The sequence below is a fragment of the Mesoplodon bidens genome, assembly GCF_964165515.1.
Source record: "Mesoplodon bidens genome assembly, chromosome: X".
Taxonomy (NCBI): Eukaryota; Metazoa; Chordata; class Mammalia; order Artiodactyla; family Ziphiidae; genus Mesoplodon; species Mesoplodon bidens.
This window is the reverse complement of record NC_138163.1, coordinates 51837810-51981988: the sequence shown is the minus strand read 5'-3', so window position 1 is coordinate 51981988 and position 144179 is coordinate 51837810. Positions and strand designations below refer to the sequence as shown.

Genomic DNA, 144179 nt, shown 5'->3' with positions numbered 1-144179 from the left:
TCTTGTAAATGGAATCATACATGCTGCACACTTTTGTGTGTGACTTCTTAAAGTCAGCATCATGTTTTTGAAATCCTTTTATGTTCCTGCCTTTTTTATTTCTGAGTAATATCCCACAGTGCGGGTTGTAGTTCTCCACCTTGCTTACACAGTAGAGCCACTTGGGGAGTTTGAGAATATCTCCGGCTCCAAGCTATATCGACAATAATTAAAGTAGAATTGGGTTGAGACCCAGACACCCACATTTTCTAAATTCTCCACGTGACTGCAGTGTGCAACCACTGTTGAAAGCTACTGTATTAAAGTATCAGCTTTTGGTTTATGCTTGCCAGAGACCGTAGCAATGGATGCCACCTCATTTTGCTGGCTTTCCACTCTGTTGTTTTAGGGACCTAGTGATTCCATTAGCTTAAATTAGAGACTGGCAGACTACAGCCCATGGGCCAAACCTGGCCTGGGGCCTGTTTCTCTAGGGCCTGCAAGGTAAGAATGGTTTTTACATATTTCAATGGTTAAAACAATAATATTTCTTGACATGTGAAAATTATTTGAAATCCACACACCAATGTCCATACGCAGAGTTTTAGTGGAACACAGCCATACTTGTCTGTGGAGGCTTCTGCTCTACAACAGCAGAGCTGAGTAGTTACGAAAGAGACAAAATGGCCCACAAAGCTTCAAATATTTGTCACCTGGCCCTTTCCATGGAGTCTGTTGAGCTCTGGCTTAGAGCAAGGGTCCGTAGAGCAAATGCACAGTAACTGTGGTAAATGGCTGATGGTCCCTTTGGCTAAGCCTGGGAAGAAGATTTACTGCAGTAACTTGCGACTCCACCGTAGGGTCCTTCCTCAGTAGTCCACTCATTCATGGTGTTCTGGGTCAAGTGTGGGAATTGAGTACGGGACTACCATTTGCCATCAAGAGAGGTCAAGTCACCAGATCTAGAGCTTGATTTATTTATTTTTATGTTCTTATATTTTATTACAAATATTTGTTTATATTTTATTTATTTTTACACTGATCAAATGCAACTTTGGAGTATGTTCAGATATTTCAGATCCAAGGGATCTGTTGATCAATTAGCCACCTTCAGAGGTTGCTACAGGTCAAACCAGTGTGACTATCCTTCCATCCTTGCTGTTTATTAGGTAAACAGCACTCACCTTGAGGCAGGAGATTAAGTGCTCCTACTGGGCCTGCAACTCCAGAACCCCAACATCCCCACTCAAATGAGGGTGACCATGTCAGTGGCAGAATCTCCCATCTCATCTGTGGCCTACACAAGTCAGCCACTTCAGAACACTTCAAAGATGAAGATGCCCTCCGCACTAATGTGTTTCTCAGTGCTGTGGGGGAAAGGAGTGTCCTCTGGGTTCCAAACAGCAGCTGCCTGTCCCACCAACACATTGACTTCAAAGGCATTTCAATTCAAGTGACCAGGGGTACAGCTGGTAACGCTTGAAACTGAGTCCCCCTAAAACCGAGTTCCCTTGCCAAGTTTCTGATTAACTTCTCTATCCCAAACTTGATTCCCTCTCTTGTCCCCCTCGTGATCCCCTCAGGATTGAGGAGTATCAAAGAAAATGGGGAACTGACACTGAACAGAACCCTTCAGGGCCCTCCTGGGTACAAAAGCCCCACTGTGTTCCTTGTTTCTTGTCTGTAGAAAAAGGCTTTGGCCCCCTAGGCCTTCCCTGAGTTCCAAAGAACAGACTCAAGCACTTACTAGTTAGGGAAGTGAGGAAATGCAGAAACAAAGGAAAAGCAGTCAAAGAAACAAAACTGAGCTATTTGTAGAGAGGTGGATGGACCTAGAGTCTGTCATACAGCATGAAGTAAGTCAGAAAGAGAAAAAGAAATACTGTATGCTAACACATATATAGGGAATCTAAAAAAAATTGGTCATGAAGGACCGAGGGGCAAGACGGGAATAAAGACACCGACCTACTAGAGAATGGACTTGAGGATACGGGGACGGGGAAGGGTAAGCTGGGATGAAGTGAGAGAGTGGCATGGACATATATACACTACCAAACATAAAATAGATAGCTAGTGGGAAGCATCTGCATACCACAGGGAGATCAGCTCGGTTCCTGGTGACCACCTAGAGGGGTGGGATAGGGAGGGTGGGAGGGAGTAAGATGCAAGAGGGAAGAGATATGGGGACATATGTGTATGTATAACTGATTCACTTTGTTAGAAAGCAGAAACTAACACACCATTGTAAAGCAATTATACTCCAATAATGATGTTAAAATAAAAAGAAAGAAAGAAAAGTAGTCAAGAAACAATAGTGCAGTGATAAAGCAGAGTCCTAGTTTCTCTGCAAGGGATAACAACTTCATACATATCTTTGAGCTGTTACGCAGAAACTAAGATCCCCTTCCCAGGTGGAGAATGGTGACTGCATGCTGACCACAGCACACTGAACCCAGACAGGTTAGAACCAGAATGCTGATGATTAAGATCCCTGAAACAGCACCCTGTTTCCTCACCAACAAACAATCAGAGGAAAGTCATGCACTTCCCTGAAAGTCAGCAGGGGGTTAGAGTCTTCTGAACACAAGCAGCCAGTTCTCCTTGCTTGGCACCCAGAAAACAAACACTGTACTTTCCTTCACCGACAACCCAGCGTCAGTAGATTGGCTTTGCTGTGCAGCAGGCGAGTGGACCCAACTTCTGTCCAGTCTCGCAACTGCAACTCTTTCACCATTGTGTGCCATGGAACACTATGATTCATCCTCTATTACCAACTGGGTCCTTACTATCTTCAGATCCACCTAGACCGGATAACCTATCCCCGATCCCCACTGCCTTCAGGGCCCTTTGCTTGCAAACAATTTTGGTGTCAAGTACTCTATTAATCAAAGTCCCCACTTCCTTATGCCAGATATTCATTCTGGTTATTTTATAAAAATAAGACATCTTTAATAAAACATATCACACAGCTTACAAAAATTCTGTGAGGGCCAGAAAAGTGGGCTTGGATGCCGCACAGCCAGGGGAAGCCCCCTCACGCCGTGGGACTGGTATAGCTGAAACACCCCTGCTGCCTATGAGCTAACCAACATGTATGACAGAGACTGAATTCCAGGCACTCTGCTGTGGCTGCCCATAAAAATCAGAGATCTCTCCCATCATATGTAGCTGATCCTGCTTGTGGCTCCCACATTACTCAGTTCTACCTCCAAGATTCACTATGGTGCATAGGCTTGATACACAGAGGTCTTCTTTGGGACCCCAGACAAAAGGGGGTCTAGGAAACACACACACACACACACACAAACACACACATACTAATGTAGGGCTCCATTCTTGTTTTTAGCTTTCCAGTTCTCTACAGTACAAGAAAACATGTAAGAGTGTTTATGAGTGTTGGAATACTTGCCAGCTGAGCCAACTTGAGGTATATTCCACAGGACTGATTTTTTTGCTATCGTAAATGGTATATTCACTTTGAAAATATTATTTTCTATTTTGTGCAATTATTTTGTGTATATTAGTCTTTCATCCAGTAAACTGGTTAATCACTATTATTATAATTTTCCATAGATCCTCTTGAGTTTTATATGAAGACAATTATACTCACAGTTTTGTTCCTTTTCACTTTTGCACATGTATTAATTAATGTATGTATGTAATTTGGCTTACTGCAATGCCTAGGAGACTCAGTAAGATGTTGAACAGAAGTGATTATATGAATCATCTTTGCCTCTTCTGATTTAGAATGGAATGATTTAATGTCTCATTATTACGTACAGTGTTTGTTATAGATTTCTTAAAGCACACATTATCATTTTCAAGAAATATCTTTCTATTCCCAATTAGCTAAGAGTTATTTTTGTTGTTGTTTAAACTTGATTGGTTGTTGAATTTTATCGCATGCATGTTTTTCTGGAATCTTTGTGACAATCATCCTTTTCTTGCTCCTGTATACTATTAATGTGTTGAACTACATTATGAATCTCCTAATGTTAAACCAACATTGCAAGTTTGGTATAAACACAACTTTGCCCTGCTGTATTATCTGTTTTAGCCATTGCTGGATTAAGTTTGCCTTTATCTTATTTGTAGTTTTTGCATTTTTATAACTAATTAAGATTGACCAGTAATTTTGCCTTCTCATGCATGCAATGTCAAGAATAAGCTGAATATTTTGTTTCCCCAATATAATGTTCTTTTTTCTAAAACTTACCCATTTAGTATTAATTTTCAAATTATCAGCATATCTTTTTCATAATATTACCTTTTAAATCTTTACCGTAAATACAAGCAAGACACCTTCTTCAAAAGTGGCTTATCTGTGCCTTCTAATTCTCTTGACCCATATTGCCAAAGGTTTCCTTATTTTTTTATATTTTCAAAGCACTAACATCTAGCATTTTTATTCAACTCTTCCATGTCTGTTATCAATTTCATTAATTTTTGCTCTTATTTTTATTATTTTTTTCTTGCCAATATGGAAATGTATGAGATGATTTTTATCAAGTATGTGACAAATCCACAGTCTTTTCATCTACCATCACGTTTTCTTTTATAATTGCTGTCCTCGAATAGCATGGATATCCAAATATCCAGTACATTTCATTACTTGGAAAAGACCTGTGGCTTACCGATGAGGGGGGCTTAACTAAATCCATTGTTGGAATATCAGATGATTAAGGGAGATGGAACTGCAGCATTGAAGCAAAGGAACTTCTATGATAAGTACATATGAACTTCACTGAAGAGGACAGCATACACTATAGAAAGGAGTAGGAACAGAAAGAACACGGACTTTGAAATCATATATCCAGAATGTGCACTGTCCCTTACTGCGTATGTGATTTTAGGCGAGTATTTTACCTCTCTGAGCCTCAGTTCCATCATGCGGTAGTGCTGTTTGCCATGTGTTTCCATTTGTCCCTGTTCCGGGGACCTGGAAGAGCTGTAGTTCTTGACCTCCTTGGTTTGGGCAGGGCTGTGTATGTGACTGGTTCTGGCTAATGCGTTGTGAGTGACATGTGCTATTTCTGGGCCAGAACACATGGTTGTTGGATTGAGACCTTGCAGGGTCCTCTTCTCCTCAGGCACAGGGACTGACAATTTCCTAGATGATGGCTGCTCTGTCAGTTTGGGTCTCCAAGTCATTCCAGTAAGAATGGCTCAGACCCCCAAAGTCCACCATCCTGTGAGGGGCATGCACCTGCCATGGACATGTAGTCAAAGTGAGGAATAAGCCCCTGAGATACGGGGACTGTCTATTACCACAGCATAATCTAGCCTATCTTGATTCTTGTATCTTATCTGTAAATTAAAATAACATCCTCTCAGGATTTTTCTGAGGATTAAATGAGAAAACTGGTATGACAAGGTTTCCACAGTCCTTGATGTATAACAGGAAGTCAAAAAATGGCAGCTATAATGATTAAATAATAATAACAAACTAGTTTTGAAAAAGTGTGGAAAATTGGTATAAAATGAGAGCTATTTCATCCACTCATCATTACAGTAAGTTGTATCATCGTTTCAAGAGTGGGGCATTTTATTTGATTTTTAAGACTTCCTGATGACTAGCACTTATGCACTTATTTCTTGCCATCATGATAACAGAAACATAAATTGAGGTTATATATAAAAGAATGAAAAAGTGGAAAGATTAAGCAAAAGAGAGAATGACTAATGGCATAAGATAAAATGAGTTGGCAATAAGTAGTTTCTTAATGAGAAGAACAGATTATAATTATTAGTAAGCATACATTCTACTTAGTAAACAAAGGTACAAGGTATTAATGCGGCAGAAGAGAGTTAGTTTGAACAGGCTTTCCCAAAATGTTTTCTGAGGAACACTAGTACTTCCAGTGGACTGTGGGAAAATGTTCCATTCCCATATAGCTTGAGGAAACTACCTGCTACAGACTGAATATTTATGTACCAACCTAGGCTCCAAGGTGACAGTATTTGCAGGTCGAGTCTTTGGTAGGTGATTAGGTCATGAGGGAGGTGCTGTGATGTATGGGATTAGTGCCTTTATAAAAGAGGACCCAGAGAGCTCCCTTGCCCTTTCTGCCATGTGAGGATACAGCGTGAAGACAGGCCTTTAGGAACCAGGAAGCAGGCTCTCACCAGACACTGAAGCTGCTGGTGCCTTGATTTTGGACTTCACAGACTCCAGAACCGTGAAAAATAAATTTTTGTAATTTATAAGCCACCCGGTCCATGGTGTTCTACTACAGCAGCCTGAACAAGCTAAGACACTACCCTTCTCTTTGAGATTCAAGTGGCATATTATCTAAAAAATATGACAATACAGAAATTCTTTTTACCTTCATTTTTGTATGTCCCATATTTCTTCAATGGATAAAAACATTTTTGTTGTTGCTGTCTCTCATAGTGTCTTACAGAACAAACCAGAAAGTGCTGAAATGAGAGGAAAGAAATGGCTATTATATAATTTAATAAATATATCACCCCTTTAACCGTCTCTCAAACAATATTTAAATCCCTCACAAATGTGAACACCTTATTTTACTTGCTACATTTTACTCATTAAGTACCATCTACGTGATTTTTATGAAATGTATCATCTATAATTTTACTTAATATGGTTTTCTTAAATAAATTCACTGTTTTTTCCCACCTGAAGGAAAGGGGAGAGTTTTCAAGGAATGTAACAAGGAATGGTTAGAAAATCAGGAGGAAAATCAGAAGCCAATAGTTTCTGGCTGGACTAATTTAAGCCGTTTAGAGAGTCCAAGCAGAAAAAGATTATGGCATCCCACCGCACACACACTTTGAAAAACTACTAATCGGCAAAGCAAATACAGAAAACAAATTCTGAACCTTAACGTGCTGGCTACTTTCGCACTTTTACTGAAAAAATATCAAATTAAAAAAAGTCTCTCTCCTTGCCTCTCTCTGCAGAACAAATTAAGAGACAGAAATTCAGATCAGATTTGAAATCATCAATAGGAACTGGCATCTAGGAGTTCTCTGCTGTTCCTAATAACAAACGTGGTCAGAGGAGCGCAGAGGACGCCATCACATGGCAGGTAGTGAATACGGATACGAAACAGAGATAAGCAAGAGTAGGGCTTTAATGTGGGGGTTGGGAAGGAAGGGGGAAGGGAGGGGTCCACCCAGTTTTCCCGAGCCTAGCTGCCGAGAGCAGCCCATGAACGCCTGCCGCCCGCTGTCCCGCCAATTCTGAGTGAACCTCTAGTACCTGCGGGCGACCCTCCTACCCGACAACCGCCCACCGCCTACCGTGGCAGAATATGAAAGTCGGTGGAAAGCTTGGCATTGGAGCCAGAGCCTCATCAAAGTTCCCCCTCAGCCAGGACAAGTACCTTAATTCTAAAGGTCTTCTTCACCTCTCGGTCTGACTCCTCAGAAGGCTAAGCCGAGCTACCCACCGTTCGGCAGGCTCTCCTGCACGCTGAAAGGGCGCCCCCCGTCGATCGCGACCTTACAGCGTCACGTGACTGCGGGATCTACGTAACGTAACGCGCCACTGTGGGGCCCTACCTGACTTCCAGGGGCTTGGCTGGCGGAGGCCACAGAGTAGAAGGATGCGTGTGACATCAGGATTCAGGAGCCCTCAGTTGTGAACTGTGACCGAGAGAACTGAGCCTCAGAAGATCACAGCATGTCCCATGACCGAAGAATATGCACGAACAACAGCCGAAGGGAAGGTGCGGTGTTCACATGACGGCAGGCGCTTTGCCTGCCATGTGATGGTAGCGGCCACATCCATGTTGACTCAGGGATCTGAAGATCCTGGTAGCCAGCAATCTTCAGGAGATTAGAGATCGCTGAGCCTGATGTGTGACCAAGGGGGATATGTGATCGACCACAGCATCCATACAACTCTCAGAAGCAGGTCACCTTTGTGACTTGGAGGGCTGAGGCTTCCACATGCCACTAGCTCCTGAGGGCCACATGACAGGATGAATCCACATGATGGGCAGGGTTTAGGAGTCTGCCATGCTCTAGCGCCTTGAAAAGCTGGATCCACCACATGATCATAGTGGCAATAGGTCCAGAGAGACTACACGAGCTCAGGGTTTAAGGGCTCATGGTGCTGACATGGCCAGTAGGTCTGGGCCTGCCACATAACTGTCTGGGCCTGGCACTTGATGGCCGCATCCACGTGAACATAGCCATAGGAGCCCACGGTGCTCAAAAGCTGCGTCAGCCTCCTGAGTGTAGCATAGTGACAGTAGGGTTCTCCCGGCTGCGTGTTTCAGGAGGCTGTTCTCTTCACGAGAGCTGGAGATCTGAGATTGCCCACATTCCTGGGCTTCCCCATTGATGGTGGTGCCTCCGGATGATCTTCCTCACAACACAAGCTGGCTTCACCTGCCCCAACCCCTTTTAATGTGCTAATGTGCTTCGTTCGTGTGCTAATTTTTTTTCCTAATAACACGTGAAATTTAACACATAAATTAACACATAGCAATGGACTAGGTCCTCCCTAAATCCATAACAATTGCCATATTTTAGGGACTACTTCAAAAACCTAAGTGGTGAGTACAGGTAAGCTCTGTTGCCATAATTTCATGCAAGTCTAAGAGAAATTAAAGCAAACTCAGTAAGTGAATTTTAGCTGTTAATTTGAAAAAAATATGTATATAATGATTACTATGTGTCAGGCACTTTAAAACATCAACTCCTTTAATAGTGGCAATTCTATAAACTAGGTACTATGATTATTATTCGAGTTTTCACAGATGAGAAAGTGGAAGCACAGATGTGTTAAGTCACTTGCCTAAGAGGTAACTGAACCAATAGGTGCCAAACCAGGGTTTACTCCCAGGCACCCTGGCTCCAGACTTTGTGTTTGGATCACCCACAAGAGTCTCCAAAGAAAATTGAGAATAAATCAGTCTTCCTTATTCTGACGAACTGGAAATCCATCCGCAGTTACTGAAAAGTTGAGGTCATAGAGGACCTCTTTAAAGTGCCATTTAAATAATTTCCAGTACTACCAGTAATTAGAACTAATCAAAGCTGAAGCCAGTTAAGGCCCTTGGATTCATTTTAAGGTATAAATATAAACTTATCCTTCATAAGTGAAGTACATGTGTATATAAAAGGTGGTATAAAATGCTAGACATTAGTTGAAAACATTTCCTTCTTTTATTTTTAAACACTCTAAAGATAAATATTGCAGACTTTATGGCTCTTTTTCTCCAAAGAGAAATATTGCAGACTTTATGCCTCTTTACGGAATTCCAAAAGTTAAATGTGAGCAGAATCTGAATTAGATATCACTGCACTTATATTTTGTTTGCATCTTCCTAGAAAGGACAGAGAAAGGGAAAGGAGAATATACAATAGAGTTTTCGGGGTTTTTTTAATTGCAGTTTTACAAACACCTCTTTTGCTGATTTGTGTGGAAAACGGAAGATCTGTGTGTATAGCCAAAAGAGGTTTGATGTGATCTTTCCCGTTTGCTGGCTTAGGCAAACTTAATGCTATACAAGCAGTGGTATTATTTTGCTGGCACCCTGCAACGTGGCATGGCTACATAAATAACCTGAAGAAAATACAACAGACCAAATTTTGCACCATGGTTAAATTTGAATATACTACCAAGGATAACAGACTGTTTGTAGTTCTAAGCCTATTGAATGAAGTAGTGATTTTTGGGAGTGACTCTGTTTGGGCACATTGGTGTTACTTAGATAATTTTGGTAAATTATTTATGGGACACATGTAAATGCATGGAATGAAAATGTAGCCACGTGTTTACAATGGAGCCTGTTATGAAACCTCAAGATGGATTTAGGAAGCATCTGTATACAATCACTGGATGGAATCCGCCATCAAGACCTGATGTCTGTCCCAACTGTAGCTTCTGTGATGGACAAATCCACTAATGGTGATTGAGGTCAACTTCTTTCACCAAAAGGCAAACCCTGGAGTTCTAATTATAACTTTTCTTGGGAAGGGTCAGATATTCTCCTGTCAGAACTAATGGTCGTATCATTTATTCTTGCCCTGCGATGATTACCAGGAGCTATTTTAGGATTAAAAAATATATTTAGTTACACCAGTGGGTGCCTGTCAGATCTTCCTTACATACATTGGGGAAGGGACGCTAAGGCTATGGATAAACCCCTATATGAACACAGCTTATGTGAGCTAGGCAGCTTAGGCACTGCACGTATCAGGTGCTGTGTCTGTTTAGGTGAGGCAGGCTGATAAGCTATTCTTCTTGAATGTTGTTTGGCAAGGTTTACTGGGAACAACTTTTACTTCTTTTATATTTCTGTTTTGGGGTGGACGTTTTGGAGGTCAGTGCTAGTGGCTTTGTTTAACACAGAGAAATGGGAAAGGAGAAGAGCAGACATTTGTGATGCTGCTAAATTAAACACAAATACTCAAATGCTTTTGGTTCAAACACAAATATGTACAACTCAAGTAGAGGTCCTATGTGAATTTACTTTCAGAAAGGAAAATTGACTTAATCTGGTACCATTATCCGAGAGAACTTATCAGATATTGCTGTACATTTATAGAAATGGTAATCGAAACATGTTTTTCTTTGTTCCTTTAAGAACCTTGTTAGTTAACTAGAAGTGACTTTACTGTCCGTGTCAAGCAATGGGAAAGAAGAGAATGAATTGTAGATAATGCTCCCTGTCAGAGTACTCAGTGTGCTCCCTTCCCCCAGCACAGTGTAAATTTTCACAGCTGTAGGTGATGAGCTCATTCCTGGGGACTACCACAGGGTGGAAACAGAAAATTACAGAAAAATGAAAACTTCTTTTGAGGGCAAAGGATGGAAAGGGGCGAGAAGGCAGGGATTCCTTACATGCTTTTTGCTCATAAACTATGTCATTTGTGATGGTATGATTCTCTGGCACAGTTTGAAAATCCCTTCCGGGTGAAGACCATTTAAAAATCAAATAAGTGTGTTTCAAGGCTTTAAAAATTATTAGGGAGAATTGAAGTGGTCCTAGCGTGCCTCTGGTTATCCACTCATTGTAACTAGTTTTTTTGCCACACCCCCCAAATAATTCTAACTATAGTCTTTGAAAGTATTGTGAGATGGGTTTTTACGTAAACAGCCACATTGTTTTCTTGTTATGATATCACACTGCCATCTACTGCTGGTGGATATGTTCCCATATGATGTAAAGGAGTGACATTTGCCAGTTTTCTTTAGAATAAAAGCAGGCTTTGAAGACTAAGTTATATCAATGAACTCTGTATTTCCGTAACATCAGCAGATGATGTTTTAATTATTTACTTCATGTAGCCCATTTGGGTCCAAAGATAATCTAAAATGTACATGATGCTCTACCTTTTTTTCCCCACAAAATCTGGAAAAACCTGGCATATCCTGTGCTCTCTAAAAACTGACATGCACTAGCAACAGTTGACTATCACTGGATTCTGAAACTCTAATTTAGTCTAGTGTTTCTGTTTTTATATGGGACACGTTGATGCAATTCAAAGTTTCCCAAATAGGGAGGGGGATCAAGATGGTGGAGTAGAAGTATGTGGAGCTCACCTCTCCCCACAAACATATTAAAAATACCCCTACATGTGAGGCAGTTCTCACAGAAAATCAACTGGAAACTGGCAGAAGATCTCCTACACAACCAAAGCTGCAAGGAATATCTCTACATATCCAGGAAGGACAGAAAAAAATTTTAAAGACATGAGGACGGTCCTGGCCCCCCTGGGGGAGATCTGTAAAGGAGGAAAGGTACACATTGGCAGACCATTGCCCCAGGGAGCCCCTTTGCCTGCTGGAAAAGCCACTGGGATAGATGGAGGGGCTGGAAAAGCCTAAATTCTACTCACAAGGAATGCATGCATGCTGGCTTGCTAACAATCAGGGCAGAGAGAGACTGGCACTAGCGGCTGCTGCCTTGCTGCACTTCCCAATCCAAAGCACACACAAGGTGGTGGGGCCACAGATGTACACAGCAACTGAGCATTGAATCTTAGCTAGACAGGTCCAGGGAGAGGACTTGATCTAGATGTGTGGAGACAGCCCGGAGGACCTGGGGTATGATCTGGGCAAAACCAAGGATCCCATTGTCAGCCCGCACATAGTGGGGGCAGGTCCTGCCACAGTGCCCATTGTCAGTGTGCACACAGTGGGGTCAGGTCTGGCCATGGTGGACTTTGCCAACACGTGCGCCAGATGGCACCACGGAGGGCACAGCAGCTGGGCACTGCATCTCGGTTGGACGGGCTCTGGACAGGAGTATGGAGCCGTTCATTTCACGGTGGGAGCACACTGGCCCCGCTCACTCTACACCATAGCTTGGTGCCAGATCTGGAGCTGACAGGTCCTGGGAGAGGTCTGACACAGAGGCAGCCCAGGTTCCAGGCAGCGGCACAACCACCTCAATTCCTGTAGCCACAGGGCCACGGCCCCCAGCACCAGCCTACTCCACACCACATCCCAGCACTAGGTCTGGGGTGAACACAACAGAGAAAGGGATGCAACCTTGGGCTGCTTCTGGGCAGAACCATGGATGCCTGCACTGGAGGCACATAGGTTTGTGGTGACCACACGGGCCTCATTACCTTCAGTGATCACCTCCTTTGCATCAGGGCTTGTGCTCAGGGGCAGTGGAACGTGACTGAACCTGACCTCAGTGCTTCTACTCCAACAGCTGGGAAGCAGACCCCAGCCCCAACAGGGCTGTGACAGCCATAGAGCAAAGAGGAGGCCCGAGCCAACAAGCAATGCAGGCTCTGGTCAATACAAATTCAAACACACCCCGTATCAAGGGAACAAGGGCCAGCCCACTTTAAGGAAATACGTGGCAAGCACCACACCATAACCAGCCCTTGCACCTTAAATATTGAACTCATGCCGTCTACACCGGGATCCTCCAACCTAAAAAAACCCCCTTCAGGAACACAGTAGATTCATGCCTGTCCTAAATTCAGAAATGAAGAAAGTTAAGTAGAATGAAAAACAGAGGAACCCATCCCAATGAAAAGAACAAGAGAAGTCCCCTGAAGGGACAAATAATGAAAGAGACCTCACCAGGCTACTAGACCCCAGATTCAGAAAGGAGGTAAGAAAAAGGCTAAAGAAATTAAGGAAGATTATTGATAGAAATGCAGATCACTGCAACAAAGAAGTAGAAGCTATAAAGAGAAATCAATCAAAACTAGACAATTCAATTGCTGAGATAAAAAGCAAATTAAAAGCAATAAATAGCAGACTAACCAAAGCAGAAGAATAAATAAGTGATCTGGAAGATAGAATAATGGAAATCAGCACATCAGAACAGCAGACAGAAAGATAAATTTTAAAAATGAAGAAAACATATGACATCTATAGGATAATATACAGCATGCGTAATATAAATAATCATATGCATAATGTGCACAGTCATATTCATAATAGGGGTACCAGAAGAAGAGAAGAGAGGCAAGGGGATAGAAAATGTATTTGAAGAAATTATGGCTGAAAACTTCCCAAACCTAAAGAAGAAAACTGATATCCAGATACAGGAAGCACAGAGGGTCCCACCCAAGAAGAACCCAAATAGAGTGACAGCAAGACATAGCATAATTAAAATGGCAAAAGTGAAAGATATAGAGAACTACAAAGTCAAATGGAAAACAGGGTTTAAAATGGCAGTAAGTTCATACTTATCAATAATTACTGTAAATATCAGTGGACTAAATGGTCCCATCAAAAGACAGAGTGGCTGAATGGATTAAAAAAAAACCCCAAGAACCTACAATATGCTGCCTATAAGAGACTCACTTCAGGGCACAAGACACAGACAGATTGAAAGTGAGGAGATGGAAAGCTATTTCATGCAAATGGAAACAACAAGAAAGCGGGGTTAGCAATACACATATCAGACAAAATAGACTTAAAGTCCATAAAGACAAAGAAGGACATTATATAACGATAAAGGGATCAATAAAGAAGAGGATATTACACTTGTTAGCGTATATACACCCAATATAGGAGCACCTAAATATATAAAGAAAATAGTTACAGACATAAAGGGAGAAATTAACAGGGATACTCTAATACTAGGAGACTTTAACACCTCACTGACATCAGTGGACACATCTTCCAGACAGAAAATCAATACGGCAACAGAGGCCCTAAATGATACAATAGACCACTTGGACTTAATTTATATCTACAGGACACTACATCCCCCAAATAAACAGAATACACATTCTTTTCAAGCGTGCAAGGCACGTTCTGTAGGAGAGGCCACATACTAGGACAGAAAACAAACCTCAACACATTTAAGAGGGTAAAATGACTTCAAGCATCATTTATTCCCACAATATTATAAAACTAGAAATCAACCACAGAAAGAAACGTGGGAAAAGAACGAATACATGGAGGCTGAACAACATGCTACCAAAAAACCAGTGGGTCAATGATGAAATCAAAGAAGAAATCAGGAAATACCTCAAGACAAATGACAATGAAAACACAACCTTCCAAACTCTATGTGATGCAGCAAAAGCAGTTCTCAGAGGGAAGTACATAGTGATTCAGGCCTTCCTCAAGGAACAAGAAAAATCTCAAATAAACAAAAAGAGAAAAAGAATTCAAAGAAGAAGAACCAAAAAATTCCCAAAGTCAGTTCTTTGGGAAAGATCAGAGGGCAAGAATTAAAATAGAGATAAAAATAGAAAAGATCAATGAAACCAAGGGCTAGATTTTTGAAAAGACAAACAAAATCGACAAACTTCTAGCCAGGCTCACCAAGAAGAAAAGAGAAAGGGCCCAAATAAACAAAATAAGAAATGAAACAGAAGCAAGAACTAATACCACAAAAATACAAAAAAAATAAACTCAGAAAAACCAAAACACAGAAGAGAATATTATGAACAGTTATATGCCAGAAAATTAGACAACCAAGAAGAAATGGACAAGTTTCTAGAAATATACAGCCTGCCAAATTTGAGTCAAGAAGAAACAGATAATTTGAACAGACCAATCACTAGAAGTGAAATAGAATCTGTAATTAAAACAAAACAAAAAACCTCCCTGCAAACAAAAGTCCAGTACCAGACAGCTCTACCAGTGAATTGTACCAAACATACATAGAACTTATACCTATACTTCTCAAACTCTCCCAAAAGGTTGAAGAGGAGGGAACAGTCCCAAATTCATTCTATGAAGCCACCATCACCCTGATACCAGAAGCAGACAAAGACACTACCAAGAAAGATAATTACAGGCCAATGTCTGTGAAGAATATAGATGCAAAAATCCTCAACCACATATTAGCAAACCGAATCCAACGCTACATTAAACAGGATCATACACCGTGATCCAGCTGGATTCATTCCAGTTGCCCTGATAGCCTTATGGGAGTTCCCCTGTATGGTATTTGTTGCTTTTCCCTCGCTGCTTTTAATATTCTCTCTTTATCTTTAATTTTTGCCATTCTAACTCCAGTGTGTCTTGGTGTGGTCTCCTTTGGCTTGACCCTGTTTGGGACTCTCTGTGCTTACTAAACCTGGATATCTCTTTCCTTTCCCAGGTTAGGGATGTTTTCAGCTATCGTGTCTTCACATATGTTCTCTGCCCCATTCTCTTTCTCTTTCTCTTCTCCTTCTCAGACCCCTGTAATGCAAATGTTAGTACACTTGCTGTTGTCCCAGAGGTCTCTTAAACTGCCCTATTTCTTTTTCTCTTTTTTCTTTCTTCTATTCTGCTTCAGTTATTTCTACTACTCCATCTTCCAGCTTGCTCGTCCATTCCTCTGCATCATTTCATTTACTGTTGATTCCATGTAGTGTATTTTTCATTTCCGATAGTGTTCTTCTCTGTGTGGTTCTTCCTCATATTGTTGAAATCTTTGTTAAAAACTTCTCACTCTCTTCATCCAATCTTCTCCTGAGTTTTTTGAACATCTTTATGATCATTACGCTGAACTCTTTATTTATTTATTTATTTATTTATTTGCGTTACATGGGCCTCTCACTTTTGTGGCCTCTCCCATTGCGGAACACAGGCTCCGGATGCACGGGCTCAGTGGCCATGGCTCACGGGCCCAGCCGCTCCGCGGCATGTTGGATTTTCCTAGAAAGGGGCACAAACCTGTGTCCCCTGCATTGGCAGGCGGACACTCAACTACTGCGCCACCAAGGAAGCCCTACCCTGAACTCTTTATCAGGTAGATCGCCTATCTGCACTTCACTTTGTTCTTCTTCTGGGGTTTTATCGTGTTCCTTTGTTTGCAATAGATTCCTCTGTTGCCTCATTTTGTCCAGTTTGCTATCTTATTTCTCTGTATCTCTAGGTTGGTTCCATTTCCCCACTGTACAGAAGTGGCTTTTTGTAGGAGACGTCCTGTGTGTCCCAGCCGAGCTCTCCCCTCTGGTCAGCAGAGCTATATGCTCTAAGGGTGTCCCTGTTAGGGCTGCGTGTATCCTTCTGCTGTGACCGGCACACTACTGTGGATGGTGTGGTAGGTGTGGCTGGCCCCTGGTCCAGTGGGCTGTCAGGCCCTGCCTTGTGCAGAGGCTTGTGGCCACTGGTGAGTGAGGCTGGGTCATGAGGCTGCTGGCTGCAGTGCCCCAGGAAGTCCCGGGTTTAGCACTGGCCCACTGGTGGGTGGTGCTAGGCTCTGCAGAAGGTGGTGTTGGGGTTAGAAGTCCTGTATCTAGTGTCAGCCTGCTGGTGGGCAGGGTCAGTTCCACATGGCTGGCTGCCGGGTATGGGGGTGTCCAGAAGCTGGTGTTGGGCCACTGTTGAGTGGGGCTGGATCCTAGGGCAGCTGGCTGAGGGGTCCAAGGTGTCTTGGAACTGGTATTGGCCTGCTGGTGGGGGCGGCTGTGGCCCAGGGAGTCCTGGAGCTAGTGCTGGCTCGCTGGTGGGCAGAGCCAGGTTCCTGTGTCTCTGGCTGCAGGGCCTTGGAGTCCTGAAGCTAGTGTCGGTTTGCTGGTGTGTGGGGCCAGTTCCTGACATGGCTGAGTATGGGGTCTGGGGTGTCCCAAAGCTGGCGTCATCCCACTGGTGAGTGGGGCCAGATCCAGGAGCAGTTAGTTGAGGGGCCCAATGTGTCCCAGAGCTGGTGCCAGCCTGTTGGTATATGGGATGGGTCCTGGTATGCCAGGCGGCAGGGCTGTGGTGTTTCTTGGGCTAGTGTTCCCAGAGGAATATTCCTTTTAACATATTTACAAATATGGACATTAACAGAAGATGTTCTTTAATTTTATTACATTTGCATGAGACTGAATTTCTTCTAAAAGCTTGAAGCTTTTAAAGATATTCCATATTGAAATTTAATGGTGCTCTTTAAAGAAAATTGTTGCTGATCATAAATGTTGAAAATTTTCTTGCTTCTCATCTTTCATATCTTTATGAACTCTGTGTTGTATGTTTACAGAATGGTAATACTGATAAAATTGTAACTATGAAGAATCCTTTCCCTTGTAGTCAAACTATCCTGACACAGTAATATCAAAGTACGATAGTAAAGAAAAAGCTTTGCCAAAAATTTGAGAAAGAAAATGAGATTCAAGTACCCTACCATGGATGCCTTTGTGGTTCTTCCTAAATTTACTGCAGGGGTGAGAGCTCTAGTGCTTTGTAACTACCCATTCACTAATTCAATGTAGGTATTTCCTGAATAGAAGTATTTGTTACCTGGAAAGACATAGTAGTTGAAAACCATTTGAGTTTGAGTACTGTGGGTATTATGCTCATATTGATAATTGTGCTTTCAAATGGGGCCTGAAGGTGACATTTTTGTTTACCTACGCAATATACATTCCTCATCTTCCTAACTGGTCTCAGATTTTCATTAGTGCATTTCCTCCCTCATACAGTCACATGTTTGGGGGGAATTGGACTGCTAGTTCCAAGGGTGAGACCAGAGTTACCCTAGATCTCACGCAATAATCCTATGTCCCTAGCCAGAGTCATTGGTTCAAGATTGGGCCTGAGTCTTTATATCTTTGAGCCACTGGATCAACTAACCTAAAGTCTCCTCTACCTCTGGGCTCTCAGTTATATAAGCAAGTATATTTCCTTATGATATACACAAAAGTGGATTTTACTTTCTGTTACTTGTAACTTTGTTACTTACTGCTATATCTGTTTTTGAAGATACGTTATCAGGTGAATGTAAGTTCAGAATTTGTAATCTTCTTAATTCATTTTCTTTTATGATTTCAGAGTAGCCTTCTTTGTTGCAATTGCCTGATGTCTATTTTGCCTGATAGTAATACAAATTAACCACGTCTCTTTCAGTTTTACTGATCATTGGTATTTTTTACCATCACTTTATTTTCATCCTTTCTGACAGTCTACTCTACCTGCTGCATGACCTACTGAAACACGTTCATAATGCCTGTATTAGACTGTTCAGACTGCCACAACAAACATACCACAGACTAAGTGGCTTAACAACAGAAATTTGTTTCTCACAGTTCTGGAGGCTGGAAGTACAAGATCAAGGTGTGAGCAGGGTGATTTCTTCTAAGGCCTCTCTCCTTGGCTTGAAGATGGCCATCTTCTTGCTTCTTTTTCACGTGGTTGTCCCTCTGTGTATACACACTTCTGCTGTCTCTCTGTGTGTCCTAAACTCCTCTTCTTATAAGCACACCAGTCAGATGGGATTAAGGTATCCCCTAACAGCCTTAAATTAACTTAATCCCCTTTTAAAGGCCCTATCTCCAAATCCAGTCACGTTCTGAGGCACTGGTAATTAGGGCTTCAGGATATGAATTTTGGAAGAACACACTTCAGTCAATAACAAAACCTAATGTTAAGATGACGTTACCATAGAAAACAAGAGAGCAGAGGCAGGAGCAATGATGCGGAGCAGGCAGGAGGATGGCATGTTAGGCTTTCATTTTCCTGTAGCTTCTCCAGTTCCTACAATTCTCTAATGGCCAATGAATCCCAGGCCTTTGACTGGGAAACTTGCATTGCTACTACCTCAGCCTGGACCTAAAGGATGGGAACTAGTCATCCACACTAGTTAAGAGCTCACAGCTTAAAATCTAACACTTTCCTATTATCAGTAGATCTGCTGTTTTCCTCCAAGATACTTGACCCTTCTTAACCTCAGCTTATTAATTAGACACAGAGACAAAATAATTAGTCATACAACTCCAACTGTGAGAATTAAATGAAATTGAGATCTACTTCTGCACATCATCAGGGCTGTTTGCTGGGTGGAAGGTTTGGAAAGCTGTTTCCTCAGCCATTTATGCACAGCATGTTCAGGCTCATTCTATTCTAACAGCTCTATATTCTAGGTCATGCCACAGCATTGTCCATGAGACATGCAGAAGGGGAAGAGTTGCATCTGTACACTGGGGTTAGACCTTTTGGGGGCCCAATTATCTCACCAAATACCTCCCTTACTATTTAGCAACCAGAGCCACTTGCAGTCCTCTATTTCGACACCTAAACTTCAGGAAGACAGAGACATTGTCTGAATTTTTTCATGGTCCTATCTTCCCTTCTTAGCACAGAGCTTGACATGCGCTAGGTGCATGAATGAATGAATAGGTGGGTGAATGATAGTTATATTCCAGACATACATCTTTCTTCTCTGACACTTAGTAGCCCCTGGCAGGCCAGAGCCTTAGCCTTATAGCTAAGTCCAGTGGTTACGACTCGGCACTCTCACTGCATTGGGCCCAGGTTCAATCCCCGGTTTGGGAACTAAGATCCCTCAAGCCACGCAGCACAGAAAAAAAAAAAAAAGATGGATGCAATATGTTGAACATAAATTATAGCTCAGTGAAGTTGGTTTTTAATATGTCGTTGTATCCCTTCCAGAATCTAGACCTGCGTCATGCTCATATGTGAAATCAACCTGTATTTTCAGATTGAACTGTACAGTTGGGTTTTTCATTTGTTTGCTTGCATGCTTGTTTTTTTGTTTTGTTTTGGGTTTTTCTTTTTTTTTTGCCACAACCAAAAATATTCTCAGGATCTCCTGACTTATACATCCAACCACATGCTCCCCACCCAGATTTTTCATAGGCTCCACAAACGACATGGTCAAAACAGAACTGTCAGTTTCCTGGCATTGCACTGAAGCTGGTCCTCCGTTCATTTCCCCATCGAAGAAAACCGCCCTAACCCAGCTGCCAAAATCCACATTGCAAGAGACACACTTACTTCCTCTCTATCCCTTACCACAAACGTGGACTTCATCAACAAGTTCAGTACTTCCAAGATACATATCATTTCAAACCCCATCTCACCCCTTCCATTGCTACGACTGTGGTCTACGAGACTGTAACCTCTCACTCTCATGTGTGTCGTAGCCTCCTAATCTTGTGTCTTGATCTTACAGTTGCTCTAGTTCAGTCTGTCCTCCAAGGAACATTTAGAATGAGCTTTAATAAAGTAGATTATAAAAATAATTTCCCTTCCTTTCAGAAAGCACCCAATGGCTCCATCATAATAAGATCAAAAGCCAGAGTCCTTACCATGGCCCACAGGACCTTCTGTTATTGGGCCCCTCCTACCATTCTCACCTCATTTTCTAACGCTGTCCTCCCAATACACACTGGCATACAAGCTGTTCCCTAAAACTGCCAAGCTTGCCCATATCTTAGGGCCGTTCGTCTTGCTCTTCCCTCTGCCTCGAGGGCTCAGCTCCGAAATCTTCCCACTGCTGACTGTGTACTTCTTGTTATTTGAATATTAAATCTAAGTTACGCCTTCAGAAAATCCTTCCTTGCCTTCCCCACCCTAGTCATTCTCTGTCACATTTTCCCATATTATTTTCTTAATGGCTTTTAAATCTTGAGTGAATCAACCCCTGTAGAATGTGAGCTCCATGAGAACAATGACCCTGTCTGTCAGGTTCTCTGGTTTATCTCCAGTGCCTATCACAGTGCTTCACATATCATTGGTAACCAATAAATATTTTTTGAATGAATGAATGAGTGAGTGAATGACGTAGATTAAGCACGCTAAGTTGTGAGGACTCAGGCATGGTCTGGGACATGGGGTTTGGGGGGATGGGAGAGGGGCCTCAGGTGTCTCTGAAGCAGCAGTTTGGTTTGAACCCATGAAATCTGTGGTTGGAAAACTGGGTAGAAAGGACATGATAATTGAGGTAGTGCTTCTAGCTGCCTTGGGTATGAAAGTGTAGCATGTGTTCTATACCAATTCTCCTTCTTTCTTAATAAAAGAATCCCACATTTATTTGGTACAGTAATGTTTCCAGTAAAAGAACATATTTATAGCCTGCTTTGCAGGCAAGCATGGTCATATGACCAACTCCTACCTAATGAGGTGATGGCAGAAGTGTTGTATAGTAGTTCCAGGAAGGTAGCGAAAAGGGAGACGAATTTCTCCGACCAAGGTATTTCTCATACCATCTGTTGTGGACTGAACTGTGTCCTACTCAAATTCATATGTTGAAGCTTTAACCACCAGTACCTCAGAATGTGGCTGTGTTTGAAGATAGGGCCTTTAAAGAGGTGATTAAATTAAAATGAGCCCGTTAGGGTAGACACTAATCCAATATGATTGGTTTCCTTATAAGAGGACTTTAGGACACATATAGAGATACCAGGTTGTGTATGCACAGAGGGACAACCATGTGAAGAAGGACTAAGAAGGAGGCCATTTGCAAGCCAAGGAGAGAGTCTCAGAAGAAACCAAACCTGTGGACACCTGGATCTTGGACTTCCATCCTTTAAAATGTGAGAAATCAATTTGTGTTGTTTAAGCTACTCAGCCTGTGGTATCTTGTTATGGCAGCCATAGCAAACTAATACACCATCAGATAAGGTTTTCAATCTTGACAGCTCATTAGAATCAACTGAGGTGAACCTTGAAGATACTGATGACTGGGCTTATCCCTAGAGGCTCGGATTCAGTTGGTTGAATCTGAGCATTAGAGGGGATCCTAATGGATATCCAGAGTTGAAAACCACATGTCTAGGAGACTAGTTTTGTGCACTCCATTGAGCAGGCTGAGAGTGATGAATCCAGCATCATTTAGAAGGCATCCCCCCGTATCTCCCTCCTTCCACTGTTCTTCCTCTCCCCCATATCCCCCTTCTTTTCCCGCCCTATCCAGATCTCCACAGATGGACCCAGAGATGCCCCCACCTCTTAATCCTGTTCCATATCCAAGTTCAGTCCTAATTTGAGGAACATTTAATAGCTTCAGCCCCACTTCTGCCCTCCCTGTCAAGAAAAGTGAGTCTCGAGGGGCCTCACACTCTCTTACTCTGCCTGTTAGCCAGAGCCAGGGCAGCTCTCTAGAGGTAACTTCTTGCCTCTTAATCCAATTATAAAATTGATGAAAGACATGAACAGAGGGCAAATAGGCTTAGGAAAAGCTATTCAACATCTTTAGCCGTCATGCAAATGCAAATTAAAAGCACAATGAAATGTTAAACCCACCTATCCAAATGGCTGAAAAAAAGTGACAAAACCAAATGCAGGCGACACTGGATAAACTGAGTCACTCATACATTGCCAAAGGGAATGCAAAATGGTACAGGCCGTCTGGAAAACAATTTGGCAGGTTTTTCCAAACATGCAATTACCATACGGTACAGCAGTTGCACTCTGGGCAATTTACCCAGAGAAATGAAAATTTATGTTTACACAACAACCTTTACATGAAGTTCATCACAGTTTTACTCACAATAGTTAAAAAGGGGAAATAGCCCCGATGGCTTTCAATGGGGGAATGGCTAAACAAACTGTGGTACATTCACACCATGGAATCCTATTCAGCAATAAAAAGGAACAGACGATAGACACACCTTACAACTTGGATGGATCTCAGGAGAGTTATGCTGAGTGAAAGAAATCCATTCCTACAGGTAATGTACTATAGGATTCCATTTCTATGACATTTAGGAAATTATACTACTCTTTGACAGAGTTCAGGAATGTGGGATCAGGAAGAACGTGGGTGTGGCTATAAAGGCTAACATGAGGGAAACATGTGGTGATGAAACAGTTTTTTATCTTGTTTGTGGTGATAGTTAGAACACTTACACAGCTGGTAAAAGTGCATGGAATTATATATATAAGTATTATACACAAGTGTTCTAACACATAAATGAGTGCATGTAAAATGGCAAAATTGTGGTAAACTCAGTGGATTGTACGAATGTCCATTTCTTAGTTTCGATACTGTACTAAAGTAATACAAGGTGTTATCATTAGGAGAAGGTGAGTGATGGGTATACATGGCCTCTCTACACATTTTTTTGCAACTTTTGGTAAATCTATAATTATTTCAAATTTAAAAAGTTAAAAAAACAACACAGGATTTGTGGGGAATACAGTCTTTGGTACAGAGCCTAAGAACCTAATAAAAATGTTAACAAAGCTTTAGACCTGTTAAGTGATTAAGAAACCCATAATTATTGGAGTAAATATGGTACTTTACTTGCTAAATCCATTATATTTGTTTATAGAAGTGAACATCAGAACGGTCACAACTTGTGAGTACTGAAGTGGTGGAGAGAAGGTTATCAGGAGGCAAAGCTTGGATTTTAGGGTAGTCCAGGAATGGAGTTGTCACTGTATAATTTTCAAGCACTGTGTAGGTCAGATATAAATGCTAGAGACTGCCAGGAATGATGCGGGAGATGGGACCTTTTGGTCCTGGCCCCACTAACTCATGGTTCGGTCAGGGGAAAAGCAATCCAAGACACACAACATATAATGTGCAATGTTACTCTTTAATATAAAGATAAACAAGGATCATGCGTGGGAAAAATATAGAGCAACGGGCAGGCCTACATGGTAACCTTTGGCTTCGTGATTAGCTGGACTGCAAGCTAAGTCATGGATATGGCTTCAGTTAAGAGAAGAGAGGTAACAAATATGATGAGGATGAAAATGACATCTAAAGGCTCATTTGCAGAGTTTTGTTCTCAAGATCCCAGGTCAGTGGATGAGGGTCTCATCTGGAATTTTGCCCTTGGACTGAAGAAAGTAAAGACAAAGAATTGGGATGTCAGCAGAGCCAGCAGCCGTGAGTGTCAACCCCAGGGCACCTGACTTCTGTCCGCCTTCACCTTCCTGAAACCCTAGAGGTCTATTTCGTCTTATCTCTGAATTCTCAGAATTCACTTTTTGATGAGTAAAGAAATGTTTAGCTCTGGTATAGTCTAGTCATTGTACTGAAAGCACCTGTAGTGCGGGAGGATAGATGACCTCCCTTAGGACCAAACTGGAGACACGTGACCACACAACTTCACTGCTAAATCTATGCTACAAGAGCAAGCCTTCAAGTTTACCAACATGTATGTACCAGAATGAGCAGATGCCATTGCATGTAATGCTGAAAAAGAGTTGAAAAGGTAAATGGCTATCAATAGTAGCTTATGGCTTCCAGGAATTCAATTGTTTGATATATTGATCTTAGAAAGAGTAATGTAGCTTCACATATACTGAGAAGAAACTATGCTGGTACTAATAATAAAAGAAGTTTCAAAACAGTATATAAGATAGGAAACCTATATTTTATAGTACATGGAAATGTATTAGTGTGAAATTAGGGACTTTTTCACAAGTAAACATTTGTAAGAAAAAATAGATTTAAAATAATGACCTGAAAATTCCCATTAATCCCTCCTCTACTCCTCCCAGCTCCCTCCTATCCCCATGCAAACTCAGCACTCACTTCTGAGACCACTAGAGGTTCATCTCAGATGGGGTGGAGGATGCCTGCATGATGTCCTGCTGCAGCTGGGAGATGGTATACATGGAGCTGGAGGTGGGTGTAGGCACTGGGAGGCAGAACACCGCTGGGTCTCACTGGGGTTGGCATCCCTCACAAACAGCTCGTCATTCAGGATGCACAGACTGAAGGAAAAATGGACCCCCAGACAACTGATGGATGGACACCCTCACCCCCAATACTGACTCTGCTCCCAGTGGCACTCAGCAACCAGATTCCTTCCACGTCCCTCCTGTGTCTGTCTCCCAGGTTCCTTGACTGGTACCTCTGCCCCTCCCCACAGAGCCCACCTTTGGAGAGGCTGTCTACCACCTTCACTCGATTTATAGGTTTATCCCCAACCCACGGGCAATTTCGCATTTACCCTTTACCACAGCCCAAGGGCTGGACACTCTGATCCCCATTCTCAGAAGAAGACACTGAGCCACACAGAGGTCATATGACTTGACCAAGGACACAGCGAGTGAGTGTTGGGGAAGGAGTGAATGCATAGGCCGATTCCAGAGCCCATACTCTTCTTAACCACTAGGCTAGACTGCTCCTGGGATCTCACTGCTGGCTTTCCACAATACCGAGTAAACCTAAGGTCTGTGCCACCACATTCCCACGCCCCTGAGCCCAGGCGAGGATGGGTATTCCCACCCACGACAGGGCTCTCACCTGCAGTAGCTGGCAGGGGTAGCGATGAAGGTCCGCGTGAAGGCACGCACACAGCCCTGAGAACTTCCTTCCACTTCAACAGCAAACAAACAACAGTACCCCTGAGAGCCGCACGTGCTGTACATGCTCACACGGCGGTCCCCAGTCAGGGAGTGACTGGACACTCATGCTAAGAGGGCAGTTGTTAACGGGGGCCAGGGTGTCGCGAATGGGGAGGGCAGCTATAGGAGCAGTCTGCGCCCAGTGACATGGCCGCTGACAACCACTACACAAGTTCACGGGATGCATTCTTCACAGCCGCCCAAGAGGTGGATACTTCTACCCCATTGTGCAAATGAGGAAACTGAGAGGTTCAATAGCGGCCCAAGTTCTCACAGTAAGGATCTGGGATGAGAGGCACCAAACTCCACAGCCTATGTCCCCAACGCCCAGGGTGTGCAGGGCAGACAAACACGGACACAGCTCAGACCTGGGTTGTCTGTGGGAAGCCTGAGGGCTGGAGAACATAGTGGGGGAGGGGAGGGGAGGGGGTCAGGGAAGCTAGGTGGTTCTGGGAGTGAGCCTGGCCAGGGGGAGGCAGCAATGAGACATCAGTGGTGGGGGTCTACACACACTTACCTTCCTCGAACAACCCGCTGACGGAGAAGCAGAGCATCGTTTCCTGAAAGGGAAGAGCCCAGGCGCCCAGTCACCACCTCCACCTCCTACCCACCCATGGCTTCCTGGGACCGCCCGAGGGAGGAAGCAGGCGCTCACCATCTGGAACCAAATGTCCACCACGAAGGAGCTGAAGTCATGCTGAGTCTTGGGCAACCCACAGAGGGTGTGCACAATGACACGTTTTGTGTGCTTCAGCAGCTGAACCCGCAGGTCTGTGAGGGGAGGGCAAGCGAGCGAAGGTCAGGGGCTGCCACGCCCTGGGCCCTATGATTGACCCCTTCACCGCCCTTTCCCACCCAGTCTTCCCATCGCACACTCACGGGGGTCCTTGAGCTTCTTCATATTCCTGCTGTCCTTGAAGTACTCGCACAAGCTGCTTCTAGGAGACAAAGAGCAACAGTGGGTGGTGCGTATTTGCAGGAGCTGGCCTGTATCTGCTGGGGAGCCACACGGCCTAGGAGCAGAGCCTGTGCTGTGATACTCACGGGGCTGGGTCCTCGGGGTGGAAGGGAATGGTCAGGGAGAAGCAGGCCTCCTCGTGATAAGCCCCTGCGAGAACCTGTCGGTCTCCGTAGTCATGGATCAAGTAGTACCTAAGGGAGGGCAGTGAAGACAGTCTATCTCTGTGGTCTGGACCTCAAATGAGACTTGAAAACTCCCCTGAGCAGACCTGTGCTTAGGTGGCCTCACCTCTCATAGCCCTCCTCCCCTTGCTCAGCTTCCAAGAGGTACTTACTGCTTCAGGAATTGCAGGACTAGGCTCTTCAGCTCATCAGATCCAAAGTAGCTTCCCTGGAATCAAAACAGTCCTCAGGACCAGGGCTGACACACCCTTCTCATGCTCCACTTAAAACCCGGCTTGATCCTCCAGCCTCACCTTGCAGGTTGGTAAGCGCTTGCAGGCTTCAATACCACACTTAGCCAGTGGGGATGTCTCCTGGCCATCCTGGGGAAGAGAAGAGGATGTCAGCAGTGCAGACCAGGAGGTGGTGTTGGATGATCAGGGAAAAGGATGGGCCCAAGAGACGGTGAGGGTCAGAGGTCAGGGGTGAAAGGGCCCTGGAAATTCCATGGGCAGGACTACAGTTTGGATCATCACCGTGGGTTCCCCAAAGCCTGTGAAGAACATGGCTGAAGAAGATCCAGAGCCTCTGTCAGGTTCCCACAGGGGCTGTACCATCCCCCTCCGCCCAGGACGTTTAAGGGTCAGTTTCAAAACTGTAACTGTGGCAAGACCTAATGGGGTTCAGAGTAGTTTGTGGGTGCTGTCAGTGCCAGTTAGAGGAGTCTGTGAACAAGGAATACACTTACCAAGGTTAGTAACTTGGGGAACAATTCCAGGATGGAGCTGCCAAAATCAAGACAAAACAGAAAAGTCAGCGAAACTGTGGAGGTGACCCTCTTCCTCATGGGAGCAAGTACACCCACACCCCAGTGTCCCAGCCTTCCAGGGCCCTGAACACGTCCCCCATCGACTGACACAGAGGGAGAGCATGCCCTGCCTCCCTCCCCGCCTCCCTCCCTCCCTTCCTCTCCTTCCCCTGGGTAGCTCCCCGCAGAATGCACGGACTCCCTTCTCCAGTGTCACCATGACCAGCATTTCAAACTCATGCTGCAGGGCTTCCTTCCCCTCCCTTCCTTCCTCCAGGGCCCGGCTGAAGGCTGTGGGGAGAAGAGGGATTGGGGTGTGTGCCCGAGGCTCTGCCACCTCACTTAGGGTCCTGCACTCTGCCAAGACCTGGACCAAGACCTGGACTCCCCCCATGGGTGGCCCAGGATGCTGGGGCAGGGAGGTGAGTGAGGTGGGGCTCAGGGAGGGAGATGGAGGGGGATGAAGACAGAAAGGGAGTGAAGGTACGAGGGGTGAGATGACAGAGACATACGGGCCTAGAGACAAGGGAGAGAGAGAAAACAAAGGCAAGGGAAAGAAGCTCTCCCGTGGTGGGGGTCAGGGAAGAAGAGAGAGGAAATGTGAAATGGCACCCCTTTTGCAGCTCTTCACCTGCCCCAGAATGGCTCAGACACAGCAGGTAAGAATGTAAAATATGCACACGTTGGGCTGGGGGCCCATATGGATTGTGGTTGAAACTCTGTCCACTTTGTGATGCAGAGAGGAGAGCATAGGGTCTATAGTCCTCCCTGAGGTCCACATCAGCTGCCCCTTGCAAACGGGCACTTTCGGGAGTAGCTCAGGCTGCCAGCGGGTAACAGAGGATACATCTGACCTTATGTTGGTTGACTTATCAGGGAAGGTGGTGCACAGGGGGTTTCTCTCTGCACACATCCCTTCTGGCTCCAGCCGCTCACCCTTGTCCATCTCCCCTGCAGACTTCACCTGTGATTATGAGGAGGAACCACATGGGCCAGAGAAACTGAGCCAGGATGGCCGTGCACCCATAGTCCCTTCCTTTTCCTACAAATCCATTTCCCTTCCTCTGTCACCATCACATGAGCCTTCCCACCTTCCCTTCAAAGACGGATCTGGGTACCACACCTCACCTCAGTGTTGGACAGGTTCCAGTTCTTGGTGTTGGAAGCATTCGGCATAGTGTTGGACAGGCCGTGCAGCTGGTAGGGTTTCTTATCGCTCAGGTCCAAGGCCAAAATCTATGATGAGGAAAGAGTTAGAGTGAGGACCCCAGCAGGGGATACCTGAGACCAATCTGCCTCTTCTACCTAATCTCTCCCACCATCACCACCAGCCCCAACATTGGGTCTAAGGTCCTCATCTTGGGCATATTCCCTGGATGGATCTGCAGGGAGGCAGCCATGCCATTTCTAGGGTTTTGCGCCATTCCAGTATCACGGGTCATCAAGTCTCCAGGAAGCCAGGAGGAGGGAATCGGGGGCTGAGAGGCTCCTGGCTGGTACAGCTCCAGCACCAACCCCTCCCCGAGTTACCATTCCTGAGTATCCTTCCCAGCTAGACCGCTCTGCTCTCACCTGCTCTACAATTGCTGCTGTCGCCGTACCAGGGTCGGAGCGGACTCTCTGGATGTCACGAGATTGCTGGGAGGCATCATATCGTTCCTTCACGGGCAGCTGCTGAGTTAGGGATGGGGTTCAGGGGCTCTGAGTCTGAGGTGGTGATCGGGGGCAATAGGTGGGTCTGGCTGTGAGTGCACAGGTTGTGTTGAGTCTGCATTACCTTTATCTGCTCCACCTTTTCTGACCTCAGCTCCTTCAGCACAGAGTGGGGTGCATCACAGGGATCAACAAAGATAGATATCTGTTGAGAACACGAGAGGGGCTGGGTAAGCTCCAGGAAATCTGAGCCCTGGGATCAAGCAAGACCATGCCCCTGCCCTGCCCTCTGGCTCCCAGCTAGCCCTGCTCATGCCCTTGACACACACCCTTTCATTAGCCTCATTGTAAATCTTGCCATTGACATTCTTCAGTGCGGAGGCAATGTTGGCATTCTGAACGAAGAACTGGGCCTCCATTTTCTCATAGTGAAACTGTAGGGAGAGTGACAAGAGAAGCATAATATGAGACCAGAGCCATTTCTCATCTGGGCCTGCCATCTACCCCGTTTCCTCTCATCGGCCTCAATGTCCTCTCTTACTTCGACAGGGGTGAAGGGGACACTGCATTGCTTGTGAATCAAATTCAGCAGCCACTTCTCATCATATTTAATACCGAAGGGAACCTAGGAGGCAAAGAAATAATTGGGGAAAGAAAAGTGATACAATGGAATCCAAGGTTAAGATAAGACCCAGCTGTGTCTTGCTTTAGGACCTTTTTTCAGGCTTTAGGTAATTTCTTAAGATAGGACAATATCTGTTATCGCTAACTTTTACACCAGACACGGACTTCCTATATACCCTTTCTTTCCATTTAAATACTTTTCCTGAAATAATCGACTTCATATCTTTCACACGTACTTACTTTTATAAAGTTCTAAGAGATCCTACCTAAGGCAGACCTGGCCTGCCCCTCTGACGAGGATCCCAGAGACTCAACCTCCTCCCACACTCAGCTTGAGCCAAACTGCGTCTTCTGGTGTGGAGTTGCTCCATCTCCTTGGCAGTAGTTTCCTCCTTTGTTTTAGACAGCGTCTCCCATGCTCCCTGCAGTCAGTCTGCTCCCTTTATATTGCTTCTCTGAACCTGCCCTCACATGATCTAGGACGTTAACTCCTAGTAATAACAAGACAGATTACCAGCTCCACTGCCACGAGAGAAAAGTCCCAGCATCTCTACATGCGCCCAACATGACCCTCTCTGTCATCTTCTTCTACATGTTAGGTCCATTTAGCCAGCACACTCACTCTGATCTTGAACCAGCTCCCCAAGGTCTCATCCTGCCTGTTTCTCTCCATTCTTCTCTCTGGAGGCTTTTGCTCTGTCTCCTTGTTAACAGGGGTTTCGTCTTGTTCCTGAAAATTGCCTCTCCGATGACAGGATGGAAGGGCATAGGGAGCACTGTGGGGAAGTGGAGAGAAGAAAGTGGTCCGTATAGTCTTGGGAAGTCCTCTCTACATTTTCCCCAATGATAGCAGAGCTACAATAAAGATTGCTCAACCGTTAACCTGATCCCATCATTCCTCACTCTTCCAGGTTAGAGAGAAGAGTGACATATTTAGCTACATGATTTTGTTCCACTAGCTGGTGCACTTCAGCTATTCTGACTGGTCACTTACTATCTTACTCCATTGTCCTTGTGAACATCACTTTCTGCTTGATCTCCATCTTGTTGTTGCTGGGCTGAAGGATGAATACCAGGCCTGACTTGTTCAGACCAGCTGTTATACCTCCTTCTGTAAATACGACAGCATCTTGCTCTTCTTTGTAAGGAGTTTACTTGCTTATTGTACCCTGAAATTGAGAATATCACATCAATGGTCTCAGTACCAGAAAAATTCCTGGGTAAATATCACAGCTAATGAAGAAATACCACCAACTTTATAATCTAAATAGGAAATTATCATAGTTAGGAAGAAAAAAAAAGGCTGAGAGACTTCACTGTGGTTCCAATTCTCAGGAAATGATAGGTGGGGAGTGTTCACAGCCAAGAAGAAAGCAAGCACAGACGAAAGGGTCTGGACCCAGGGTTTAGTCTGTGATGTTAGTCCCTGCTCTGCTTGGTTCAGGTTATGTGACCTGGGACAAGTGGCTTTTCACCTCTAACTCTCTCTTCTCTGCTCGGCTCTAGGGGCACAATAAAACCTACCCTGAAATCTAGCCTGGTGTGGTGGTTCAAGGGTCAAAGGTGATCTCCCTGCCTGACGAAAGAATTAGAGATATGAAAGATAAGTCCGATGAAAAGATCCAGAATGCAGCCTGGAGAGACATAGCATGGAGAATACCAAAAGCGAGGGGGAGATAATTAAAGGTGATGCAGTGAACATAGCTAACACATGGTTAATGGGAGTCCCAGAAAGAAGGGGAGGGAACAGTGGAGAAGTGGTATTTGAAGAGATCTTTCTCGAGAAGTTTCCAAAAGTAACAAGATATCAACTCAGTGTAACAGTATTATTGTAACAGGAGAAAAAGTAAGCTTTAAAGAGAAACATTCTTTAAAAAAAGGCATTCATTTCTTCATCCTGTAACAAAAACTCGGAAAATTTGTGACCAGAAGACTCAAACTAAAAGAAATATTATAGACTCTTTCTTGGGCAGAAGAAATATCTTCCCAGGTGGAGGCACATAGATACAGGAAAGAAAGACTAATGACATTTGTGAATATGTAGGCAAATTTAAATGAGTGTTGATTATATAACACAATGATAGTAATTTCTTCTGGGGATTTAAATATATAGACAATGAAAATGCATGACAATAAATTTGGAGGGTATATGGAATCAAAGTGTCTCAAGGTCCCCTAATTGTCTGAGGAGTTTTAAAGAACTAATTAACTAACACTAGACTGAAAGGGCAAAAATGTACATTGTAATCTGAAGGGTAAACACTACAAGAATGGCAAAAGAATGTTTATCTAGCCACATGAGGTAACAATTTAATAGTTATAAAATGTTAATCATTTCAAAGGAAAGGAAAGGAAAAAGAACTTAGAAGAGACAAAAATAAATATACAGTAAGATAGTATGTATAAACCAAATTACATCTACTTTTACATTAAAAATTTCAGACTATTATTCCAAATAGAAAGACAGCTATTATCAGACTGGACAAGAAACCCTCCATCAAATGCTCCTGAAAAGAGACACATGCAAATTTTAATCATCTAGGAAATTTTAAAATAAAAAAATAATGGCAAAATGTATACCTTTTCCACAGTAACCTACAGAGAGCTGGTATAACCCTATTAGTAAAAGTAAAGGTACAGTTTAAAGAAAAAAGAATCACTAGAGAAAGAAGGAGATTTCTTTTTGATAACAGGTTCAATGCAATAAGGAGATATTAATATAAAATTCTAAATTTGTATGCATGTCCTAAAATAGAGCCAAAATATGCAAAGCAAAATCTAACAGAAATAGAGCATGGACAAATTCACAGTCACAGTGGGAAATTTTTACACAGCTCACTGAGTGATGCACAAAATGGCAGGCAAAAACTCAGCTAGAGGGAGAAGGTTTCAAAATGTTACTTAAGTTAACAAATGTATTTAATTGACATAGAACAATGCACATAAGAACTACTCATCGAACATTCCAGGATAGATCATATACTGGGCAACAAAGCAAGCCTCAGTAAGCTTCTATGGACGAATACAATTTACCCTGACTAGTTAATGTAATACTCAGTGGTAATGGTGGGTTTTCTGTCCCTCCCCCACCTCATATAAATCCAAGGAATATTAGTTTACACAATCCCACGCCCCACCTAGATGACCCTCCCTACTCTCCAAACCCTAGACCTGAGAAGATCACATGACATTTGCCTTTTCCTTAGCCAGGGGAAATAATTCACCTCAGCCATGGCCATTTCCATAAGAGGGGAGGTTTTCCACATGGAATCAGGATGGGTGTGTCAGAGCCCACTTGGCCCATTTCCTCAAGAGAGTGGGAAATAGTGAGCCTGAGCCCTCTGCCTGCCTTCTCTAAAGGGGGGTCAGCTTGCTGGGGGTCCTGTGGGTTGAGGTTAGGGAGGGAACCCGGAATCCCTCCTGCCCTGTGGGGATCTGAGGACAAGGTCTCATGCTGACCAACTCACCCATGGGGTGGCCTGAAGGCAGTGATCTGTCACCACTCTCCTCACAGGCTGCTCGTGAAGAGAATCTGTGGGTCTGGAGCTGGAGGTTTGGAGAATATCAGGAAGGGCTGCCGAAGAAGGAGAGTGCAAGCCCCAAACCACTTTGTCAGAGCCACACAAACAAGATGGAGTCCTAACAGGAAGTCCCTTCCCCAAGGGCATAGAGGAGGACAGCCCTGGGGACCAGAGGAGACTTCACTTCCTGTAATTACTGCCCCCTGAGTTTGCTACCAGCCTAACACCCAGGGAACTCTTTCCAACTGTACCACCCTTGCAGAGGAGGGCATCTGGGATCAGGAGGCTTAGGGGACCTTGGTACTTCTGGCTACAAACACAGGGAGCTCTGTATGCCAGACTCTGGTTCAGCTACACTACATTGTGTTCCTTCGTACGGCAAACCCAGAGAACTCTGTGTGCTAGCTGTACGCCAGGCTCTGTACTTGCTACATTGCCTCTATTCTTTCATGAATTCCTCACAAGGGGCTCTGATATCAGAATCACCAACTTTCCAAGGTTGCTGAGGCTTACTGAGGTGCTGGAGCTTGTCTAGGGTCATTCAGATGCTACCTGGAGAAACAGAGACTGAAATTGAGCTCCACGGAATGGAAGATGACTCCTCCAAGCATAGATTTACCAAGTTATTGCTGTAGTGTGGCAGATTGTCTTAAGTTAGTTTGTACAAAGTAACAGAATTTTCTGAAAATAGTCAAATGGCTGGAATTAACCTCAGCCCACCTCAGAGAGGTAATACCAAAAAACAAACACTTCCAAAAACCAAACAACAAAGAACAGACCTGAAAACTATAAACGAAATAGCAGTCAGAGTTTTGTGGGTCCCTGTAATGACAGTAAAAGAAAACAAATCATGTATTTTCCTTTAAAAAAAAAAAGTCCTCAATGTAGATAGATGCCCCTATGGTCAGAGCCGGAATTGTAGCTCTGAAAGTTCCAGACCAGAGAGGTTTCAAGGCAGAGGGAAGGAGAGAGGAGATTGGGCTCCAGTGCATTAGTTGGACATTTCTGGAATTTTCCACACCATGTCTACAATCCCTTCCTGGATCTCAATGCCCTGAGAAAAGTCCAGCCACTGAGAGAGGTGAAGAAAAATCTGCATATAAGTGTGTGAACATTTGGGGGTAAAAGAAGTGTAAGACAGAAATGCACACACCACACAGATAAACTGTCAAGTCTAAAATTGAAATTTTTTATTTTTTATGAAACAGTGTCATGAGAACTCTTTGATAACATGGTAAATATATGTGAACTTTTTTTGTTAGTTGCTTACTAGATATTTTCAAGTGTTCCATCTCAATAAATTAGCCTAATCACAAAATATTAAACATTAAAATCAATAAAAAACATTAAAAATGCCACCAGGGAAGCCCGCCACTCGTTTTTAAGTTCACACCCTCTGTTGTGTAGCCTATGAATTTGGATGTCGTTTCTCTAGGTCTGAGAGCCGCCTGGCAGAAACCATGGCCAGGCGGTGCCCAGGCCACAAGGATAGACACTTGGCCAAGGAGATGCAGGAGGGTGGGGCTGGCACTTGAGAAGAACCCTCTCACCCATAAGGTTCTCTCCCCTCGGTCCCTCTGGGTGGGGTCGGGAATCTGGCCCCGCCTCCCAGTACCTTATACATTGAGCTATAGGGGGTCACGTGACCTGAGCTGCACCAATCCAAGTCCTTTTCCGGTGAGCTTAATTTTGAGAGGGAGCCATTAAGACACCACGTGCCGCCAACACTGAGGCGGAGGGCAACACTGTGGCGTGTCCGCTGTGATTTCCGGAGAGGGAGGAAACTGCTCCTACTGCTGGGGTCTTGGACAGCTCAAGTTTTTTCCAACTCTTGTTCCAATCAGGTAAATTACAACAGCATTCTTTCTATAAATTACGCCTCTATTGACCTAAATTAAATTACCCAGGATCAAGGTTTGGGGGTTAATAAGAAAGGCAGTCGAACGGATTGCTGGGACCACTGTCCTGTCCACGCGCCGTGCGTTCCTCTTTCCTCAGCTGTGATTCGCTTCAGTTGTGTGGCTAATCATTTCGCACTCTCTCTTTGAAATCCCTCAATCAGCCTCCCGCTTGTTAAGAAAAAAAAATTGTGTTTCTCCTTTGCACCTCAGTTTTGTTTGCGGTTTGTTTTGATACCTCAGACTTTAAATTGTAAGTATTGAAATGTTTGTCTCTCTCTCCCCCCTCCCCCACCTCTATCTCTCTCTGGTCTCTCCTTATCTATATATATATGGTATTTCATTGCTTTTATACTTCAAATGGTTATCTTCTGAAGAGCAGATAAATACTCATCTACATCTTGGAGATGACTGCACTTTCATTTATTTTAATGGGCTCTCTAAAGCAGTTTGAAATAGTTTTGTGCTGGATGATGTGGCACGAGCATTTATCCATCCTCCCAACCGTATTTCAATAAGTTAAACTATTATTAAACAGTGTCGTTGATACCATAACCATTCCTTTAACCACTGAACTTTTTAAAAAGTTCTTTATTTTGAAATAATTTTAGGCTCACAGAAACTTTGCGAACAGTATAGAAAGCCTTCACCCAGCTTTCCCTAATGTTAACATCTTATATAGCCATAGAAAAATTATCAAAATTAGGAAATTAACATTGATGCAGTGCGATTAACTAATTTACATACTTTATTTGAATTTCACCATTTGTCCCAGTAATCTCATTTTTTATTCCAGCATCCCATTCTGGATACCACATTGCATTTGGCCATCACTTCTTAGTCTCCTCCAGGCTGACAGTTCCTTAAGCTTTCTGGGTGTTTCCCAGTCTTGACGCTTTTGAAGATACTGGTCAGGTATTTTATAGAATGTCTGTCAGCTTGGGTTTCTCTGATGTATTCTTGTGATTTGATTGAAATTACAAATTTTTGGCAACAATACCGGTTTTATTCTCCTCCCCTTCATCCCATTGATGATGGAGGAATTTCCGCCCTAGTGTTATGGGGGTGGCTGAACACACGACACCTGACACTGGACAGATACTCCCCACAGCAGCTTATTAGTAACATTTACTCACAGCCTGGGGAGGAGGACACTACTGGCCAGGTAGAGCCCCACAGGAGTCATTCTCTGGAAGAGAGTGAACAAGCAGGGGCTGTGGGGGACAGTCTGTAGTAGCAAGAGGACGAGGTGACCCTTGGTTCACATGGGAGGATGTGATTGGCTTGTTTGAATACTTCTGTGAGCTGGTAGGGAACTGAAACCTGATAGTCAGGGGCGAGCAGGCACTGTGGCTAGTTCCCCTGATAAGGCTGGTTCTTTGGCTAGGGGACCTTCTTCCTGGGAGCACAAAAGGGGAATGGGAACTTGTGGTGAGTCCATTTGAGACCCTCTGGGTTTTCCCCCAAATGTCAAGGCATACATGTCACTGTGCCTTAATTTTAGGTCTTATACCACGGCGCTGCAAAAGCGATTCTGTTCCCTTCTCCAAGCATCATGTGTGGGGGTACATGATGTCCATATGTTGTATTAATGATGCTATTCATTTGCAACACTTGATTAAGGTGGGGACAACTGTGTGCCTCCATTGTAATGGTACTGTTTTCCTATTTGTAAGTAATAAATATCGTGTAGGAAATACTTTCAGACTATGAAAATATCCTATTTCTTCTCAGACTGTTATTCACGACTTTTAAAATCCATCTGTTGATCTTGCCTACAACAATTATGACTTAATGGTGACTTTCTATTTCCTTATTCCTACTACATTGGTTCTTTGGCATTCTGAAGAGCTGTCTTTTCTCCCCCATTTATTTATTTATAAACTTTCAAGTTGTTTATAAAAATTGTTTTATTTCAAATTATTGAATCAAATAACTAATCAAATTATTTATGTCAGTATTGAATCATGAATAACTATGTTACATTGTGACTTATAATCAAATTATATCATTATTTAGTTTCTTGAATTGTTCCAGCTTTGGTGACTGCAAGCATCTTTTGGTGGGGTCTGTGTTCTTTCAGCAAGACCTGATCCTTTTTTGTGTACTTCCTTGCTGACACTGTAAGGTATTCCTGTTCATCTTGTGTTTTTGTCCCCACCACGGCCCTGAAATAAAAACAAAAAACACTTCTGCAAAGAGCCAAGCTTCCTTTCCTTGGAAAATGACATTTAGAAACCAATATCTCAGTGTGTGTTCATTGCTATTGCGGTTTCATTGCTGCTAAGTCCTCCCTCTCCATCCACAAATGAAGGAAATATACTGTATGTATATACTCATGTTTACAGATACTTCTCAGTTTCTCTACCTATATGTATAGATATTGAAAGCCAGGAGCTCATACTGATACTTCTTATGTTAATCCATTGTAGCCTTGTTTGTAACTTCTTTGTGTGACCTGGCTCTCCTTATCTTCAATATTTACTTACTTGTTCATTCCTGATATATACATGAAGTACTTGCAGAAATGCTACCCAATACACCTGTTAGAAACAGATTTGATAACTTGTGTTTGTGTACAGTTCTTTATGCCTTAGGCCTCAGAGGATGCAATCAAAGAAGTACTATTTCCCCACATTGCTTAGCTTAGCTATTTTCTTTCTCACCTCTTCAGCTGTGGTTAAGACATTCACTTGTCATATAGTTAGGTTAATTTTGTGGTGTTTGTATTTGAGCTTGCCTCCTCCCCACATCTTAGTTGATTTTGATTTTTTAATTAATTCTGGGGTATGTGAAATATTACTGTGATTCAAAGAGACAGGGCTGCACAGAAACATCTATTAGACAAGTGTCACTCTTTCGTCATGCCTTCTAACCCCTTCCCGTTCCCCACTTATTTCCCACACTCCCCCTGTAGATAACCAATCTCTTTAGTTTCTGGTTTAATCTTTCCTGTGTTTACTCTGCACAAATGAACTGATCCATATATGTTTTCTTATATTCCCTTGTTTGTTAAATGAAGGACGGCACCTTAAAATGCTCCTTTGCACTTTTCCTTTTTCAGTTAGCAGCATTCCATAAAAAAAACTCTTTATGCCATAGAGGGCTTCATTGCTTTTTTGTTTTTGTTTTTGTGTCTGTGTTTTTTACAGCTGCATTGGACTCCGCTGACATATGTAGGGGCATTTAACTTGTTTTCAACACTCTGCAACGACAAACAATGCTGCAGTGAATAACCTTAGGCATAAGTACTTTTGTGTTGGTGGAAATGGATCTTCAAGTTTTATTCCCAGCAGTAGTATTGTTGGGCCAAAAGTGAAGTGCATGTGTATTTCTGTTAGGTATTTCCAAATTTCTCTCCAGAAGGCTTGTACTGGTTTTCACTCCCACTAGCTACTGTGACTGTTTCCCCACAGACTCACTAACAGAACATGTTGCCCTACTTTTGTGACCTTTGTTGATGTGGTAGGTGAGAAATGATATCTCGGCATTGTCTTAGTATGCATTTGTCTAATTATGAGAAAGTTTGACTATATTTTGAGGACTGTTTTATATATTTTTTGTGCATTATCTGCTCATATCTTTTCCCATTTTTCTGTAGAAATATTAGCCTTTTGTCCTTCCGTACTTCAGAGTTCTGTATATACTTGGACTATTATTCATTTGTCCAGGAGGCTTGCTGCAAATACTTTATCTCAATTTGTCAATTGCCTTTTGATTTAGTTATGATGTGTTTGCTGTACATTAAAAAAAATCCTTTGTAGTCACACAGATCATTGTTTTCTTTCATTGCCTCTGGAAATTTGAGTCACAGTTAGAAAGTCTTTCCCTATGCTGAGGTTAAAGCAAGGTCCTGCCATATTTTCTGAAAGATTTTGTTATGGTTTCATTTGTTTAGATTCCTAACCCGTTTACAGTTTATTTTTGTGTATAGTGTGTGATATGGATCTACACTGATTCTTTTCCCAAATGTCTCAGTTGTTCCAGCATCATTTATTGAACGTCCATCTTTGCCTCAGTGATTTTAAATGCCCTTTCATCATATACTGAAATTTCCATATATTATGGTTGTTTTTCTGGGTTTCCTATTCTGTTTCACTGGACTATTTGTCTATTCATGTACCAGTACCACAGTGTTATAATTACCGAGGTTTTATAGCGTGCTTTAATGCCTGGTATCATTACTCCCCACTTATAGGTTTTCTTTTTCACTTATATCCTGGCTATTCTTGCATGATTTAAAAAAATATCAATTTTACTATCCATTGATCTACAACATAAAAACGTTCGCTGATATTTTTGAGATTATATTAAATTTATACATTAGTTTAGGGAGAACCGACATCTTTTTAATGTTGAGTTATTCTATCCAAGAACATTGACCAATGTCTTTGTGCTTATTTAAATTTCCTTCTATGTCGTTCAGGAGTGTCTAAAATTTTTCCTTGCATAGATGCTCTCATTAAATTTATTTCTATGCATTTAAGGTTTGTTTTTGCTATTGTATATGGAATTTTCTCTACTAAAGTGTCCTCTAGCTGTGTGTGTGTGAGTGTACACAAAGACCATTGACTTTTGTATGTAACTTTATATCCTACTACCTTGCTGATCTCTCTTATTGTTTTGCTTAATCTGTCGTTGTTTCTATAGGGCTTTTCAGGTGTACAGTAATATCATCTGCACACAGAGGTGGCTTTACTGCTTGTTATTCATTCTCATAAATCTAATTGATTTCTCTAGTCAACTGACTAATGCTTGTAGTTGAAGACTGAACAGGAATGATATAATGGGCATACTTTTCTTGTTCCTGACCTTATTGGAAAACCTCTGGTAGTCCCCCACTAAATAAAATACTTGCATGAGGAATTAATTATATATCTTTTATCATGTTAAGAATGCATCCCTCTTTCCCATTTCTTGAGGTTTTTCTTTTCTTAACACTGAATGGGTGTTGAAGTTTCCCAAAGATTTGTTTGGCATCTGTGGTTTTAATCATATGATATTTGTCCTTAATTATATTACTATGGTGAATGATATCAATGGAATTCCTAATATAGAACCAGCCCTGTATTAATGGAATAAATTGCACTTCATCACAGTATATTAGTTTCTAAATGTACTGTTGGATGTTTGCTAATATTCTATTTAGTATTTTGGTATCTACGTTTTACCTGTTAGCATCCTACTGGCTTCATAAAAGAAGTTAGGGAAGTTTCCTTCCTTTCTAATGTTCTTACATAACTCATAGAGCTTTGGTACTTTTTGATCTTTGATGGTTTACTAGAATTCACCTGTAAAACCATCTGAGCAAGGTGCTTCTTGGGGGTATTGCTGTAATAACTTTATTTCTTCTTTGAAAATTGCCTAATTTAAGCTTTCTAACACAAGAATCAGAACTTTGGTAATCTGTATTTATCTAGGAAGTTACCTATTTCATATAGATTTTCACGTTTATTTGCATAGATGTTGGCAAAGTAATCTCTTTTTTTTTGTTTCGATGATTATTTCTCCTTTGTCATTTATTATTTTGTCTATGTGTGATCTCTCCCTTTCTTCCTTCATCAAGCCAGCTAGGGGTTTGTTCATTTTGAAAAACAAGATTTCGTTTTTCTATTTTGTATCTCATTCATTTCTGCTTTTATATTTTGCTTTCTTTAGTTGTTCTTTTTTTCCTAGCTGGTTTTTTTTTCATTTTTTGAGGCCATACTTTAATTAATTTATCTTCATTCTTCCATTTTTACTCATAAAAGTGCATACTGTGTGAATTTGCCTCAGATCACCGCGCTAAATGTATCCCATAGATGCCGATATGTAGTTTTTCATAGTCATTCCTTTAAAAAATTTCTTTACAACTTCAGTTTGCATTTCCTCTTATGTTCAACAGTTTCTAAGAGAAGCCTTAAAAATTTTGTTCAGGTGGAAAGGGCTTTCTGTTTTCAATTTTCCTTTTTTTTTTTCTTTCTGTTTTCAATTTTTGTTACTAACTTTTATTGCTTTGGGTTTAGAGGATTGTTTGTACTTTTTCTACTTTATAGAAATCAATTATCTAATCTCTGTGAGATAATTATGATCCATTTTGACAAATATATATTCCCTATATAACATTATTGATTAGCTTTCTCTTTTTTTTATATGACTTGATCAGCCTTAGACTGAGTTTGGTGTATTAAATCTCCTACTGTTACTGTTTCCTGTTATTATTTTATCTACGTCTCCTTTCATTTTTGGTTTATAAAGGTGTTTGTTTGTTATTGGTGCATAAATATACCTAAGGGTTATATCTTCTTTGTGAGTTTTGGCTTTTGTCATTGAGACATGTTTTTGGTCACGTTTAATGCTTTCTTAAAATCATCCTGAACCACCTGTTTTCTTAACACTTTACTCTCTGGCCTATGCATTTTTTCCTCCCGTATCATTTAACACTCACCTACTGCATTATGATAAAATGTTTGTTCTATTTCCTTCTACTTCTCTCCCTTCTCTCATTTTTAGTTGCACAGTTTCTGTGTTCTTTTTTCACAGCATAAACCTTTTGTACATTAGTCTTCTCCTCTTTCCTCCACCTTGATTTTACTATTGTATGTAAAATACTCTCCATTAGGTATTTTGGTGAAGTTTTCCTTCTCATCGCAGTGGGACCACAATCCCAGTTCCTGTTTTAAATTACTTGACAAACATTCTGTAAAGAGAAGTATAGGAAGTATTGTAAGTTCCTGGGTCACAGTGTCACTGTCTCTCTACTCAACTTTGCTACTGTAGTGCAAAAGCATTCATAAACAATACATAAATGATTGATCATGGCTTTGTTCCAATAGAGCTTTATTTACAAAATCAAGCAGTGGGCTGGATTTGGATCATTGGGCCAGTTTGCAGACCCCTGCTCTAGTAGATTCCTTAGGAAGGGCTGAGGGGTGCAGAATTTCCTAAGTTTCTGCAAGTTGAAAAGCTTTTTCTATAGGCTGTGATATTTAAGGGACACCCCAGTTGGTTATAAAATCTTTGCTTCAGCCTTTCTTTTTAGTCAGTCACTGTCTTTTCATTTTTTAAAATATTCTGTTTAAGGTGGGTTTCCTATCCTCCAATGCTTGCTTGAGTGTAATTAATTTTGTTTGGAGTGTTGACTTCCAGTCTTTTTCTCCTTCATGGTTGTTTAATATATATGCACTTTTGTTTCCTCATCCCTCCTTTTTTTTTTTTTACAAAGTTTGATATGGAATTCCCTTCATTCTGTTCAGCTGTATGATACTGGTTTTTTTCAACAAGATTCCTAGTTTAATAATGTGATTTTTTGTTAGTATGGCAAAGTCCAGATCCTTTTTATTTTGTTTGTTTGTTTTGGTGATGAAGGGAGAAGTCCTGAGTGCTCTGATTTTGCGGTTCTCTTATGTCTTGCAAGATCCTTAATTTTCCCCTTTTGTTTCTTTTCTCCGTCATTACCCAAGTGCCGATGGGTGCTTCTCCCTAACTGTTTGCCTTTATTCTTCCCTAAGAGTTATATCTTTCAAAGACTGCACTTTAAATCATCCCTGTCCCTTCGTAAGCTCTGATTGTGGAGTACGTTCCCTGTAGTCCGGGCTTTCATATTCTAGGACACCTTTTTGGTATTTTTAGATTTATTCTGGGCTTAGGCATTCTAGATGAGCTTTCATCCCTTTTCCATCTTCTTTCCTCTCTCTTGGCAGCTTTTCTTGGTCTGTCTTTTGTTTTCCACAAAGCCTAGTAATGGGAGTGTGACAAATCTTATGCCAGGATTCAAGATTTTTCTTTTTTACTCACAATTCTTTTGAATTTTTGGCCTTTTCCATTTTCAAGTAATGATGAGGGTGTGGCTTTTGTGTAAATATAGATTTCCCTTCTTATTGGTTTGTATCCTTTGGGGAGAAAATGATTTTTTAACATCTTTATTAGAGTATAATTGCTTTACAATGGTGTGTCAGCTTCTGCCTTATAACAAAGTGAATCAGTTATACGTACACATATGTCCCCATATCTCTTCCCTCTTGCATCTCCCTCGCTCCCACCCTCCCTATCCCACCCCTCTATTTGGTCACAAAGCAACGAGCTGATCTCCCTGTGCTATGCGGCTGCTTCCCACTAGCGATCTATTTTACGTTTGGTAGTGCATATAAGTCCTTCACACTCTCTCACTTTGTCCCAGCTTACCCTTCCCCCTCCCTGTATCCTCAAGTCCAGTCTCTAGTAGGTCTGCATCTTTGTTCCCATCTTGCCCCTAGGTTCTTCTGACCATTTTCTTTTATTTATTTTTTTTAGATTCCATATATATGTGTTAGCATACGGTATTTGTTTATCTCTTTTTGACTTACTTCACTCTGTATGACAGTCTCTAGGTCCATCCACCTCACTACAGATAACTCAGTTTCATTCCTTTTATGGCTGAGTAATATTCCATTGTATATATGAGCCACATCTTCATTATCCATTCATCTGTTGATGGACACTTAGGTTGCTTCCACGTCCTGGCTATTGTAAATAGAGCTGCAATGAACACTGTGGTACATGACTCTTTTTGAATTATGGTTTTCTCAGGGTATATGCCCAGTAGTGGGATTGCTGGGTCGTATGGTATTCTATTTTTAGTTTTTTAAGGAACCTCCGTACTGTTCTCCATAGTGACTGTACCAATTCACATTCCCACCAGCAGTGCAAGAGTGTTCCCTTTGCTCCACACCCTCTCCAGCATTTATTGTTTGTAGATTTTTTGATGATGGCCATTCTGACTGGTGTGAGATGATATCTCATTGTAGTTTTCATTTGAATTTCTCTAAGGATTAATGATGTTGAGCATCCTTTCATGTGTTTGTTGGCAATTGGTATATCTTCTTTGGAAAAATGTCTATTTAGGTCTTCTGCCCATTATTGGATTGGGTTGTTTGTTTTTTTGATATTGAGCTGCGTGCGCTGCTTGTAAGCTTTGGAGATTAATCCTTTGTCAGTTGCTTCATTTGAAAATATTTTCTTGCATTCTGAGGGTTGTGTTTTCGTCTTGTTTATGGTTTCCTTTGCTGTGCAAAAGCTTTTAAGTTTCATTTGGTCCCATTTGTTTATCTTTGTTTTTATTTCCATTTCTCTAGGAGGTGGGTCAAAAAGGATCTTACTGTGATGTATGTCATAGAGTGTTCTGCCTCTGTTTTCCTCGAAGAGTTTGATGGTGTCTGGCCTTACATTTAGGTCTTTAATCCATTTTGAGTTTATTTTTGTGTATGGTGTTAGGGAGTGTTCTAATTTCATTCTCTTACATGTAGCTGTCCAGTTTTCACAGCACCACTTATTGCAGAGGCTGTCTTTCCTCCACTGTATATTCTTGCCTCCTTTATTGAAGATAAGGTGTCTGTATGTGTGTGGGTCTATCTCTGGGCTTTCTATCCTCTTCCATTGATCTATAGTTCTTTTTTTGTCCCAGTAAAATACTGTCTTGATTACTGTAGCTTTGTAGTATAGTCTGAAGTCAGGGAGCCTGATTCCTCCAGCTCTGTGTTTCTTTCTCAAGACTGCTTTGGCTATTCGGGGTCTTTTGTGTTTTGATACAAATTGTGAAATTTTTTGTTGTAGTTCTGTGAAAAATGCCAGTGGTAGTTTGATAGGGATTACATTGAATCTGTAGATTGCTTTGGGTAGTAGAGCCATTTTCACAGTGTTGATTCCTCCAATCCAAGAACATGGTATATCTCTCCATCTATTTCTATCATCTTTAATTTCTTTCATCAGTGTCTTGTAATTTTCTGCACACAGGTCTTTTGTCTCCTTAGGTAGGTTTATTCCTAGATATTTTATTCTTTTTGTGGTAATGGTAAATGGGAGTGTTTCCTTAATTTCTCTTTCAGATTTTTCATCATTAATGTATAAGAATGCAAGAGGTTTCTGTGCACTCATTTTGTATCCTGCTACTTAACCAAATTCCTTGATTAGCTCTAGTACTTTTCTGGTAGCATCTTTAGGATCCTCTATGTATAGTATCATGTCATCTGCCAACAGTGACAGATTTACTTCTTTTCCAATTTGGATTCCTATTATTTCTTTTTCTTCTCTGATTGCTGTGGCTAAAAATTCCAAAACTATGTTGAATAATAGTCGCGTGAGTGGGCAACCTTGTCAATTTGCTGATCTTAGTGGAAATGGTTTCATTTTTTCACCATTGAGGACGATGTTGGCTGTGGATTTGTCAGATATGGCCTTTATTATGTTGAGGAAGTTTCCCTATGTGCCTGCTTTCTGGAGGGTTTTTATCATAAATGGGTGTTGAATTTTGTCAAAAGCTTTCTCTGCATGTACTGAGAGGATCATATGGGTTTTCTCCTTCAGTTTTTTAATATGGTGTATCACGTTGATTGATTTGCATATATTGAAGAATCCTTGCATTCCTGGGATAAACCCCACTTGGTCATAATGTATGATCATTTTAATGTGCTGTTGGATTCTGTTTGCTAGGATTTTGTTGAGGATTTTTGCATCTATGTTCCTCAGTGATATTGGCCTGTAGTTTTCTTTCTTTGTGACATCTTAGTCTGGTTTTGGTATCAGAGTGATGGTGGCCTCGTAGAATGAGTGTGGGAGTGTTCCTCCCGCTGCTATATTTTCGCAGAGTTTGAGAAGGATAGGTGTTAGCTCTTCTCTAAATGTTTGATAGAATTCACCTGTGAAGCCATCTGGTCCTGGGTTTCTGTTTGTTGGAAGATTTTTAATCACCATTTCAATGTCAGTGCTTGTGATTGGTCTGTTCATATTTTCTATTTCTTCCTGGTTCAGTCTGGGAAGGTTGTGCATTTCTATGAATTTGTTCATTTCCTCCAGGTTGTCCATTTAATTGGCATAGAGTCGCTTGTAGTAATATCTGATGATCCTTTGTATTTCTGCAGTGTCAGTTGTTACTTCTCCTTTTTCATTTCTAATTCTATTGATTTGAGTCTTCTCCCTTTTTTTCTTGATGAGTCTGGCTAATGTTTTATCAATTTTGTTTATCTTCTCAAAGAACCAGGTTTTAGTTTTATTGATCTTTGCTATCGTTTCCTTCATTTCTTTTTCATTTATTTCTCATCTGATCTTTATGATTCATTTCCTTCTGCTAAGTGTGTGGGGTTTTTTGTTCTTCTTTCTCTAATTGCTTTATGTGTAAGATTAGGTTGTTTATTTGAGATCTTCCTTGTTTCTTGAGGTAGGATTGTATTGCTCTAAGCTTCCCTCCTAGAACTTCTTTTGCTGCATCCCATAGGTTTTTGGTCATCGTCTTTTCATTGTCATTTGTTTCTAGCTATTTTTTGATTTCCTCTTTGATTTGTTCAGTGACCTCTTGGTTATTTAGTAATGTATTGTTTAGCCTCCATGTGTTTGTATTTCGTACAGATGTTTTCCTGTAATTGATATCTAGTCTCATAGTGTTGTGTTCGGAAAAGATACTTGATACGATTTTAATTTTCTTAAATTTACCAAGGTTTGATTTGTGACCCAAGATATGATCTCTCCTGGAGAATGTTCCATGAGCACTTGAGAAGAATGTGTATTCTGTTGTTTTTGGATGGGATGTCCTGTAAATATCAATTAAGTCCATCTTGTTTAATGTATCATTTAAAGCTTGTGTTTCCTTATTTATTTTCATTTTGAGTGATCTCTCCATTGGTGAAAGTGGGGTGTTAAAGTCCTCTACTATGATTGGGTTACTGTTAATTTCCCCTTTTATGGCTGTTAGTATTTGCCTTATGTAGTGAGGTGCTCCTATGTTGGGTGCATTAATATTTACAATTGTTATATCTTCTTCTTGGATTGATCCCTTGATCATTATGTACTGTCCTTCTTTGTCTCCTGTAATAGTCTTTGTTTTAAAATCTATTTTGTCTGATATGAGAATTGCTACTCCAGTTTTCTTTTGATTTCCATTTGCATGGAATATCTTTTTCCATCCCCTCACTTTCAGTCTGTATGTGTCCCCAGGTCTGAAGTGGGTCTCTTGTAGACAGCATATATACGGGTCTTGTTTTTGTATCCATTCAGTCAACCTATGTCTTGGTTGGCACATTTAATCCATTTACATTTAAGGTAATTATCGATATGTATGTTCCTGTTACCATTTTGTTAATTGTTTTGGGTTTTTTTAAATTTTAGGTCTTTTACTTCTCTTGTGTTTCTTGCCTAGAGATCTTCCTTTAGCATTTGTTGTAAAGACGGTTTGGTGGTGCTGAATTCTCTTAGCTTTTGCTTGTCTGTAAAGCTTTTAATTTCTCCTTCAAATCTGAATGAGATCCTTGTTGGTTAGAGTAATCTTGGTTGTAGGTTTATCTCTTTCATCACTTTAAATATGTCCTGCCACTCCCTTCTGGCTTGCAGAGTTTCTGCTGGAAGATCAGCTGTTTACCTTATGGGGATTCCCTTATGTGTTACTTGTCGTTTTTCCCTTGCTGCTTTTAATATTTGTTCTTTGTATTTAATTTTTTATAGTTTGATTAATATGTGTCTTGGCATGTTTCTCCTTGGTTTTATGCTGTATGGGACTCTCTGTGCTTCCTGGACTGGATTAACTATTTCCTCGCTCCCTTCTCTGGAGCTCCTTTAAGCAGAGCTCCTAAACCCCTCTCCTTGTGCACCAGGAAACAAAGAGGCAAGGAAAAGTGTATTGTCTCTTCAGCAGCTCCAGACTTTTTCCCTGAGTCCCTCTCAGCTAGCCATGGTGCACAAGACCCCTTCAGGCTGTGTTCATGCAGCCACCCCCAGTCCTCTCCCTGGGATCTGAACTCCGAAGCCTGAGCCTCAGCTCCCAGCCCCCGCCCGCCCCGGCGGGTGAGCAGGCAAGCCTCTCAAGCTGGTGAGTGCTGGTCAGCACCAACCCCCTGAGCGGGAATCTCTCCACTTTTTCCTCTGCACCCCTGTTGCTGCGCTCTCCTCCATGGATCCGAAACTCCCACCCTCACCACCAGCAGTCTCTGCCCACGAAGGGGCTTCCTAGTGTGTGGAAACCTTTCCTCCTTCACAGCTCCCTCCCACTGGTGCAGGTTCTCTCTCTATTCTTTTGTCTCTGTTTTTTCTTTTTTTTTTACCCTACCCAGGCCCTTGGGGAGTTTCTTGCCTTTTGGGAGGTCTGAGGACTTCTGCTAGTGTTCAGTAAGTGTTCTGTAGGAGTTGTTCCACATGTACACGTATTTCTGATGTATTTGTGGGGAGGAAGGTGATCTCCATGTCTCCCTCTTCCTCCATCTTGAAGCTCCTCAAGAGGAAATAATTTGACGAAGTCAGCTAGGTGGTAAGCATTGTCTTCTGCTAACGTACCTCTGATTTCTAATGGCATTTTATCTCATGTAAATGTGTGTGTGTGTGTGGGCGTGCGTGCGTGTGTATACACATATATAATTAAATTACACACAAGTCCATTTTCATTCTATTCCTATAGTAGAGGTCACTTGAGTTGGCCCTATGATTGACCACATACTTATTCAATAAGTATTTTTTCCATAGCTAACCCTGGATGCAAACAAGTGACTATAGATATCTTCTCAGGATTTCTAAATATTCTCCACTCTGAAGCAGGTTTTTGAAGATGGACCACAAGACCACAGTCACCCTCCTTGAGCTTGCTGCAAAGAGTCTGCTGAATAATGAGCCTGCAGCTATCCATGCCCTGGACGAAATCCCAAGAGACCTCTTTGTTCCATTGTTCAACGCTGCCTTCTTGGGTGGGCATAAGACGATGCTAACGGCAATGGTGAGGGTTTGGCCTTTTCGCTGTCTCCATATTGGGTCATTGTACACACAGAAGTCATACTATGACATCTTGGAAGCCATGATTGATGGTCTGCAGATGCTCCCTGCCCAGAACTCATCCTCTCGGTAAGACTATGATGAGTGGAGACACAGGGAGTCAGCAGGAGGGTATGCTGTAGCCTGGGGCAGGGGAATACCTAACCGTCTCCCAACAGTAGCCAATGGTGAATACTGCAGTCTTTGCAGAGCTGTCGGTCAGCACTTGGGGTCACCTTCGGGACTCTATTGCCTTATAGAGTTGATTATAGAATAGAAGTGCTTTAGGATACTATGAATGGATTTGAGTGCGATTACACACAAGTGGAATATGGGCATTGAGGCAGGGAAAGCCTGGAGGTGAAGGAGGGGGTGGGGAAAGGATGAAAGATGCTGCATTTGTGTGGAAAGAACTTCTTGGTGAATGGCAGTGAAGCGCAAACCAGGGTTAAAGTGCACTGTCCCTGCTTCTCATCATTGATCTTGCTGGGTTATATTAAAATCAGCTATCTCTCATGTGTTCTGTCTCTTCCTTTCCTTACAGGGGGCCCAGACTGAGGATCCTAGATTTAAGGCATGACCCGGACTGTAAGACAATATGCTCTGAGATTCGGACCACATTCCCTTTCTGTTTTAAGTCATGCAAATACTCTCAGCGCTCTATCCTTAAGATAGAAGAAGCTCAGCATAGTGTCAGGCACCTCGGGATTGGTAATTCTGGGTCTGCGCCTCAGTCAGCTCAGGAACCCATGGAATTACTAGTGGATATTTCCTTCAATGGTACCTTGAGAACAGAGCAATTCCTCTCTTTCCTTTGTAGTAAAATTCAGCAGGACTTTGGGTCCTTGCACATCTGCTGCAGAGATTTGCAAATCGATAGAATGGCTGCCCACAAAAGTATCCTGCAGTTTCTTGATCTGGGGTGCATTGATCACCTGGAAATGGATGAGACTGATCTGAGTGAAGTCCTCACCCTTTTGGCTCGGGTGATCCACCTGAACAGCCTTACTCTGTGTAACATCCCCTTTAACTCTTATCCGAGAAGGAAGTTCATATCTTTTCTCCTCTGCCTTGGGCGGCTGGACAACCTCCAGGAGCTCAGCTTGCCTTTCGTGTGCCTCACCAATCAACTGCACAAACTGCTCAGGTGAGGGGATGGGGAGGAACCTGTGTTCCTTGAACACCTCATTGTTAAGACAGAAGAGACCATGCTTGGATCTTCCTAAGCTCCTTGTAACCCATTTCTCTTTTTACCTCAGTGTAGGCACTGCTGGGAGTTTGAACCTAGCCAGGGGAGAGAGGGGTACCTTATGGTGAGCAGCAGATGAGGTTAGAAAAGGAAGCTGTGCTCATATATTCATTCATTCATTCAGTGACCGTGGGCAGACACTATAATAAGTGTGTAAATATATTGGTGAAAAAGACTCAGTCCTTCTCTTATTGGACTTTACAGCTCTCTGGAGAGGAAGGGGAGGCATTCAGATGGAGAAACATTAAGCTATAGGACTAATGCACATGCCCATGGATGGGCCCCAATAGTTAACACTGCCAGATAATTTTGCTCCTGTATTTCCCCCAAGCCTTAGACCCTGAATGGAGAGCTTGTCATCTGGGAACTAGTCAAAGGAAACCCTCAGTTGGCTGCTTTCCCAGACCCATCCTCGCCAAATAAGTGAATCAGATGCAACACTGATTATGTCATATATACTAAGTGCATGCAATTTCTTCACTTAATCTTTCCCGCAGTTCTTTATAATAATTACTACTGTGCACGTTTTCAAGATTAAATCCCTGTACCTCAGAGTTGTAAAGTAACTTTCTCAAGGTCACAAATCTATAAAGTCTGATCCCAAAGTCCACATTGTTAACCACCTATTGCAAACCGTGAACACAGTACTTTATTCTAGAGCCTTAGGTACCTATAATTTGGGGCTCATTGCCCTCATTCTTCTGAAATAACCTTACTCTTTTCTCTCTATAGAGTTGTGCCACGTCAGTTGGATACACTGTATCTACCTTACTGTAGCCTTTCTAACAGAGACATCACTGTCCTGTCCGAGAGCTCTCAGGCCACCCACCTAAAGGAACTGAGTCTCAGTAACAACATGATCTTCTCAGAAGGATATGAGCCCTTCCAGGCTCTGCTGGAGAAGGTCTCAAGCACCCTGCAACATCTGGAGATAAACAATTGTATGATAACTGATTCTACTCTGTCTGCCGTCCTCCCAGCCCTGAGCCACTGTACCCACCTCAATTTCCTTAGCTTTGTCTTCAATCCCATTACGATGCCTGTGCTCAAGAGTCTTCTACAGCACTTGACATCCTTGATGAAGCTGAAGTATGTGATTTATCCTGTCCCTCTCCATTGCTACGAGCAAGGGAATTTTCATGACAGCTTGGACCAACAAAAACTTGCTGAAGTTCAGGCTCAGTTGCAGGCGATGCTGCACGGGGCACAGCGGAACGACATGAAATGGGTCCCTTGTTCAAAGTGATTTCCACAGTACAAGGAGGTGTTTCAACACTGATGTGTGGCCATGAAAGCGTTCAATTTTTTCTTTTTTCTTTTTTTTGCCTGAAACCCAAGTTTGTAGAGACACATATGTAAAGTTCTAATGTTCTAGGAAACTGGGGTTAGGAACAGTGGATATGTAAACTGATCTTTATAAAAGAGGAAATTTTAAAAGGAAACAGAGGAATTTGAAAGGTCCTCTGGATCTCTTGCCCACTGCCTTCTACATCTTCTGGTTACTAACCACAGTGTTGAGTATGTGACGTAAGCTGACCCAGTCATGGTATATCGTTTGCTTATCCACACTGATTGGTTCACTTATCCTTTTATGGGCACTTGACACAAGTCAGATCAATTGAAACTCTTCCTAGAGGTGGTAGTTGTTGAACAATTTTACCCTCTAGGGACCTGCAGTCTTCTTGTGTTTCTGATTACCTCAGGTGGCTTATGAGAAACTATATGCAACTAAAAGGAAACAAACAAACTATGCCCACTACCTACTGGTATCCTCATCAGCATACTGCTGCCTGATTTCCCAGGTCTCAGATCCCTGTCTCAGTTATTCCTTATTCCACACACATTCACCAAGTATCTGTTATGATTTAGGTACTTTTCCAGGTGCTAAGAAAGATAAGGTCCCTGATCTCACTCAGAGTGTAGACATTCCTATGATTTATCAGTTTCTCTACTCTTTCTTAGAGGACTTGGGAAATTATTTATTCCCCCATAACACAGTATTTTTTTCACTTTTTCCCCTTACATAGTCTGCTCAAATAACATTGGCCTTTTAATGCTCAGGCCTCAGTTCATGGCTTAAATAGTACCTCCTCAGTTAGGTTTTCTCTTACTTCCCCATTTAAGTAGATTTATTCTTCTGCCGCTTTTTCTTAAGGTACCATATGTATTTCCTTCATGGTACACATTGTTGCATATGTATTTGCTCCCTCAGCTCTTCCACTAGAGTTGCACTGCTCAGTACGGTGCACACAAACCATATGTGGCTTCTGAACTCAAGAAATCTGGCTACTCTCAAATGTGATGTACACTAGGGTTGAATGCACACTGTGTATCCACGAGTTAGCAAGAAACTAAGGATGTAGAATAACTAATTGCTAATTTACATGTATTGTTTATATGTTGAAATGATAACATACTGCATATCAAAGACAGTAAAGGTAAAAGAATGTAAATTAAATTCTTTATATCCTTATGTGTTAAAATGATAGCATTGTATTTCAAAGACTTAGTAAGAAAAATGTTATAATTACCTGTTTATATGTTTATATGTCAACGTGATAAAACATTGCATTCCAAAGACTAATTGGTAGAAAATAAAGTTAATTAATAGGTTGTTCCTACTGTTTATATGTTGAAATGGTAACATAGAAAATGTCAATGATCTGATAACAGAAAAGAATGGAAAAATTATTAGTATTTTGTGTATAGTGTTTCCTGGTTGAAATGGAAACAGATTGCAGTTTAAAGACTTAGTAAGAAACAAGAATGTAAAAGTAATGAATGATGTTTACATTGTTTCCTTGTTGAAATAATAACACACACATTTTAAAGACTCAGTAAAAATTTTTTACAATTATTTTTTCTTGTTGCTTACATGTTGAAGTGATAAACTGCATTTCAAAAACAGAAAATAATGTAAAACTTAATTAATACTTAATAAAAATAGTTAATAACTTGTTCTTACCTCCAGTTTGCTACTGCATTTCTGACTTAGAAAGACAAACATGTTAAATGAATTGCATATGTTGTTGCTTTGTTGAAATGATAACACATGGCATTTCAAAGACATGATAAAATAAGAATGCAACAAGGCCACCAATACCCTGACACCAAAGCCAGAAAAAGACACTACAGAAAAAGGAAATGAGAGGGCAATATCTTTGATGAATACAAATGAAGAGGTCCTGGACAAAATATTAGCAAAACAAATCTAACAATACATCAAAAGGACCATACACCATAAATCACTTAGGATTTATTCCAGGGTCACAAGGATGATTCAACATTTGCAAATCAATCAGTGTGAGACACCACAGCAACAAATTGAAAGATAAAAATCACATGATTATCTCAATAGATGCAGGAAAACTTTTGACACAATTGAACATCCATTCATGACAACAATCTCAACAAAGTCTGTATAGAGGGAACATGTTGCAACATGATAAGGGCTTTTAAGACAAACCCACAGCGAACATCATAGTGAATGGTGAAAAGCTGAAGGACTTTCCACTAAATTCAGGAGCAAGGCAAGGATGCCTACTCTCACCAGTTATATTTAACATAGTATTGGAAGTCCTAACCACAGCAATCAGACGAAAAAAGAGATAAAAGTTACCCACACTGGAAGGGAAAATGTAAAACCGTTACCCTATGCAGATGACATATTTGTATAGAAATTTCTAAAGCCTCCAGCCCAAAACTATTAGAACTAATGAATGAATTCAGCAAACTTTCAGGATCCAAGATTAACATACAGGAATTTGTTGCATTTCTATACACTAATAATGAAATATCACAAACAAAGTTTTTTTTTTTAAACTCCTGCACCACTCAGCCAAGCTAGCGATACTGGGGGGTCTCTGAGGACTGTTCTGTGGATTCACCTACTCTGCCCCTCTTGTTCCATCTTGGGAAGGAAGTGTTTGGATGATACACGCCTTTTCTCAATTGCACAAAGCCAGGACACATGCTGACAGACAGCCTCCTGTTTATTTTCCCCATTTCAGTACCCTGAAGTGTTTAAGGTATGTCTCTTCTCACCATCCAGCAGAGTGGTGCCAGTTCTCTTTATGCACATGTGCATGATCTGTTGAGGCATGAGTGCACCTTCTGCAGGGGTGTCCATGAAATGCCGGTTCTCAGGGGGACAGGAACATGGAGTGCTGGATGTGCTCATGGGCAAATTGAGGCTTCTGTAGGTGATGGGTCCTATGGGGTTTGTAGGGTACAGTCTGTGAGGCAGTTAGAAGAACTGCAGCCCTTTGTTGAGCTTGGTGCCCTGTTTGCTGTGAGCCCTTGCTCTTTCCCCTTCTCCTTGCTATCCCAAGACTATTCAGCCATGCTCCTCGCCTCTGGGTTCTGGGTTTGGGCAAGACAGCAGTGAGATTCCTGGGCAGCGGCTAGCACCACTGGGTATTCAGGTGCTCACCACACTCTCACTAACCCCCATGGGAGGAATTGCAGGCCTAGTGCATCTATCTAGGCATTGATATGTGTAGCCTTGGGGGAAGTTTGATATTGGTAGGGTGAAGCTGTTCTTCCTACTCTCTTCAACGTGTCTGTCCTTGGATTTCTTTTTAATGGATCAGGGTGTTGGGGTTTCATCACTGGATACTGAGGCTCCCACAAAAACACACTGGCCCATGGCTGATTACGCAAAATGTTTATTTGGAGGCTCCTATTCTGCCAATTCCCTGACATCACACTCTAGAATTATGTTTTGAATGGGAAAATGTTTGACTGGATAAAAAGAAGCAGCCCAGGAAAACGTTCATTCTCGACTAGTACTATGAAAATCTATGAACCACAATTTTATTTTCAATGGTTTTTATGTGGAAGCGGTTTCCAAATTGTACTGGAGAGTCATATCATGAGAAACAACACAGCTCATGATTAAACACCCTGTACACAATCCCTGTCTTCTCACTTCTCTCCATCCTTTGCCCGGAAGAAATGTTAATTGTGGATATAATTTCCTATTTCCATGACATGCTAATCCTCACAGGATGAGCCTCCTTTCGACCTATTGTATTCAACCTAGGGCTGTTGAATTTTCCATCGTGATGGTTGGTGGGTAGGGATATTCAACTCTATCCACAGGACAGTAACTGCAACCGTTTCTCTTCTTTCGAGGTGGATGGACCTAGAGTCTGTCATACAGAGTGAAGTAAGTCAGAAAGAGTAAAACAAATACCGTATGCTAACACATATATATGGAATCTAAGTAAAAAAAAAAAAAGGTCACGATGGATCTAGGGGTAAGATGGGAATAAAGACACAGACCTACTAGAGAATGGACTTGAAGATACAGGGAGGGGGAAGGGTAAGCTGTGACAAAGTGAGAGAGTGGCATGGACATATATACACTACCAAACGTAAAAGAGATAGAAAGTGGGAAGCAGCTGCATAGCACAGGGAGATCAGCTCCGTGCTTTGTGACCGCCTGGAGGTGTGGGATAGGGAGGGTGGGAGGGAGGGAAACGCAAGAGAATGGAGATATGGGAACGTGTGTATATGTGGCTGGTTCACTTTCTTGTAGGGTGGAGGCTGGCACACCATTGTAAAACAATTGTGCTCCAATAAAGATGTTAAAAAAAAAAACACTGACAATAAAATTACTTCCATATATCTTAACGAATATCCCAAAGGAACAAAGAAAAACAGGTTCTGAATGCAACTTGCATAATGATACAGCCCCATCTGACGCTATCTCCTGTGTACTGTTGCTAGGTAAGTCAACTTTGCTTTCTGAAAATAAAGTCACATAGGACATCTAGTTCAGTTGTACATAAGTGTGTTAGAACCAGAAGAATTTGAGTATTTACCTTTAGGGAAACAGCATCACAACTGTTCTCTTGCTCCCCTTTCCCACTTCTCTGTGTTACAGAAAGCCACTCCTCCTTCTTAAACCACTGGCACCAACTTCCAAAGTGGCCACCTCAAAACAAAAATGTAAAAGAAGGAAATTTTGTTCCCATGAAATCCTGCCAAATCACATTCAAGAGAAATCGTTATCATGCTGCCTAAACACAGTGCCTGATAAATGTAATGCCTAAACTGGACCCCAGATACACAGATCTTTAATCATAGAGTTTCTTCCCCGCCCCCGCGATATATAGTAGAGGGTGGAGACAGGGCCCCAATGATGCAACTAAATGTTTTTAAAAGGTCCTGAGGAACTCCTGATTGTCATCTCAGAGAAAGAATGATTTATTTGAGTTATCAGGTCTGACAGGAGCAAAATCTGACGTAAGAGGGATAATGAGGAGGCCAGAATTGGTCTATTGGTGAAAAAAGTTGTCCCCAATCAGCATCAGGTGACCATAGTTAGGCTCGATAAAATTGTTCTGCATCTTGCACTGTTGATCTGCTCATCTGTATCTAATTATAACAACTATATCAGGTCTTGGTGTCAGATTCCACCCTATGACTACCTGGAGATGTTCCCTAAATCCAGCCTAAGGTTTCATAATAGGCTCTATTTGAAATAAAGATATGCCTCCTTTTTTGTCTCCTGAATTTATGTGTCCCACAAATAATTCTCCACAGTTACATGAGACACAGTGACCTGCACAAATAACTGTTTTCTCTTACTATTCGATACCCCAAACTAGGACATTTCTCAGTAGGCCTAGAACCACAGAGTCTCTTGTCTTTTCTAAATACCTCAACTTTAACCACAGTGGGAAATTTGATCTGTTGCATTTTTTTCAGCTCATTTATGCAGCCATGCCACATTGCAGGAACCTAGAAAAATAATCCGAACAATGTATAACATTGTTTACCAAAGCCAACAAACTAGAAAGATCAGATCACACTTAGTTTGGACATACTGATGATCCTGCAGTTTCCCACACAAGTCAGCAAAATAGGTGTTTCTGGATTTGCAATACAAAACCCCCTACAATATATATTCTCCTACTCCTTTCTCTGTTCTTTCTGGGGAGACACAGACAGAACATACACTGTAAAATCTAATGAATTCAGATTCCACTCATTTGTAATTTTTGTAAATCAGGCACAGGGTGTATGGTGACTAATCTGTATGATATCTACTTTTCAGTGTTTATTTAAAAGAAGGAAATGTTTTCAGCTATCATCAAGCAATTCATAAACCACTCATATACACTTTTCACATATTAGATATACGTTTATATCTATACACAAGCCTTAAATAGAGGCCATGAAATTTACTCAAATTTGACTGGGTCTAATTAGCGTGGCATCCCAAAGAGATCTCTCATGATCTCAACTTTTCAGTAATTTGGGCTGATTTCCCAGATTTTGTGAATTAGTAAGGTTGAACCCAATGTTACCTTCCGGTGAGGAACCTGGTGGGTGAGCAGAAATCAGAGTCTGGAGCCAGACGGCGTGTGGGCCACTCTTGGTGTGCCAACTGCAATATCCGTGACCTCTTAGTCAAGTGAGTGATTTAATACCTCTGGACTTCAGTGTTCGCATCTGTAAAGTTCCATAACAGTACGTAATCTATAGAGTTACCTCTCTTAAATGAGTTATCCTTCTTGAGTGCATGGCCCGAAGTCATCACTATACACTTTTCCTCCGAAATTAAAAACTACAACTCATTAGATTTGCTTTAATTTCCTTTAGACCTGCATGAAACTGAAGTCAACAGCACTTACCTGTACCCACTGCTTAGGCTCTTAACAGTAGTTTCTACAGCATACCGAGAACTGTGGTTTTGGGGAGGACTTATTTCATCCTTATGTGTTAATTTGTTATGTGTTAAATTTCATGTGCTATCGGGGGGAAAAAAGCACATAAAATGAACACATTAGAGAGGGGTGGGTGTAGGTAAAGCCCAAGCTTGTGTGCTTAGAATGTCACTCGAGGCACCAACATCACGGAGGAGATAAGGAATGTGGGTAATCTCAGATCTCCTGTTCTCCCAAAGGTAATGTTCCCCTCAAACTTGCAGATCAAGTAGAAACCTACTGTCATTGGACCCTTCTGTCAGAAAGCTGACTCAGCCCTCCCAGGCACATGAGCTCTGTGTGTTGCTAAGGGTGCGGGTCATGTAGATGCTGCCATCCTGTGGACAATAGTTACCTGACAGGCCAAGCCCTTCTTGTCCGGTCAGAACCCTGGGCTCTTAAACCCAAAGGGCATGTGGTCCCTTTGGCCCTGTTGCCGCCATGGCCCTGTGGTAGATCCAGCCCTTCAAGTCACTAGAGCGTGGTGGACTCCTAAACCCTGCGTGTCACGTGGCTCCTTCTCTCATGTGATCCTGACTAGCTACAGCATGTGGTAGCCTCACCCCTTGATGTGATCTACTGCTTAGGGTTATGTGGATGCTATGGCCTGGTACCCTTCCCAGCATGGTACATGTCACGCTCAGCAATCTCTATCACGTGAAGGTTGTGGGCTACTAAACACTGTAGATCCATGTATGGGCAACAGTGTGGCTCCTAACACACGTGGCACCCAAGGTTCTTCCACTCTTGTGAACTCTGCAGCTTCTGGACCGCTGTTGGTCAAGTGGACCTTATGGTCATGTGCCAGCATGTGGTCACGTGAGACTCAGGCCGTTCAGTCATGTGAAGATTGAGGGCTCCTCAGTTCGGTGGTTCAGGTGGTCTCCGACGAGATGTGATCACCTATGGTCATGCAGGTTGGGCTGCCCTTTAAGAGTGGGGTGGGTCTATTGAACTGCAGCTCGGCTTAACCTCCAGAAGAGTCAGACCCATAGGTGCAGAAGACCTTTAGACCTGTGGTGGTCACTCTGGCTGAGGGGGGACATTGAGGAGACTCTGGCTCAGATCCCAACCTTTCCACCAACTTTAATATCCTGCCGTGGTGGGTGGTACTCGGGTAGGAGGTGTCCCCGCCGGTACTAGAAGTTTACTCAGGGAACTGGGCTTTTAGAGGCGCCCAAGCAACTTCAGACCGAGGTCCGGCAAAGAGCTGAGGGCCCGAGAGAGAGTGTTGGATGCAGGTGGGGGGCAGGAGGGGGCTTCTGGACACGGCCTAACTGTTGTACAGCTGGCAGAGAAAGCCTGTGGGTGTGAGTGGCCTGAACCTGGACTGACGGGAGCAGCTTCTGGTAGAGAGTGAAGTGGAGAAGGAGGATGGCCTGGCCTGGGTGGGTGGGGCGGCCTTGGATGGGGTGGCTGAGGTTCATGGACTTGGATGTCATCTCTCAGCAGCAAGTTCCTGGTCTTTCATGAAAGTGGTGTTGAATGAGTCAAGTTGAGCAAATAGCAAAACTGTGTTTACATTTATGGGGGAGAAATACTTCTTGATACTTGGCTCAAGAATATTGTCACTTGTGATCATTTATATTACATGATGCTTAAATAATCCACTTTATTTTTCTCTCACTTCAGCATTTCCAAGCTTGTTTTGCAAAACACTAGGGCCACAAAAAAACAGTGAAATTGGACTCTACTTCAGAGACGTGTGGAACATACAGGACTACAGATAAATGAATTTCCTATACCATAGGATGTTTTTTAGATAATATGGTAATATGCAATATGAATGTCAAAGGGAGGGATAGTTTCCCCAACTTATGCGGGAATGATACATTTTTCCACAGAGCATCTGAGGAACGAGTGTTCCCAGAAAATATTCTGTGAAGACCTGTCCACACTAAATCTCCTACCACTTTAAGACCTTGTGCCTTTGCTTACTAAGAGCAAGAGAATGTATGTTTATAATTATTATAATCTATTCTTCTTCTCTTTAAGAAATTATTGTTGCTCTGAAATGCATTTTATCTTATCTCATCAGCCAGTCTCTCACCTGCTTAAATCTATTCACCTTTTCTTCTTCAGTGGTAAACTCAATTTCTAAACATATGTCTGATAGCGTGGTGGCAAAGACAAGTGCATAAGTGCAAATCACTAAGCAGTCTTATCTATATCAACAAATATAGTGCGCCCCTCTGGAAAGCAAAGTACAACTTACCTGTCAGGATGAGCAGACACCATACCTCTCATTGTATACAAATATCCCACACTTTTCCAAAATACTTTTATTATTATGTAATAATTAAAGCTCCCATGTTTTGAGTCCCCATTATATGTCAGGCACTGTGATAAACTCGTCATGGAAGTTAAGTCATTTCGCCCACAAAAAAATCCTGAGAGGGTGTTATTTCAGTTGGCAGATGAGACACGTGAGTCAGGAGAGGCTGAGCTATGCTGTGGTCATAGACAATCCCCAAATCTCACTGGCTTATTCCTCATTCCCACTACATGTCCATGGCAGGTGCACATCCATCACAGGATGGTGGATGTCGGAGATCAGATCTCTTCTTACTGGAATAACGTGGAGACTGAACCCGACAGAGCAGCCACCATCTAGAAAGTTGTCACTTGCTGTGCTTGAGGGAAAGTGGGCCCTGTGCCTGGAGGGAGGTCTCACACCAACAACCATATGTTGTGGCCCAGAATTATTTCACATATCACTCAAACCCATTAGCCAGAGCTAGTCACATTTATGTCCCCGCCCAAACAAAGGGGATAAAGCAAGAAGTGCAGTTCTGCCAGGGGCCTGGAACAGGGGAGAAGTGGAAACACTTGGCAAACAGGACCACTGACTGCTGCATGATACAACTGAAATGCAGAGAGATTGAGCACTTGTGTAAAGTCACATGGGCAGTAAGGGACAGAGCAGGATTTGAATCCAGACAGGTATGTTTTCAAAGTCGAGGTTGTTTACATACTCTTTTCTATATTGTATGCTATTCTCTTAAATGAAATACATATATATTCTTGACCCCTGAACAACGCAGGGTTTGGGGACGCCGACCCCCTGCACAGTCAAAACTGTTCAGATAACTTTTGAGTCCTCCCAAAACATAACTACTACTAGCCTACTCTTGACTGGAAGCCTTCCCAATAACATAAACAGTGGATTAACACATATTTTTGTGTTATATGTGTTATACAGTGTATTCTTGCAACAAAGTAAGCCAGAGGAAAGAAAATGTTATCAAGAAAATCATAAGGAAGAGAAAGTATATTTACAGTACTGTACTGTATTTATTGATACCGAAAGTTTGCACCATCTGCTTACAAAATGAATTGTCTCTCCGTCAGTACCAACATCAATACTGTCTCATATGATACAAAACATGGTAGATGTTATATGTACTACTAATGCTAGACACCAAAAGTAGAAAGATAGTGTGAAGAAGAAATTCATATTTTTTAGAGGTATAAGGATTAGTGCATTGATAACAAAGAAGCAGCAATATGATTGCTTTATGGTTGTCTAGTGTGATGGATACCATTGCTTCATGGTAGCCTAGACCATATGCTAATGAATGAATCATTATAAAACTTTTATGGCATACAGTATCACAGACATATTCATAATACAGCATGGAAACATTGTTATACTAAAAAAAGCACATACCTGTGGTGGTGATAGGCTGATGCATAGTTTCTCCAATTATTAGACAGACAGAGACAGAGAGAGACAGAGAGACAGAGAGATGTACTGTATGGGTATGTAATTATTTGAAAGCAAAGTTATAAAACATTAAGAAAACAAACACGTCATTAATTTTTTATTAAATATCACTCACCTTATGCCTGTGTAAGGATAGGCTATCCACTTCAATACCTGTCTTGTACATGATGATCTACACGTGTATTTTTTATACATTTGTTGAAAGAAAATGCACGTATAAGCAGAACCACGCATTTCAAACCCTGTTGTTCCAGGGTCAGCTGTACTTATAGTAGAGATCCTATTACTTCAGTGCTCCAGTTCCCTCTTCCTTAATCATCTGATGTGCCAAGAGTGGAACTGAATACACGTGGTGGCAGTGGCAGCACTGCAAAGCTTTGGGCCTCTTCCAAACAGATGAATGGATTGGATATTTGTGTGTTCATTATATTCAAACATAAAAATTAGAAAATAAAACTTGGTGGTAGATGGAAAGCGTGTTCATGGATCATTTACTTTATAAAAATTAATCTCATGTCTTTCCACTCTTGTCAAGGAAAAATAATAAAAATAAGAACAGAAATTAATGGAATGGATAACAGATATGACAGAGTTCAACAACAACAACAAAATGCTAGCTGCAAACATTTTAGAGAGAGGAGAAAAGAAGGATACATCTGGAAACAAGGGTCAAGAAAATTAGAGATAAGGCACGGAGAAGCCACTGTGAAATGAGAAAAGCTGTCACACTTTCAGTTTCAGCAAAGATTCAAAAGGTACAACGGTGTAATGGAAAAGATATGCTGATAAATTTAAAATTTAGAGAAAACAGATAAATCCCAGGGAAAAACACGATTTTCCATGCTAAAGAAACAGAAAATCTTAATATTATAAAAAGTATTCTTGACAAAGAATACACAAGAAGGCAAAATTATTAGCCAACCTCAGATAGTTACACATATGCAAAAAGTATACATAAATAAATAGCAAGCTAAATCCTGCCAGGGCTAGGACAGGAGACACAGGATGACAAAGTCGTGTTTAACCCCAAGCATGCCACGTTGGTTTAACATTAGGAGATCTGTGAAGTTAATTTAGCCCATTAGTGCAATAAAGGAAGGAGGAAAGGAGGATTATCACAAAATATTCAGTAAACAAAGGCCTACAAAAATTGAAACAAACAATCAGCAGTAAAACTGACAATAACAGGAATTGTCAGCAATTCATAAATTGAAAGATGTTTCTTTAGACTGACAACAAATATTAAAAAAAGAGTAAACTGCATCAAACGTCATACTTAAGAGCAAAACGTTGGAAGCATTCCCTTTAAAATCAGAAGAGAGACAAAGATGACTTACATGACCATTTTGTTTTAGCATCACACTATATTTCCTAGGCAGTACAGTGAGTCAGCATGTATATATGCATCTACACACATGTGAATTAATAAATGTGTACAAGGGAAAATAAAGCTGTCAAGAAAACATAGTTACCTTCATGTAAATTCAAGAGAGGCTAAGGAAATTAAGATTAATGATAGAGATTAATAAGTTTGTTGAGTATAAGACAAATATACACAAAATAATTGTGACAAGTACAAAGTACCGTTTTCATTCTGAATATACCATTTACAGAAGCAAAAATTATAACGTTCTATAAAATCAACTATGAATCGGATTCCATTGGCAACTCTTCAGACATACCTGAACACTCATATGCTTTCCTGTTCTTTAGTGAACAAAAAGCTAAAGACATGAAACCAGTGTCTCTGTGTGTGTGTGTGTGTGTGTGTGTGTGTGTGTGTGTACACATTAAGCAGAACGCCTTACAGCTCGGTTTTAAATGGGATCTCGGTTGTATCAAGCATATGCACCATCCTGAGAATTGGAGGTGTAACTGAATGACATGGGAGCCACGTATGGCTCAGTGACTTGATTAGCTGTGTATGATGGGAGGGGTCTCTGGTTCTTATGGAGCAGTCACAGCAGAGTGCCTGGAATGCATACATATCAGATAGCACACAGGCAGCAGTGGTGATTCAGCTATAGCAGTCCCAAAGCGTGAGTGGACTTCCCCTGGCTGCACAGCATCCAAGCTGGCTTTTCTGGCCCTCACAGAGTTTTTGTCAGCTATGTAATATATTTTATTAACAACATCTTATTTTTATGAAATAGCTATTAGAACGAATAGCTGGCATAGGCAAGTGGGAACTTTGATTGATAGAGTCCTTGACACCAAAATTGGTTCAAGCCAAGAGCCCTGGAGGAAGTGGGAATCTGAGAAAAGTTATTTGGCTTAGGTGCATCTGAAGACAGTAAGGATCCAACTGACATTAGAGGATGAAATATTGGTGTCCCATGGCACACAATGGTGAAACAGTTGCAGGAGTTGTCGCCTGTGGTCACTTGAATGAAATGCCTTTGAAGTCAATGTGTCCGTGGTCCAAACAGATGCTGTTAGGGACTCAGAGGAGGCTCCCTTCCCCACAGCACTGAGAAACACATTAGTGCGGAGGGCATCTTCATCTTCGAAGTGTTCTGAAGTGGCTGACTTGTGTAGGCCACAGATGAGATGGGAGATCCCCTCATTTCAGTGGGGATGTTGTGGTCCTGGAGTTGCAGGCCCAGTAGGAACACTTAACCTCCTGCCTCAAGGTGAGTGCTGTTTACCTTAATAAGCAGCAAGGCTGGAAGGGTAGTCACATTGGTTTGACCTACAGCAATCTTTGAAGGTGGCTAATTGATCAACAGATCCCTTGGATCTTGAAATATCTGAACATACTCCAAAGTTGCATTTGATCAGTGTAAAAACAAATAAAATATTAATAAGTATTGATTTATAATAAAATATAAGAACATAAAAATAAATAAATCAAGCTCTAGGCCTGGTGACTTGAGCTATCGTGATGGCGAATGGTAGTCTGTTAGTCAATTCCCACACTTGACCCAGAACACGATGAATGAGTGGACTACTGAGGAAGGACCCTACAGTGAAGTCGCAAGTAACTACAGTAACTTTTCTTCCCAGGCTTAGCGAGCGGAACTGTCATCAACTTACCGCTGTTACTGTGCATTTGCTTTAAGGACACTTGTTCTAAGCCAGAGCTCAAAAAACTTTTCCTGGAAAGGGCCAGATGACCAATATTTGAGGCTTTGCAGGCCTTTCAGTTTCCGATGGAGCTATTCAGATCTGCATTGTAGAGCAAAAGCTGCCACTGACACAGCATGGCTGTCTTCCAATAAAACTTTATATACGGACAGGGACATGTGAATTTCAAATAATTTTCACATGCCAGGAAATACGATTCTTCTTTGGATTTTTTTAACCATTCGACTATGTAAAACATTCTTAGCTTGCAGGTCATAGAGAAACAGGCTCGTGGGCCATAATTTCCCAATCCCCACTGTAAGCTAATGGAATCACTAGGTCTCCAAAAAGAGCACTGAGTGGAAAGTCAGCAAAGTGAGGTGGCAGGCATTCCTAAGGTCTTCTGCCAAGCATAACCCCAAAGCTGATGCCTTTTAACATAGTGGTTTTCAACCTTGGTTGCACACTGCAATCACATGAAGACTTTTAAAAATGTGATTGCTTGGGTCTGCCCCCAAATCTGTTTTAATTGTTGTGGGTGTAGGCTGGCTCTGGTGATTTTTTCAATCTTCCCAAGTGACTGTAGTGTGTAAACAAGGTTGAGAACTGCCTAAACAATTTAAATGATGAGAGTGCAAGTATTTTACAATATTTAGTTTAAAAATCTTATAGTTGTGGTTTTGGAATAATAATATTCCAATAATGAATACATAGAATATTCCAATCATAATAAATACATAACCGTGCTCGAAAGTATGAAATAAGAATTCCCATGTAATAAATGGAGAATGCTCTTCTTCAAGGAAGGAAAGAAGGAAGGGAAGGAGCGAGGGAGGGAGAGAGGGAGGTAGTGGGAAAACACAGTGGTAAGGCAGGGGCCACCAGTGGTAGGGTCAGGGAGGAAGGCTAAACCACTGACGAGCCCAGAGCCAGGTATGGGTTAAAGCCAAGCACCCAGGAGCCCAGGGCTGACTCGACAGTGAAGTCTTCTCTTCAGGAGACGGTCACAACCCAGGGTAAGCATGGAAGGGACAGAGCAAACACAACACATGGAGTGACTGGCACTGAGGGAAAAGGAAAAAGAGAAAAGCCTGGAAAAGACCTAAAGAGAGCATTTCCCTAGAGAGATAAAGGAGTGGTAAAGTTTGAAATTATATCCATTGTGTAAGAAGAGAACACTGACCAGGAAGATGGCTGATTGAACACAAGGGTGGAGTTTCACTTCCTCCTGAAACTTCATTAAAACAACATGAAAGGTAAACAAATCAATACAATGGTATATTACCCAAGAATAAAAAGGCAAGAACATGGGTGGATCTGAAGAAAAAAAAAATTATGCTAAGTTAAAGAAGCCAGACACAAAGGATTACAGGATGTGTGATTCCATTTATACGAAACTCTAGAGCAAGAAAAGCTAATATATAGAAATGGAAATCAGATCAAAGTTTGCATGGGGCCAGAGGAAGAAGAGGAGATTAACTGGGATCCTTTAGGGAGAGTGGTACGTGTGCTATATGTTAATTAAGCTGGCGGTTAGCCCTAACCCCTGATTTTTACATGTAAGGAACCGGGCATCAGGAAATGTTGGGTGAGTCATGTAAAGTGTTGCAGCTTATTAATCAGCGAGGAGATACTCATATCTGCTTATCAATGATAAATTGTCCTGTTATGCTGTGTAAGGAGCCAACAGGTATAGTGCTTCACCCTAAGCAACTGGGAAGACGCTGACCCAGACACAAACATCCTTTTATACAAGCAAAGCATAGATCTGAAGGAATAACTATTGTGAATTCCAATCACCCATTTATAAACATAGTTGACACTCTCACGCCTTCCTTTGCCGTGACTTCTTAATGTTAATTATTACACATAAAAAAATAGGGCTTCCCTGGTTGCGCAGTGGTTGAGACTCCGCCTGCCGATGCAGGGGACACGGGTTTGTGCCCCTGTCTGGGAAGATCCCACATGCCATGGATTGGCTGGGCCCGTGATCCATGGTCCCTGAGCCTGCATGTCTGGAGCCTGTGCTCCACAACGGGAGAGGCCACAACAGAGAAAGGCCCACGTACCGCAAAAAAAAAAAAAAATACAACAGAAAAAACATAAGCATTCATTAATATCTTCTTCTGAGGAACCATACTGTAATATACAGTTTTATACCCTGAGTGTTTTTTTTTCACATTGTATCATGTGGTGTCAGGAATATTCTGTCTTGCTTTTTGCAACCTACCACTTAAACACAATCCGTTTCCTTTCTTTCAAAATATCTTTAATGGAGTATAATTGCTTGCTTTACAATGGTGTGTTAGTTTCTGCTTTATAACAATGTGAGTCAGTTATACATATACATATGTTCCCATATCTCTTCCCTCTTGCTTCTTCCATGAGACTGGCAGCCACATTCAGGGTGCTTCTTGCTGGTCTCAGGGGTCATAATATGGATCTTGTTCTCCCCCAAAACTGTGATTGTGCCTTCTGACCTCTATGGAGGACCCCTGAGGGTATGGCACAGAGGATGAGTTTTGTTTCCCACGGCCACTCCCAGGCATGGAGTGGCTTTCTCGGTTGTGTCTCTCAAAAACATCTAAAAACGTATCATACCCATAGCTGCCTGGGGCAAGGTAAAGAAGATAAGGCAAGCAGCAGAGAGCCCCCAAAGCCTGGGAAGGGTGAGGGTGATGAGGAAAATTCTTGGGGGAATAAGCGTTTTGAAGGGCATCACAGAGATTCCAGAGTGCATTGCATATGTACAGGGTAGGACACAGGCTCAGCAAAGGTCTGACAGGAAGCCAAGCTTGCACATGTGGCTGACCTTTGGGCTCCTCAAAAGCCGGAGGTGAAGGCTAAGTCAGAGTTGGAGGCAGCCTGGCTAAGCATTGGTGGAGTGTCCCAAATCAGAAGCCAATCTGCAACGACTAGACAATATTGTTTTCCTTTCCTTTTTGGCTCCAGGCCCTTCAGGAAATCTCTGTCAAGTCACTATCTGACCACTGATGAAATAGAAGGACAACTTCTGTGACCACATATGACAAGGATTTCAATCTTTGCAAAAATACATATTCCAATGTGTGTATATACTACAATTTGTTTACCCACTCATCCCTTGATGGACAGATGGGTTGTTTCAACCTTTTGAATATAATGAGTAATGCTGCTGTGTGCATTCACGTACAATAATTTGTTTTGGCACCGCTTTCATTTCTTTCGGGTATACAGCTAGGAGTGCAGTAGCTGGGTCATATGGTACTTCTGTGTTTAATTTTGTGAGGAACCAACAAACTGTTCTCCACAGCAGCAAAACCATTTTTATCCCCACCAACAATGTACAGAAGTTCCAATTTCTCCACATCCTCACCAAAGTTCATCTTGTTATGTTCCTTTTTTAAAAAAAGCTACAGGCAATGTAGTAGGTGTGAAGTGGCATCCTATTGTGGCTTTGATTTGCGTTTACTTAACGACCAATAGATTTTCCTCTGATCATTGCTTTTGCTCTGTCACACAAGTTTTGGTATGCTGTGTTTCCATTTTCAATTGTCTAAATGTATTTTTAAAGTTCCCAACTCGACGCATGATATATGTAAACCCATCTAGAAGGGACATAAAGGAGTTCTGAGGCATGCACTATAAATCCCATTGTTATTCCATTTTTGTGCAGAATCTTCATGTTTTATAAATGGAAAAAAAGTGTATAAAAAACCCACTTGTTTGGGTTAGAAGGTGCCTCCTCCTCGGGGCCAAAGGCAGGGACGTTCAGTCCTGGACCTACTGTCTAGTGATTGGGGCAGGGAAGAGCAATGGAGGACACTCGACATACAGCTTGCAACAGCACTCTTTATTATGAAAACAAACAGCAATCGTGAGTGGGGAAAAGACAAAGAACAGCTGACCCTTCAGGTGGCTATGTTACCTGGCCTACAACGTAACTTTGGATTCTTGGTCAGCCAGGCCTCCAACCCCAGGCATGAATGTGGCCTGAGGCTGGAGACAAAAGATGATGTGGATGAAGACAAGGATGGCATCCAAGGGCTCCTTTTAGGGGATTTCTTTGAAGGCCTCCTCTGGGATCTTGTCCTCGGTCTGGAGAGAAGGAGTCGGAATGTCAGAAGAGCCCGCTCCCCGAATTCCATTCCCAGGACACCGGCCTCCACCTTCTTGGCCTCCCTGAAGGGCCAGAAACGTTCATCTTTACCCCACTTGAGTCCCAGACCTCACCTTGAGCATACTGCAGACCTGAACAGCTCTGGTGTAGTTCCATTCGTTGTCCTGAAGGCACCTGCAGTGGGAGAACAACAGGTGATCTCCATTAGTACCACAGTACAGTCACGCTGACCATGCAATGCCACCGCTATATGTATGCCACTTTCTTGCTGGGACACATGTTCCAGTATGAACACTATGTGTAATGACGAAGAAAGACCCAGTGAAAAGCAAGCCATCTATCACTAGCATTCATGCCCACTAGAATTCAAAACAGAAAAGGAGAGCTGGGCAAAAGAACAAGGGAATTCAATATATACTGATCAAGAAAGATGTTCAAGGAAATAGCAAATGAAAAATTCTAAAGTACAAGTCTCGAACCATCTTTTATTGAGATATAATGCACACACCACTTTAAAGTATACAAATCGGTGCTTTTTCGTACATTCACATGATTGTGCAACCACCACAACTATATAATTCCAGAGTAATTTTACCACCTCAAAAAGAAGCTCCTTAACCATTAGTGATCACTCCCTATTCCTCCCCTTCCCCCAGACCCTGGCAACCACTAATCTGCTTTTGGTCCCTGTGGATTTGCCAATTCTGGACATTTCATACAATATTTGACTTTTTGTGACTGGCTTCTTTCATCTAGCATCATGTTTTCAAGGTTCATCCATGTCATGATATGTATCAGAACAGTATTCTTTTTTATGACTGAATAGTATTCTACTATATGGATATACCAAGATTTATTCATCCTTTCATCAGCTACAGGACATTTGGGTTGTTTCCACTTTTCATCTATTATCAATAATGCTGCTATGAACGTTCCTGAACAAGTTTTAGAGTGTATACATGTTTTCATTTCTCTTGGTAGGATACTTAGGAGTGGGATTACTGGGTCTTATGGTAACTCCGTGTGTAACATTTTGGGGAAGTGCCAAAATGTTTGCCCAAACCACTGCTCCCTTTTAGATTCCCATCGTAACACATGAGAATTCCAATGTCTCCACATCCTCACCAACACTTGTCATCATTTGTTTCACTAATTAAAGCCATCTTAGTGGGTGTGACCTGGTAACTCACTGTGGTTTCAATTTGCATTTCGTTGATGACTAACGATGTTGAGAAGTTTCTCATTTCCTTCTTGGACATTTATATGTCTTCTTTGGAGAAATGTCCATTCAGAGCCTTTCCCCAGTTAAAGAAAAATGGGGTGTTTGCCTTTTTATTGTTGAGTTGCAAGGGTTCTTCACATATTCTTGCCAGATATGTGATATGCAAATATTTTCTCCCATTCTGTTGGTGGGCTTTTCACCTTTTGGATGCTGTGCTTTGATGCTCAAGAGGTTTTAATTTTGACGAAGTCAACAATTTATCTACTTTTTTTCTTTGGTCGCTTGTGCTTTTGGTGTCATATGTAAGAAATGATTGCCTAATTCGTGAAGACTTACACCTATGTTTCCTTCCCAGATTTTTATAGTCTTAGCTCTTACTTTTAGATCTTTGATTCATTTTCAGGCTAGGTTTGTACATGGTGTGGGAGTCAGGGGTCAAAATTCTTTGGTTTGCATGCGGATACCCACTTGTCCCAGCACCATTTTTTGAAAACAATATTATTTTCCCATCAGATTTTTCAGCACTCTGTCTGGTTGATCATCAGTTGACCATAAATGTGAGGGTTTATCTGTGGACTCTCAGTTCTATTCCACTGATTCATACACTGTCCACAGGCCAGTACCACGTAGTCTTTATTACTGTGGCTTCGTAGCAAGTTTTGAAATTGGGACGTGTGAGTCTTCTAACTTTGTTCTTCTCTTTCGAGATTGTTTTGGTGCACTTCCATATGAAGTTTAGGATAACCTTGTCAACTGTTGCAAAGAAGGATTCTGATAGGGACTGCATTGAACCTAGTTTGCTCTGGGTAGTACTTCCATCATAATAATATTGCCTTCCAACCCATGAAAATGGAGTGTCTTTCCCTTTATTTAGGCCTTCTTTATTCTTTTCAACGCGTTTTACACTCTGGAGTATGAGATTTGCACTTCTTTTGTTACATTAGTTTCAAAGCTTTGTACTATTTTGATGCCATGGTAACTGGGCTTGCTTTCTTAATTTCATTTTTGGGTTGTTCATTGCAAGTACATGGAAATATAAATAAGTTTTGTATATCGGTCTTGTATCCTGAAAATTTGGTGAACCTGGTTATCAGTTCTAGTAGGGTGTTTTGTTTTTTTGTTGGTTGGTTGGTGTGTGTGTGGATTGTCCTGGATTTTCCATATACAAGATAATGTCACTGAGCATTATACTATCTTGAAAACCCTTTACACATATACTAGTATGATACCTTTCTCATGGGCTCACTTTTATTTTTTGGAAGCAAAATATTCAAAAAGATATTTTTCCAAATTGCTTTCGAGTTTCCATGATTCACTCCCCTGCCGTTCTAACCCAACCTCATTCCCATGCACACCCAGCACTCACTTCTGAGACCACTCGAGTTTCATCCCAGACAGGGTGGAGAAAGCCTGCACCATTTCCTGCTGCTCCTGGGAGAGGGAGGAGGGTGTAGGCATTGGGATGGAGAACGCACTCTGAGTCTCACTGGGGCTGGCGTCCCTCACAAACAGTTCGTCTTTCACAATGCATAGACTGGAGGAAAAATGGGCACTCAGACAACTGGACAGATGGACGACCCCACACCCCAAACAACGATCTTGCTCCCACTGCCACTCAGCAACTAGATTCCTTCCATACCCCTGCTGTGTCTGTCTCCCAGGTTCCGTGACTAGTACCTCTGCCCCTCCCCACAGAGCCCACCTTTGGAGAGACTGTCTACCACCTTCACTCAATTTATAGGTTTATCCCCAACCCACGGGCAATTTCACATTTACCCTTTACCACAGTTCAAGGGCTGGACGCTCTGACCCCCATTCTCGGAAGAAGACACTGAGTCGCACAGAGGTCATCTGACTTGACCAAGATCACACAGTGAGTGAGTGTTTTGTCAAGGAGAGAACCCATAGGCCGACTGCAGAGCCCATGCTCTTCTTAACCACTAGGCTAGACTGCTCCTGGGATCTCCCTGCTGGCTTTCCACAATACTGAGTAAACCTAAGATGTGCGCCACCACATTCCCATGCCACTGAGCCCAGGCTGGGATGGGCATTCCCGCCCACAACAGGGCTCTCACCTGGCACAGCTGGCAGGGGTAGCGATGAAGGTCCGGGTGAAGGCACGCACACAGCCCTGAGAACTTCCTTCCACTTCAACAGCAAACAAACAACAGTACCCCTTAGAGCCGCACGTGCTGTACATGCTCGCACGGTGGTCCCCTGTGAGGATGTGACTGGACACTCATGCTGAGATGGCAGTTGTTCACGGGGGCCATGGTGTCGGGAATGCGGAGGGCAACTACAGCAGCAGTCTGGGTCCAGTGACCTGGTCCCTGACAAACACTATACAAGTTTACGGGATGCATTTTTCACAGCCACCTAAGAGGTGGATACTACTACCCCATTGTGCAAATGAGGAAACTGAGAGGTTAAGTAATGGCCCAAGTTCTCAGAGCAAGGACCTGGGATGCAAGCCACCAAATTCCACAGCCTGTGTCCCCATGCCTGTCTGCCATGCACACCCTGGGCAGGGGGAGGGAGCAGTGAGGCATCTGGGGAGAGGGTCTACACACACTCACCTTCCTCGAACACCCCGTTGACAGAGAAGCAGAGCATCATCTCCTGAAAGGGAAGAGCCCAGGTGCCCAGTCACCACCTCCACCTCCTACCCACCCGCGGCTTCCTGGGCCCGCCCGAGGGAGGAAGCAGGCGCTCACCATCTGGAACCACATGTGCACCCGAAGGAGCTGAAGTCATGCTGAGTCTTGGGCAACCCACAGAGGGTGTGCACAATGACACGTTTTGTGTGCTTCAGCAGCTGGACCCGCAGGTCTGTGAGGGGAGGGGAAGCGAACAAAGGTCAGGGGCTGCCAGGCCCTGGGCCCTATGATTGAACCCTTCACTGCCCTTTCCCACCCAGTCTTCCCATCGCACACTCACGGGGGTCCTTGAGCTTCTTTATATTCCTGCTGTCCTTGAAGTACTTGCACAAGCTGCTTCTAGGAGACAAAGAGCAACAGTGGGTGGTGGGTGTATGCAGGAGCTGGCCTGTGTCTGCTGGGGAGCCACATGACCCAGGAGCAGAGTCTGGCCTGTGATACTCACGGGGCTGGGTCCTCGGAATGGAAGGAAATTGTCAGGAAGAAGCAGGCCTCCTCAAGATAAGCACAATGGATATGCAGTCGGTCTCCACACTCATGGATCAAGTAATACCTGAGGGAGAGTAATGAGGACAGTCGATCTCTGTGGTCTGGACCTCAAATGAGACTTGAGAACTCCGATGAGCAGACCTGTGCTTAGGTGGCCTCAACTGACTTAGCCCTCCTCCCCTTGCTCAGATTCCCAAGGGTACTTACTGCTGCAGGAATTGCAGGACTAGACTCTTCAGTATCACAGAGCCTATACAGCATTCCTGGAATCAAAAGGCATTTGAGATTGTGTGGCTGATAAAGCCTCTCCTGCAACTCGCCAAATGTTGTTTGATCCTCTTCGTCACCTTGCAGGGCTTTATTACGTAGGGAGTGTCAACGTCAATGTTAATTGGTGAAGGTAACTCCTGGCCATCCTGGAGAAAGGAAGAGGAAATCAGGAGTGGAGACCTGGGGGGTGGCCCTTGATGACCGGGGAAAAAGATGGGTCCAGGAGGGTGAGGGTTAGAGGTCAGGTCTGAAGGGGCCCTGGAAATTCCATGGAAAAGCTTACAGTGGATGTCTTCATCATGAGGTCCTGGAAGTCTCTAGTGTTATATTCAACTTGTGTGTGTGTGTGTGTGTGTGTGTGTGTTGTGTATTTATGGGTATTTTTCCAGAAACTATATCCATGTCATTTTCAGGAGTCCATGTGCCCCAAAATGGTTAAGGGTCTGATGCCAACATGTACTCTAGGCAAGAACCAAAGGGCTTGAGGGCAGGTGCAGAGGTCACCGACATTCGTAAGAGACAATGATTTTCGTAGGCACTCTCAGGCATAATAACTTCGGGAAACATTCTCTGATGGCCCTGTCCAAAACCAAAAATAGCGAAGAGGTGGTTGATAGTTCAAGGTTGCAATGCTTCCTTTGAGTTAAAGCGCTAATACCAAAAACAGATATCAGTGTGTTCTGGCCTATCCAGCAGCCCAATTTGCCCACCTCTGCTTCTGATTTTAAGGGTTTTCGGTCCACTTGCCTGTTGAACACTGAGCATCTGTCATCCTACTGTCCGAAAGGCACTGTCTCCTCATCTCTCTCAGTACCTTCACTTTAATATTCCTTCCCTCCCTTCTTCTCCTTCGCCTTGGTAGCTCCCACCCAGACTACTCAGACTCCCTTCTCCAGTGCCACAGGGACCAGCATTTCAAACCCATGCTGCAGGGCTTCCTTCTCCTCCCTTCCTTCCTCCAGGGCCACAATGAAGGCTGTGGGGAGAAGAGGGCATGGAGTGGGAGCCCGGGGCCCTGCCACCTCACCGGGAGTCCAGCACTCTGGCAAGACCCGGACACCCCCCCGGGATGGCCCAGGATGCTGGGCTAGGGAGGTGAGTGAGGTGGGGCTCAGGGAGGGAGATGGAGGGGATGAGGACAGAAAGGGAGTGAAGGTAGGAGGGGAGAGATGAGAGAGACCTAGGGGCACAGAGACAAGGGAGAGAGAGAAAACAAAGGGAAGGGAAAGAAGCTCTCCCGTGGTGGGGGTCAGGGAAGAAGAGAGAAGAAAGGGGAAACGGCACACCCATTGCGTCTCTTCACCTGCCCCAGAATCGCCCAGACACACCAGGTAGGAATGGAAACTATGCACATATTGGGCTGGGGGCCCACTGGATACTGGCTGAAACTTTGTCACCTGTGCGAGCTCAGCCAGACTTGGGCATGGGAAAACGAGCAGCCATGGGGGCAGATCTTCCCCAGATGGAGGCAAGGGTCAGGTACCAGCTCCGTATGGGGCTGGGATCCGTGGCCCCCTCTGATGACCACCGTCTTCTCTCCCGATGACCCCTGCACCTGTCTGAGTTGGTTCTTTATCTGAGGAATCATACCTGTCTCAGGCTGCCCAGGGCTCCTGTGAAGGACCAGGCGGGATGCTGTGACGTGTGCAGCGAGGGATGGCAAGTGCCCCTGAGAGGCCTGTCCTTCTGTCTCCCCTACCGCCTCTGCCCTCTGCCTTCCACTCCTGCCTCAGGAAGCTCTCTGATCACTGGCGGGAGCCCACGTCTGGCCCCTTGACACAAGGAGCCCTGCTTTTTCCCAAGCTGGACCCCAAGGAGGGTCCAATTCCTGGCACTGGGCCAGCAGAATGGATGTCATGACAGCAGCCACCCACGGCCTCAGCCCTCAGCATGGCGCAGGAAAGCCCCCATGTCAACCTGGGAGAGGAGGGTGGACCCCTTTGGAGGCAGGGGAAGCGGGCCCCTCTCAGAACGGGGGAGGCACACCCCAGCTCAGCACGAAGAAGGAAGGCTTCGCTCAGCAAGAGGCCCGGGACTGGAGGACCCTTCTCAGTCCAGGGTGCCAGCATCTGGATCAAGCCTGGTCGCTCCTGGTCCTGGTGAGGAGGAGAAGCCCTGCTTCCTGGGGCACACTCTTGGGAGGCCTTGGTGCAATATAGCTGGGCGCAGAGAGCTGGAAACAGACCCCAGAGTGCCTGCAGAGGTGAGCAGGTCAGGGGAAGGAAACTCCTCACTGGTGATAGGCACAGAGAGAGCAGAAGGTGGGGCCTGTGATCCTCCCAGAAGACCAGGGCGGCCACCTGCGGCATAGGGGCACTGTCACAGATAGTCTAGGCTCCCATGGGTGAAGGTCACCAAGAAGGGTGACAGGGTGTTCACACTGACCTTACATAGGTGGACTGGTCTGGGAAGGTGCCGCACAACGGGTTCCCTTGCAGCCACAGCTCTTCAAGCTTCAGCCCTTGCATCTTGCTCAACTCCCACACAGACTTCAGCTGAGAAATATGGGGGGAAGTGGGAAAAGGAATCCCAGGGAAAGAGGAACATCCGGATCCCTGCACCCCCAGACCCCTCCCTCCCCCACAGGTTCCTTCACCTGCCTCCTGTCATCACTCTCATGGCCACTAACACGCCCTCTCTGCTCTCAACCCAAGTTTGACCTGGCTCCCTCTTCTCACCTCATTTTCAGAGATGTTCAGGGTCTTGACCGCGAGGGCCACCTGTATAATGTCAGACAGGCCATCCAGCTGGTACAGTTTGTTGCTGCTCAAGTTCAAGGACAACAGCTTTGGGGCAAGAAGAGGTAGAATGAAGGTTACTATCGAGGACCTTGGAGACAAATCTGCCCTGCACCCCAGCTCTTCCACCCCCTACCCTAATACCAGCACTGGGCTTACAGCCTCACCTCAGGGAAATTCTTTTCGATGACATGCAGGGTGGCAGCCATGCAGCTTCTTCGATTCAGAATTATCTCAATATCATGGCCTACCAAGTCTTCAGGAAGGAGAGGGGAGGGAATCAGATGGCTGAGTGGGGTCTGGGGCCAGCACCAGCCCCTCCCCACGTTACCATCCCTAAGTCACCCTCCAGGAAGACCCCTCTGCCCTCGCCTGCCCTAGAATTACTGCTGTCAGCCATACCTGGGTCAAAGCGGAGCCTCTGGAGGTCAAGAGCTTGCTGGGAGACATCAAATCGTTTGCTCAATGTCAGCTGTGGAGAGAGAGATGGAGACAGCCGCTCTGAGGCTGTGGTGGTGGCAGGGAAATCGGGGGTGAGTGGGACAGGGCACTGGAGGAAGGAGAGGTGGGTCTGAGTGCTGGCACACAACACGCCTTGAGTCTGCATTACCTTTAGCTGCTCCATTTCTTCTGGCTTCAACTTATCCCGCACAGAGTAGGGAACAGCGGAGGTGCCGACAAAGACAGGTATCTGCAGGAAGAAGACGTGGGGTAAGCACCAGGAACTCTAGTTCCAAAGAAGACAACCAGCCCCTGGCCTGTCCTCCTTCTTCAGGATGAGGTACACGTAACGCCCTCGACATACACCTTTCGTCTCTCCTCGTCACGAATCTTGTAGCTGACATCCATCAATGCACAGGCAGTGCTAGCTTCCTGGACAAAGAACTGAGCCCCATTTTGCAAAAAGTGGAACTACGGGGATTGAATGCAACAGCAATAGGATCAGAAGCCAAAACACCCTGCTGAACCAGGTCTCTCTCTCTCTCCCCCTTCCCTGTGCCCACGCGTCTGGCTCCGGCATCCTCTCTTACATCCACTGGAGTGAAGGGGACACTGCAATGGCTCTGGATTGAGTTCATTAGCCATGTCTTGTCATACTTCATCCCACAAGGAATCTAAGGATGAAAAGAAGGGATGGGAGAGAGGACAGACAGCAGGGAATTTAGGCTGGAGGACGAACCTTTTCCTGTTCTTTTCTGGCCTTCTACTGAGCTTGAAAGGGCTTCTAAAGAAGGGACCACTGGCACGATTTCTTATGGGTGTGCATAATATGGATTTCCTAAATACTCTTTCTCTCCAGTCAAACTCTCTTCCACATAATCAAGGTGTCAGAGATGATCTTCCTTTTATAAATTTCCAGGAGATCCAACCCAGTGCAGACACTGCTTGCCCCTCAGACAAGGTCTCCAGAGGCTCGACCCTCCATCTCCCACACTCAGCTTGCCAAGCTGAGACCTCCAATGTGGAGTTGCTCCATATCCCTGGCAGTAGTTTCCATCTTTGCTTTGAGACAGGCTCCTCCGTTCTCCTCACAGTCAGCCTGTTCCCTTTACATTGCTTCTCTGAATCTGCCCTTAGATGAACAAGACTGTTAACTCCTGGTAATTAAAGGGACAGATTACAAACTGTCCCCAGTGAAATAAACCAGCATGTCTTCATGAGCCCAACACAACTCCCCCTGGCTTTTCTCTCCTGCACATTCTATGCATTTTTCAGGATACTCACTGTGACCCTGAACCAGCTCCCTGGGGTTCCAGCATGTGTGTTCTCCCCCATTTCTCTCTCCACAGGTGTTCTCTTTCTCCACACACTCTTATGCCTGTGGCCTTTACTGTGCCATCTCACTCTCTTCTTGTTGCCTCGGATGGCACCGGGAGAGCTGCAGGGGGGATGTGGAGAGAAGGAGGGTGAGGGGCCCTAAGTGCTAAGGAAGTCTTCTGTACACCCTCGTCTCTTTGACACCAGCACTACACTTAGCATTGCTCAACCATTATTTCACTTCTAGCAAGCTTCAGTTTGCAGTGAGAGAAGAAAAACAAGTCCACGGAGACTGAGAGAGGTGCATAGTCCCAGGGGCTGCTGTGTACAAACCCTGCTGCCTGGCCACTTACTGTCTTACTTCGGGGTCCTCCTGGACATCCCTCTTCACCACGTTTCCAGCATCCTCCTGGAGGTGTGAGGGCTGAGGCTCACACTCATCGTGTTCATAATGAGGGCTCCTCTCGCCAGAATTACCCGGGAAAGAACTCCAACCTTTCTTTCTTCCTTGAGGTGGTCTACCACCATCACTGTATTCTGAAAAGAGGAACAAAAATACAAGTTTGCAGACACATCTGTGGTCCACTCACGCACCATGTCTTAGGCTAACAGCATGGTAGGGCAGGCAAAGTGCCAACCTGGCCTAAGGGATCAATCCCACAAACCTCAGAAAGGACACTCTTCTGCCTGTCCAGAGAGGACAGCCTTATCCGACAGATGGCACTATCAGGGGAAGAACCGAGGAGGAGCAGGATGAGGAAGAGGAGGACAAGGAGGAGAAAGAGGGAGGAGAAGGAGGAGGGAGGAGAGGACAACTGCGGTGAAACTTTTAAAACAGTGGAGCTGGACTGATAAAGAACCGCGGTGTATGCGTCCATGGGTTAGACTGGACAGCAGTCATATATATACCAGGAAGGCACCCGAATCTTGCCTTCTCTCAGGACTTTCCATCAACCACACCAATACCTCTCTTGTGCTTGACAAATCCAATGAGCCACCAAACCGATTCCACTAACAACCAGCAAGCTGGCTTGACTTACTTTGCCAGTGCACTAGGAGCTTTAATCTCAGGTGGCACAGAGGTAACAACCTCCTGAACTGTCTCCCTTCCTCCAGCCTTGCCCTGAACAATAGGCTGCTTGAAAGAGCCAGAGTGAGCTCTCTCTTGGGCCAGCCTGAAATGCCTTTCAGCTCAGCAGGCAACTCTTCCTCACTTCAGCTCTTCTATAACAAGGGTGTGAATGATAACCTGTAATGATGTGTCAACCACCATTTCCAAGTGTTTAGGGATCCTGCTATTTGCTTTCTATTACTGGTTTCTAATTTGATTCCATCGTGGCCAGGGAGCACACTCTGGGAGATCTCAAGTCTTCTTATTTTTTTTAATAATTTTCTTTATTTATTTATGGCTGCATTGGGTCTTCATTGCTGCACACGGGCTTTCTCTAATTGCGGCTAGTGGGGGCTACTCTTCGTTGTGGTGCATGGACATCTCATTGCAATGGCTTCTCTTGAGCTCTAGACATGCGGGCTTCAGCAACTGTGGCACGTGCGCTCAGTAGTTGTGTCTCGAGGGCTCTAGAGCACAGGCTCAGTAGTTGAGGCGCATGGGCTTAGCTGCTCGGCGGCATGTGGGGTCTTCCTCACCAGGGCTCGAACCAGTGTCCCCTGCACTGGCAGGCAGATTCTTAACCACCACACCACCAGGGAAGTCCCTCAATTATGTTTGAATTTACTGACAATTGTCTGATGGTCAAGGAGATGGTCTAACTTGGTGAATGTTACAGAGACCCCCGGGGAAAAACCTGTACTCTGCTGTTGGTGGGCGGACTGTTCTATTTATGTCACGTAGATCTCCTTAGTTTACTGTGTTATTCAGGTCTTCTATATCCTTGCTGATTTTCTCCCTAGTAATTCTGTCACTTGCTAAGAGGGAGGTGGGTGTCAAAGGCCCCCACTATAATTACAGATCTGGTTCTTTCTCCTTTCAGCTCCACCAGCTTCTGCTTCGTGTACTTTGAGGCTCTGTTGTTTGGTGAGTACGCATTTAGGATCTTTATGTCTCCCGGGTGTCCTGATCCTTTCATCATTCCGTAAGGCTTTGGCTCTTGTTCATTTTCTTTACTCTGACATCTACTGTACTGGATACTGAAGCTACAGGCACGCTTAGAAAGTGTCCTGGGTACACTTCACCTTGTATTCACTCCCAGAAGTTGTGTTGCTGTTCAACCCTCCGCCCACAAATTCTCCCCTCCAGCATGTCTAATTCACCATGGAAAAATATTTGGAAGTTTTTCGGCCCCTGCAGAAATAAGGTCGTGTCAATTCTCTTCCCCATAGGTGGATTCACTAAGAGTATTTTATTTTTAACACATTCCACTGAAACAGTGAATCAGGAGATAATCATACTAGTGGCTTGTGGGGAGGGAGGATTATGGTAATTACACTGTTAGAAACCAGCTTCCTTTGGGTTGTAATGCTTAAGGTTCTCTAGGTTTGTGTGCTGTGCCTTTTGCACATTAACTATTCCATGTTGTCTCAGGGCACACATATGAGTAAAGATCCGTCCACTGCTGAGCACTCCACGATAGAGTGATTACGACCAGGCCTCAGATGAACTCCTCTGGGGAGCTGTTGCTTTCCCCATGTGGCCCGCTGTCAGGGCAATCCTGCTACTCACAACCTTGGGACTGTCCTTGTGTGGCACTGGAAGTGAAAGTAAACACAGATAGGGCACTTGACCCACAAATGTCACTTGCTCAGTCCCCAAAACTCGGAGGGGGCATGGTGTGCTCTCTTTCTCCCACACTCCACATCCAACTGGTCAGGAAATTCTCTCGGCCCCTCTCTCAAAGTATGTCCAGAAGCCAGCCACTTCTCACCACCCCCATTACCACCACCCTGGCCAAGACACCAACATCTACCTCCTGGACTGGACTGCTGTCCAGCTGGCCCCTCTGCTTTCATCCTGGCTCCCTTACCTGTCTGTTTTCAGCCCAGCAGCAGAGCGCAAGTCACATCATTTCAGTCCTCTGCTCAACACCACATCACAATGGTTTGAAGCCCACCAACATGCTCAAAAGCCAGGAGTTCATAATGACCCTCATCAACAATAACAACAACAAAGAGGAACCTTTTTGCTGACCTTTGGAGAATGCCGGGCAACCAACTCGTTTTCAGGGAAATCCAGCAATGAAAGGGAAAAGTTCACATTTTAAAGGGAGCAGTAAGGGCATGTGGTCTACATATGGTGTATAGGAAGAGTCAGAGTCATTTGCAAGAACCCACATTCCTTCCGAAATAACGTTGCCGAGGGGAAAGGGTAAAAGGAGCTAGCTGACAGCTACCGCAGTCCCCTGGCTGACCAACTGCATCAGGTGCCTGAACAGGGCTAGAGACCTCCCTCATCAAGGTGATTCAGACACAAGCAGTCTCAGACATCCCCTTGTCAAGTATTTGATAGAATAATCCAGTGAAACCCTGTGGTCCTGGGATTTACTTTGCTGGGAGATATTTGTTAACTGATTAAATCTCCTTACTCATTAATCGATCTGTTCATATTATGTGTTTCTTTATGATTCAGTCTTGCTAGATTGTCTGTTTGGGGGACTTTATCCATTTCTTCTAGGTTTTCCAATTTGTTGGCATACAATTATTCACAGTATTCGCTAATAATCCTTTTAATTTCTGTAGTATCAGTTGTAATGTCCCTCTTTCATTTCTGAATTTAATTATTTGAGTGTCCTCTATTTTCTGTTTCTTAGTGAGGCTAACTTAGGGTTTCTTAATTTTGTGTAGCTTTAACAAAAACCCAACTCTTAGTTTCATTTACTTTTCTTCTATTGTTGTTGGTTTTTTTCTCTATTTCATTTATCTCTGCTCTTATATATCTCCTTCCTTCTGCTAGCTTTGGCTTTAGTTTTTTCTTCTGTTTCTAACTTCTTGAGCTGTACAATTAGGTTGTTGATTTGAGATCTTTTGTCTTTTCAATGTACACATTTAAAGCCATAAACTTCCTTCTTAACACACCTTTGCTGCATCCCTTCAGTTTTGGTATGATGGACTTTCCTTTTAATTTGTCTCAAAGTAGTTTCTAATTTCCTTTGTGACTTCTTCTTTGACCCATTCATTCTTTATGAGTGTGTATGGGGATTCCAGAAAAGATGAAAACTAGAACGCCCACATGGCCCAACAGTCCCACTTCTGGGTATGTGTCCAAAAGAACTGAAAGTAGAATCTTGAGGAGATACTTGCACATCTATGTTCATGGCAGCACTACTCACAACAGCTAAGAAGTAGAAACAATTAAAGTGTCCATCGATGGATAAAAGGATGAACAAATTGTGGTATATAGATAGATATATATACACACACACACACACACACTGGAATATTATGCAGCCTTTTAAAGGAAGGAAATTCCGTCATATGCCACAGCATGGATGAACCTTGAGAACATTACGCTAAATGAAACAAGCCAGTCACGAGAAGACAAATACTGTATGATTCCACTTACATAAGGTTTCTAGGGACTTCCCTGGTGGTCCAGTGGGTAAGACTCCATGCTCGCATTGCAGGGGGCCCATGTTCAATCCCTGGTCGGGGAACTAGATCCTGCAAGCATGCTGCAACTGAGAGTCCTCATGCCAAGGCTAAGAAGCCTGCATGCCACAACTGAGTCCACATGCCGCAACTGAGAAGTCTGCATGCCGCAACTAGAGATCCAGCATGCTGCAACATAGAGCCGGCGCAGCCAAAATAATAAATAAATATATATATATTTTTAAAGTTGGGAAAACTATCGTAAACAGAGTCCATGGGTTTAATCAAAATAAGGTATCTAAAGTAGTCAGATTCATAGAAACAGACAGTAGAATGGGGTTACCAGGGACTGGGGGGAAGGGACAAAGGGGAATTGCTGTTTAATGTATAGAGTTTCAGAATTGAAAGATGAAGAAGTTCTGAAGATTGGTTTCACAGCAATGTGAATCAACTTAACAGTACGGAACTGTACACTTAAAAATGGTTATGATGGTAAATTTTAAGTCACGTATTTTTACCACAGTTTTTAAACCTGTATATTAGAGTGTGATTACTCAAAAGGAAATATTAAGAAAAGTTTTTGTTTGGATATGTAAATACAAACGTAAAGAAGTCAACGTAAAGGAACACGTGAGAATGTCAACCGTGCTTATGAGTAGGTGTTTGGAATGCACAAGAGGTGTACTTTCACGTGCATGCTTTACTTGCATAAAAGGCTGGGTCAGGTTTTGCCACGGGCTTGGGGGGAAGCACTATTACTATTGACTCATTCCATAGCATAATAGGAACAATTACTGATAATCAGATCCACCTGTCTTCTCTCTGATTATTAAGCTACATCACTTTGGACAATTCACCCAACTTCTCCTGATCTCAAATTACTTACATGTAAAAATCAGGGATTAGAGCTAACCACCACCTCAATCAATATATAAAGCATATAGCCATAAAAAGAAATGTAATTGAGCTATTTGTAATGAGGTGGATAGACCTAGAGTCTGTCATACAGAGTGAAGTAAGTCAGAAAGAGAAAGACAAATACCGTATGCTAACACGTATATATGGAATTTAAGGAAAAAAAGATGTCATGAAGAACCTAGGGGTAAAACAGGAATAAAGACACAGACCTACTTGAGAATGGACTTGAGGATATGGGGAGGGGGAAGGGTAAGCTGTGACAAAGCGAGAGAGAGGCATGGACATATATACACTACCAAGCGTAAGGTAGATAGCTAGTGGGAAGCAGCCGCATAGCACAGGGAGTTCAGCTCGATGCGGTCCCTTGTGACCACCTAGAGGGGTGGGATACGGAGGGTGGGTGGGAGCGAGACGCAAGAGGGAAGGGATATGGGAACAGATGTTTATGTATAACTGATTCACTTTGTTATAAAGCAGAAACTAACACACCATTGTGAAGCAATTATGCTCCAATTTAAAAAAAAAAAGGTATAAAGCATATATCACACCCCAAACGGTTCCTGGTTAATCTTTCCACCTCCCAGCTCCATATAAACCTTGATCTGCTCACAGTCCCTATATATTTGTTTTGCCTGCTGTAGAATTTCTTGTAAATGGAATCATACATGCTGCACACCTTTGTGTCTGGCTTTTTAAAGTCAGCATCATGTTTTTGAAATCCATTTATGTTCCTGCCTATTCTATTCCTGAGTAATGTCCCACAGTATGGGTTGTAGTTCTCCACCTCGTTTACACAGTAGAGCCACTTGGGGAGTTAGAGAATATCACCAGCTCCAAGCTATACCCACAATAATTAAAGCAGAACTGGGTTGAGACCCAGGCACCCACATTTTGTAAATTCTCCACGTGACTGCAGTGTGCAATCACAGTTGAAAGCTACTGTATTAAAGTATCAGCTTTTGGTTTATACTTGCCAGAGACCGTAGCAATGGATGCCACCTCATTTTGCTGGCTTTCCACTCTGTTGTTTTAGGGACCTAGTGATTCCATTAGCTTAAATTAGAGACTGGCAGACTACAGCCCATGGGCCAAACCTGGCCTGGGGCCTGTTTCTCTAGGGCCTGCAAGGTAAGAATGGTTTTTACATATTTCAATGGTTAAAAAAATAATATTTCTTGACATGTGAAAATTATTTGAAATCCACACGCCAATGTCCATACGCAGAGTTTTAGTGGAACACAGCCATACTTGTCTGTGGAGGCTTCTGCTCTACAACAGCAGAGCTGAGTAGTTACGAAAGAGACAAAATGGCCCACAAAGCCTCAAATATTTGTCACCTGGCCCTTTCCAGGGAGTTTGTTGAGCTCTGGCTTAGAGCAAGTGTCCTTAGAGCAAATGCACAGTAACTGTGGTAAATGGCTGATGGTCCCTTTGGCTAAGCCTGGGAAGAAGATTTACTGCAGTAACTTGCGACTTCACCGTAGGGTCCTTCCTCAGTAGTCCACTCATTCATGGTGTTCTGGGTCAAGTGTGGGAATTGAGTACGGGACTACCATTTGCCATCAAGAGAGGTCAAGTCACCAGACCTAGAGCTTGATTTATTTATTTTTATGTTCTTATATTTTATTACAAATCTTTGTTTATATTTTATTTATTTTTACACTGATCGAATGCAACTTTGGAGTATGTTCAGATATTTCAGATCCAAGGGATCTGTTGATCAATTAGCCACCTTCAGAGGTTGCTACAGGTCAAACCAGTGTGACTACCCTTCCATTCTTGCTGTTTATTAAGTAAAGAGCACTCACCTTGAGGCAGGAGATTAAGTGCTCCTACTGGGCGTGCAGCTCCAGAACCCCAACATCCCCACTCAAGTGAGGGTGACCATGTCAGTGGCAGAATCTCCCATCTCATCTGTGGCCTACACAAGTCAGCCACTTCAGAACACTTCAAAGATGAAGATGCCCTCCACACTAATGTGTTTCTCAATGCTGTGGGGGAAAGGAGTGTCCTCTGGGTCCCAAACAGCAGCTGCCTGGCCCACCAACACACTGACTTCAAAGGCATTTCAATTCAAGTGACCAGAGGTACAGCTGGTAACGCTTGAAACTGAGTCCCCCTAAAACCGAGTTCCCTTGCCAAGTTTATGATTAACTTCTCTATCCAAAACTTTATTCCCTCTCTTGCCCCACTCATGATCTCCTCAGGATTTAGGAGTATCAAAGAAAAGGGGGGACTGACACTGAACAGAACCCTTCAGGGCCCTCCCGGGTACAAAAGCCCCGCTATGTTCCCTGTTTCTTGTCTGTAGGAAAAGGCTTTGGCCTCCTAGGCCTTCCCTGAGTTCCAAACAACAGACTCAAGCACTTACTAATTAGGGAAGTGAGGAAATGCAGAAACAAAGGAAAAGCAGTCAAAGAAACGAAATTGAGTTATCTGTAGAGAGGTGGATGGACCTAGAGTCTGTCATACAGAGTGAAGTAAGTCAAAAAGGGAAAAAGAAATACTGTACGCTAACACATATATAGGGAATCTAAAAAAAATTGGTCATGAAGGACCGAGGGGCAAGAAGGGAATAAAGACACCGACCTACTAGAGAATGGACTTGAGGATACGGGGACCGGGAAGGGTAAGCTGGGATGAAGTGAGAGAGTGGCATGGACATGTATACACTACCAAACATAAAATAGATAGCTAGTGGGAAGCAGCCGCATACCACAGGGAGATCAGCCTGGTGCCTGGTGACCACCTACAGGGGTGGGATACGGAGGGTGGGAGGCAGGGAGACACAAGAGGGAAGAGATATAGGGACATATGTATATGTATAACTGATTCACTTTGTTAGAAACAGAAACTAACACACCACTGTAAAGCAATTATACTCCAATAATGATGTTTAAAGAAAAGAAAGAAAAGCAGGGAAGAACAATAGTGCAGTGATAAAGCAGAGTCCTAGTTTCTCTGCAAGGGATAACAACTTCATACATATCTTTGAGCTGTTATGCAGAAACTAAGATCCCCTGCCCAGGTGGAGGATGGTGACTCCATGCTGACCACAAGCACACCGACCCCAGACTGGTTAGAACCAGAATACTGATGATTAAGATCCCTGAAACAGCACCCTGTTTCCTCACCAACAAACAATCAGAGGAAAGTCATGCACTTCCCTGAAAGTCAGCAGGGAGTTAGAGTCTTCTGAACACAAGCAGCCAGTTCTCCTTGCTTGGCACCCAGAAAACAAACACTGTACTTTCCTTCACCGACAACCCAGCGTCAGTAGATTGGCTTTGCTGTGCAGCAGGCAAGTGGACCCAAGTTCTGTCCAGTCACGCAACTGCAACTCTTTCACCATTGTGTGCCATGGAACACTAATGATTCGTCCTCTGTTACCAACTGGGTCCTTACTATCTTCAGATCCACCTAGACCGGATAACCCATCCCCGATCCCCACTTCCTTCACGGCCCTTTGCTTGCAACCAATTTTGGTGTCAAGTACTCTATTAATCAAAGTCCCCACTTCCTTATGCCAGATATACATTCTAGCTATTTTACAAAAATAAGACATCTTTAATAAAACATATCACACAGCTTACAAAAATTCTGTGAGGGCCAGAAAAGTGGGCATGGATGCCGCACAGCCAGGGGAAGCCCCCTCACGCCGTGGGACTGGTATAGCTGAAACACCCCTGCTGCCTATGAGCTAACCAACATGTATGACAGAGACTGAATTCCAGGCACTCTGCTGTGGCTGCCCATAAAAACCAGAGACCTCTCCCATCATACGTAGCTGATCCTGCTTGTGGCTCCCACATTACTCAGTTCTACCTCCAAGTTTCACTATGGTGCATAGGCTTGATACACAGAGGTCTTCTTTGGGACCCTAGACAAAAGGGGGTCTAGCAAACATACACACACACACACACACACACACACACACTAACGTAGGTCTCCATTCTTGTTTTTACCTTTCCATTTCTCTACGGTACAAGAAAACATGTAAGAGTGTTTATGAGTGTTGGAATACTTGCCAGCTGAGCCAACTTGAGGTATATTCCACAGGTCCATTTTTTTGGCTATTGGAAATGGTAATTTCACATTGAAAATATAATTTTCTATTTTGTGAAATTATTTTGTGTATATTAGTCTTAGGTCCAATAAACTGGTTAATCACTATTATTATAATTTTCCATAGATCCTCCTGAGCTTTATATGAAGACAACTATACTCACAGTTTTGTTCCTTTTCACTTTTACACATATATTAATTAATGTATGTATGTATTTTGGCTTACTGCAATGCCTAGGAGACTCAGTAAGATGTTGAACAGAAGTGATTATAGGAATCATCTTTGCCTCTTCTGATTTAGAATGGAATGCTTTTAATGTCTCATTATTACTTACAGTGTTTGTTATAGATTTTTTAAAGCACACATTATAATTTGAAAGAAATATCTTTCTATTCCCAGTTAGCTAAGTGTTATTTTTGTTGTTGTTTAATCTTGATTGGTTGTTGAATTTTATTGCATGCATTTTTTTCTGGAATCTTTGTGATAATCATCCTTTTCTTGCTCCTTTATCCTATGAATGTGTTGAACTATGTTATGACTCTCCTAATGTTAAACCAACATTGCAAGTTTGGTATAAACACAACTTTGCCCTGATGTACTATCTGTTTTAGCCATTGCTGGATTAAGTTTGTCTTTATCTTATTTCTATTTTTTGCATTTTTATAACTAATTAAGATTGACCAGTAATTTTGCCTTCTCATGCATGCAATGTCAAGAATAAGCTGAATATTTTGTTTCCCCAATATAATGTTCTTTTGTCTAGAAATTACCCATTCAGTGTTAATTTTCAAATTATCAGCATATCTTTTTCATAATATTATCTTTTAAAGCTTTCCTGTAAATACAAGCAAGACACCTTCTTCGAAAGTGGCTTATCTGTGCCTTCTAATTTTCTTGACCCATACTGCCAAAGGTTTCCTTATTTTTTTATATTTTGAAAGCACTAACATCTAGCATTTGTATTCAACTCATCCATATCTGTTATCAATTTCATTAACTTGTGCTCTTATTTTTTTTTCTTGCCAATATGGAAATGCATGAGATGATTTTTATCAAGTATGTGACAAATCCACAGTCTTTTCATCTACCATCACGTTTTCTTTTATAATTGTTATCCTCGAATAGTATGGATATCCAAATATCCAGTACATTTAATTACTTGGAAAAGACCTGTGGCTTACCAATGTGGGGGGTTTAACTAAATCCACTGTTGAAATATCAGATGATTAAGGGAGATGGAACTGCAGCATTGAAGCAAAAGAACTTCTATGATAAGTACATATGAACGTCATTGAAGAGGACAGCATACAATATAGAAAGGAGTAGGAAGAGAAAGAGCACAGATTTTGAAATCATATATCCAGAATGTGCTCTGTCCCTTATTGCGTATATGATTTTAGGCGAGTATTTTACCTCTCTGAGCCTCAGTTCCATCATGCGGTAGTGCTGTTTGCCACGTGTTTCCATTTGTCCCTGTTCCGGGGACCTGGAAGAGCTGTACTTCTTCACCTCCTTGGTTTGGACAGGGCTGTGTATGTGACGGGTTCTGGCTAATGGGTTGTGAGTGACATGTGCTATTTCTGGGCCAGAACATATGGTTGTTGGATTGAGACCTTGCAGGGTCCTCTTCTCCTCAGGCACAGGGACTGACAATTTCCTAGATGATGGCTGCTCTGTCAGTTTGGGTCTCCAAGTCATTCCAGTAAGAATGGCTCAGACCCCCAAAGTCCACCATCCTGTGAGGGGCATGCACCTGCCATGGACATGTAGTCAAAGTGAGGAATAAGCCCCTGAGATATGGAGACTGTCTATTACCACAGCATAATCTAGCCTATCTTGATTCTTGTATCTTATCTGTAAATTAAAATAACATCCTCTCAGGATTTTTCTGAGGTTTAAATGAGAAAACTGGTATGACAAGGTTGCCACAGTGCTTGACATATAACAGGAACTCAAAAAATGGCAGCTATAATGATTAAATAATAATAGAAAACTAGTTTTGAAAAAGTGTGGAAAATTGCTATAAAATGAGAGCTATTTCATCCACTCATCCTTACGGGTAAGTTGTATCATCTTTTCAAGAGTGGGGCATTTTATTTTATTTTTAAGACTTCCTAATGACTAGCACTTATGCACTTATTTCTTGCCATCATGATATCAGAAACATAAATTGAGGTTATATGTAAAGAATGAAAAAGTGGAAAGATTAAGCAAAAGAGAGAATGACTAATGGCATAAGATAAAATGAGTTAGCAATAAGTAGTTTCTCAATGAGAAGAACAGATTATAATTATTAGTAAGCATACATTCTACTTAGTAAACAAAGGTACAAGGTATTAATGTGGCAGAAGAGATTTAGTTTGAACAGGCTTTCCCAAAATGTTTTCTGAGGAACACTAGTACTTCCAGTGGACTGTGGGAAAATGTTCCATTCCCATATAGCTTGAGGAAACTACCTGCTACAGACTGACTGTTTAAGTACCAACCTAGGCTCCAAGGTGACAGTATTTGCAGTTTGAGTCACTGGTAGGTGATTAGGTCATGAGGGAGGTGCCGTCATGAATGGGATTAGTGCCTTTATAAAAGAGGACCCAGAGAGCTCCCTTGCCCTTTCTGCCACGTGAGGATACAGCGTGAAGACAGCCCTTTATGAACCAGGAAGCAGACTCTCACCAGACACTCAACCTGCTCGTGCCTTGATTTTGGACTTCACAGACTCCAGAACCGGGAAAAATAAATTCTTGTAAGTTACAAGCCACCCGGTCTATGGTGTTCTACTACAGCAGCCTGAACAAGCTAAGACACTACCCTTCTATTTGAGATTCAAGTGGCATATTATCTTAAAAATATGACAATACAGAAATCCTTTTACCTTCATTTTTGTATGTCCCATATTTCTTCAATGAATAAAAGCATTTTTGTTGTTGCTGTCTCTCAGACATAGTGTGTTGTAGAACAAACCTGAAAGTGCTGAAATGAGAGGAAAGAAATGGCTATTATATAATTTTAAAAATATATCACTCCTTTAACCATCTCTCAAACAATCTTTAAATCCCTCACAAATGTAAACACCTTATTTTACTTGCTGCATTTTACTCATTAAGTACCGTCTATGTGATTTTTATGATACGTATCATCTATAATTTTACTTAATATGGTTTTCTTAAATAAATTCAATGTTTTTTCCCACATGAAGGAAAGGGGAGAGCTTTCAAGGAATGTGACAAGGAATGGTTAGAAAATCAAGAGGAAAATCAGAAGCCAACAGTGTCTGGCTGGACTAATTTAAGCCATTTAGAGAGTCCAAGCAGAAAAAGATAATGGCATCCCACCCCACACACACTTTGAAAAACTACTGGTCGGCAAAGCATATACAGAAAACAAATTCTGAACCTTAACGTGCTGGCTACTTTCACACTTTTACTGGAAAACTATCAAATTAAAAAAAGTCTCTCTCCTTGCCTCTCTCCACAGAACAAATTAAGAGACAGAAACTCAGATCAGATTTGAAATCATCAATAGGAACTGGCATCTAGGAGTTCTCTGCTGTTCCTAATAACAAACGTGGTCAGAGGAGCGCAGAGGACACCATCACATGGCAGGTAGTGAATACGGATACGAAACAGAGATAAGCAAGAGTAGGGCTTTAATGTGGGGGTTGGGAAGGAAGAGGGAAGGGAGGGGTCCACCCAGTTTCCCGAGCCTAGCTGCCGAGAGCAGCCCATGAACGCCTGCCGCCCGCTGTCCCGCCGATTCTGAGTGAACCTCTAGTAATGGAGGGCGCCCCTCCTACCCGACTACCGCCTACCGTGTCAGAATATGAATGTCGATGGAAAGGTTGGCATCAGAGCCAGAGCCTCATCAAGTTCCCCCTCAGCCAGGACAAGTACCTTAATTCTAAAGGTCTTCTTCACCTCTCGGTCTGACTCCTCAAAAGGCTAAGCCGAGCTACCCACCGTTCGGCAGGCTCTCCGCACGCTATAACGGCGCCTCCCTAGGTCACGACCTTACGGCGTCACGTGACTGTGGGGGCTATGTAACGTAACGCGCCGCTGTGGGCCCTACCTGACTTCCAGGGGCTTGGCTGGCGGAGGCCACAGAGTAGAAGGATGCAGGTGACGTCAGGATTCAGGAGCCCTCAATCATGAACTGTGACTGAGAGAACTGAGCCTCAGGAGACCACAGCATGTCCCATGACCGTAGAATGTACACGACCAACAGCCGAAGGGAAGGTGCGGTGTTCACATGACGGCAGGCGCTTTGCCTGCCATGTGATGGTAGCGGCCACATCCATGTTGACTCAGGGATCTGAAGATTCTGGTAGGCAGCAATCTTCACGAGATAGAGATGGCTGAGCCTGATATGTGAGCAAGGGGGATATGTGACCAACCATAGCATCCATACGACACTCAGAAGCAGGTCACCTTTGTGACTTGGAGGGCTGAGGCTTCCACATGCCACTAGCTAGTGAGGGCCACATGACAGGATGAATCCACATGATGGGCAGGTTTTAGGAGTCTGCCATGCTCTAGCGACTTGAAAAGCTGGATCTACCACATGATCATAGTGGCAATAGGTCCAGAGAGACTACACGAGCTCAGGGTTTAAGGGCTCATGGTGCTGACATGGCCAGTAGGTCTGGGCCTGCCACATAACTGTCTGGGCCTGGCACTTGATGGCCGCATCCGCATGAACATAGCCATAGGAGCCCACGGTGCTCAAAAGCTGCGTCAGCCTCCTGAGTGTAGCATAGTGACAGTAGGGTTCTCCCGGCTGTGTGTTTCAGGAGCCCGTTCTCTTCATGAGAGCTGGAGATCTGAGATTGCCCACATTCCTGGGCTTCCCATTGATGGTGGTGCCTCCGGACGTTCTTCCTCACAACACAAGCTGGCTTCACCTGCCCCAACCCCTTTTTAATGTGCTAATGTGCTTCTTTCGTGTGCTAATTTTTTTTCCTAATAACACGTGAAATTTAACACATAAATTAACACATAGCAATGGACTAGGGCCTCCCTAAATCCATAACCATTGCCATATTTTAGGGACTAGTTGAAAAACCTAAGCAGTGGGTACAGGTAAGCTCTGTTGCTGTAATTTCATGCAAGTCTAAGAGAAATTAAAGCAAAGCCAGTAAGTGAATTTTAGCTGTTAATTTGAAAAAAAAAATGTATATAATGATTACTATGTGTCATGCACTTTAAAACGTCAACTCCTTTAATAGTGGCAATTCTATAAACTAGGTACTATGATTATTATTCGAGTTTTCACAGATGAGAAAGTGGAAGCACAGATGTGTTAAGTCACTTGCCTAAGAGATAACTGAACCAATAGGTGCCAAACCAGGGTTTACTCCCAGGCACCCTGGCTCCAGACTTTGTGTTTGGATCACCCACAAGAGTCTCCAAAGAAAATGAAGAATAATTCAGTCTTCCTTATTCAGACTAACCTGAAAGCCATCCGCAGTTACTGAAAAGTTGAGATCATAGAGGACCTCTTTAAAGTGGCATTTAAATAATTTCCAGTACTGCCAGTAATTAGAACTAATCGAAGCTGAAGTCAGTTAAGGCCCTCAGATTAATTTTAAGGTATAAATATAAACTTATCTTTAATAAGTGAAGTATACGTGTATATAAAAGGTTGTATAAAATGCTAGACGTTAGTTGAAAACGTTTCCTTCTTTTATTTTTAAACACTCTAAAGAGAAATATTTCAGACTTTATGGCTCTTTATGGAATTCCAAAAGTTAAAAGTGAGCAGAATCTGAATTAGATATTACTGCACTTATATTTTGTTTGCATCTTCCTAGAAAGGACAGAGAAAGGGAAAGGAGAATACACAATATAGTTCTGTTTTTTTTAATTGCAGTTTTACAAACACCTCTTTTGCTGATTTGTGTGGAAAACTGAAGATCTGTGTGTATATCCAAAAGAGGTTTGATGTGATCTTGCCCGTTTGCTGGCTTAGGCAAACTTAATGCTATACAAGCAGTGGTATTATTTTGCTGGCACCCTGCAACGTGGCATGGCTACATAAATAACCTGAAGTAAATACAACAAACCAAATTTTGCACCATGGTTAAATTTGAATACACTAGTAAGGATAACAGACTGTGTTTGTAGTTTTAGCTTATTGAAGGAAGTAGTGGTTTTTTGGAGTGACTCTGGGCACATTGGTGTTCCTTAGATAATTTTGGAAAATTATTTATGGGACATATGTAAATGCAGGGTATGAAAATGGAGACACGTGTTTACAATAGAGCCTGTTATGAAAACTCAAGATGGATTTAGGAAGCATCTGTATACAATCACTGGATGGAATCTGCCATCATGACCTGATGTCTGTCCCAACTGTAGCTTCTGTAATGGACAAATCCACTAATGGTGATTGAGGTCAACTTCTTTCACCAAAAGGCAAACCCTGGAGTTCTAATTATATCTTTCTTGGGAAGGGTCAGATATTCTCCTGTCAGAACTAATGGTCGTATCATTTATTCTTGCCCTGCGATGATTACCAGGAGTTATTTAAGGATTAAAGTATATTTAGTTACACCAGTGGGTGCCTGTCAGCTCTTTCTAACATACATTGGGGAAGGGACGCTAAGGCTTTGGATAAACCCCTATATGAACACAGCTTATGTGAGCTAGGCAGTTTAGGAACTCCATGTATCAGGTGCTGTGTCTGTTTAGGTGAGGCAGGCTGATAAGCTATTCTTCTTGAATGTTGTTTGGCAAGGTTTACTGGGAACAACTTTTACTTCTTTTATATTTCTGTTTTGGGGTGGACGTTTTGGAGGTCAGTGCTAGTGGCTTTGTTTAACACAGAGAAATGGGAAAGGAGAATAGCAGACATTTGTGATGCTGCTAAATTAAACACAAATACTCAAATGCTTTTGGTTCAAACACAAATATGTACAACTCAAGTAGAGATCCTATGTGAATTTACTTTCAGAAAGGAAAATTGACTTAATCTGGTACCATTATCCGAGAGAACTTATCAGATATTGCTGTACCTTTATAGAAATGGTAATCGAAACATGTTTTTCTTTGTTCCTTTAAGAAGCTCGTTAATTAACTAGAAGTGACTTTACTGTCAGTGTCAAGCAATGGGAAAGAAGAGAAACAATTGTAGATAGTGCTCCCTGTCAGAGTACTCAGTGTGCTCCCTTCCCCCAGCACAGTGTAAATTTTCACAGCTCTAAGTGATGAGCTCATTCTTGGGGACTACCACAGCGTTGAAACAGAAAATTACATCCACAGTGAAAACTTCTTTTGAGGCCAAAGGATGGAAAGGGTCGAGAAGGCAGGGATTCCTTTCACGGTTTTTGCTTATAAACTATGTCATTTGTGATGGTATGATTCTCTGGTACAGTTTGAAAATCCCTTCCAGGTGAAGACCATTTAAAAATGAAATAAGTGTGTTTCAAGGCTTTAAAAATTATTAGACAGGGAGAATTGAAGTGGTCCTAGCTTGGCTCTTGTTATCCACTCATTGTAACTATTTTTTTTGCCACAACCCCCAAATAATTCTAGCTATATTCTTTGAAAGTATTGTGATATGTGTTTTTACGTAAACAGCCACATTGTTTTCTTGTTACGATATCACACTGCCATCTACTGCTGGTGGATATGTTCCCATATGATGTAAATGAGTGACATTTGCCAGCTTTCTTTAGGATAGAAGCAGGCTTTGAGGACTAAGTCATATCAATGAACTCTGCACTTTCGTCACATCATCAGATGATGTTTTAATTATCTAATTCATGTAGCGCATTTGGGTCCAAAGATCATTTAAAATGTACATGATGTTCTACCTTTTTTTCCCCACAAAATCTGGAAAAACCTGGCATATCCTGTGCTCTCTAAAAACTGACAGTCACTTGCAATGGTTAACTATCACTGGATTCTGTAATTCTAATTTAGTCTAGTGTTTCTGTTTTTATATGGGACACGTTGATGCAATTCAAAGTCTCCCAAATAGGGAGGGGGATCAAGATGGTGGAGTAGAGGTATGTGGAGCTCACCTCTCCCCACAAACACATTAAAAATACCCCTACATGTGAGGCAATTCTCTCAGAAAACCAACTGGAAACTGGGAGAAGATCTCCTACACAACCAAAGCTGCAAGGAATATCGCCACATATACAGGAAGGACAGAAAACATTTTAAAGGCATGAGGACGGTCCTGGCACCGCTGGGGGAGATCTGTAAAGGAGGAGAGGTACACATAGGCAGACCCTTGATCCAGGAAGCCCCCTTGCCTGCTGGAAAAGCTGCTGGGATAGGTGGAGGGGCTGGAAAAGCCTAAATTCTGCTCACAAGGAGTGCATGCATGCTGGCTTGCTAACAATCAGGGCAGAGAGAGACTGGCACTGGCGGCTGCTGCCTTGCTGCACTTCCCAATCCAAAGCACACACAAGGTGGTGGGGCCACAGATGCCCACAGCAGCTGAGCATTGAATCTTAGGTAGACCGGTCCAGGGAGAGGACCTGATCTAGATGTGTGGATACAGACCACAGGGCCTGGGGTATGGTCTGGGCCAAACCAAGGAGCCCATTGTCAGCCTGCACATAGTGGGGGCAGGTCCTGCCACAGTGCCCATTGTCAGTGTGCACACAGTGGGGGCAGGTCTGGCCATAGTGGACTTTGCCAACACGTGCGCCAGATGGCACCACGGCGGGCACAGCAGCTGGGCACTGCATCTCGGTTGGATGGGCACAGGGCAAGGGTATGCAGTTGTTCATTTCACGGTGGGAGCACACTGGCCCCGCTCACTCTACACCATAGCTAGGAGCCAGATCTGGAGCAGACAGGTCCTGGGAGAGGTCTGACACAGAGGCAGCCCAGGTTCCAGGCAGTGGCACAACCACCTCAATTCCTGCAGCCACAGGGCTCTAGCCCCCAGCACCAGCCTACTGCACACCACATCCCAGCACTAGGTCTGGGGTGAACACAACAGAGAAAGAGATGCAACCATGGGCTGCTTCTGGGCAGAGTCATGGATGCCTGCACTGGAGGCACATAGGTTTGCAGTGACCACACGGACCTCATTAGCTTCAGTGGTCACCTCCTTTGCATCAGGGCATGGGCTCAGGGGCAGTGGAACCTGACTGAACCTGACCCTCAGGGCTTCTACTCCAACAGCTGGGAATCAGACTCCAGCCCCAACAGGGCTGTGACAGCCATAATGCAAAGAGGAGGCCCCAGCCAACAACCAGTGCAGCCTCTGGTCAACACAACTACAAGCACACACCCTATCAAGGGAGCAAGGGCCAGCACACTTTAAGGAAATACGTGGCAAGCACCCACACCAAAACCAGCCCTTGCACCAAAACTATTGGACTCATACCGTCTACAGAGGGATCCTCCAACATAAAATCACCCCTTCAAGAACACAGTAGATTCATGCCTGTCCTAAATTCAGAGATGAAGAAAGTTAAGTAGAATGAAAAACAGTGGAAGTATTCCCAAAAAACAGAACAAGAGAAATCCCCTGAAGGAACAAATAATGAAGGAGACCTCACCAGTCTACTAGACCCCAGATTCAGAAAGGAGGTAGGGAAAAGGCTAAAGAAATTAAGGAAGATTATTGATAGAAATGCAGATCACTGCAACAAGGAAATAGAAACTATAAAGAGAAATCAATCAAAACTAGACAATTCAATTGCTGAGATAATAAACAAAATAAAAGCAATAAATAGCAGACTAACCAAAGCAGAAGAATAAATAAGTGATCTGGAAGACAGAATAATGGAAACCACCAAATCAGAACAGCAGACAGAAAGACAAATTTTTTAAAATGAAGAATACATATGAGATCTATAGGATAATATAAAGCATGCGTAATATGCATAATCATATGCATAATGGGCACAGTCATATGCATAATAGGGGTACCAGAAGAAGAGGAGAGAGAAAAGGGGATAGAAAATGTATTTGAAGAAATTATGGCTGAAAACTTCCCAAACCTAAAGAAGAAAACCGATATCCAGGTACAGGAAGCACAGAGGGTCCCACACAAGAAGAACCCAAATAGAGTGACAACAAGACGTAGCATAATTAAAATGGCAAAAGTGAAAGATATAGAGAACTACAAAGTCAACTGGAAAACAGGGTTTAAAATGGCAGCAAGTACATACTTATCAATAATTACTTTAAATATCAGTGGACTAAATGCTCCCATCAAAAGACAGAGTAGCTGAATGGATAAAAAAAAACACCAAGAACCTACAATATGCTGCCTATAAGAGACTACTTCAGGGCACAAGACACAGACAGATTGAAAGTGAGGAGATGGAAAGCTATTTCATGCAAATGGAAACAACAAGAAAGCAGGGTTAGCAATACACATATCAGAAAAAATAGACTTAAAACAAAGTCCATAAAGACAAAGAAGGACATTATGTAATGATAAAGGGATCAATAAAGAAGAGGATATTACACTTGTTAGCATATATACACCCAGTAGAGGAGCACCTAAATATATAAAACAGATACTTACAGACGTAAAGGGAGAAATTAACAGGAATGCTATAATACTAGGAGACTTTAACACCTCACTGACATCAATGGACACATCTTCCAGACAGAAAATCAGTACGGCAACAGAGGCCCTAAATGACACAATAGACCACTTGGACTTAATTTTTACCTACAGGACACTACATCCCCCAAATAAACAGAATACACATTCTTTTCAAGCTTGCAAGGCACGTTCTCTAGGAGAGGCCACATACTAGGACAGAAAACAAACCTCAACACATTTAAGAGGATAGAAATGACTTCAAGCATCATTTATTACCACAATGTTATGAAACTAGAAATCAAGCACAGAAAGAAAAATGGGGAAAGAACGAATACATGGAGACTGAACAACATGCTACCAAAAAACCAGTGGGTCAATGATGAAATCAAAGAAGAAATCAGGAAATACTTCAAGACAAATGACAATGAAAACACAACCTTCCAAAATCTATGTGATGCAGCAAAAGCAATTCTCAGAGGGAAGTAAAAAGCGATTCAGGCCTTCCTCAAGGAACAAGAAAAATCTCAAATAAACAAAAAGAGAAAAAGAATTCGAAAAAAAAGAACGAAAAAATTCCCAAAGTCAGTTCTTTGGGAAAGATCAGATGGAAATAAATAAAATAGAGGTAAAAATAGAAAAGATCAATAAAACCAAGGGCTAGATTTTTGGAAAGACACACAAAATTGACAAACTTCTAGCCAGGCTCACCAAGAAAAAAAGAGAAAGGGCCCAAATAAGCAAAATAAAAAATGAAACAGAAGCAACAACTAATACCAGAAAAATACAAAAAAATAAACTCACAAAAACCAAAACACATAAGAGAATACTATGAACAGTTATATGCCAACAAATTAGACAACCAAGAAGAAATGGACAAGTTCCTAGAAATATACAGCCTGCCAAATTTGAGTCAAGAAGAAACAGATAATTTGAACAGACCAATCACTAGAAGTGAAATAGAATCTGTAATTAAAACAAAACAAAAAAACCTCCCTGCAAACAAAAGTCCAGTACCAGACAGCTCTACCAGTGAATTGTACCAAACATACATAGAACTTATACCTATACTTCTCAAACTCTCCCAAAAGGTTGAAGAGGAGGGAACAGTCCCAAATTCATTCTATGAAGCCACCATCACCCTGATACCAAAAGCAGACAAAGACACTACCAAGAAAGATAATTACAGGCCAATGTCTGTGAAGAATATAGATGCAAAAATCCTCAACCACATATTAGCAAACCGAATCCAACGCTACATTAAACAGGATCATACACCGTGATCCAGCTGGATTCATTCCAGTTGCCCTGATAGCCTTATGGGAGTTCCCCTGTATGGTATTTGTTGCTTTTCCCTCGCTGCTTTTAATATTCTCTCTTTATCTTTAATTTTTGCCATTCTAACTCCAGTGTGTCTTGGTGTGGTCTCCTTTGGCTTGACCCTGTTTGGGACTCTCTGTGCTTACTAAACCTGGATATCTCTTTCCTTTCCCAGGTTAGGGATGTTTTCAGCTATCATGTCTTCACATATGTTCTCTGCCCCTTTCTCTTTCTCTTTCTCTTGTCCTTCTCAGCCCCCTGTAATGCAAATGTTAGTACACTTGCTGTTGTCCCAGAGGTCTCTTAAACTGACCTATTTCTTTTTCTCTTTTTTCTTTCTTCTATTCTGCTTCAGTTATTTCTTCTACACCATCTTCCAGCTTGCTCGTCCATTCCTCTGCATCATTTCATTTACTGTTGATTCCATGTAGTTTATTTTTCATTTCCGATAGTGTTCTTCTCTGTGTGGTTCTTCCTCATATTTTTGAAATCTTTGTTAAAAACTTCTCACTCTGTTCATCCAATCTTCTCCTGAGTTCTTTGAACATCTTTATGTTCATTACCCTGAACTCTTTATCAGGTAGATCTCCTATCTGCACTTCAGTTTGTTTTTCTTCTGGGGTTTTATCGTGTTCCTTTGTTTGGAATAGATTCCTCTGTTGCCTCATTTTGTCCAGTTTGCTATTTTATTTCTCTGTATCTGGTAGGTTGGCTATATTTCCCAACCATAGAGAAGTGGCTTTTTGTAGGAGACGTCCTGTGTGTCCCAGCCGAGCTCTCCCCTCTGGTCACCAGAGTTATATGCTCTAACGGTGCCCCCTGTTAGGGCTGCGTGTGTCCTTCTGTTGTGAACAGCACACTACTGTGCATGGTGTGGTAGGTGTGGCTGGCCCCTGTTCCAGTGGGTTGCCAGGCCCTGCCTTGTGCAGTGGCTGGTGACCACTGGCGAGTGAGGCTGTTTCATGAGGCTACTGGCTGCAGTGCCTCAAGAAGTCCCGGGATTAGCGCTGGCCCACTGGTGGGTGGTTCTAGGCTCTGCAGTGTGTGGTGGTGGGGCTAGAGGTCCTGTATGTAGTGTCAGCCTGCTGGTGGGCAGGGCCAGTTCCACATGGCTGGCTGCCGGGTTTTGGGGTGTCCAAAAGCTGGTGATGGCCCACTGTTGAGTGGGGCTGGATCCCAGGGCAGCTAGATGTGGGGACCAAGGTGTCTTGGAACTAGTGTTGGCCTGCTGGTGGGTGGGGCTGTGGCCCAGAGAGTCCTGGAGCTAGTGCTCGCTCGCGGGTGGGCACAGCCAGGTTCCTGGTCTACGGACTACTGGGCCTCGGAGTCCTGAATCTAGTGTCAATTTGTTGGTGTGTGGGGCCAGTTCCTGACATAGCTGGGTATGGGGTCTGGGGTGTCCCAAGGCTGGCTTCATCCCACTGGTGAGTGGGGCCAGATCAAGGAGCAGCTGGTTGAGGGGCCCAATGTGTCCCAGAGATTGTGCCAGCCTGTTGGTGTATGGGCTGGGTCCTGGTATGCCAGGCGGCAGGGCTGTGGTGGTTCTTGGGCTAGTATTCCGAGAGGAATATTCCTTTTTACATATTTACAAATATGTACACTAACAGAAGATGTTCTTTAATTTTATTACATTTTTATAAGACTGAATTTCTTCTAAAAGCTTGAAGATTTTTTTTCTTTTTTTCTTTTTTTGAGGTATGTGGGCCTCTCACTGTTGTGACCTCTCCTGTTGCGGAGCACAGGCTTCGGACGCGCAGGCTCAGTGGCCATGACTCACGCGCCCAGCCTCTCCGCGGCATGCGGCATCTTCCTTGACCCGGGCACGATACCATGCCCGTGCACCAGCAGGTGGACTCTCAACCACTGCACCACCAGGGAAGCCCAGCTTGAAGCATTTAAAGATATTCCATATTGAAATTTAATGGTGCTCTTTAAAGAAAATTGTTGCTGATCATAAATGTTGACAATTTTCTTGCTTCTCATCTTTCATATCTTTATGAACTCTGTGTTGTATACTACAGAATGGTAATACTTGATAAAATTGTAACTATAAAGAATCCATTCCCTTCTAGTCAAACTATCCTGACACAATAATATCAAGGTACGATAGTAAAGAAAAAGCTTTGACAAAAATTTGAGAAAGAAAATGAGATTTAAGTACGCTACCATGGATGACTTTGTGGTTCTTCCTAAACTTACTGCAGGGGTGAGAGCTCTAGTGCTTTCTAACTACCCATTCACTAATTCAATGTAGGTATTTCCTGAATAGAAGTATTTGTTACCTGGAAAGACATAGTAGTTGAAAGCCATTTGAGCTTGAGTACTGTGTGTATTATGCTCATATTGATAATTGTGCTTTCAAATGGTGCCTGAAGGTGACATTTTTGTTTACCTACGCAATATACACTCCTCATCTTCCTAACTGGTCTCAAATTTTCATTAGTGCATTTCCTCCCTCATACAGTCACATGTTTGGGGGGAATTTGACTGCTAGTTCCAAGGGTGAGACCAGAGTTACTCTAGATCTCACGCAATAATCCTATGTCCCTAGCCAGAGTCATTGGTTCAAGGTTGGGCCTGAGTCTTTATATCTTTGAGCCACTGGATCAACTAATCTAAAGTTTCCTTTACCTCTGGGCTCTCAGTTATATAAGCAAGTGTATTTCCTTATGGTATACACAAAAGTGGATTTTACTTTCTGTTACTTGTAACTTTGTTACTTACTGCTATATCCGTTTTTGAAGATATGTTATTAGGTGAATGTAAGTTCAGAATTTGTAATCTTAATACATTTTCTTTTATGGTTTGATAGCAACCTTCTTTGTTGCAATTGCTTGATGTCTATTTTGCCTGATAGTAATACAAATTAACCACGTTCCTTTCAGTTTTACTGATCATTGGTATTTTTTACCATCACTTTATTTTCATCCTTTCTGACAGTCTACTCTACCTGCTTCATAACCTACTGAAACATGTTCATAATGTCTGTATTAGACTGTGCACACTGTGACACAAAAATACCACAGACAAAGTGGCTTAACAACAGAAATTTGTTTCTCACAGTTCTGGAGGCTGGAAGTACAAGATCAAGGTGTGAGCAGGGTGATTTCTTCTAAGGCCTCTCTCCTTGGCTTGAAGATGGCCATCTTCTTGCTTCTTTTTCACGTGGTTGTCCCTCTGTGTATACACACTTCTGCTGTCTCTCTGTGTGTCCTAAACTCCTCTTCTTATAAGCACACCAGTCAGATGGGATTAAGGTATCCCCTAACAGCCTTAAATTAACTTAATCCCCTTTTAAAGGCCCTATCTCCAAATCCAGTCACGTTCTGAGGCACTGGTAATTAGGGCTTCAGGATATGAATTTTGGAAGAACACACTTCAGTCAATAACAAAACCTAATGTTAAGATGACGTTACCATAGAAAACAAGAGAGCAGAGGCAGGAGCAATGATGCGGAGCAGGCAGGAGGATGGCATGTTAGGCTTTCATTTTCCTGTAGCTTCTCCAGTTCCTACAATTCTCTAATGGCCAATGAATCCCAGGCCTTTGACTGGGAAACTTGCATTGCTACTACCTCAGCCTGGACCTAAAGGATGGGAACTAGTCATCCACACTAGTTAAGAGCTCACAGCTTAAAATCTAACACTTTCCTATTATCAGTAGATCTGCTGTTTTCTTCCAAGATACTTGACCCTTCTTAACCTCAGCTTATTAATTAGACACAGAGACAAAATAATTAGTCATACAACTCCAACTGTGAGAATTAAATGAAATTGAGATCTACTTCTGCACATCATCAGGGCTGTTTGCTGGGTGGAAGGTTTGGAAAGCTGTTTCCTCAGCCATTTATGCACAGCATGTTCAGGCTCATTCTATTCTAACAGCTCTATATTCTAGGTCATGCCACAGCATTGTCCATGAGACATGCAGAACGGGAAGAGTTGCATCTGTACACTGGGGTTAGACCTTTTGGGGGCCCAATTATCTCACCAAATACCTCCCTTACTATTTAGCAACCAGAGCCACTTGCAGTCCTCTATTTCGACACCTAAACTTCAGGAAGACAGAGACATTGTCTGAATTTTTTCATGGTCCTATCTTCCCTTCTTAGCACAGAGCTTGACATGCGCTAGGTGCATGAATGAATGAATAGGTGGGTGAATGATAGTTATATTCCAGACATACATCTTTCTTCTCTGACACTTAGTAGCCCCTGGCAGGCCAGAGCCTTAGCCTTATAGCTAAGTCCAGTGGTTACGACTCGGCACTCTCACTGCATTGGGCCCAGGTTCAATCCCCGGTTTGGGAACTAAGATCCTGCAAGCCGCGCAGCACAGAAAAAAAAAAAAAAAAGATGGATGCATTATGTTGAACATAAATTATAGCTCAGTGAAGTTGGTTTTTAATATGTCGTTGTATCCCTTCCAGAATCTAGACCTCCGTCATGCTCATATGTGAAATCAACCTGTATTTTCAGATTGAACTGTACAGTTGGGTTTTTCATTTGTTTGCTTGCATGCTTGTTTTTTTGTTTTGTTTTGGGTTTTTCTTTTTTTTTTCTTTGCCACAACCAAAAATATTCTCAGGATCTCCTGACTTATACATCCAACCACATGCTCCCCACCCAGATTTTTCATAGGCTCTGCAAACGACATGGTCAAAACAGAACTGTCAGTTTCCTGGCATTGCACCGAAGCTGGTCCTCCGTTCATTTCCCCATCGAAGAAAACCACCCTAACCCAGCTGCCAAAACCCACATTCCAAGAGACACACTTACTTCCTCTCTATCCCTTACCACAAACGTGGACTTCATCAACAAGTTCAGTACTTCCAAGATACATGTCATTTCAAACCCCATCTCACCCCTTCCATTGCTACGACTGTGGTCTACGAGACTGTAACCTCTCACTCTCATGTGTGTCGTAGCCTCCTAATCTTGTGTCTTGATCTTACAGTTGCTCTACTTCAGTCTGTCCTCCAAGGAACATTTAGAATGAGCTTTAATAAATTAGATTATAAAAATAATTTCCCTTCCTTTCAGAAAGCACCCAATGGCTCCATCATAATAAGATCAAAAGCCAGAGTCCTTACCATGGCCCACAGGACCTTCTGTTATTGGGCCCCTCCTACCATTCTCACCTCATTTTCTAACGTTGTCCTCCCAATACACAATGGCATACAAGCTGTTCCCTAAAACTGGCAAGCTTGCCCATATCTTAGGGCCTTTCGTCTTGCTCTTCCCTCTGCCTCGAGGGCTCAGCTCCAATATCTTCCCACTGCTGACTGTGTACTTCTTGTTATTTGAATATTAAATCTAAGTTACGCCTTCAGAAAATCCTTCCTTACCTTCCCCACCCTAGTCATTCTCTGTCACATTTTCCCATATTATTTTCTTAATGGCTTTTAAATCTTGAGTGAATCAACCCCTGTAGAATGTGAGCTCCATGAGAACCATGACCCTGTCTGTCAGGTTCTCTGATTTATCTTCAGTGCCTATTACAGTGCTTCACATATCATTGGTAACCAATAAATATTTGTTGAATGAATGAATGAGTGAGTGAATGACGTAGATTAAGCACGCTAAGTTGTGAGGACTCAGGCATAGTCTTGGACATGGGATTTGGGCGGATGGGAGAGGGACCTCAGGTGTCTCTGAAGCAGAAGTTTGGTTTGAACCCATGAAAACTGTGGTTGGAAAACTGGGTAGAAAGGACATGATAATTGAGGTAGTGCTTCTAGCTGCCTTGGGTATGAAAGTGTAGCATGTGTTCTATACCAATTCTCCTTCTTTCTTAAAAAAAGAATCCCACATTTATTTGGTACAGTAATGTTTCCAGTAAAAGAACATATTTATAGCCTGCTTTGCAGGCAAGCATGGTCATATGACCAACTCCTACCTAATGAGGTGATGGCAGAAGTGTTGTATAGTAGTTCCAGGAAGGTAGCGAAAAGGGAGACGAATTTCTCCGACCAAGGTATTTCTCATACCATCTGTTGTGGACTGAACTGTGTCCTACTCAAATTCATATGTTGAAGCTTTAACCACCAGTACCTCAGAATGTGGCTGTGTTTGAAGTTAGGGTCTTTAAAGAGGTGATTAAATTAAAATGAGGCCATTAGGGTAGACACTAATCCAATATGATTGGTTTCCTTATAAGAGGAGTTTAGGACACATAAAGAGATACCAGGGTGTGTATGCACAGAGGGACAACCATGTGAAGAAGGACTAAGAAGGAGGCCATTTGCAAGCCAAGGAGAGAGTCTCAGAAGAAACCAAACCTGTGGACACCTGGATCTTGGACTTCCATCCTTTAAAATGTGAGAAATCAATTTGTGTTGTTTAAGCTACTCAGCCTGTGGTATCTTGTTATGGCAGCCATAGCAAACTAATACACCATCAGATAAGGTTTTCAATTTTGACAGCTCATTAGAATCAACGGAGGTGAACCTTGAAGATACTGATGACTGGGCTTATCCCTAGAGGCTCGGATTCAGTTGGTTGAATCTGAGCATTAGAGGGGATCCTAATGGATATCCAGAGTTGAAAACCACATGTCTAGGAGACTAGTTTTGTGCACTCCATTGAGCAGTCTGAGAGTGATGAATCCAGCATCATTTAGAAGGCATCCCCCCGTATCTCCCTCCTTCCACTGTTCTTCCTCTCCCCCATATCCCCCTTCTTTTCCCGCCCTATCCAGATCTCCACAGATGGACCCAGAGATGCCCCCACCTCTTAATTCTGTTCCATATCCAAGTTCAGTCCTAATTTGAGGAACATTTAATAGCTTCAGCCCCACTTCTGCCCTCCCTGTCAAGAAAAGTGAGTCTCGAGGGGCCTCACATTCTCTTACTCTGCCTGTTAGCCAGAGCCAGGGCAGCTCTCTAGAGGTAACTTCTTGCCTCTTAATCCAATTATAAAATGGACGAAAGACATGAACAGAGAGCAAATAGGCTTAGGAAAAGCTATTCAACATATTTAGCCATCATGCAAATGCAAATTAAAAGCACAATGAAATGTTAAACCCACCTATCAGAATGGCTGAAAAAAAGTGACAAAATCAAATGTAGGTGACACTGGATAAACTGAGTCACTCATACATTGCCAAAGGGAATGCAAAATGGTACAGGCCGTCTGGAAAACAATTTGGCAGGTTTTTCCAAACGAAACATGCAATTACCATACGATACAGCAGTTGAACTCTGGGCAGTTTTCCCAGAGAAATGAAAATTTATGTTTACACAAAAACCTTTACATGAAGTTCATCACAGTTTTACTCACAATAGTTAAAAAGGGGAAATAGCCCCGATGGCTTTCAATGGGGGAATGGCTAAACAAACTGTGGTACATTCACACCATGGAATCGTATTCAGCAATAAAAAGGAACAGATGATAGACACACTTTACAACTTGGATGGATCTCAGGAGAGTTATGCTGAGTGAAAGAAATCCATTTCTAAAGGTAATGTACTATAGGATTCCATTTCTGTGACATTTAGGAAATTATAATAGTGTTTGACAGAGTTTAGGGATGTGGGATCAGGAAGAACGTGGGTGTGACTATAAAGGTTAACATGAGGGAAACGTGTGGTGATGAAACAGTTTTTTATCTTGTTTGTGGTGATGTTTAGAACACCTACACAGCTGGTAAAAGTGCATGGAATTATATATATAAGTACTATACACAAGTGTTCTGACACACAAATGAGTGCATGTAAAATGGCGAAATTGTGGTAAGCTCAGTGGATTGTACGAATGTCCGTTTCTTAGTTTCAATACTGTACTAAAGTAATACAAGGTGTTATCATTAGGAGAAGGTGAGTGATGGGTATACATGATCTCTCTACACATTTTTTGGCAACTTTTGGTAAATCAATAATTATTTCAAATTTAAAAAGTTAGAAAAACAACACAGGATTTGTGGGGAAAACAGTCTTAGGTACAGAGCCTAAGAACCTAATAAAAATGTTAACAAAGTTTTAGACCTGTTAAATGATTAAGAAACCCATAATTATTGGAGTAAATATGGTACTTTACTTGCTAAATCCATTATATTTGTTTATAGAAGTGAACATCAGAACGGTCACAACTTGTGAGTACTGAAGTGGTGGAGAGAAGGTTATCAGGAGGCAAAGTGTGGATTTTAGGGTAGTCCAGGAATGGAGTCGTTACTGTATAATTTTCAAGCACTGTGTAGGTCAGATATAAATGCTAGAGACTGCCAGGGATGATGCGGGAGATGGGACCTTTTGGTCCTGGCCCCACTAACTCATGGTTCGGTCAGGGGAAAAGCAATCCAAGACACACAACATATAATGTGCAATGTTACTCTTTAATATAAACAAGGATCATGCGTGGGAAAAATATACAACAATGGGCAGGCCTACATAGTAAACTTTGGCTTCCTGATTAGCTGGACTGCAAGCTTAGTCATGGATATGGCTTCAGTTAAGAGAAGAGAGGTAACAAATATGATGAGGATGAAAATGACATCTAAAGGCTCATTTGCAGAGTTTTGTTCTCAAGATCCCAGGTCAGTGGATGAGGGTCTCATCTGGAATTTTGCCCTTGGACTGAAGAAAGTAAAGAGAAAGAATTGGGATGTCAGCAGAGCCAGCAGCCGTGAGTGTCAACCCCAGGGCACCTGACTTCTGTCCGCCTTCACCTTCCTGAAACCCTAGAGGTCTATTTCGTCTTATCTCTGAATTCTCAGAATTCACTTTTTGATGAGTAAAGAAATGTTTAGTTCTGGTATAGTCTAGTCATTGTACTGAAAGCACCTGTAGTGGGGGAGGATAGATGACCTCCCTTAGGACCAAACTGGAGACACTTGACCACACAACTTCTTTGCTAAATCTATGCTACAAGAGCAAGCCTTCAAGTTTACCAACATGTATGTACCAGAATGAGCAGATGCCATTGCATGTAATGCTGAAAAAGAGGCGAAAAGGTAAATGGCTATCAATAATAGCTTATGGCTTCCAGGAATTCAATTGTTTAATATATTGATCTTAGAAAGAGTAATGTAGCTTCACATATACTGAGAAGAAACTATGCTGGTACTAATAATAAAAGAAGTTTCAAAACAGTATATAAGATAGGAAACCTGTATTTTATAGTACATGGAAATGTATTGGTATGAAATTAGGGACTTTTTCACAAGTAAACGTTTGTAAGAAAACATAGATTTAAAATAATGACCTGAGAATTCCCTTTAATCACTCCTCTACTCGTCCCAGCTCCCTCCTATCCCCATGCAAACTCAGCACTCACTTCTGAGACCACTAGAGGTTCATCTCAGATGGGGTGGAGGATGCCTCCATGATGTCCTGCTGCAGCTGGGAGAGGGTATACATGGAGCTGGAGGTGGGTGTAGGCACTGGGATGCAGAACACACTCTGGGTCTCACTGGGTTGGCATCCCTCACAAACAGCTCGTCATTCAGGATGCACAGACTGAAGGAAAAATGGGCCCTCAGACAACTGATGGATGGACACCCTCACCCCCAATACTGACTCTGCTCCCACTGGCACTCAGCAACCAGATTCCTTCCACGTCCCTCCTGTGTCTGTCTCCCAGGTTCCTTGACTGGTAACTCTGCCCCTCCCCACAGACCCCACCTTTGGAGAGACTGTCTACCACCTTCACTCGATTTATAGGTTTATCCCCAACCCATGGGCAATTTCACATTTACCTTTTACCACAGTGCAAGGGGTGGACAGTCTGATCCCCATTCTCGGAAGAAGACACTGAGTCACACAGAGGTCATATGACTTGACCAAGGACACAGCGAGTGAGTGTTGGGGAAGGAGTGAATGCATAGGCCAATTCCAGAGCCCATACTCTTCTTAACCACTAAGCTAGACTGCTCCTGGGATCTCCCTGCTGGCTTTCCACAATACCGAGTAAACCTAAGGTCTGTGCCATCACATTCCCACGCCCCTGAGCCCAGGCAGGGATGGGCATTCCCACCCACGACAGGGCTCTCACCTGCAGTAGCTGGCAGGGGTAGCAATGAAGGTCCGCGTGAAGGCACGCACACAGCCCTGAGAACTTCCTTCCACTTCAACAGCAAACAAACAACAGTACCCCTGAGAGCCGCACGTGCTGTACATGCTCACATGGCGGTCCCCAGTCAGGGTGTGACTAGACACTAATGCTGAGAGGGCAGTTGTTCACGGGGGCCAGGGTGTCAGGAATGGGGAGGGCAACTATAGGAGCAGTCTGCGCCCAGTGACAACAGGGCCCCTGACAACCACTACACAAGTTCACGGGATGCATTCTTCACAGCTGCCCAAGAGGTGGATACAACTACCGCATTGTGCAAATGAGGAAACTGAGAGGTTCAATAGCGGCCCAAGTTCTCACAGTAAGGATCTGGGATGAGAGGCACCAAACTCCACAGCCTATGTCCCCAACGCCCAGGGTGTGCTGGGCACACAGGCGTGGACACAGCTAAGACCTGGGTTGTCTGTGGGAAGACTGAGGGCTGGAGAACACAGTGGGGGAGGGGAGGGGAGGAGAGGCGAGGGGAGGGGAGGGACGGAAGGGAACAGAAGGGGAGGGAAGGGGTCAGGGAAGCTGGGTGGTTCTGGGAGTGAGCCTGGCCAGGGGGAGGCAGCAGTGGGGCATCTGGGGAGGGGGTCTACACATACTCACCTTCATGGAATTCCCCGCTGACGGAGAAGCAGAGCATCGTTTCCTGAAAGGGAAGAGCCCAGGTGCCCAGTCACCACCTCCACCTCCTACCCACCTGCGGCTTCCTGGGCCCGCCCAAGGGAGGAAGCAGGCGCTCACCGTCTGAAACCACGTGTCCACCACGAAGGAGCTGAAGTCACGCTGAGTCTTGGGCAACCCACAGAGGGTATGCACAATGACACGTTTTGTGTGCTTCAGCAGCTGAACCCGCAGGTCTGTGAGGGGAGGGCAAGCGAGCGAAGGTCAGGGGCTGCCACGCCCTGGGCCCTATGATTGACCCCTTCACCACCCTTTCCCACCCAGTCTTCCCATCGCACACTCACGGGGGTCCTTGAGCTTCTTCATATTCCTGCTGTCCTTGAAGTACTCGCACAAGCTGCTTCTAGGAGACAAAGAGCAACAGTGGGTGGTGCGTATTTGCAGGAGCTGGCCTGTATCTGCTGGGGAGCCACACGGCCTAGGAGCAGAGCCTGTGCTGTGATACTCACGGGGCTGGGTCCTCGGGGTGGAAGGGAATGGTCAGGGAGAAGCAGGCCTCCTCGTGATAAGCCCCTGCGAGAACCTGTCGGTCTCCGTAGTCATGGATCAAGTAGTACCTAAGGGGGGGCAATGAGGACAGTCTCCCTCCGTGGTCTGCACCTCAAATGAGACTTGAAAACTCCCCTGAGCAGACCTGTGCTTAGGGGGCCTCACCTGTCCTAGCCCTCCTCCCCTTGCTCAGCTTCCAAGAGGTACTTACAGAGTCAGGAATTGCAGGACTTGGCTCTTCACCTCATCAGATCCAAAGTAGCTTCCCTGGAATCAAAACAGTCCTCAGGACCAGGGCTGACACACCCTTCTCAGGCACCACTTAAAACCCGGCTTGATCCTCCGTCCTCACCTTGCAGGTTGGTAAGCGCTTGCAGGCTTCAATACCACACTTAGCCTGTGGGGATGTCTCCTGGCCATCCTGGGGAAGAGAAGAGGATGTCAGCAGTGCAGACCAGGAGGTGGTGTTGGATGATCAGGGAAAAGGATGGGCCCAGGAGAGGGTGAGGGTCAGAGGTCAGGGGTGAAAGGGCCTTGGAAATTCCATGGGCAGGACTACAGTTTGGATCATCACCGTGGGTTCCCCAAAGCCTGTGAAGAACGTGGTTGAAGAAGATCCAGAGCCCTTGTCACGTTCCCACAGGGGCTGTACCATCCCCCTCCGCCCAGGACGTTTAAGGGTCAGTTTCAAAACTGTAACTGTGGCAAGACCTAATGGGGTTCAGAGTAGTTTGTGGGTGCTGTCAGTGCCAGTTAGAGGAGTCTGTGAACGAGGAATGCACTTACCAAGGTTAGTAACTTGGGGAACAATTCCAGGATGGAGCTGCCAAAATCAAGACAAAACAGATAAGTCAGTGAAACTGTGGAGGTGACCCTCTTCCTCATGGGAGCAAGTACACCCACACCCCAGTGTCCCAGCCTTCCAGGGCCCTGAACACGTCCCCCATCGACTGACACAGAGGGAGAGCATGCCCTGCCTCCCTCCCCGCCTCCCTCCCTCCCATCCTCTCCTTCCCCTGGGTAGCTCCCCGCTGAATGCGCGGACTCCCTTCTCCAGTGCCACCATGACCAGCATTTCAAACTCATGCTGCAGGGCTTCCTTCCCCTCCCTTCCTTCCTCCAGGGCCCGGCTGAAGGCTGTGGGGAGAAGAGGGATTGGGGTGTGTACCCGAGGCTCTGCCACCTCACTTAGGGTCCTGCACTCTGCCAAGACCTGGACCAAGACCTGGACTCCCCCCATGGGTGGCCCAGGATGCTGGGGCAGGGAGGTGAGTGAGGTGGGGCTCAGGGAGGGAGATGGAGGGGGATGAAGACAGAAAGGGAGTGAAGGTACGAGGGGTGAGATGACAGAGACATACGGACCTAGAGACAAGGGAAAGAGAGAAAACAAAGGGAAGGGAAAGAAGCTCTCCCGTGGTGGGGGTCAGGGAAGAAGAGAGAGGAAATGTGAAATGGCACCCCTTTTGCAGCTCTTCACCTGCCCCAGAATGGCTCAGACACAGCAGGTAAGAATGTAAAATATGCACACGTTGGGCTGGGGGCCCATATGGATTGTGGTTGAAACTCTGTCCACTTTGTGATGCAGAGAGGAGAGCATAGGGTCTATAGTCCTCCCTGAGGTCCACATCAGCTGCCCCTTGCAAACGGGCACTTTCGGGAGTAGCTCAGGCTGCCAGCGGGTAACAGAGGATACATCTGACCTTATGTTGGTTGACTTATCAGGGAAGGTGGTGCACAGGGGGTTTCTCTCTGCACACATCCCTTCTGGCTCCAGCCGCTCACCCTTGTCCATCTCCCCTGCAGACTTCACCTGTGATTATGAGGAGGAACCACATGGGCCAGAGAAACTGAGCCAGGATGGCCGTGCACCCCTAGTCCCTTCCTTTTCCTACAAATCCATTTCCCTTCCTCTGTCACCATCACATAAGCCTTCCCACCTTCCCTTCAAAGACGGATCTGGGTACCACACCTCACCTCAGTGTTGGACAGGTTCCAGTTCTTGGTGTTGGAAGCATTCGGCATAGTGTTGGACAGGCCGTGCAGCTGGTAGGGTTTCTTATCACTCAGGTCCAAGGCCAAAATCTATGATGAGGAAAGAGTTAGAGTGAGGACCCCAGCAGGGGATACCTGAGACCAATCTGCCTCTTCTACCTAATCTCTCCCACCATCACCACCAGCCCCAACATTGGGTCTAAGGTCCTCATCTTGGGCATATTCCCTGGATGGATCTGCAGGGAGGCAGCCATGCCATTTCTAGGGTTTTGCGCCATTCCAGTATCACGGGTCATCAAGTCTCCAGGAAGCCAGGAGGAGGGAATCGGGGGCTGAGAGGCTCCTGGCTGGTACAGCTCCAGCACCAACCCCTCCCCGAGTTACCATTCCTGAGTATCCTTCCCAGCTAGACCGCTCTGCTCTCACCTGCTCTACAATTGCTGCTGTCGCCGTACCAGGGTCGGAGCGGACTCTCTGGATGTCACGAGATTGCTGGGAGGCATCATATCGTTCCTTCACGGGCAGCTGCTGAGTTAGGGATGGGGTTCAGGGGCTCTGAGTCTGAGGTGGTGATCGGGGGCAATAGGTGGGTCTGGCTGTGAGTGCACAGGTTGTGTTGAGTCTGCATTACCTTTATCTGCTCCACCTTTTCTGACCTCAGCTCCTTCAGCACAGAGTGGGGTGCATCACAGGGATCAACAAAGATAGATATCTGTTGAGAACACGAGAGGGGCTGGGTAAGCTCCAGGAAATCTGAGCCCTGGGATCAAGCAAGACCATGCCCCTGCCCTGCCCTCTGGCTCCCAGCTAGCCCTGCTCATGCCCTTGACACACACCCTTTCATTAGCCTCATTGTAAATCTTGCCATTGACATTCTTCAGTGCGGAGGCAATGTTGGCATTCTGAACGAAGAACTGGGCCTCCATTTTCTCATAGTGAAACTGTAGGGAGAGTGACAAGAGAAGCATAATATGAGACCAGAGCCATTTCTCATCTGGGCCTGCCATCTACCCCGTTTCCTCTCATCGGCCTCAATGTCCTCTCTTACTTCGACAGGGGTGAAGGGGACACTGCATTGCTTGTGAATCAAATTCAGCAGCCACTTCTCATCATATTTAATACCGAAGGGAACCTAGGAGGCAAAGAAATAATTGGGGAAAGAAAAGTGATACAATGGAATCCAAGGTTAAGATAAGACCCAGCTGTGTCTTGCTTTAGGACCTTTTTTCAGGCTTTAGGTAATTTCTTAAGATAGGACAATATCTGTTATCGCTAACTTTTACACCAGACACAGACTTCCTATATACCCTTTCTTTCCATTTAAATACTTTTCCTGAAATAATCGACTTCATATCTTTCACACGTACTTACTTTTATAAAGTTCTAAGAGATCCTACCTAAGGCAGACCTGGCCTGCCCCTCTGACGAGGATCCCAGAGACTCAACCTCCTCCCACACTCAGCTTGAGCCAAACTGCGTCTTCTGGTGTGGAGTTGCTCCATCTCCTTGGCAGTAGTTTCCTCCTTTGTTTTAGACAGCGTCTCCCATGCTCCCTGCAGTCAGTCTGCTCCCTTTATATTGCTTCTCTGAACCTGCCCTCACATGATCTAGGACGTTAACTCCTAGTAATAACAAGACAGATTACCAGCTCCACTGCCACGAGAGAAAAGTCCCAGCATCTCTACATGCGCCCAACATGACCCTCTCTGTCATCTTCTTCTACATGTTAGGTCCATTTAGCCAGCACACTCACTCTGATCTTGAACCAGCTCCCCAAGGTCTCATCCTGCCTGTTTCTCTCCATTCTTCTCTCTGGAGGCTTTTGCTCTGTCTCCTTGTTAACAGGGGTTTCGTCTTGTTCCTGAAAATTGCCTCTCCGATGACAGGATGGAAGGGCATAGGGAGCACTGTGGGGAAGTGGAGAGAAGAAAGTGGTCCGTATAGTCTTGGGAAGTCCTCTCTACATTTTCCCCAATGATAGCAGAGCTACAATAAAGATTGCTCAACCGTTATCCTGATCCCATCATTCCTCACTCTTCCAGGTTAGAGAGAAGAATGACATATTTAACTACAAGGTTTTGTTTTTCACTGGTTGATACTTGTCAGCCATGCTGCCTCGTCACTTACTATCTTACTTGGATGTCCACGTGAGCATCACTTCGCAGTGATTCTCTATCTTGCTGCTGCTGGGATGTGGCCTGTTGAGACCAAGAGCTCTGTCTCCTTCGGTAGATACACCTGCATCTTGCTTTTCTTTGTAAAGTGTTCACTTGATCAATGTTCTCTGAAATTGAGAACAACACATCAATGGGCCCAGTACCAGAAAAATTCCTGGGAAAGTTCTCATGGCTAATGAAGAAATATCACTGACTTTATAATCTAAAGAGAAATGTGTCACAGTGCTAAAAAAAGGCTTAGAAACTTCACTGTGGTTCCACTTCTCAGGAAATGAGAGGTGGGGAGCATTCACAGCCAAGAAGAAAACAAGCACAGAGGAAAGGGTCTGGACCCAGGGTTTAGTCTGTGATGTTAGTCCCTGCTCTGCTTGGTTCAGGTTATGTGACCTGGGACAAGTGACTTTTCACCTCTAACTCTCTCTTCTCTGCTTGGCTCTAGGAGCACAATAAAACCTACCCTGAAATCTACCCTGGTGTGATGGTTCAAGGGTCAAAGGTGACCTCCCTGCCTGACGGAAGAATTAGAGATATAAACAATAAGGCCGATGAAAAGATCCAGAATGGAGCCTGGAGAGACATAGCATGGAGAATACCAAAAGCGAGGGGGAGATAATTAAAGGTGATGCAGTGAACATAGCTAACACATGGTTAATGGGAGTCCCAGAAAGAAGAGGAGGGAACAGTGGAGAAGTGGTATTTGAAGAGATCTTTGTTGAGAAGTTTCCAAAAGTAACAAGATATCAACTCAGTGTAACAGTATTATTGTAATAGGAGAAAAAGTATGCTTTAAGGACAAACAGTCCTAAAATATGCATTCATTTCATCATCATGTAACAAAAACTCGGAAAATATGTGACCAGAAGACTCAAACTCAAAGAAATGTTACAGGCTCTTCTTTGGGCAGAAGAAATATCCTCCCAGGTGGAGGCACGTAGATACAGGAAAGAAAGACTAATGACATTTGTGAATATGTAGGCAAATTTAAATGAGTGTTGACTATATAACACAATGATAGTAATTTCTTCTGGGGATTTAAATATATAGACAATGAAAATGCATGACAATAAATTTGGAGGGTATATGGAATCAAAGTGTCTCAAGGTCCCCTAATTGTCTGAGGAGTTTTAAAGAACTAATTAACTAACACTAGACTGAAAGGGCAAAAATGTACATTGTAATCTGAAGGGTAAACACTACAAGAATGGCAAAAGAATGTTTATCTAGCCACTTGAGGTAACAATTTAATAGTTATAAAATGTTAATCATTTCAAAGGAAAGGAAAGGAAAAAGAATTTAGAAGAGACAAAAATAAATATACAGTAAGATAGTATATATAAACCAAATTACATCTACTTTTACATTAAAAATTTCAGATTAATATTCCAAATAGAAAGACAGCTATTATCAGACTGGACAAGAAACCTTCCATCAAATGCTCCTGAAAAGAGACACATGCAAATTTTAATCATCGAGAAAATTTGAAAATCAAAAAAATGGCAAAATGTATACCTTTTCCACAGTAACCTACAGAAAGCTGGTATAACCCTATCAGTAAAAGAAAAGGTACACTTTAAAGAAAAAAGCATCACTAGAGAAAGAAGGAGATTTCTTTGTGATAACAGGTTCAATGCAATAAGGAGATATTAATATAAAATTCTAAATTTGTATGCATGTCCTAAAATAGAGCCAAAATATGCAAAGCAAAATCTAACAGAAATAGAGCATGGACAAAGTCACAGTCACAGTGGGAAATTTTAACATAGCTCACTGAGTGATGCACAAAATGGCAGACAAAAACTCAGCTAGAGGGAGAAGCTTTGTTATAAAGCAGAAACTAATAAAAAAAATACAATACTAGGTTAGGAAGATTCAACATCATAAAAAACGTTAGTTCTGTTTAAGTTGATCTGTGAAATAATAGTATTCCAATTAAAATAACAAGGAGATTTTTTAAATTAAAAAAAAAACAACAAAATGTTACTTAACAAATGTATTTAATTGACATAGAACAATGCTCATAAGAACTACTCATCGAACATTCCAGAATAGATCATATGCTGGGTAAGAAAGCAAGCCTCAGTAAGCTTCTATGGACTAATACAATTTACCCTGACTAGTTAATGTCATATTCAGTGGTAATGGTGGGTTTTCTGCCCCTCCTCCACCTCGTATAAATCCAAGGAATATTAGTTTACACAATCCCACGCCCCACCTAGATGACACTCCCTACTCTCCAAACCCTAGACCTGAGAAGATCACATGACTTTTGCCTTTTCCTTAGCCAGGGGAAATAATTCACCTCAGCCAGGGCCATTTCCATAAGAGGGGAGCTTTTCTTTTTTTTTTTTGCGGTACGCGGGCCTCTCGCTGTTGCGGCCTCTCCCGTTGCGGAGCACAGGCTCCGGACGCGCAGGCTCAGCGGCCATGGCTCACGGGCCCAGCTGCTCCGCGGCATGTGGGATCTTCCCGGACCAGGGCACGAACACGTGTCCCCTGCATCGGCAGGCGGACTCTCAATCACTGCGCCACCAGGGAAGCCCGAGGGGAGGTTTTCCACATGGAATCAGGATGGGTGTGTCAGAGCCCACTTGGCCCATTTCCTCAAGAGAGTGGGAAATAGTGAGCCTGAGCCCTCTGCATGCCTTCTCTAAAGGGGGGTCAGCTTGCTGGGGGTCCTGTGGGTTGGGGTTAGGGAGGGAACCCAGAACCCCTCCTGCCCTGTAGGGATCTGAGGACAAGGTCTCATGCTGACCAACTCACCCATGGGGTGGCCTGAGGGCAGTGGTCTGTCACCACCCTCCTCGCAGGCTGCTCGTGAAGAGAATCTGTGGGTCTGGAGCTGGAGGTTTGGAGAATATCAGGAAGGGCTGCCGAAGAAGGAGAGTGCAAGCCCCAAACCACTTTGTCAGAGCCACACAAACAAGATGGAGTCCTAACAGGAAGTCCCTTCCCCAAGAGCATAGAGGAGGATAGTCCTGGGGGCCAGATGAGACTTCACTTCCTGTAATTACAGCCCCCTGAGTTTGCTACCAGCCTAACACCCAGGGAACTCTTTCCAACTGTACCACCCCTTGCAGAGGAGGGCATCTGGAATCAGGAGGCTTAGGGAACCTTGGTACTTCTGGCTACAAACACAGGGAGCTCTGTATGCCAGACTCTGGATCAGCTACACTACATTGTGTTCCTTCGTTTGGCAAACCCAGAGAACTCTGTGTGCCAGCTGTAGGCCAGGCTCTGTACTTGCTACATTGCCTCTATTCTTTCATGAATTCCTCACAAGGGGACTCTGATATCAGAATCACCAACTTTCCAAGGTTGCTGAGGCTTACTGAGGTGCTGGAGCTTGTCTAGGGTCATTCAGATGCTACCTGGGGAAACAGAGACTGAAATTGAGCTCCACGGAATGGAAGATGACTTCTCCAAGCAGAGATTTACTAAGTTATTGCTGTAGTGTGGGAGATTGTCTTAAGTTAGTACAAAGTAACAGAATTTTCTGAAAATAGTCAAATGGCTGGAATTAACCTCAGCCCACCTCAGAGAGATAATACCAAAAAACAAACACTTCCAAAAACCAAACAACAAAGAACAGACCTGAAAACTATAAACGAAATAGCAGTCAGAGTTTTGTGGGTCCCTGTAATGACAGTAAAAGAAAACAAATCATGTATTTTCCTTTAAAAAAAAAAAGTCCTCAATGTAGATAGATGCCCCTATGGTCAGAGCCGGAATTGTAGCTCTGAAAGTTCCAGACCAGAGAGGTTTCAAGGCAGAGGGAAGGAGAGAGGAGATTGGGCTCCAGTGCATTAGTTGGACATTTCTGGAATTTTCCACACCATGTCTACAATCCCTTCCTGGATCTCAATGCCCTGAGAAAAGTCCAGCCACTGAGAGAGGTGAAGAAAAATCTGCATATAAGTGTGTGAACATTTGGGGGTAAAAGAAGTGTAAGACAGAAATGCGCACACCACACAGATAAACTGTCAAGTCTAAAATTGAAATTTTTTATTTTTTATGAAACAGTGTCATGAGAACTCTTTGATAACATGGTAAATATATGTGAACTTTTTTTGTTAGTTGCTTACTAGATATTTTCGAGTGTTCCATCTCAACAAATTAGCCTAATCACAAAATATTAAACATTAAAATTAAAAACATTAAAAAACATTAAAAATGCCACCAGGGAAGCCCGCCACTCGTTTTTAAGTTCACACCCTCTGTTGTGTAGCCTATGAATTTGGATGTCGGTTCTCTAGGTCTGAGAGCCGCCTGGCAGAAACCCTGGCCAGGCGGTGCCCAGGCCACAAGGAGGGACACTGGGCCAAGGAGATGCAGGAGGGTGGGGCTGGCACCTGAGAAGAACCCTCTCACCCATAAGGCTCTCTCCCCTCGGTCCCTCTGGGTGGGGTCGGGAATCTGGCCCCGCCTCCCAGTACCTTATACATTGAGCTATAGGGGGTCACGTGACCTGAGCTGCACCAATCCAAGTCCTTTTCCGGTGAGCTTAACTTTGAGAGGGAGCCATTAAGACACCACGTGCCGCCAACACTGAGGCGGAGGGCAACACGGAGGCGTGTCCGCTGTGGTCTCCGGAGAGGGAGGAAACTGCTCCTACTGCTGGGGTCTTGGACAGCTCAAGTTTTTTCCAACTCTTGTTCCAATCAGGTAAATTACAACAGCATTCTTTCTATAAATTACGCCTCTATTGACCTAAATTAAATTACCCAGGATCAAGGTTTGGGGGTTAATAAGAAAGGCAGTCGAACGGATTGCTGGGTCCACTGTCCTGTCCACGCGCCGTGCGTTCCTCTTTCCTCAGCTGTGATTCGCTTCAGTTGTGTGGCTAATCATTTCGCACTCTCTCTTTGAAATCCCTCAATCAGCCTCCCGCTTGTTAAAAAAAAAATTGTGTTTCTCCTTTGCACGTCAGTTTTCTTTGCAGTTTGTTTTGATACCTCAGACTTTAAATTGTAAGTATTGAAATGTTTGTCTCTCTCTCCCCCCTCCCCCACCTCTATCTCTCTCTGGTCTCTCCTTATCTATATATATATGGTATTTCATTGCTTTTATACTTCAAATGGTTATCTTCTGAAGAGCAGATAAATACTCATCTACATCTTGGAGATGACTGCACTTTCATTTATTTTAATGGGCTCTCTAAAGCAGTTTGAAATAGTTTTGTGCTGGATGATGTGGCACGAGCATTTATCCGTCCTCCCAACCGTATTTCAATAAGTTAAACTATTATTAAACAGTGTCGTTTATACCATAACCATTCCTTTAACCACTGAACTTTTTAAAAAGTTCTTTATTTTGAAATAATTTTAGGCTCACAGAAACTTTGCGAACAGTATAGAAAACCTTCACCCAGCTTTCCCTAATGTTAACATCTTATATAGCCATAGAAAAATTATCAAAATTAGGAAATTAACATTGATGCAGTGCGATTAACTAATTTACATACTTTATTTGAATTTCACCATTTGTCCCAGTAATCTCATTTTTTATTCCAGCATCCCATTCTGGATACCACATTGCATTTGGCCATCACTTCTTAGTCTCCTCCAGGCTGACAGTTCCTTAAGCTTTCTGGGTGTTTCCCAGTCTTGACGCTTTTGAAGATACTGGTCAGGTATTTTATAGAATGTCTGTCAGCTTGGGTTTCTCTGATGTATTCTTGTGATTTGATTGAAATTACAAATTTTTGGCAACAATACCGGTTTTATTCTCCTCCCCTTCATCCCATTGATGATGGAGGAATTTCCGCCCTAGTGTTATGGGGGTGGCTGAACACACGACACCTGACACTGGACAGATACTCCCCACAGCAGCTTATTAGTAACATTTACTCACAGCCTGGGGAGGAGGACACTACTGGCCAGGTAGAGCCCCACAGGAGTCATTCTCTGGAAGAGAGTGAACAAGCAGGGTCTGTGGGGGACAGTCTGTAGTAGCAAGAGGACGAGGTGACCCTTGGTTCACATGGGAGGATGTGATTGGCTTGTTTGAATACTTCTGTGAGCTGGTAGGGAACTGAAACCTGATAGTCAGGGGCGAGCAGGCACTGTGGCTAGTTCCCCTGATAAGGCTGGTTCTTTGGCTAGGGGACCTTCTTCCTGGGAGCACAAAAGGGGAATGGGAACTTGTGGTGAGTCCATTTGAGACCCTCTGGGTTTTCCCCCAAATGTCAAGGCATACATGTCACTGTGCCTTAATTTTAGGTCTTATACCACGGCGCTGCAAAAGCGATTCTGTTCCCTTCTCCAAGCATCATGTGTGGGGGTACATGATGTCCATATGTTGTATTAATGATGCTATTCATTTGCAACACTTGATTAAGGTGGGGACAACTGTGTGCCTCCATTGTAATGGTACTGTTTTCCTATTTGTAAGTAATAAATATCGTGTAGGAAATACTTTCAGACTATGAAAATATCCTATTTCTTCTCAGACTGTTATTCACGACTTTTAAAATCCATCTGTTGATCTTGCCTACAACAATTATGACTTAATGGTGACTTTCTATTTCCTTATTCCTACTACATTGGTTCATTGGCATTCTGAAGAGCTGTCTTTTCTCCCCCATTTATTTATTTATAAACTTTCAAGTTGTTTATAAAAATTGTTTTATTTCAAATTATTGAATCAAATAACTAATCAAATTATTTATGTCAGTATTGAATCATGAATAACTATGTTACATTGTGACTTATAATCAAATTATATCATTATTTAGTTTCTTGAATTGTTCCAGCTTTGGTGACTGCAAGCATCTTTTGGTGGGGTCTGTGTTCTTTCAGCAAGACCTGATCCTTTTTTGTGTACTTCCTTGCTGACACTGTAAGGTATTCCTGTTCATCTTGTGTTTTTGTCCCCACCACGGCCCTGAAATAAAAACAAAAAACACTTCTGCAAAGAGCCAAGCTTCCTTTCCTTGGAAAATGACATTTAGAAACCAATATCTCAGTGTGTGTTCATTGCTATTGCGGTTTCATTGCTGCTAAGTCCTCCCTCTCCATCCACAAATGAAGGAAATATACTGTATGTATATACTCATGTTTACAGATACTTCTCAGTTTCTCTACCTATATGTATAGATATTGAAAGCCAGGAGCTCATACTGATACTTCTTATGTTAATCCATTGTAGCCTTGTTTGTAACTTCTTTGTGTGACCTGGCTCTCCTTATCTTCAATATTTACTTACTTGTTCATTCCTGATATATACATGAAGTACTTGCAGAAATGCTACCCAATACACCTGTTAGAAACAGATTTGATAACTTGTGTTTGTGTACAGTTCTTTATGCCTTAGGCCTCAGAGGATGCAATCAAAGAAGTACTATTTCCCCACATTGCTTAGCTTAGCTATTTTCTTTCTCACCTCTTCAGCTGTGGTTAAGACATTCACTTGTCATATAGTTAGGTTAATTTTGTGGTGTTTGTATTTGAGCTTGCCTCCTCCCCACATCTTAGTTGATTTTGATTTTTTAATTAATTCTGGGGTATGTGAAATATTACTGTGATTCAAAGAGTCAGGGCTGCACAGAAACATCTATTAGACAAGTGTCACTCTTTCGTCATGCCTTCTAACCCCTTCCCGTTCCCCACTTATTTCCCACACTCCCCCTGTAGATAACCAATCTCTTTAGTTTCTGGTTTAATCTTTCCTGTGTTTACTCTGCACAAATGAACTGATCCATATATGTTTTCTTATATTCCCTTGTTTGTTAAATGAAGGACGGCACCTTAAAATGCTCCTTTGCACTTTTCCTTTTTCAGTTAGCAGCATTCCATAAAAAAAACTCTTTATGCCATAGAGGGCTTCATTGCTTTTTTGTTTTTGTTTTTGTGTCTGTGTTTTTTACAGCTGCATTGGACTCCGCTGACATATGTAGGGGCATTTAACTTGTTTTCAACACTCTGCAACGACAAACAATGCTGCAGTGAATAACCTTAGGCATAAGTACTTTTGTGTTGGTGGAAATGGATCTTCAAGTTTTATTCCCAGCAGTAGTATTGTTGGGCCAAAAGTGAAGTGCATGTGTATTTCTGTTAGGTATTTCCAAATTTCTCTCCAGAAGGCTTGTACTGGTTTTCACTCCCACTAGCTACTGTGACTGTTTCCCCACAGACTCACTAACAGAACATGTTGCCCTACTTTTGTGACCTTTGTTGATGTGGTAGGTGAGAAATGATATCTCGGCATTGTCTTAGTATGCATTTGTCTAATTATGAGAAAGTTTGACTATATTTTGAGGACTGTTTTATATATTTTTTGTGCATTATCTGCTCATATCTTTTCCCATTTTTCTGTAGAAATATTAGCCTTTTGTCCTTCCGTACTTCAGAGTTCTGTATATACTTGGACTATTATTCATTTGTCCAGGAGGCTTGCTGCAAATACTTTATCTCAATTTGTCAATTGCCTTTTGATTTAGTTATGATGTGTTTGCTGTACATTAAAAAAAATCCTTTGTAGTCACACAGATCATTGTTTTCTTTCATTGCCTCTGGAAATTTGAGTCACAGTTAGAAAGTCTTTCCCTATGCTGAGGTTAAAGCAAGGTCCTGCCATATTTTCTGAAAGATTTTGTTATGGTTTCATTTGTTTAGATTCCTAACCCGTTTACAGTTTATTTTTGTGTATAGTGTGTGATATGGATCTACACTGATTCTTTTCCCAAATGTCTCAGTTGTTCCAGCATCATTTATTGAACGTCCATCTTTGCCTCAGTGATTTTAAATGCCCTTTCATCATATACTGAAATTTCCATATATTATGGTTGTTTTTCTGGGTTTCCTATTCTGTTTCACTGGACTATTTGTCTATTCATGTACCAGTACCACAGTGTTATAATTACCGAGGTTTTATAGCGTGCTTTAATGCCTGGTATCATTACTCCCCACTTATAGGTTTTCTTTTTCACTTATATCCTGGCTATTCTTGCATGATTTAAAAAAATATCAATTTTACTATCCATTGATCTACAACATAAAAACGTTCGCTGATATTTTTGAGATTATATTAAATTTATACATTAGTTTAGGGAGAACCGACATCTTTTTAATGTTGAGTTATTCTATCCAAGAACATTGACCAATGTCTTTGTGCTTATTTAAATTTCCTTCTATGTCGTTCAGGAGTGTCTAAAATTTTTCCTTGCATAGATGCTCTCATTAAATTTATTTCTATGCATTTAAGGTTTGTTTTTGCTATTGTATATGGAATTTTCTCTACTAAAGTGTCCTCTAGCTGTGTGTGTGTGAGTGTACACAAAGACCATTGACTTTTGTATGTAACTTTATATCCTACTACCTTGCTGATCTCTCTTATTGTTTTGCTTAATCTGTCGTTGTTTCTATAGGGCTTTTCAGGTGTACAGTAATATCATCTGCACACAGAGGTGGCTTTACTGCTTGTTATTCATTCTCATAAATCTAATTGATTTCTCTAGTCAACTGACTAATGCTTGTAGTTGAAGACTGAACAGGAATGATATAATGGGCATACTTTTCTTGTTCCTGACCTTATTGGAAAACCTCTGGTAGTCCCCCACTAAATAAAATACTTGCATGAGGAATTAATTATATATCTTTTATCATGTTAAGAATGCATCCCTCTTTCCCATTTCTTGAGGTTTTTCTTTTCTTAACACTGAATGGGTGTTGAAGTTTCCCAAAGATTTGTTTGGCATCTGTGGTTTTAATCATATGATATTTGTCCTTAATTATATTACTATGGTGAATGATATCAATGGAATTCCTAATATAGAACCAGCCCTGTATTAATGGAATAAATTGCACTTCATCACAGTATATTAGTTTCTAAATGTACTGTTGGATGTTTGCTAATATTCTATTTAGTATTTTGGTATCTACGTTTTACCTGTTAGCATCCTACTGGCTTCATAAAAGAAGTTAGGGAAGTTTCCTTCCTTTCTAATGTTCTTACATAACTCATAGAGCTTTGGTACTTTTTGATCTTTGATGGTTTACTAGAATTCACCTGTAAAACCATCTGAGCAAGGTGCTTCTTGGGGGTATTGCTGTAATAACTTTATTTCTTCTTTGAAAATTGCCTAATTTAAGCTTTCTAACACAAGAATCAGAACTTTGGTAATCTGTATTTATCTAGGAAGTTACCTATTTCATATAGATTTTCACGTTTATTTGCATAGATGTTGGCAAAGTAATCTCTTTTTTTTTGTTTCGATGATTATTTCTCCTTTGTCATTTATTATTTTGTCTATGTGTGATCTCTCCCTTTCTTCCTTCATCAAGCCAGCTAGGGGTTTGTTCATTTTGAAAAACAAGATTTCGTTTTTCTATTTTGTATCTCATTCATTTCTGCTTTTATATTTTGCTTTCTTTAGTTGTTCTTTTTTTCCTAGCTGGTTTTTTTTTTCATTTTTTGAGGCCATACTTTAATTAATTTATCTTCATTCTTCCATTTTTACTCATAAAAGTGCATACTGTGTGAATTTGCCTCAGATCACCGCGCTAAATGTATCCCATAGATGCCGATATGTAGTTTTTCATAGTCATTCCTTTAAAAAATTTCTTTACAACTTCAGTTTGCATTTCCTCTTATGTTCAACAGTTTCTAAGAGAAGCCTTAAAAATTTTGTTCAGGTGGAAAGGGCTTTCTGTTTTCAATTTTCCTTTTTTTTTTTTTCTTTCTGTTTTCAATTTTTGTTACTAACTTTTATTGCTTTGGGTTTAGAGGATTGTTTGTACTTTTTCTACTTTATAGAAATCAATTATCTAATCTCTGTGAGATAATTATGATCCATTTTGACAAATATATATTCCCTATATAACATTATTGATTAGCTTTCTCTTTTTTTTATATGACTTGATCAGCCTTAGACTGAGTTTGGTGTATTAAATCTCCTACTGTTACTGTTTCCTGTTATTATTTTATCTACGTCTCCTTTCATTTTTGGTTTATAAAGGTGTTTGTTTGTTATTGGTGCATAAATATACCTAAGGGTTATATCTTCTTTGTGAGTTTTGGCTTTTGTCATTGAGACATGTTTTTGGTCACGTTTAATGCTTTCTTAAAATCATCCTGAACCACCTGTTTTCTTAACACTTTACTCTCTGGCCTATGCATTTTTTCCTCCCGTATCATTTAACACTCACCTACTGCATTATGATAAAATGTTTGTTCTATTTCCTTCTACTTCTCTCCCTTCTCTCATTTTTAGTTGCACAGTTTCTGTGTTCTTTTTTCACAGCATAAACCTTTTGTACATTAGTCTTCTCCTCTTTCCTCCACCTTGATTTTACTATTGTATGTAAAATACTCTCCATTAGGTATTTTGGTGAAGTTTTCCTTCTCATCGCAGTGGGACCACAATCCCAGTTCCTGTTTTAAATTACTTGACAAACATTCTGTAAAGAGAAGTATAGGAAGTATTGTAAGTTCCTGGGTCACAGTGTCACTGTCTCTCTACTCAACTTTGCTACTGTAGTGCAAAAGCATTCATAAACAATACATAAATGATTGATCATGGCTTTGTTCCAATAGAGCTTTATTTACAAAATCAAGCAGTGGGCTGGATTTGGATCATTGGGCCAGTTTGCAGACCCCTGCTCTAGTAGATTCCTTAGGAAGGGCTGAGGGGTGCAGAATTTCCTAAGTTTCTGCAAGTTGAAAAGCTTTTTCTATAGGCTGTGATATTTAAGGGACACCCCAGTTGGTTATAAAATCTTTGCTTCAGCCTTTCTTTTTAGTCAGTCACTGTCTTTTCATTTTTTAAAATATTCTGTTTAAGGTGGGTTTCCTATCCTCCAATGCTTGCTTGAGTGTAATTAATTTTGTTTGGAGTGTTGACTTCCAGTCTTTTTCTCCTTCATGGTTGTTTAATATATATGCACTTTTGTTTCCTCATCCCTCTTTTTTTTTTTTTTACAAAGTTTGATATGGAATTCCCTTCATTCTGTTCAGCTGTATGATACTGGTTTTTTTCAACAAGATTCCTAGTTTAATAATGTGATTTTTTGTTAGTATGGCAAAGTCCAGATCCTTTTTATTTTGTTTGTTTGTTTTGGTGATGAAGGGAGAAGTCCTGAGTGCTCTGATTTTGCGGTTCTCTTATGTCTTGCAAGATCCTTAATTTTCCCCTTTTGTTTCTTTTCTCCGTCATTACCCAAGTGCCGATGGGTGCTTCTCCCTAACTGTTTGCCTTTATTCTTCCCTAAGAGTTATATCTTTCAAAGACTGCACTTTAAATCATCCCTGTCCCTTCGTAAGCTCTGATTGTGGAGTACGTTCCCTGTAGTCCGGGCTTTCATATTCTAGGACACCTTTTTGGTATTTTTAGATTTATTCTGGGCTTAGGCATTCTAGATGAGCTTTCATCCCTTTTCCATCTTCTTTCCTCTCTCTTGGCAGCTTTTCTTGGTCTGTCTTTTGTTTTCCACAAAGCCTAGTAATGGGAGTGTGACAAATCTTATGCCAGGATTCAAGATTTTTCTTTTTTACTCACAATTCTTTTGAATTTTTGGCCTTTTCCATTTTCAAGTAATGATGAGGGTGTGGCTTTTGTGTAAATATAGATTTCCCTTCTTATTGGTTTGTATCCTTTGGGGAGAAAATGATTTTTTAACATCTTTATTAGAGTATAATTGCTTTACAATGGTGTGTCAGCTTCTGCCTTATAACAAAGTGAATCAGTTATACGTACACATATGTCCCCATATCTCTTCCCTCTTGCATCTCCCTCGCTCCCACCCTCCCTATCCCACCCCTCTATTTGGTCACAAAGCAACGAGCTGATCTCCCTGTGCTATGCGGCTGCTTCCCACTAGCGATCTATTTTACGTTTGGTAGTGCATATAAGTCCTTCACACTCTCTCACTTTGTCCCAGCTTACCCTTCCCCCTCCCTGTATCCTCAAGTCCAGTCTCTAGTAGGTCTGCATCTTTGTTCCCATCTTGCCCCTAGGTTCTTCTGACCATTTTCTTTTATTTATTTATTTTAGATTCCATATATATGTGTTAGCATACGGTATTTGTTTATCTCTTTTTGACTTACTTCACTCTGTATGACAGTCTCTAGGTCCATCCACCTCACTACAGATAACTCAGTTTCATTCCTTTTATGGCTGAGTAATATTCCATTGTATATATGAGCCACATCTTCATTATCCATTCATCTGTTGATGGACACTTAGGTTGCTTCCACGTCCTGGCTATTGTAAATAGAGCTGCAATGAACACTGTGGTACATGACTCTTTTTGAATTATGGTTTTCTCAGGGTATATGCCCAGTAGTGGGATTGCTGGGTCGTATGGTATTCTATTTTTAGTTTTTTAAGGAACCTCCGTACTGTTCTCCATAGTGACTGTACCAATTCACATTCCCACCAGCAGTGCAAGAGTGTTCCCTTTGCTCCACACCCTCTCCAGCATTTATTGTTTGTAGATTTTTTGATGATGGCCATTCTGACTGGTGTGAGATGATATCTCATTGTAGTTTTCATTTGAATTTCTCTAAGGATTAATGATGTTGAGCATCCTTTCATGTGTTTGTTGGCAATTGGTATATCTTCTTTGGAAAAATGTCTATTTAGGTCTTCTGCCCATTATTGGATTGGGTTGTTTGTTTTTTTGATATTGAGCTGCGTGCGCTGCTTGTAAGCTTTGGAGATTAATCCTTTGTCAGTTGCTTCATTTGAAAATATTTTCTTGCATTCTGAGGGTTGTGTTTTCGTCTTGTTTATGGTTTCCTTTGCTGTGCAAAAGCTTTTAAGTTTCATTTGGTCCCATTTGTTTATCTTTGTTTTTATTTCCATTTCTCTAGGAGGTGGGTCAAAAAGGATCTTACTGTGATGTATGTCATAGAGTGTTCTGCCTCTGTTTTCCTCGAAGAGTTTGATGGTGTCTGGCCTTACATTTAGGTCTTTAATCCATTTTGAGTTTATTTTTGTGTATGGTGTTAGGGAGTGTTCTAATTTCATTCTCTTACATGTAGCTGTCCAGTTTTCACAGCACCACTTATTGCAGAGGCTGTCTTTCCTCCACTGTATATTCTTGCCTCCTTTATTGAAGATAAGGTGTCTGTATGTGTGTGGGTCTATCTCTGGGCTTTCTATCCTCTTCCATTGATCTATAGTTCTTTTTTTGTCCCAGTAAAATACTGTCTTGATTACTGTAGCTTTGTAGTATAGTCTGAAGTCAGGGAGCCTGATTCCTCCAGCTCTGTGTTTCTTTCTCAAGACTGCTTTGGCTATTCGGGGTCTTTTGTGTTTTGATACAAATTGTGAAATTTTTTGTTGTAGTTCTGTGAAAAATGCCAGTGGTAGTTTGATAGGGATTACATTGAATCTGTAGATTGCTTTGGGTAGTAGAGCCATTTTCACAGTGTTGATTCCTCCAATCCAAGAACATGGTATATCTCTCCATCTATTTCTATCATCTTTAATTTCTTTCATCAGTGTCTTGTAATTTTCTGCACACAGGTCTTTTGTCTCCTTAGGTAGGTTTATTCCTAGATATTTTATTCTTTTTGTGGTAATGGTAAATGGGAGTGTTTCCTTAATTTCTCTTTCAGATTTTTCATCATTAATGTATAAGAATGCAAGAGGTTTCTGTGCACTCATTTTGTATCCTGCTACTTAACCAAATTCCTTGATTAGCTCTAGTACTTTTCTGGTAGCATCTTTAGGATCCTCTATGTATAGTATCATGTCATCTGCCAACAGTGACAGATTTACTTCTTTTCCAATTTGGATTCCTATTATTTCTTTTTCTTCTCTGATTGCTGTGGCTAAAAATTCCAAAACTATGTTGAATAATAGTCGCGTGAGTGGGCAACCTTGTCAATTTGCTGATCTTAGTGGAAATGGTTTCATTTTTTCACCATTGAGGACGATGTTGGCTGTGGATTTGTCAGATATGGCCTTTATTATGTTGAGGAAGTTTCCCTATGTGCCTGCTTTCTGGAGGGTTTTTATCATAAATGGGTGTTGAATTTTGTCAAAAGCTTTCTCTGCATGTACTGAGAGGATCATATGGGTTTTCTCCTTCAGTTTTTTAATATGGTGTATCACGTTGATTGATTTGCATATATTGAAGAATCCTTGCATTCCTGGGATAAACCCCACTTGGTCATAATGTATGATCATTTTAATGTGCTGTTGGATTCTGTTTGCTAGGATTTTGTTGAGGATTTTTGCATCTATGTTCCTCAGTGATATTGGCCTGTAGTTTTCTTTCTTTGTGACATCTTAGTCTGGTTTTGGTATCAGAGTGATGGTGGCCTCGTAGAATGAGTGTGGGAGTGTTCCTCCCGCTGCTATATTTTCGCAGAGTTTGAGAAGGATAGGTGTTAGCTCTTCTCTAAATGTTTGATAGAATTCACCTGTGAAGCCATCTGGTCCTGGGTTTCTGTTTGTTGGAAGATTTTTAATCACCATTTCAATGTCAGTGCTTGTGATTGGTCTGTTCATATTTTCTATTTCTTCCTGGTTCAGTCTGGGAAGGTTGTGCATTTCTATGAATTTGTTCATTTCCTCCAGGTTGTCCATTTAATTGGCATAGAGTCGCTTGTAGTAATATCTGATGATCCTTTGTATTTCTGCAGTGTCAGTTGTTACTTCTCCTTTTTCATTTCTAATTCTATTGATTTGAGTCTTCTCCCTTTTTTTCTTGATGAGTCTGGCTAATGTTTTATCAATTTTGTTTATCTTCTCAAAGAACCAGGTTTTAGTTTTATTGATCTTTGCTATCGTTTCCTTCATTTCTTTTTCATTTATTTCTCATCTGATCTTTATGATTCATTTCCTTCTGCTAAGTGTGTGGGGTTTTTTGTTCTTCTTTCTCTAATTGCTTTATGTGTAAGGTTAGGTTGTTTATTTGAGATCTTCCTTGTTTCTTGAGGTAGGATTGTATTGCTCTAAGCTTCCCTCCTAGAACTTCTTTTGCTGCATCCCATAGGTTTTTGGTCATCGTCTCTTCATTGTCATTTGTTTCTAGCTATTTTTTGATTTCCTCTTTGATTTGTTCAGTGACCTCTTGGTTATTTAGTAATGTATTGTTTAGCCTCCATGTGTTTGTATTTCGTACAGATGTTTTCCTGTAATTGATATCTAGTCTCATAGTGTTGTGTTCGGAAAAGATACTTGATACGATTTTAATTTTCTTAAATTTACCAAGGTTTGATTTGTGACCCAAGATATGATCTCTCCTGGAGAATGTTCCATGAGCACTTGAGAAGAATGTGTATTCTGTTGTTTTTGGATGGGATGTCCTGTAAATATCAATTAAGTCCATCTTGTTTAATGTATCATTTAAAGCTTGTGTTTCCTTATTTATTTTCATTTTGAGTGATCTCTCCATTGGTGAAAGTGGGGTGTTGAAGTCCTCTACTATGATTGGGTTACTGTTAATTTCCCCTTTTATGGCTGTTAGTATTTGCCTTATGTAGTGAGGTGCTCCTATGTTGGGTGCGTTAATATTTACAATTGTTATATCTTCTTCTTGGATTGATCCCTTGATCATTATGTACTGTCCTTCTTTGTCTCCTGTAATAGTCTTTGTTTTAAAATCTATTTTGTCTGATATGAGAATTGCTACTCCAGTTTTCTTTTGATTTCCATTTGCATGGAATATCTTTTTCCATCCCCTCACTTTCAGTCTGTATGTGTCCCCAGGTCTGAAGTGGGTCTCTTGTAGACAGCATATATACGGGTCTTGTTTTTGTATCCATTCAGCCAACCTATGTCTTGGTTGGCACATTTAATCCATTTACATTTAAGGTAATTATCGATATGTATGTTCCTGTTACCATTTTGTTAATTGTTTTGGGTTTTTTTTTTATTTTAGGTCTTTTACTTCTCTCGTGTTTCTTGCCTAGAGAACTTCCTTTAGCATTTGTTGTAAAGACGGTTTGGTGGTGCTGAATTCTCTTAGCTTTTGTTGTCTGTAAAGCTTTTAATTTCTCCTTCAAATCTGAATGAGATCCTTGCTGGGTAGAGTAATCTTGGTTGTAGGTTTTTTCTCTTTCATCACTTTAAATATGTCCTGCCACTCCCTTCTGGCTTGCAGAGTTTCTGCTGGAAGATCAGCTGTTTACCTTATGGGGATTCCCTTATGTGTTACTTGTCGTTTTTCCCTTGCTGCTTTTAATATTTGTTCTTTGTATTTAATTTTTTATAGTTTGATTCATATGTGTCTTGGCGTGTTTCTCCTTGGTTTTATGCTGTATGGGACTCTCTGTGCTTCCTGGACTGGATTAACTATTTCCTCACTCCCTTCTCTGGAGCTCCTTTAAGCAGAGCTCCTAAACCCCTCTCCTTGTGCACCAGGAAACAGAGAGGCAAGGAAAAGTGTATTGTCTCTTCAGCAGCTCCAGACTTTTTCCCTGAGTCCCTCTCAGCTAGCCATGGCGCACAAGACCCCTTCAGGCTGTGTTCATGCAGCCACCCCCAGTCCTCTCCCTGGGATCTGAACTCCGAAGCCTGAGCCTCAGCTCCCAGCCCCCGCCCGCCCCGGCGGGTGAGCAGACAAGCCTCTCAAGCTGGTGAGTGCTGGTCGGCACCAACCCCCTGAGCGGGAATCTCTCCACTTTTTCCTCTGCACCCCTGTTGCTGTGCTCTCCTCCATGGATCCGAAACTCCCACCCTCACCACCAGCAGTCTCTGCCCACGAAGGGACTTCCTAGTGTGTGGAAACCTTTCCTCCTTCACAGCTCCCTCCCACTGGTGCAGGTTCTGTCTCTATTCTTTATTCACTGTTTTTCCTTTTTTCTTTTACCCTACCCAGGCCCTTGGGGAGTTTCTTGCCTTTGGGGAGGTCTGAGGACTTCTGCCAGTGTTCAGTAAGTGTTCTGTAGGAGTTGTTCCACATGTACACGTATTTCTGATGTATTTGTGGGGAGGAAGGTGATCTCCATGTCTTACTCTTCCTCCGTCTTGAAGCTCCTCAAGAGGAAATAATTCGATGAAGTCAGCTAGGTGGTAAGCATTGTCTTCTGCTAACGTACCTCTGATTTCTAAGGGCATTTTATCTCATGTAAGTGTGTGTGTGTGTGTGTGTGCTTGTGTGCACGTGTTTGTACACATATATAATTAAATTACACACAAGTCCATTTTCATTCTATTCCTATAGTAGAGGTCACTTGAGTTGGCCCTATGATTGACCACATACTTATTCAATAAGTATTTTTTCCATAGCTAACCCTGGAAGCAAACAAGTGACTATAGATATCTTCTCAGGATTTCTAAATATTCTCCACTCTGAAGCAGGTTTTTGAAGATGGACCAAGAGACCACAGTCACCCTCCTTGAGCTTGCTGCAAAGAGTCTGCTGAATAATGAGCCTGTAGCTATCCATGCCCTGGACGAAATCCCAAGAGACCTCTTTGTTCCATTGTTCAACGCTGCCTTCTTGGGTGGGCATAAGACGATGCTAACGGCAATGGTGAGGGTTTGGCCTTTTCGCTGTCTCCACATTGGGTCATGGAACACACAGGAGTCATACTATGACATCTTGGAAGCCATGATTGATGGTCTGCAGATGCTCCCTGCCCAGAACTCTTCCTCTTGGTAAGGCTATGAGCAGTAGAGACACAGGGAGTCAGCAGGAGGGTATGCTGTAGCCTGGGGCAGGGGAATACTAAACCGTCTCCCAACAGTAGCCAATGGTGAATACTGCAGTCTTTGCAGAGCTGTCGGTCAGCACTTGGGGTCACCTTCGGGACTCTATTGCCTTATAGAGTTGATTATAGAATAGAAGTGCTTGAGGATACTATGAATGGATTTGAGTGTGATTACACACAAGTGGAATATGGGCATTGAGACAGGGAAAGCCTGGAGGTGAAGGAGGGGGTGGGGAAAGGATGAAAGATGCTGCATTTGTGTGGAAAGAACTTCTTGGTGAATGGCAGTGAAGCGCAAACCAGGGTTAAAGTGCACTGTCCCTGCTTCTCATCATTGATCTTGCTGGGTTATATTAAAATCAGCTATCTCTCATGTGTTCTGTCTCTTCCTTTCCTTACAGGGGGCCCAGACTGAGGATCCTAGATTTAAGGCATGACCCGGAGTGTAAGACAATATGCTCTGAGATTCGGACCACATTCCCTTTCTGTTTTAAGTCATGCAAATACTCTCAGCGCTCTATCCTTAAGATAGAAGAAGCTCAGCATAGTGTCAGGCGCCTCGGGATTGGTAATTCTGGGTCTGCGCCTCAGTCAGCTCAGGAACCCATGGAATTACTAGTGGATATTTCCCTCAATAGTACCTTGAGAACAGAGCAATTCCTCTCTTTCCTTTGTAGTAAAATTCAGCAGGACTTTGGGTCCTTGCACATCTGCTGCAGAGATTTGCAAATCGATAGAATGTCTGCCCACAAAAGTATCCTGCAGTTTCTTGATCTGGGGTGCATTGATCACCTGGAAATGGATCAGGCTGATCTGAGTGAAGTCCTCACCCTTTTGCCTCGGGTGATCCACCTGAACAGCCTTACTCTGTGTAACATCCCCTTTAAATCTTCTACGAGAAGGAAATTCAGATCTTTTCTCCTCTCCCTTGGGCGGCTGGACAACCTCCAGGAGCTCAGCTTGCCTCTCGTCTGCCTCACCAATCAACTGCACAAACTGCTCAGGTGAGGGGGTGGGGAGGAACCTGTGTTCCTTGAACACCTCATTGTTAAGACAGAAGAGACCATGCTTGGATCTTCCTAAGCTCCTTGTAACCCATTTCTCTTTTTACCTCAGTGTAGACACTGCTGGGAGTTTGAACCTAGCCAGGGGAGAGAGGGGTACCTTATGGTGAGCAGCAGATGAGGTTAGAAAAGGAAGCTGTGCTCATATATTCATTCATTCATTCAGTGGCCCTGGGCAGACACTATAATAAGTGTGTAAATATATTGGTGAAAAAGACTCAGTCCTTCTCCTATTGGAGTTTACAGCTCTCTGGAGAGGAAGGGGAGGCATTCAGATGGAGAAACATTAAGCTATAGGACTAATGCACATGCCCATGAATGGGCCCCAATAGTTAACACTGCCAGATAATTTTGCTCCTGTATTTCCCCCAAGCCTTAGACCCTGAATGGAGAACTTGTCATCTGGGAACTAGTCAAAGGAAACCCTCAGTTGGCTGCTTTCCCAGACCCATCCTCGCCAAATAAGTGAATCAGATGCAACACTGATTATGTCGTATATACTAAGTGCATGCACTTTCTTCACTTAATCTTTCCCGCAGTTCTTTATAATAATTACTACTGTGCACGTTTTCAAGATTAAATCCCTGTACCTCAGAGTTGTAAAGTCACTTTCTCAAGGTCACAAATGTATAAAGTCTGATCCCAAAGTCCACAATGTTAACCACCTGTTGCAAACCGTGAACACAGTACTTTATTCTAGAGCCTTAGGTACCTATAATTTGGGGCTCATTGCCCTCATTCTTCTGAAATAACCTTACTCTTTTCTCTCTATAGAGTTGTGCCACGTCAGTTGGATACACTGTATCTACCTTTCTGTAGCCTTTCTAACAGAGACATCACTGTCCTGTCCGAGAGCTCTCAGGCCACCCACCTAAAGGAACTGAGTCTCAGTAACAACGAGATCTTCTCAGAAGGATATGAGCCCTTCCAGGCTCTGCTGGAGAAGGTCTCAAGCACCCTGCAACATCTGGAGATAAACAATTGTATGATAACTGATTCTACTCTCTCTGCCATCCTCCCAGCCCTGAGCCACTGTACCCACCTCCGTGTCCTTAGCTTTGGCTTCAATCCCATTACAATGCCTGTGCTCAAGAGTCTTCTGCAACACTTGACATCCTTGATGAAGCTGAAGTATGTGATTTATCCTGTCCCTCTCCATTGCTACGAGCAAGGGAATTTTCATGACAGTTTGGACCAACAAAAACTTGCTGAAGTTCAGGCTCAGTTGCAGGCGATGCTGCACGGGGCACAGCGGGATGACATGAATTGGGCCACTTGTTCATAGTGATTTCCACAGTACAAGGAGGTGTTTCAACACTGATGTGTGGCCATGAAAGCGTTCACTTTTTTCTTTTTTTTTTTTTTTTTTGCCTGAAACCCAAGTTTGTAGAGACACATACGTAATGTTCTAATGTTCTAGGAAACTGGGGTTACGAACACTGGATAGGTAAACTGATCTCTATAAAAGAGGAAATTTTAAAAGGAAATAGAGGAATTTGAAAGGTCCTCTGGATCTCTTGCCCACTGCCCTCTACATCTTCTGGTTACTAACCACAGTGTTGAGTATGTGACGTAAGCTGACCCAGTCATGGTACGTCAATTCCTTATCCACACTGATTGGTTCACTTATCCATTTATGGGCACTTGACACAAGTCAGATCAATTGAAACTCTTCCGAGAGGTGGTAGTTGTTGAATAATTTTACCCTCTAGGGACCTGCAAACTTCTTGTGTTTCTGATTACCTCAGGTGGCTTATGAGAAACCACATGCAACTAAAAGGAAACAAACAAACTATGCCCACTACCTACTGGTATCTACATCAGCATATTGCTGCCTGATTTCCCAGGTCTCAGACCCCTGGCTCAGTTATTCCTTATTCCACACACATTCACCAAGTATCTGTTATGATTTAGGTACTTTTCCATGTGCTAAGAAAGATAAAGTCCCTGATCTCCCTCAGAGTGTAGACATTCCTATGATTTATCAGTTTCTCTACTCTTTCTTAGAGGACTTGGGAAATTATTTATTCCCCCATATCACAGTATTTTTTTTTCACTTTTTACCCTTACATAGTCTGCTCAAGTGATATTGGCCTTTTTATGCTGTTGGGTAGATGCTCAGGCCTCAGATCATGGCTTATATGTTACCTCCTCAGATAGGTTTTCTCTTGCTTCCCCATTTAAGTAGATTTATTCTTCAGCTGCTTTTTCTTAAGGTATCATGTATATTTCCTTCATGGTACACATTGTTGCATGTGTATTTGCTCCCTCAGCTCTTCCACTAGAGTTGCACTGCTCAGTATGGTGCACACTAACCATAAGTGGCTTCTGAATTCTAGAAATCTGGCTACTCTCAAATGTGATGTACCCTAGGTGTTGAATGCACACTGTGTATCCAAGAGTTAGCAAGAAACTAAGGATGCAGAATAACTAACTGCTAATTTACGTGTATTGTTTACATGTTGAAATGATAACATACTGCATATCAAAGACAGTAAAGATAAAATAATGTAAATTAAATTCTTTATATCCTTACGTGTTAAAATGATAGCATTGTATTTTAAAGACTTAGTAAGAAAAATGTTATAATAATTACCTGTGTATAGGTTTACACGTCAACGTGATAAAACATTGCATTCCAAAGACTAATTGAGAGAAAATAAAGTTAATTAATAGGTTGTTCCTACTGTTTATATGTTGAAATGGTAACAGAAAATGTCAACGATCTGATAACGGAAAAGAATGGAAAAATAATTAGTATTTTGTGTATAGTGTTTCCTGGTTGAAATGAAAACAGATTGCAGTTTAAAGACTTAGTAAGAAACAAGAATGTAAAAGTAATGAATGATGTTTACATTGTTTCCTTGTTGAAATGATAACACACATTTTAAAGACTCAGTAAAAAATTTTTTACAATTTTTTCTTATTGCTTACATGTTGAAGTGATAAACTGCATTTCAGAAACAAAATAATGTAAAACTTAATTAATAATAAAAATAGTTAATAACTTGTTCTTACCTCCATTTTGCTAGTGCATTTCTGACTTAGAGACACGAACATGTTAAATGAATTGTATATGTTGTTGCTTTGTTGAAATGATAACACATGGCATTTCAAAGACATGATAAAATAAGAATGCAACAAGGCCACCAATACCCTGACACCAAAGCCAGACAAAGACACTACAGAAAAAGGAAATGAGAGGGCAATATCTTTGATGAATGCAAATGAAAAGGTCCTGGAGAAAATATTAGCAAAACAAATCCAACAATATATCAAAAGGACCATACACCATAAATCACTTAGGATTTATTCCAGGGTCACAAGGATGATTCAACATTTGCAAATCAATCAGTGTGAGACACCACATCAACAAAATGAAAGATAAAAATCACATGATTATCTCAATAGACGCAGAAAAAGCTTTTGACACAATTGAACATCCATTCATGACAACAACTCTCAACAAAGTGTGTATAGAGGGAACATGTCTCAACATGATAAGGGCATTTGCGACAAACCCACAGCCAACACCATAGTGAATGGCGAAAAGCTGAAAGACTTTCCACTAAATTCAGGAACAAGGTAAGGATGCCCACTGTCACCACTTACATTTAACATAGTACTGGAAGTTCTAACCACAGCAATCAGACAGAAAAAGAAATAAAAGTTACCCCCACTGGAAGGGAAAAGGTAAAACCATTACTCTTTGCGGAAGACATGATACTTTGTATAGAAAGTTCTAAAGCCTCCACCCAAAAACTATTAGAATTAATGAATGAATTCAGCAAACTTTTAGATTCCAAGATTAACATACAGAAATCCGTTGAATTTCTATAAACTAATAATGAAATATCACAAAAAGAAAGTGTTTTTTTAAAACTCCATTTAAAATCACATTGAAAAGAATAATACACCTAGGAGTAAACCTAACCAGGGAGGTGAAAGCCCTATCTGAAAACTATGAAACACTGATGCAGGAAACTGAAGATGAACAAAGAAATGGAAAGATATCCCATGCTGTTGGATTGGAAGAATTAATATTGTTAAAATGTCCATACTTCCCAGAGTAATCTACAGATTCAATGCAATCTCTATCATATACCTATGCTATTTTTCACAGAACTAGAACCAAGAATCCAAAAATTCATATGGAACCACAAAAGACCCCAAATTGCCAAAGCAATCTTGAGGAAAAAAAGGAATGAAGTTGGAGGTATATCCCTCCCAGACTTCGGACTATGCAACAAAGCTAATCAAAACAGCATGGGCCTGGCACAAAAACAGACACATCAGTCAATGGAATAGAATAGACAGTCAAGAAATAAACCCATGCACGCATGGTAAATTAATCTACAGAAAAGGAGGCAAGAATATACAATGGAGAAAAGGCAGTTTCCTCAATCAGTGGTGTTGGGAAAACTGGTCATCTACATGTAAAACAAAGATTAGAAAATTCCCTCACACCATATACAAAAATAAAATGGTTTAAAGACCTAAATGCAAGACCTCAAAACATAAAAGTCCTAGAAGAGAACATAAGCAGAACACTCTTTGACAAAAGTCACACCAATATTCCTTTGGATAAATCTCCTAAAGCGAAAGGAATAAAAACAAAAATAATCTAACGAGACCTCATTAAACTTAAAAGCTTTTGCACAGGAAAGGAAACCATCAAGAAAAATGAAAATAAAACCTAAGTATTGGGATAAAATATTTGCAAATGATGTGACTGACAAGGGGTTAATATGCAAAATATATAAACAGCTCATAGAACTGAATATCAAAACAACAAACACCCCAATGATAAATGGGCAGAAGACCTGAATAGAGATTTTTCCAAAGAAGATGTACACACGGCCAACAGGCACATGAAAAGATGCTCAGCATCGCTAATATTTAGAGAAATGCAAATCACAACAACAATCACATATCATCTCGCACCTGTCAGAATGGGTATCATCAAAAAGTCTACAAATAACAAATATTGGAGAGGATGTGGAGAAAAGGGAATCCTTGTATGCTGTTGGTGGGAATGTAAATTGGTGCAGCCACTATGGAAAACAATATGGAGCTCCCTCAAAAACTAAAAATAAAACTACCATATGATCCAGCAATTCCACTCCTGGATACATATACAGAAAAATAACAAAAGCATTGATTTGAAAAGATACACGCACCCCAAGGTTCATAGCAGCACTATTTACAATAACAAAGATATGGAAGCAACCCAAGTGGCCATCAACAGACGAACTGATAGAAAAATGTGGCATATATACACACACAATGGAATATTACTCAGCCATAAAAAGAATGAAATTCTGCTATTTGCTGCAACATGGATGGACCTAGACAATAATATGCTTAGTGAAATATCAGATATAGAAAGACAAATACTGTATGATACCACTTATATGTGGAATCTAAAAAATAATACAGATGAGCGCATATGCACGATGGAAACAGACTCACAGATACAGAAAACAAATTTTTGGTTACCAAAAGGGAGAGGGAAGGTAGGAGGGACAAATCAGGGGCATGGGATTAAGAGATACAACTACTATGTATAAAATGGGAAAGCAGCAATGAGGTACTGTATAGTACAGGGAATTATAGGCATTATCTGATAATAACTTGTAGTGGAGTATGATCTGTAAAAATGCTGGATCACTCTGCTGTACACCTAAACTAATATAATATTGTAAATCAACTATATTTCAATTAAAAGAAGAGAAAGGATGCAAAATTATTTAATAATCTGTTCATATTGCTTACATATCGAGAAAATGCACTGCATTTCAAAGACTTACCAAAAAAAAAGAAAACTAAAATTAATTAACCATGGTGGTTAGCACCATGCTTACATAAAACATCTTTAGTTATGCCAGTCTGCTTTAAGATGATAACAGCTTAACTTTGATCATATGCAAAATCTGTATACTTGTACCTCTTCCCACCTCATTACATGTTATTGATGTCCCAGTTTGTATCTTTTATATTGTGAGCACTAATGAATTACTGCAACTGTATTTATTATTAATGCTTTGGTCTTTCCATTTTTATACTAAAGTTAAAAGTGTTTTACCCACCACCATTACAATGTTGGAGTGTTTGAATTTGACTATATGCTTACTTTTACGTATGAGTTATATGCTTTCATAGGTTTTCATGTTGTTAATTTTTTGTTTCCACTCAAAGAACTCCCTTTAGCATTTTTTGTAAGGCAGGTCGAGTGGTGAATAACTCCCTCAGCTTTTGTTTGTCTGGGAATGTCATCATCTATCTTTCATTTCTGGAGGACGGCTTTTGTGAATAGAGTATTCTTGGTTGTTGGTTGTTTTCTTTCAGCACTTTGAATATATCATCCCACTCTCTCCTGGACTGCAAGGTTTCTTTTCAGAAATCTCCTGATAGCCTTATGCTGTTCCCTTGTATATGACAAGTGGCATTTCTCTCACAGACTTAACAATTCTTTCCTTGCAAAGGGAACCCTCTTACACTGTTGGTGGGAATTTAATTTGATACAGCCACTATGGAGAAAAGTATGGAGGTTCCTTAAAAAACTAAAAATAGAACTACTATATGACCCAGCAACCCCACACCTGGGCATATACACTGAGAAAACCATAATTCAAAAAAGTACATGCACCCCAATGTTCATTGTATAGCCAGGACATGGAAGCAACCTAAATATCCATCAACAGAGGAATGGATAAAGAAGGTGTGGTACACATATACAATGGAACATTACTCAGACATAAAAAGGAAGGAAACTGTGCCATTTGCACAGACGTGGATGGACCTAGAGACTGTCATACAGAGTGAAGTAATTCAGAAAGAGAAAAATATCATATCATATACCTTATATGTGGAATCCAGAAAAATGATACAGATGAACTTATTTGCAAAGCAGAATTAGAGACACGGATGTAGATGACAGACATATGGATACCAGGGCGGGAAGGGGGGGTGGGTTGAATTGGGAGATTGGGGTTGACATATATACACTACTATATATAAAATAGATAACGAATGTGAACCTACTGTATAGCGCAGGGAACTCTAATCAATGCTCTGTGGTGAACCAAACGGGAAGGACATCCACAAGAGAGGGGATATATATATATATATATATATATATATATATATATATATATATATATATGTATATAGCTGATTCACTTTGCTGTAGAGCAGAAAGTAACACCACATTGCAAAGCAAGTATACTCCAATAAAATTAATTTTTAATAGAGTTGACAAAAATTCTAGATTGTTGTAAGTATTCAAAATAAATAAGTAAAATATAAAGAGAGTTAAGAGAAGAAAAACAATTATTTCCTTGTCTTTGACTTTTGATATTTTTATTCTAATGTGTCTTCATATAACCTCCTATGAGTTGATACTGTTCGAGGACTTTTGAGTTTCGTGAACTTAGGGGTCCATGTTGCTCCCACAATTTGGGTGGTTTTCAGCCATTATTTCTATAAATATAATCCCCACCCCCCGCCTCTCTCTCTCTCACTCTCTCTCTCTCTCTCTCTCTCTCACTCTCTCTCTTTCTCTCTCTCTCTCTCTCTTTCTCTCTATCTCTCTCCACTCCTCCTCCTCCAGGGTCTCCCATCATCCGTATATGAGTCCATTTAATGGTGTTTTAAAAATCCCATAGATTTCCCCCACTCGTTTTCATTCTTTTTTCTTCTCCTCTGATTAGGTAAATTCAAATTACTTCTTTTTGAGTTCATAAGTTCTTTCTTCTGCTTGATGAAGTCTGTTGTTATAGCTCTCTATTATATTTCTAAATTCATCCATTGTATTCTTCAGCTCCATCATTTCTCTTTGGCTCCTTTATATGATTTCTATCTCCTTGTTGACTTTTTCATTCTGTACAGGTATTGCTTTTCTGATTTCATTGAGTTGCCTTGCAGCTGGCTGGGCATCTTTGAAACAATCGTGTTGAATTCCTTGTCAGGCAATTCATGGACCTCCATTTCTATGGGGTCAGTTACTGGGAACTTACCTTGTTTCATTGGTGGGGTGTTGGGCTTCCTAGATTTTTCCTGCCCCTGAAAATCTCGTGTTGGTGTCTTCACATTTAAGGAAGCAATCTCCTCCATCAGTCTTTACTGAACTTTTTCAGGAGAGAAACTCCTGCACCACTGAGCCAAGCTAAGGATACTGGGGGGTCTCTGAGGCCTCTTCTGTGGATTCACCTGCTCTGCCCCTCTTGTTTCATCTTGGGAAGGAAGTGTTTGGATGATACACGCCTTTTCTCAATTGCACAAAGCAGGACACATGCTGACAGCCTCCTGTTTATTTTCACCATTTCGGTACCCTGAAGTGTTTAAGGTATGTCTGTTCTCACCATCCAGCAGAGTGGTGCGTGTCCTCTTTATGCACATGTGCATGATCTGTGGAGGCATGAGTGCACCTTCTGCAGGGGTGTCCATGGAATGTCGGTTCTGAGGGGGACAGGAACATGGAGTGCTGGATGTGCTCATGGGCAAATTGAGGCTTCTGTAGGTGATGTCCTTATGAGGTTTGTAAGGTACAGTCTGTGAGGCAGTTAGTAGAACTGCAGCCATTTGTTGAGCTTGGTGCCCTGTTTGCTGTGAGCCCTTGTCCTTTCCCCTTCTCCTTGCTATCCCAAGACTATTCAGCCATGCTCATTACCTCTGAGTTCTGGGTTTGGGCAAGAAAGAAGTGGTATTCCTGGGCAGCGTCTAGCACCACTGGGTATTCAGGTGCTCACCACACTCTCACTTTCCCCCATGGGAGGAATTGCAGGCCTAGTGCATCTATCTAGGCATTGATATGTGTAGCCTTGGGGGAAGTTTGATATTGGTAGCGTGAAGCTATTCTTCCTACTCTCTTCAACGTGTCTGTTCTTGGATTTTTTTTTTCTAATGGATCAGGGTGTTGGGGCTTCATCACTGGATACTGGGGCTCCCACAAAAACACTCTCGCCCATGGCTGATTAGGCAAAATATTTATTTGGAGACTCCTGTTATGCCAACTTCCTGACATCACACTCTAGAACTATGTTTTGAATGGAAAAATATTTGAGTGGATAAAACGAAGCAGCCCAGGAAAAAGTTCCTTCTCGACTAGTACTATGAAAGTCTATGAACCACAATTTTATTTTCAATGGTTTTCACATGGAAGGGGTTTCCAAATGGTACTGGAGAGGCATATCATGACAAACGACACAGATCACGAATAAAAACCCTGTACAGATTCCCTATCTTCTCACTTCTCTCCATCTTCTGCCTGGAAGAAATTTTAATTGTGGATGTAATCTCCTATTTCCATGCTATGGTAATCCTCACAGGATGAGCCTCTTATTCGCCCTATTATATTCAACCTAGGGCTGTTGAGTTTTACATTGTGATGGTTGGTGGGTAGGGATACTCAACTCTACGCCCCAGGACAGTAACTGCAACTGTTTCTCTTCTTTCGAGGTGGATGGACCCAGAGTCTGTCATACAGAGTGAAGTAAGTCAGAAAGAGGAAAGCAAATACCACATGCTAAAAAATATATATGGAATCTAAGGAAAAAATGAAAAGGTCATGAAGAACCTAAGGGTAAGACAGGAATAAAGACACAAACCTACCAGAGAATGGACTTGAAGATATGGGGAGGGGGAAGGGTATGCTGTGAAAAAGTGAGAGAGTGGCATGGACATATATACACTACCAAACGTAAAATAGATAGCTAGTGGGAAGCAGGCACATAGCACAGGGAGATCAGCTCGGTGTTTGTGACCAGCTGGAGGGGTGGGATAGGGAGAGTGGGAGGGAGGGAGACAAAAGAGGGAGGAGATATGGGAACGTGTGTGTATGTGTGTCTGGTTCACTTTGTTGTAGGGAAGAGGCTGGCACACCATTGTAAAGCAACTGTGCTCCAAAGAAGATGTTAAAAAAAAGAAAAAAAAACAGTGACAATAAACTTACTTCCATATATCTTAACGAATTTCACAGAGGAAC

General features: G+C 42.5%; 4 protein-coding genes and 1 pseudogene across 5 annotated transcripts; 2 read left to right on the top strand and 3 right to left on the bottom strand.

Annotated features, from left to right (window-relative positions):
* Positions 1–24601: 24601 nt before the first annotated feature.
* Positions 24602–33086, bottom strand: LOC308608808 (nuclear RNA export factor 3-like; the record flags this gene model as incomplete). Its single annotated transcript, XM_081222141.1, has 16 exons — positions 24602–24696; positions 25926–25968; positions 26064–26179; positions 26288–26346; positions 26453–26560; positions 26704–26759; positions 26845–26913; positions 27279–27315; positions 28193–28302; positions 28467–28574; positions 29116–29196; positions 29321–29425; positions 29533–29616; positions 30238–30391; positions 30610–30784; positions 33083–33086. The coding sequence occupies 16 exons, from the start codon at positions 33084–33086 to the stop codon at positions 24602–24604; spliced, it is 1404 nt and encodes a 467-aa protein (XP_081078267.1).
* A 15450-nt stretch (positions 33087–48536) lies between these two features.
* Positions 48537–51269, top strand: LOC308608806 (melanoma antigen preferentially expressed in tumors-like; the record flags this gene model as incomplete). Its single annotated transcript, XM_081222139.1, has 3 exons — positions 48537–48864; positions 49319–49921; positions 50756–51269. The coding sequence occupies exons 1-3, from the start codon at positions 48575–48577 to the stop codon at positions 51267–51269; spliced, it is 1407 nt and encodes a 468-aa protein (XP_081078265.1). The 5' UTR covers positions 48537–48574.
* A 20403-nt stretch (positions 51270–71672) lies between these two features.
* LOC308608804 (nuclear RNA export factor 3-like) lies at positions 71673–132534 on the bottom strand (annotated as a pseudogene). Its single transcript has 20 exons — positions 132433–132534; positions 120375–120427; positions 118958–119069; positions 117285–117363; positions 114475–114631; positions 114101–114254; positions 113396–113479; positions 113184–113288; positions 112979–113059; positions 112330–112437; positions 112056–112165; positions 111142–111178; positions 110708–110776; positions 110567–110622; positions 110316–110423; positions 72793–72851; positions 72570–72684; positions 72432–72474; positions 71931–72003; positions 71673–71841 (listed from the first exon to the last, which is right to left on the bottom strand). The product of its transcript is annotated as a nuclear RNA export factor 3-like (transcript).
* On the bottom strand, positions 73772–88991 carry LOC308608805 (nuclear RNA export factor 2-like; the record flags this gene model as incomplete). The annotated part of the gene is made up of 11 exons (XM_081222138.1): positions 73772–73850; positions 75657–75793; positions 75950–76057; positions 76177–76265; positions 76412–76481; positions 76620–76700; positions 76817–76921; positions 77041–77124; positions 78129–78304; positions 86618–86792; positions 88707–88991. The coding sequence occupies 11 exons, from the start codon at positions 88989–88991 to the stop codon at positions 73772–73774; spliced, it is 1389 nt and encodes a 462-aa protein (XP_081078264.1).
* Positions 132535–132787: 253 nt separating the features above from the next.
* Positions 132788–135691, top strand: LOC308608733 (melanoma antigen preferentially expressed in tumors-like; the record flags this gene model as incomplete). Its single annotated transcript, XM_081222015.1, has 3 exons — positions 132788–133077; positions 133532–134134; positions 134969–135691. 3 exons carry the CDS (start codon positions 132788–132790, stop codon positions 135477–135479), a joined length of 1404 nt encoding a protein of 467 aa, XP_081078141.1. The 3' UTR covers positions 135480–135691.
* Positions 135692–144179: the final 8488 nt, after the last annotated feature.